Source organism: Anolis carolinensis, chromosome 3, assembly GCF_035594765.1.
Source record: "Anolis carolinensis isolate JA03-04 chromosome 3, rAnoCar3.1.pri, whole genome shotgun sequence".
Classification (NCBI taxonomy): domain Eukaryota; kingdom Metazoa; phylum Chordata; class Lepidosauria; order Squamata; family Dactyloidae; genus Anolis; species Anolis carolinensis.
The window spans coordinates 276,518,316-276,637,427 of NC_085843.1; the positions used below are offsets into that span (position 1 = coordinate 276,518,316).

At 41.2% G+C, this 119,112-nt stretch overlaps 4 protein-coding genes and 3 non-coding genes across 8 annotated transcripts; 1 reads left to right on the forward strand and 6 right to left on the reverse strand.

The window, feature by feature from the left end:
• The first annotated feature begins 1,383 nt into the window (after positions 1 to 1,383).
• Positions 1,384 to 31,728, forward strand: rfc4 (replication factor C subunit 4). The gene is made up of 11 exons (XM_003225695.3): positions 1,384 to 1,539; positions 4,301 to 4,454; positions 5,533 to 5,611; positions 10,672 to 10,751; positions 12,212 to 12,331; positions 13,232 to 13,375; positions 21,663 to 21,783; positions 23,668 to 23,793; positions 25,119 to 25,199; positions 28,703 to 28,819; positions 31,121 to 31,728. The coding sequence occupies exons 2-11, from the start codon at positions 4,321 to 4,323 to the stop codon at positions 31,211 to 31,213; spliced, it is 1,095 nt and encodes a 364-aa protein (XP_003225743.1). The 5' UTR covers positions 1,384 to 1,539; positions 4,301 to 4,320; the 3' UTR covers positions 31,214 to 31,728.
• A 1,075-nt stretch (positions 31,729 to 32,803) lies between these two features.
• On the reverse strand, positions 32,804 to 44,312 carry eif4a2 (eukaryotic translation initiation factor 4A2). Of its 2 annotated transcripts, XR_507214.3 has the most exons (12): positions 44,159 to 44,312; positions 39,923 to 39,965; positions 39,706 to 39,838; positions 39,332 to 39,471; positions 37,876 to 38,044; positions 37,532 to 37,641; positions 37,146 to 37,289; positions 36,676 to 36,813; positions 35,640 to 35,729; positions 35,339 to 35,418; positions 34,670 to 34,767; positions 33,480 to 33,620 (listed from the first exon to the last, which is right to left on the reverse strand). XR_507214.3 is itself a non-coding variant. In XM_003225696.4 (11 exons), the coding sequence occupies exons 1-11, from the start codon at positions 44,185 to 44,187 to the stop codon at positions 33,476 to 33,478; spliced, it is 1,221 nt and encodes a 406-aa protein (XP_003225744.1). In that variant the 5' UTR covers positions 44,188 to 44,310; the 3' UTR covers positions 32,804 to 33,475. The 2 variants fall into 2 exon arrangements, 1 of the variants encoding a protein (XP_003225744.1); XM_003225696.4 differs by lacking the exon at positions 34,670 to 34,767 and having other exon boundaries at positions 32,804 to 33,620; positions 44,159 to 44,310.
• Positions 36,938 to 37,116, reverse strand: LOC134298175 (small nucleolar RNA SNORA81). The gene has a single exon (XR_010005124.1). It is a non-coding gene; the product is annotated as a small nucleolar RNA SNORA81 (small nucleolar RNA).
• On the reverse strand, positions 37,360 to 37,489 carry LOC134298150 (small nucleolar RNA SNORA63). The gene has a single exon (XR_010005099.1). It is a non-coding gene; the product is annotated as a small nucleolar RNA SNORA63 (small nucleolar RNA).
• LOC134298177 (small nucleolar RNA SNORD2) lies at positions 39,540 to 39,611 on the reverse strand. The gene has a single exon (XR_010005126.1). It is a non-coding gene; the product is annotated as a small nucleolar RNA SNORD2 (small nucleolar RNA).
• Positions 44,313 to 70,862: 26,550 nt separating the features above from the next.
• Positions 70,863 to 94,931, reverse strand: kng1 (kininogen 1). Its single transcript, XM_003225697.4, has 10 exons — positions 94,592 to 94,931; positions 91,478 to 91,588; positions 89,406 to 89,490; positions 86,018 to 86,190; positions 85,251 to 85,358; positions 81,906 to 81,987; positions 80,403 to 80,560; positions 78,234 to 78,341; positions 74,898 to 74,996; positions 70,863 to 71,867 (listed from the first exon to the last, which is right to left on the reverse strand). The coding sequence occupies exons 1-10, from the start codon at positions 94,778 to 94,780 to the stop codon at positions 71,358 to 71,360; spliced, it is 1,623 nt and encodes a 540-aa protein (XP_003225745.1). The 5' UTR covers positions 94,781 to 94,931; the 3' UTR covers positions 70,863 to 71,357.
• A 2,632-nt stretch (positions 94,932 to 97,563) lies between these two features.
• Positions 97,564 to 114,745, reverse strand: hrg (histidine rich glycoprotein). Its single transcript, XM_003225698.4, has 7 exons — positions 114,502 to 114,745; positions 111,180 to 111,290; positions 106,123 to 106,210; positions 104,988 to 105,154; positions 101,618 to 101,731; positions 100,312 to 100,401; positions 97,564 to 98,625 (listed from the first exon to the last, which is right to left on the reverse strand). Exons 1-7 carry the CDS (start codon positions 114,703 to 114,705, stop codon positions 97,687 to 97,689), a joined length of 1,713 nt encoding a protein of 570 aa, XP_003225746.3. The 5' UTR covers positions 114,706 to 114,745; the 3' UTR covers positions 97,564 to 97,686.
• Between the last annotated feature and the right edge of the window lie 4,367 nt (positions 114,746 to 119,112).

Sequence of the window (119,112 nt, forward strand, 5' to 3'; positions counted from 1 at the left end):
CCTAGACACTTGGGAAGTGTTCGACTTGTGATTTTGTGATATGAAATCCAGCATATCTGTCTTGTTTGCTGTGTCAAAATAAAATAATAATAATAATAATAATAATAATAATAATAATAATAATTGCAACATTTCTATCTTGCCCTTCTCACCCCCTAGGGGGGACTCAGGGCAGTTTACAACCAAGTATAAAATAAATGTATAAAAACAATTACAATTACATTCAACAACAACAACAACAACAATAATAATTAATTTAGAACATCCATATAAATATACATTCAGCGGCACATTCCGAGTCATAACTGCAAATATAAAGAGATATTGTTTTTTTAATGATTATATTTTAATTATACACTAATATTGTTTTACTTTTCATTGTGTCCTGTTTACTAAGTTCCCACTTGTGAAACAGAAAGGGCAACACTTCTTCAAATCTATGCATCTACACTGTGGAAATAATGCAGTTTGACACCTCTTTAACTACCATGGCTCAATGTTATGAGATCATAGGATGGCTTTTTTTTTACAAGGTTTACATTCCAAAGAGGACTGGTGCCTTACCAAACTACAACTTCCAAGATTTCATAGTATTGGGCCACGGCAATTAAAGTGGTGCCAAATTGCATTAATTTGACAGTGTAGATGCCTCCCATATGGGCATAGCTGCAAAAGAATCTTTAACCAAACCCACAAGTTGTAAATGTTTATTTTTATGCCTATGAACATCTATTGTCCTTCTAGTTTAAGGCAGAGACATTCCAAATAATCATCAGCTGCTCTTCTCGTTGTTTTTATTCTTATATGCTCTCTAAATATAAGCTTTTACACACATATATGCAAAGTATATACATATATATATGCATAGTATGTGTGTATGTGTGTGTGTGTGTGTGTGTGTGTGTGTATATATATATATATATATATAAAAGAATAGTATATATATATATATACTTCCTCTGAAATAGAGCTTTTAAAGCACCTCGTGTTCAGTAGATGGACTCCCATCCAAGTCACAACCAGAACTGACCCTGCTTAGCTTCCAACAGCAGACAGGCTCTGGTACCTTAGGCTAAATAAAAGCCCAGTGCAATAAAAGAGCACATATGCGCATGCGCACTGAACGCTCGGCCGAACATTCCAGGATACAAGTGCGCAGGAGCTGCCTTTAAACGCATGCGCAGCGAGAGCGTCTTTGCATGCTTTGGAGCTAAAGGTTCTGAGCCTGACCCATATTTCCATATATGGCGTGACACGTGACGGATATTTCCATCTTTTGTTACCGCCTCTTTCCAACAGGCTCCTCCTCCTAGAAAAAAAACCTCTTACGTCACAGGCATTACATCTCTCAGACTTCATCTCCCAGAATTCTCAGCTGTTGACGTTGTTGGCTAAGGCTTCTGGGACTTGAAGTCCAAAGCGGCTGGAGGAGCTGAGTTTAGGAAACCACTGTCCTAGAGTGCCCGCATAGATGCGGAAGTGGCATCTAAAAGTGGGCGGGGAAGAAGAGAGTGAGTGGTTTTTGGCGGGAGATAGAAGGTAAGTATAAATCTAGCGGCGGCTGCGGCCTTGTCTGGATATAGACACCGCTTTAGGTGCCATGGCTCCTGGGAGTTGTAGATTTAGAAGGCCCTTGGACTTCTCTGCCACCAAACTATACATCCCAGGCTTCTATTGCATTGAGCCATGGTAGTTAAAGCGGTGTCAAACTGCATCAATTGTACAGTGTAGGTGTACCCTTATGCATCATCAAGTGAGGCATTGTTCCAACTGGGATATTTTAAACCCTTTCCCCCATCTTTTAAAACTCAGATGTGAATTATCTTGATACTGTAGTGTATAATATTTTATATTAGTATTATAATATAATTAATATTATGGTTTGGTATTTTCTGCATGGTTTTAGATTGCATTGTTCTTATAAATATGTAAATTATATACACTACAACTTGTGTAGTAGACAAGAGACCTCTTCCAGAAAATTTCATAAAAGTGTCTATTTCTGTTTTATTGACTATTCTAAAGTCTTTGACTGTGTGGATCATAATAAATTGTGGCAAGTTCTTGGTGGTATGGGGATGCCAAGTCACCTTGCCTGTCTCCTGTGGAATGTGTATAACAACCAAGTAGCACACTCGCATGTCGTGGACTCCACTTTGTAGCCCCATTTCTTAAGATTAGTTCTGCATCTTGTGCCAGAGTGCCGTCTGTTTAATGTCTTCCAAGTTGCCCAGCCTTCTGTATGCCCAGGAGGGAATTTCTCACCCAATATCAGCCTTGGATTGAGGTTCTGGGTTTTAGCCTGCCACTTTTGGACTCTTGCTTGCTGAGGTGTTCTTGCGAGTATCTCTGTAGATATTAGAAAGATGTTTCTTGATTTAAGGCATTGGCATGCTGGCTGATATCATATAATAACAGAGGATGGGCCGCAGATGTCACTGCCTTGGTCCTTTCATTACACGCTGCTACTTCCTGATGGATGTCAGGTGGTGCAATACAAGCGAAGCGGTACAATTTCTCCAGTGTGCAGGACGTAGAAAATCCTGTGATAATGTGGCATGTCTTCACTGTTTGTAACGTGGTGCGATGTATTCCACAGTGGGCATGCGTATTCAGCAGCAGAGTAGCAAAGCGCAAGGGCAGGTGTCTTCACTGTGTCTGGTTGTGATCCCCAGGTTGTGCCAATCAGCTTTTGTATGATATTATTTCTAGCACCCACCTTTTGCTTGATATTCAAGCAGTGCTTCTTGTAAGTCAGAGCATGGTCCAGAATGATTCCCAGGTATTTTGGTGTGTTGCAATGCTCCAGTGGGATTCCTTCCCTGGTAAACCTCAGAGCTTGAGATGCTTGTCTGTTCTTAAGATGAAAAGTGATAAGGGAAAATAATACAACATTGTTGGTCAAGAATTTTGGATATGACATTTGCTTACTGATTGACTCATAATTTATGGCAAAGGAAATTATACTTGTTCAGACCTTGGTGATGGGGTTATGTATTTGTAAAATATTCATTGTTTTGTGTTCTGTTTACACTGTAAAATGTGTGTGTGTGTATAAAGGTAATATTCAAGATCCTGCAGGGTAGACTCCAGCATGGCATGGAGTGAGAGTTGCCAGATGTAAAAGCTGGGTTTAGAAAAGGCAGAGGAGCATACTTTGAAATAAGTTGTTATACTCCAGAAATTTTGTAGGACTTATGGCTCCTTTGCATTTCTTCTCCCTTACTGGTATATGAGGAAGCAAGATCTAATTTTCTGCCTGACCAATAAATGCTGGAGAAAGTACCTTGAGAATTGGTAATCCTAATGCACTGTTGATAGGGAACCTAAAAATTTTAAAGTCATTTTCTGATTTCATGATTGCTGTATTAAGATCACCTAGCAATTCTTAAACTGAAGGACCATACCATACTGATGAGATTCACTATGATAATAAAGTTCTCATATTTGCAATTTTTTTCCTGTTTATATATAACAGAAAAGGGAAAAGAGAGATCTTCTAGATTGCAGGGCCTATTAGCCTTTGCCTGCGTTGCCAGTAGTGAATGCTGGGTGTTACAGTTCATTGGCACTTGGAAGGCTGCATTTTGCTTACCTTTGATTTACAAGATTGTGGGAGAAAAAAAGATCATGTGACTGGGAATAGGATTTAAAGGGTCAACAGATAACATACACAAATTGCTTAGATGACAAGTTAATATCTGTTTATAATTTTTTGTAATAGCCATTTTAGTTGGTGAGAATCATAGAAGCATATAGTTGAAACAAATCCAAATAGCCATACAATTCAAACTCCTGCCATGCATGAGGACACAATCAAAGGATTCCTGCAGATAGCCATCCAGCCTATTTTTAAAAACCTCCAGAGAAGGAGACTCCACTGGACTCCCAAGTAGCATATTCCACAATTTCTTGTCTTCAAGAAGTTCTTCCTAATGTTTAGGTGGAGTCTTCCCCCCCCCCTACAATTTGAATGCAGTCCACTATTGTGTCCTAGTGTCAAGTAGCAGAAAACAAGTTTGTTCTTTCCTCAATGTGACATCCTTTCAAATATTGAAACATGGCTATCATATCCATATTCTCCATGGTAAACATTCCCAGCCCCAAAGCTGTTCCTCATAGGGCTTGGATTGTGGACATGTTATCATTTTGGTTGCCTTTCTCTGTATGTGTTCCAGATTGTCAACATCCTTCTTGAATTGGACATAGTTCTGGGCAAAAGAATTGTACCTGTCATAAAGCTACTAAGATAAACATTAATAACATATGCTTTAATCCCTCCCCTGCGCTTCCTTTCTAGGCTGAACAGAGGCAGCAGCAATGCAGGCATTTCTGAAAGGCCCATCTTCAATCAGTACCAAGCCCTTACCTGCCAAGGAGAAGGGGACAGCTGCTACTGCAGGAGGCAGCGGAGAGGGGAAGAGGGTCCGGCCTCTTCCTTGGGTGGAAAAATAGTATGTAAGAACCAAAGTGCCAAGGAAGAGGATGGTTGGGTATAATACTGCTTCTTAAACTGTGGGTCCTGACCCCTTACCTCAGTGTTGGGATCTCCAAAAAATTGGCAGCAGTAAAAGCTTTTTAAAGGTCACCTGGTGTCTGTTTTAGACATGTACATGAATTTGTTGTGCAGCATTTACAGTGGACTCTGCAGAAGACACTTGAGATGTACTTTGTAAAAAAAAAAAGGAAAAATCAGCCTGTTTAGCAATCCTTGCAAATGCTGATTTGTTGTTAGTAAATATTTGGTTTTTATACCTATTTTATATACCTATATATCTAGGGTCATGTAAAAAATTTCTCATGCCAAAAGCGGTAGTGAGTGGAAAAGTTTAAGATGCCCCTGGTCTATAGGAAGTGTTTCAAATGGTTAATATGATTATAACCACTAGATGTCTCCATTTATTTTATTTTTTATTTGCTGCTTTTGCTGTTGTTTGTGGTTTCATATATGCAAATACAATACAGGTAGTCCCCAAGTTTTGAACAGGACAGGTTCTGAAGGTTTGTTCTTAAGTTGGATTTGTATGTAAGTCGGAACAGGTACATTTTAAAGTGTAATTCCAATCATCCATATTATTTATTTATTTACTATATTTATACCCCTCTCTTCCTAACCCCAAAGGGGACTCAGAGTGGCTTACAGATTATGGCAAAATTCAATGTTGTATTATACCACAAATAATAAATATATCAATTTAGAAAACAAGTAAAACATAAATGCAATAAAACAGATCAAAACATAGTTTTAGTGGAGCAGATGTTCCATCAGGGGATGAATGAGACATAAAACCAGGGTCACGGTGGCAGCGTTCACTCAAGAGAGGACCCAGGTGAATCAAGGGTCATGGCCGGAAGAAACAAATGTTGGTATCTCTGTGCTGACCTTAGGATGCCAAAATGGAGGCTGGTCAAAATGGAGTCCAGCAGCATCAAGCAGCCAGAGTATTTTTAGGGCACATATGACAGTTTTGGTGAGAAAATATTAATAATTAGTACATGTTCAATGTTTCCCCCCCTTCTTTTGTCAAATAGCCGTCCAAAATGTATGGATGAAGTTGCATTTCAAGAGGAAGTTGTTGCAGTTCTGAAGAAATGCTTGCAAGGAGCTGATGTGAGTTCTTTTATAATCTGTAGCATTACAAGTTAAATTATAATAGTCTTTTAGCTGAAGACAATTTTGGCTATGCATTTTTATCTTGCGAATCATCTCTTTTGAAATATTTCTTTGCCTTGCTCTAGCTGATTTACAAAACGTACAAAAAAAATCAAAATACATACAATCTTTATTAAATTGAATGGGACTTATATCTACAAGGAATGAGGCCTGGCAGTATTGTGCTCTTGTGAACGTTATTGTGCCAAAATGACTGAGTGCATGTATAATGTTGAATAATTCTCATATGCTTAATTTGCTTAGTATTGCTGATGGCAGAATATTGTAAGGTTTTTGAATTCCATTAATAAAAGTTTCTGTGCATGAAATTATCTATATATATAAAAGGCTTTTGGCATCACGGCGATGCACAAAACAGAAAAACCCCAAACCCCCCAAACTCAAAAATTGGCAACACAATTAATCATCCCCGCCTTCAGTAAGATAAAACACAATTATACTAAAAACACAATCATAACACCAACAACCGCAACAGGCGATGTACGCATGCGCCACAATCCTCCCAACCCTTTCCGCGCGCGCACACACACCCCTCGCTCACCCTCTCTTGCGACCTCCACCGCCCTCGTGCCCTTCACCCTGTTGCTTCACCTTCCTGCCTTCTCGGCCCACCCGAAAGGTGGCTACTCTCTGCGGGCCTCCAGGTGCCCCCCACGGACCCATACACTTTGCCGCCTTCCCCGGCAGCCGGAAAGGCCGCGGAGGCTCCAGGCGGCCGCTGCACATCCAGGCCTCAATTTCCGCCCTTCCCCAACAGCCGACATACATACACACGCACACACACACATCTCCATATCCATGTACACCCGCCCTCCTCCGCTACCTCCTCGCCCCTTCCCGGGAGGGCATCTCTTTCCTGGGACGGCGTCCTATGTGAGGCCAGTGCTTGGCGCCTGGCTAGGCCTCGCCTCCCTTCTCAGGCTGCAGGCCCAGCCAAACCCTTCCTCCACCTTTCCCTCCTGCAAAGGGCAGCCGCTCGGAAGCCCAAGGCAGCAGGATGGCGACAGAGGAAAACCACCCTCTGTGGCTGTGCTCCGACCTCAGCCAGCAAAACATTCTGGACTCCAACTCCCAGAAACGCTTGCAAGCTTCTTCAATGGCTATGAATTCTGGGAGTTGAAGGCCCAAGCGGTTTCCAGCAATGCCAATGGATGGCGTTCGGGACTCCAACTCCCAGAAACCCTCGTGGATGGTTCAAAGGCCAGGGATTCTGGGAGATGAAGTCCACGGTACCGGTTGAAAAGGCCATTGGCCAGGCGCCAAGGGAAAAAGGACGGCAAAAAAAAAGTCACCCTCCTTTTCTATATGACTGGCCTTCATGGTCTCTCAATTAGCAATAATAATAAGAATAAAAATAATCCAATAATAATAACCCAACCACACATCCTCAGGAGTGACAGTTAAACTGACAGTTAAATAATAATAGTAATAATAATAATAATAATAATAATAATAATAAAAATAAATTAATTTAGTAAATTAATATATAAATGTATGTCGTGCATTTGCATATTGTGCATAGTTAATGAGATGTTTTGTGGATGGGCCCAGACGGAGGCGCGACATTCCAATATGTTTCCTTCGATAGAGAAAAATCTGAAATACTGATGTTCATGGATTTTGGGATTGACCTAGATTTGGATAAATATACCCTGTATTTGTATAATAGGGATATTTAATGAGATGTCTTGGAGACGGGGCCAAAGTGTAGACATGAAATTCCGTGTATGTTTGTTTAGATAGAAATGTGAGATATGAATAGTTACGGTTTAAATTTATAATAATAATACTCCTATATGTGACATTGTGCACACATTAATCCTGCCCTTCTCACCCCGATTTAGACTCACAGAGGCTTATAAATAATATATACATACAATACATTATATTATTATCAACGCACAATATCAACATTACATATTATGTACTATATTCTACTATACCACTATACTGTCATATTATTTCTAATAAAAATAATAAAATAAATACAAAAAACCCCAAAATAAAATAATACAATTAAAAATAAAAATAAAAATAATATAATCAAATAATAAAATATAATACATAAAAATAATAAAAGAATAAAAATACAAATAATAATAAAACAATAAAAATAAAATAAATACAAATAATACAATAAAAATAATAAAACACTAAAAAAATTAAAAACACTCAAAATTAATACAATAAAATACTATAATAACACAAAATAAGTAAAAATAATACAACAAAATAATAAAATATAATAAATAAAAAACGTAAGTTACAATAACATTAATTTAAAAATACAAATAACATCAAATAAACATTCCACAACTATTTTTAACCAATATCACCACCACTTTGCCACAGCAACGCGTGGCCGGGCACAGCTAGTAGTTTATAATTGCAATGGACATCTTCTATCTTGGTAACTACACATTCAACATCACTGTTAATATTTCCATGATCATAAACTATTAAAGATTTTATTGATAGGTTCTTGCCTTTCAAAAAAAGAAGAAGGGAAAGGCTTGTTGCATAGTCAATCATAGCAATAGTTGAACAGGGAACTACATTAGAGGAGAAAGGTTGTGCCATTTCTGTAAAAGATTGGTAATTTAGTGCCTTGTATGGCTTGTGAAGCTGGCACAGTGGTTCTATTTTGGGTCTGCTATTTTAGATCTTTATAGTGTTAGTGTTGTTTATGTTCACAAAGAACTACTCTAAAAACCTGCCGAGGTTAGCTTTTTTAAATTACCAAGTGGATTTATATCATATCATAGTTGACCAATTGAAACACTTTTGTCTGTTTGAGGTGCAATTGGGCACCTTGATTAGCATTGAATAGTCTTGCAGCTTCAGAGCCTGGCTGCTTCCTGCCTGGGGGAATCCTTTATTGGGAGGTGTTATCTCACCCTGATTGATTCCCACAAGCAGGAAGCAGCCAGGCTTTGAAGCTACCAGGTTATTCAATGCTAATCAAGATGGCCAATTGCAACATTCACACTTACCTCAATCAGACAAGAGTTTTTTTCTCCCACCTTTAACATTCCAAAGATATATAAACCCCACCTGCCTAGTTTCCAACAGACCTCACAACCTTTGTATTTATTGCCATAGATGTGGGCAAAACGTCAGGAGAGAATGCTTCTGGAACATGGCCATATAGCCCGAAAAACTCAAAGCAATCTAGTGGACTAAAATAATTTATGTAGCTAGTTTTGTATGCACTGGGGGCTTCAGGTTTTGTTCCTCAAAAAGATGCTCTCTTACAAATAGCAATCCTTTTAAAAAACAATCCAATGAGGTTGTCAAAGGTTGCTTGAAATACATCAAGTGTGTGGGCTCAAAGGAGTCATTAATGTCACTGGACATTCTGTTTGACACCTCTGGTAGCTGACATAGTATCGAATTACCCATTCATTTTAAGATGATTTAAAAAGTATTACATGCTCAAATATAACAGGCAAGGATTCAGTATCTACAAAGTTAGTGTCTTAGAATTTAATCTAGATCTTCATGAAGTTTGCTTTGAGTGTAGAAATTTCCATACATTTACTGTGCTTTCCTCACTGCGAATTTCCATATAACGGTAATTTTAGAAGAGGCGCCAACAGGTATCATAACGTCATCTTTGGCAAGGGTCAGGAATAGCATGGCTTGGTCATATTACAGCTCTGCTAAAAATATAGCCCTAAAGTCCATGGACATGCTTACCTGGGAATGAGCCTCATAGCACAGCGGGGCTTGTTTCGAAAGATTGCATTTTAGTTTAGATAAATGAACATTGCTTCGGTTTCAAATCAGTAGTGCTTACAGTAGTATCTGAACCAGTCTATTTAACTGACATTGACAATGTGTCGATTTTTTGTGACTATTTGTAGAAAGGAGGATAATTGCTTTTTTGTGATATTTTGTTTGCTCATTTGTAACAAAATAGCAGAATAAACACTTGTTTTGTAAATGATGACAAGATATAAAGTAAATAAAATAATCACAGTCTGATTAATGAATGTGGCTACAAGAAGGAGGTGATTTTCAAAATGTGTTACTGTGCCATCCTGTGCAAATTTACTGAGTCCCCCACTCCGCATCTATATTGCCATATAATGCAGTTTCACAATGCAATTGAATTGGACTTGTGCCAGAAAAGGCCCAAATCCTACTCAGTAAAACTTAAGTTCATCATCTTCATACTTGTTAATGTTGTTACTGTACACTTTCAAGTTGTTTCTGGCATATCTTGATCCTAAAGTCATTCCACTTCAGGATTTTCTTGGCAAAGGCCAGTCCTTATCCAAGCAAGGAGACTTGAAAGTACAGTAGAGTCTCACTTATCCAACACTCGCTTATCCAACGTTCTGGATTATCCAACGCATTTTTGTAGTCAATGTTTTCAATATATCGTGATATTTTGGTGGTAAATTCATAAATACATTAATTACTACATAGCATTACTGTGTATTGAACTACTTTTTCTGCCAAATTTGTTGTCTAACATGATGTTTTGGTGCTTAATTTGTAAAATCATAACCTAATTTGATGTTTAATAGGCTTTTCCTTAATCTCTCCTTATTATCCAACATATTCGCTTATCCAGCGTTCTGCTGGCCCATTTATGTTGGATAAGTGAGACTCTACTGTAGCTTGAGAAGCAGCAGTGTGTGAACATCCAATCAAAGAGCACACAATATTTTTATTTGTTAAATAAAAGATCTAAATAGGAATATTTCCCTGTTAAATAAAAAACCAATGTGGTGTAGGGTTTTGAGTGTTGGACTTTGACTCTGAACACCAGAGTTCAAATCCTTGCTTGGCCATGGAAGCCCATTGGCTGACCTTGGGCAAATTACACTCTCTTAGCTTCAGAGGAAGGCAAAAGTAAATGCTTTTCAGCAAATCTTGCTGAGAAAACCATGTGATGGCTTGCTTTAAGGTTATCAAAAGTCAAAAACCAATAGTTGCCATTCCACAACTATTTTATGACAGACCATTGCAATTTTCTGCTTTTATAGCTTCCCAATCTCTTGTTTTATGGCCCACCTGGAACTGGGAAAACGTCAACTATTTTGGCAGCAGCTAGAGAACTCTTTGGGTAAGTCGCACATAAAAGTGGCCTTTATGGAAGACATGTTTTTTGCAAGTCTTGTAATTTCAGCAATATGATTGGGTCTCTTAAACATATAGTCTGTTCTAGTTCTGCCACCAGCTTTTAAAAACAACGATAATGATTGATAGAAAGTGAAGATTTAAGGAATCCTGAATCCATTCCCAGATATATATGTATTTAGAGGATATGTGCAAATTGGCACCCCACATTTGTTGACTCAGATATATCCCAGGATATGTTATACAACATGCATACATTTAAATGAGGGAGGAACTAAAAAAGAGGAGGGATAGGTTTTTAAAAGTTTCCTGTGTAGATATTTGATTCCCTGAAAGACTTGAGTGGCTCTTTAAAGTACTGTAAGTAATCAATATAGTCAATATTCTTCTAAGTTACTACAGTTTATTCTTTCTTGAAGCTATATTTGAACTGCCTTTGTAATTGAAGACTGGCAAAAGCTCTTGGGGAACTGACAGTGTGAAGCGAAGTAATATATTTACACAGAAAACATTTGGGAAAATTCAGTAAAATACATAGAGCCTATAAAAACGGAACAGTTGAAAGAAGATTCTTACAACATGAGAAAGGAAGGTGTGGATTCTATTTTGTCAATAATGACAACATAGTAAGCTGGATCTATAAAATGTTGGATATGACAAAGTCATTGTCTCCCCATCTCTGCTCTCTTGCAGAGGAGCCAAAATTGGCTAGAAAATCTGTTCTTCGTCCTTTAAACTTTCAGATGTGTTTATCTTGAACTTACATAGAGAATCTTTAAAAAGTTGTGAATCTGGAGTTCTGGGCTAGTTGTTATAGCCAAACACCCAAATAATATTGGGAAGAGCACTTACAAGTTTTTCCAGGGGTTGTGTGGAGCAAGTGGCCTTAAACTACTATGTTTCTGTGGTGAGTTTTCAGCAGTGGACCAAATATTAAACTACATTTTTTAAAAAAATAGGGAGATATGGGTTTTGGGGGTTGCAAATGAGATCCAGGAGTCTGCCTGCAGTTTCCTGTCCTTTGCTGTAAAAGCTTATACTTTTCTCAATGATGCTGGACATAGCAGCTAAACATGATGGTCCATCATTGAAGGAAAGGTACCGGGAGAAGAAATTATCATAATCAAGGAAATCCAATATCCACAATTTCACATGTGACTCATAATATTACTATTGTTAATACTATTCGTTTATTTGGTGCTTTACAAATAAAACAACAACAAAACAGTTCCCTTTTCTCAGGCTTACAATCCAATTAAGACAGGATACAGAAGGATGAGGAGGTAGCAATGTTGGAGGGAATTCAGTCCTCTTCTCTCCTTCCGAGGCATTGGCAGTTGGGATGCAAGGAGGACCTTTCAACTGCTTCTGGGTCCAGACATGTTAGGCACTTTTACATATTGTATTTTTATGAAGACTTATTAAAATCCCTGTTTTGGTAAATAGGACTGAATTGTTTCGGCAACGAGTCCTTGAGCTGAATGCCTCTGACGAAAGGGGAATACAAGTCATTAGAGAAAAGGTGAAGAGGTTCGCTCAGCTGACGGTGTCTGGAAGTCGTTCAGAGTAAGCACAATTAGTCTCTCTTTCATTTTTGTACAGGTTAGCTCTATAGGGCTAAAATATCCATGATTAAGCACTGTGTGATGGCTGTCAGCTTCTAAAACGCATGCCACCATAAGTCACTAGGGCATAACTGCATTTTGTGAGAATTTATTATTTAGTAGCTCTACTCATCTTGCATTAACATCCCTGATAGGTGTTATTTATGTTCTTACAATTCAGTGTCATTTTATGTGCACTGTCACCTTGTGCTTTTGTAATTCTGAAAATATTTGTCATATTTGAATCACTCGGTCATTGGCATATCAACAGTAATAATTATAATTAGTGGAGGTGACATTGGATATCCTACATCCTATCTGTCTAATTGAATAGAGTTGATTATTAAAAAAAACTTGCAAGAGACAGCCATAAGCATCCAGGCAAAAGAGGAGTAGAATATATATTTGAGGGTAAAACTAAAGCTTAGAGTTTAAAAACTGTGAGACAGAAAAAGGTACTACTCTTTTTATGCCATAGAGCAGCCTTTCCTAGACCACGTCTTGAACATTATCCATAGCCAGCTTAGAAGGTTACTTTGATCAAATTTGAGAAATCTGTCCAAAACCTATTGCCTTCTTTATGTATTCTTTCAAACTCTTTCACCAAGCAAAGAATTTAACTTGTTTCTAGAAAGTAATTGAAGACTCCAGTAAGAATAAGAGCCTTAATGTGGTATTCTGTGGTGCATGTCCTGTATGCATGAATATTTCTTAAATATTAAATCCTCCTTCAAATCTCAGAAACGGATATATAGTTGAGCAGTGTTTGGAGACTAGATTCATTGATTTTTTTCCAGTACAAGCAGAATGCATTCATTCCACTACTATTTAACGTGTGTTCTGGTGATGGGTTTGTGTTTAGTGGCAAGCTGTGCCCCCCTTTCAAGATTGTAATCTTGGATGAAGCCGATTCTATGACCTCAGCAGCTCAGGCGGCTTTAAGGCGCACCATGGAGAAGGAATCCAAAACAACACGTTTCTGCCTGATCTGTAATTACATCAGCCGGTACGTATGAGCTTTCAAACACTTTCTTGTTTTCTTGTTCAAGATGCAGAATCCAATTATTTACAAGATCCTTTCCCCATTTTTTTTAAAGCCAAGATTAAGCTTGCATTTTAAGACTTAATTACTTTCCATTTACAGAAAATGGTAATTGTAGCACAAATGATATATTTTTGTCAGGACCCTGGCTGCAGAGCACCAATAACCTTACACAGAGGCCAGTCTCTATCTAATATCTTTATTAAAGAAATATATAAAATCAATAAAAACAAGTGAAGAATATAGTTCAGAAGCAGACCTTTCAGATGAGGTCAAATATAGTCCAGAAATGTATTGTCCAATATAAGATATTAGAGTTCAAAGTTTTAATCCACTTGACCGAAACACACACTTTGCCAAGCAATAGTGTGGGGAAATAACAGAGTCTTTAAAGTCCAATGAAGCTTGACAACAAGGCTGGAAATAAACTTGATTCTTGACTAGATCCGTGACTGGAGGCAAGACGAACATGAAGCATGAAACAGAGTCCGTGGTAACACCGTGAGACGGGGCAAGGCTTGAAGCTTGATCCGGGAAGCAAGGAACTGGGATTACGAAGTCCACACACGATCTCTCTCCTCAAGCTGATCAGTTGACTCCGCAAAGAATCCCTCGCGCCAAACACCTATATTGGTCTCGTTTTCCCGCCAACAGAACTCTTTCCCTAGAGAACGAGAAGCGAAACCCAACTCTGTCCAGATGCATGACTCCTTAGAATTTCCCAAGGGAAGCAGACCTAATCAGCCATTTGTTTGGCAGCGATTCTCAGGCTTCTCCGATTAGCCTCCCTGACTCCCCTATCCTTAGAATAATTTTCCCTCCTGGGAAACGGGGGGGGAGTTCTGCCCAAGGCCTGTTTGGCTGAATTCTTGAGGGCAAACATCAACATCCTGCAGGTGAAGAGACTCCGGCTCTTGCTGAACCGGCGAAAACCCCATGTTTTCCTCTTCGTCTGCCACAATAGTACTAGGAACAGGACTACAAGGCCCATGAGTCATCACACTATCCCCGCCCTCAAGGCCCCCCTCAAACAGGGCCCCTCTCCTCGAGTCGCGGGGCCGCGGCTTGGTAGGGTAGGCCTGATGGAAGCGGCGGGCTATGTCGGGGGCATGGACTGTGGAAGCGTCTTCCCAGGAGCGTTCTTCGGGGCCAAAACCCACCCAGTCAATGAGATACTGAAGGCGGCGGCGATGGAAGCAAGAATCCAAAATGTCCTGAACCTCGAACTCCTCCTCTCCGTCCACTAGAACAGGGGCGGGGGGCGGCCGACTCACGTCGGGGTGTACACCATCCGCCGGAAGGAGCAGGGAACGGTGGAACACCGGATGAATGTGCATGGAGCGCGGAAGTTGGAGTTTGAAAGTCACGGGGTTAAGTTGCGCCACCACTGGGTAGGGACCAATGAAACGGGCATCTAACTTCCGGCAGGGACGGTGGGAGGGCAAAAAGCGAGTGGACAACAGAACCCGATCTCCTACCTTGATCTCGGGGCCCGGCTGGCGATGGCCGTCAGCGTGGCGCTTGTAGTCCTCCTTGGCTTGATCCAGTTGTTGGTGTAAAAGTTCTTGTACTGCTGTGAGTTCCTGCAGCCAGTCCTCCGCTGCAGGGACTTCTGAGGTTTCAATGACAGAAGGAAAGAAACGTGGATGGAAACCGTAGTTTGCAAAGAACGGGGTTTCTTTAGTTGAAGCCTGGACACCATTGTTGTATGCAAACTCTGACAGAGGTAATAGGGAAGCCCAATTGTCCTGTTGGTAGTTTACATAACAGCGAAGGTATTGTTCCAAAGTGGCGTTGGTGCGCTCAGTTTGCCCATCCGTTTGGGGATGGTGAGCTGAAGATAAACGAGAGTCTATGCCCAATAGTTTTTGTAGTGCTTTCCAGAAACGAGAGGTGAATTGAGATCCACGGTCAGTGACTAAACTCTTGGGCAATCCATGCAGTCGGAAAATATGTTGAAGGAATAAATCTGCAGTCTCTTTGGCCGTGGGGAGACCATCGCAGGGGATGAAATGGGCCAACTTGGTAAAAAGGTCCACCACTACTAGAATCGTGGTGAATCCAAGGGAGGGTGGTAAGTCAGTGATAAAATCCGCGGAAATTATCTCCCATGGGCGAGAAGGAGTGGGAAGGGGATGTAGTAGCCCTGACGGCTTCTCCCTTCGTGTCTTGGAACGCTGACATACAGGACAGGTATTGACATATTTCTCCACATCCTTGCGGATCTTGGGCCACCAGAAATCTCGTAGGATCAAGTGCATGGTTTTAAATAGCCCAAAATGTCCTGCTGACTTGCTGTCATGACACAGATGAAGTGCTTTTTCTCTGCCGGGACCTGGAGGAATGTAAACATGATTCCTGTAACATAGTAGCCCATCCTTAAGTGAGAATGGGAAACGTAGTCCTTGGCGAATCTGTTCCTGAGCCCAGGCATCTGTCTGTTGACTGGCTCTAATTTCTTGAGTGCAAAGGGATTCTGGGTTAGAGGGAGTTGGTTCAATTGGAGTGGATTTGGTGTTTCCCACTGTGAGCGTGGCAAAGTTTTCGGGTTGCAGCAATCGAGATTCTGAGGTCTCTCTGCGTCCTGCAGCATACTCTGGTTTCCGTGATAGAGCATCTGCTTGCTTGGTCTGAGCCGGGGTCACATAATGGATCTGGAAGTCAAAACGTTCAAAGAACAAAGCCCAGCGCTGCTGCCTTTGATTTAACTTTCGTGCGGTCCTTAGGTGCTCTAAATTTCGATGATCAGTATGAACTTCAATGGGAAATTTGGCCCCTTCCAACCAATGTCTCCAATTTTCAAAAGCTGCCTTTATGGCCAAAAGTTCTTTCTCCCAAATAGTGTAATTTCTCTCTGGGGTTGTTAGTTGACGGGAGTAATAGGCACAAGGATGAAGATGTTCTCCCACTGGTTGCATGAGTACAGCCCCAATTGCCACATCAGAGGCGTCAGCCTGCACAACAAAAGGGGTTTTAGGATCAGGGTGCTGTAGAATTGGCTGGGTCGTGAATAACTGCTTTAGCTGGTGGAACCCTTTCTCTGCTTGCTCCGTCCAGCGGAAAGGCTGTTTCCCTCGGATGCAGCTGGTGATTGGGTCAGACCAGCGAGCGAAGTCTGGGATGAATTTGCGGTAGTAGTTTGCAAACCCCAAGAAGCGCTGTACTTCCTTCTTGTTGGTTGGCGCCCGCCATTCCAATACTGCTGCAACCTTTGCCGGGTCCATGGAGAGCCCTAGTGGCGAGACGCGGTATCCCAGGAAGTCTACCTCTTGCAGATCAAAGGCGCATTTCTCTAACTTGGCATATAGTCCATGATCCCGCAATCGTTGTAGCACCATTCTGATGTGTTGCTCGTGTTCCGATTGTGATCTAGAATACACCAAAAAATCGTCCAAATATATGATCAAGAACCGATCTAGATAATCCTGGAAGATATCGTTGACAAAATGCTGGAATGTTGCGGGAGCTCCGGATAATCCGTAATTCATGACTAGGGACTCAAATAATCCGAATTTGGTCTGGAAGGCGGTTTTCCATTCGTCCCCTTCTCTTATGCGAACTAGATTGTAAGCCCCGCGGAGATCCAGCTTGGTGTAAACCTTGGCCCCTCGGAGCCGGTCTAATAGGTCCGAGATCAGAGGCAGGGGGTAGCGATTCCGCTTCGTGATATTGTTCAATGCTCTATAGTCCACAACCAAGTGTAGGTCCCCTGACTTCTTTTTCACAAACATCACTGGGGAAGCTGCTGGGGATTGAGAGGGTCTGATGAACCCCTTGCGGAGGTTTGACTCTATGAACTCCCTGAGAGCTTCTTGCTCTGGTTCAGTCAGGGAGTAGAGGTGTCCTCGCGGAATTGGGGCCCCCTCCACCAGGTCAATGGCACAGTCGTAGGGTCTATGTGGGGGTAGTTTCTCGGCTTCCTTTTCATTGTAAACATCCTAAAAGTCCGAATATTTCTTGGGCAAGGTGATGATGGGCTCTGCGTCTGTGGCATGGCAGACCTTGGCTACTAGACAATTGTTTTGGCAATATCTTGAGGCGAACTGCAGTTCTCTGTTGGACCAGGAGATGTTTGGGTCGTGGAGTGTCAGCCATGGAATTGCCAAAATCACAGGGAAGTGGGGAACCTCGGTAACGAAGAAAGAAATTTCTTCCATGTGTTCCCTTATCCACATTCTGGTGGGTTCAGTCCATTGGCTTACTGGACCTGTCTTTAGGGGTTGGCCATCTATGGCCTGCACCACCCGGGCATTCTTGAAATCATGATATTGTAATCCCAGAGAGTCGGCATACTCTCTATCGATGAAATTGTTTGTTGCCCCTGAGTCTATCATGGCATGGATCATGACGGGTCCTTTTTTCACTGACCACAGCGTGACCACCAGGAGAAATAGGACCCCGGTTTGCGGCTCTTGAGTGGGGTTTTTGACCAGGTTGGCGAGCCTCTCTAGGCCCGGTCGCTGGCTTCCCCCGCCGGCTTTGCTCCAGCCGCCTCGGCCGCCTCCGGTTCCACGGAAAGAGTGAGAACAATTATAGAATAGAAAGTGCAGAAAATGAAGTTATAGAAGTAGAGAAGTTTAAAAACTTTAAAAGAGGAGAAAAAAAATGAACTTCCATCTTTGCCATTGCGTTTCCCAATCTCTGTTTCTGAGGAGGAGGGTGATCTATATATACAAGTCCATTATAGATCAGCCGCCATCTCCTTCGTAATAGAGGCCATCCTTCTAAAAGAAAAAGAAAAAGAAAAAAAAAAGAAAAAGAAAAAATAATACTGCTGAAAATAATCGATGATAGCCTTTCTATTGTCTGTGTCACAGAATTTTTTGCCTCCGGTAAACAATATTTTGAAAGATAGAAAACCAAAAGAGGTTATTCCTTTGCTCATTCAGATTTAATCTTCATTTATTTTTTCCTTTCGTACTCTTCTACTTTACTCCAATCTGTATATTTTATCGGTGACCCTGTATTTCTCTTTAAAAGAAAAGTTAATTTGTCCATATCTTTTATTTCTCTCACTTTCTGTAGCCATTCCTCCGTGTTCGGGAGTTCTTTTTGCTTCCATCTTTTTGCAAAGCATATTCTGGCGGCGGTCGTTAAATAAGTAAAGATTTTATCGTCGTTCGGCCCTAAATGTATATTCCGGTCTGTTAACCCCAAAAGATAATACTCTGCTTTTCTGGGGAAGACAGTTTTAAGAATTTCCTGGCAGATTTTATGGACTTTCTCCCAAAATGTTTTCGTAGCTTTACATGTCCACCACATATGGAAAAAACTTCCCTCTTGATCCTCACACTTCCAACAATTATTTGAAGTATTCTTGTACATTTGGTTTAATTTCTTTGGTGTGATATACCAGAGGTGGAACATTTTAAGCCAGTTTTCTTTCAAGTCCATTGCATAGGTATATTTTAATTTTTTAGTCCAAATAGATTCCCATTCTGTCAACATTATAGGTCTTCTTAGATTTTCTGCCCACCTAATCATACACTTTTTTATTGTTTCCTCTTCAGTTGACCACTCCAATAGTTTGTTATAGATTTTTGTAATTATCTTGTTTTCTGAATCTAGAATTTTATCCCAGAATTGATCACTCTGATAAAACCCCACCTCTTTGTCTTTATTATATTGCTCCTTAATCTGCATATAATGCAGCCATGATATGTGCCCGAATTTTTGTTTTATCTCTTCATGCGATTTCAGAATTTCTGAGCCTTTAATTAATAGAGTCCTATACGTTGGCCAATTGGACCATCCTAGAAGTCTTCTTTGTTTGGCTTCCATAGTGGATAGCCATAATGGTGTCTTTAGGTAGAAATTTTTTTTATATTTTTGCCAAATTCGTAGTAAGGAGGAGCGAATAAAATGATTTCCGAAATTTTTCTCTTTTTTCTCTCTTTCGTACCAAATATACGAGTGCCACCCCACTCTCAGATCATGACCCTCTAATGTAAGTATTTTTTCTTTATTAAGATTCATCCATGGTCTGATCCAGTCGAGGGCACAGGCATCGTGGTAAAGGTTTAAGTCCGGAAATCCAAATCCTCCTTTATTTTTTTTGTCAATTAATACTTTATATTTTATCCTGGGTTTCTTCCCCTTCCAAACAAACTTCATTAAGTCCTTATTCCATTCTTTAAATGACTTGATATTACGTATTATTGGAATGTTTTGAAAGAGGAATAAAAGACTAGGTAATATATTCATTTTGACCAAGGACATCCTTCCCAAAAGTGATAAGTTTAAAAGTTTCCATGTTGCTAAGTTTTTCCTTATTTCTTTCCATACATTAGTGTAGTTATTTGTAAGAAGTTGGGAATTTTTTGAGGTGATCCATATTCCCAAATATCTAATTTTTGTCACACAATTTATACCCGTTTTTTTGCTAAATACTTCTTGGTTCTTCTTTGTCACATTCTTTGTTAGGATCATTGTCTTTTTCTTGTTCAGTCGGAAACCTGCCAATTCCCCAAATTCCTCTATTTTTTCCAACCAACTTTCTAAATTTTTACATGGGTCTTCAATTATACCTAAAAGATCGTCAGCGAATGCTCTCACCTTAAATTCCTGTTTAGCCACTTTTAGTCCTTTTAAACTGCTGCCACTGTTTTTTGTTGGCAAGCAGGGCTTCGGCTCGTAAACACTGGTTGATGAGTCTCTCAAGAGTCCCTGGGGGATCCACCTTAGAGATTTCTTCCTGCATCTCGATGTTGAGGCCCTCGCGAAACTGTCCTCTAAGGGCTATATCGTTCCAGCCGGTGCTCTGAGCCAGCACCCGGAACTCGGCTATGTGCCGGGACAACGGCCTGTCCCCTTGGAAGAGACGCCGGAGTTTATGGCCGGCCGCCTCCTCGTCATCCTCGATTCCCCAGGTCTTTCTAAGGTGGTTCAAGAAATTTTGCGCGGTGCTTAGATGCGTGGAACCCGCATCATATAGCGCCGTCGCCCAAGTGGCCGCAGGCCCATCTAAGAGACTGTAGATCCACGCCACTTTGACATCTTCTTGGGGAAACTCGGCTTGGCGGGCTTCTAAGTACGCCTGGCACTGGCGACGGAAAACATGAACCTTGGAGGCTTCTCCAGAAAACTTGGTTGGTAGCACTAGGGCAGGGAGACGGGCTCCGCGTTCCTTCAAGCCCCGTATTTCTCCCTCCTGCGTTCGGAGTGTGTCCCGGATTCGATTGAATTCATCTTGGGAAATGGTGTAACTGGGTGGTTGAGCCTCCGCTCCGGTTCCTGTAGACATTCTGGCCTTAGGTTGTTTGGTGCTTAAGGTGGCGGAGTCAAACTGTCAGGACCCTGGCTGCAGAGCACCAATAACCTTACACAGAGGCCAGACTCTATCTAATATCTTTATTAAAGAAATATATAAAATCAATAAAAACAAGTGAAGAATATAGTTCAGAAGCAGACCTTTCAGATGAGGTCAAATATAGTCCAGAAATGTATTGTCCAATATAAGATATTAGAGTTCAAAGTTTTAATCCATTTGACCGAAACACACACTTTGCCAAGCAATAGTGTGGGGAAATAACAGAGTCTTTAAAGTCCAATGAAGCTTGACAACAAGGCTGGAAATAAACTTGATTCTTGACTAGATCCGTGACTGGAGGCAAGACGAACATGAAGCATGAAACAGAGTCCGTGGTAACACCGTGAGACGGGGCAAGGCTTGAAGCTTGATCCGGGAAGCAAGGAACTGGGATTACGAAGTCCACACACGATCTCTCTCCTCAAGCTGATCAATTGACTCCGCAAAGAATCCCTCGCGCCAAACACCTATATTGGTCTCGTTTTCCCGCCAACAGAACTCTTTCCCTAGAGAACGAGAAGCGAAACCCAACTCTGTCCAGATGCATGACTCCTTAGAATTTCCCAAGGGAAGCAGACCTAATCAGCCATTTGTTTGGCAGCGATTCTCAGGCTTCTCCGATTAGCCTCCCTGACTCCCCTATCCTTAGAATAATTTTCCCTCCTGGAAAACGGGGGGGGGAGTTCTGCCCAAGGCCTGTTTGGCTGAATTCTTGAGGGCAAACATCAACATCCTGCAGGTGAAGAGACTACGGCTTTTGCTGAACTGGCAAAAACCCCATGTTTTCCTCTTTGTCTGCCACAATAGTACTAGGAACAGGACTACAAGGCCCATGAGTCATCACAATTTTTCTGTTTCGAGTGATTGAGAATGAAAGCTATGCCGTACTGTGAAAATATTTTCCTTTTTGTTTTACTGTGTTTCCTTTCCACCCTCTGATAGGATAATCGAACCTATAACGTCTCGATGCTCTAAATTTCGTTTCAAGCCCCTTTCAGACAAAATCCAACGGCAGAGACTCGTAGAAGTTGCTGAAAAGGAGAATGTTGCAGTCAGCAGTGAGGTAGCTTGCAGCTGATTTGTATGTTTTAATGCTGTAGAAAGACTACATTTAAAAGGATTTTAAAAAACCATTGGTTTTCTTGACCCTGAATACTACAGACTCACAAAAGGAAGGCCCTGGATGCTATAAATATGGCTCTGGGGTTTACATGCAGGCTGTGGGCCACACTTTGCCCATAACTGACTTATGACCATTATGAGGGCATTACATACATAATGCTCTGGCACTCTGTCCACTCCTCAGACATGGTTCAGTGTGAGTATAAAGAGAACAAAGTCTCCTGAGGTATAATAACTAAATGGGAACTGAACTAATTAAGAACAAGACCTGGTTAGGGTAACTAGAACCAAGATATCCTTGTCATAATGGATAACTGAACAGGAATGTCAACTCATTGTGGGGCAGATGGAGAAAAGGTGAACTTCATTCTTGAGATTGTTTGTAAATGAACTCTGTGGCAGCTGCAATTAGATTACTGTGTGCAATTGTGACTGTTCAATAATACTAGTGTAGAGCTAGGCATGGTATCGAATAGGGCAACCAATATGATCTGGAAATTGAAACCCCTTCAGGGATTTAGCATTTAGGAACTTTTAGTGCAAGGGAAAAGTATTACTAAAAAGACATGTAATGGAGATTTCCCGATTCCCTGGGGATATTTGCAAATATGGATATCCGTGAACCCTATATTTTGACTATACTTGAATTGGAAGCATCCTATAGATGTATACTGGAGGGTATAGAGAGGCTCATAAACACATTGGGAATGGGACTATTTGTTTTCTGAACATAGTTTAGTAAAATACGTGAATTTTGAAATTCATACATGTAATTAATTGTATGCAGTAGGTGGGTAGATTAAATAAGCAGAAACCCCCCAATATTAGGGTCTGGAAAATCCAGTAAAATGGATTGGCAGTAGATTCAGGACAAAGAAGGTTCATTTTTGCTTGATGTGTAAATTACTGCAATTGGTGGAATTTGCAGCCACACAATGTAATGCAATAACACTAACTTATATGCCTTCAGAACAGTATGTATTTATGTATGGGTATATGGAATCTCCACACCCAGAAACATATGAATTTGTCCATATAGCTCAATAGCGTCTGCCTTAATTTGCTGTGACTTTCCAGTATCTCAGGCAGATGTCTGCTATCACTTGTTACTTGATTGGAAGTGCCAGATATTGTGCCTCAGACATGTAACACATGAATTGTGGTCCTTTTCTAAACACGTGGGAGTGGGGAATGGGCTTCTGTCCTCCTTTGTGGGCTTTTCAGAATCATAGGATCTCAGAAACAGTCTTGCTGCTCTCCTGCAGAATGGCTCCTCTTAGGCTCTTAATGGTTTAATGGCCTCAGATCTATCATCTACCAAATTAAGATGCAGTGCCATCAATGGACGAGGGGCTGGCAGCATGAAGCCACTGACAATTTGGTTTCAGTATCACTTAAGAATGCCTTCAAGGAGAAATAACAAGATAAGAAGTCCACTAAAATCCATTTGAAGAAGATTCACTACATACACATATCTGTGAAACATATTCAGCCAAGCAGTTACTTTGAGAGAAACATTTGAGAATGTATCTTGGTTTGAGAATTTTTTAATGTTTCAGTGAAGGTTTTATTTTTATTTTTTTTGGTCTGATGTACAACTTTTGAACAGTTTTTAAAAAACATTTAGAATAAAAAATATTTGGAACATTTCTAACAGTGCTCTCTGTCCCTTCCCTTCCTCCTTGGTTAGCCTTTCTGCTAAGTTGGATATTGAGTGAAATCTGTTCCAAGACCAGAAAACTATGAGTCAGAAAAGAGCATCATTGCCAACCTGCTGTTCATTATTTACTTTGGTGTTCCTTCAAATATTATGTCATATTGGCAGGCCATCTCGTACCTGGTTCATGTGTCGGAGGGAGACTTGAGAAAGGCCATCACGCTGCTTCAGAGCGCCACACGACTGATGGGTGGAAAAGAAGTCACGGAAAAAATTGTCACGGAAATTGCAGGGGTGGGTCTCCTTGTTTTTATTCTGCGGAGCTATCATAGGCATGGGCAAACTTGGGCCCTCCAGGTGTTTTGGACTTCAACTCCCACCATTCCTAACAGCCTCAGGCCCTTTCCTTTTCCCCCTCAGCCACTTAAGCTGGTTTCCATTTCCTTCCATATTAATTTAAAATAGGTTTTGCCTGCTGATGGATGGACAAAGAGCAGGTGGCCAGCCTTGCCGTCTTAGGAAAGGAGATCCTTTATGTAGGAACAGCCAGGAATAAGGCTCTCACTCATATCAACCTCAGATGGGCCTTTGAACCTGCAAAAGATGAGCTTCTCCAAAGAACTCAGAGCTGCAGCAGATTCAAACTCTGTTCCAAAACTTTGCATGGCTTTATACGTCATAAGCAACACTTTGGATTATTCTTAGAGATGGGCGAGTAGCCAGGGGAGCTATGATAAAAATAGATCTGTGTGTGTATTAGTGAAATACTAATAATAGTCTGCACAAGAATATCCCTACTGTGCTCATGCATCAAAATTTTAGTATTGTATGCATTTTGAATGGCTAACAAATTAGTTAACCAGCAAAATGAGTTGATAAAGTTAATGAGCTCATTCCCATACAAATAACTTAGGCACCTTTGACACGGCTATGTAATCCAGATTATCAAACCAAATAATCAGCATTATCTGTTTTGAACTGGATTATATGACTCTACGGGAGCCCCTGGTGGCGCAGTGTGTTAAAGCGTTGAGCTGCTGAACTTGCAGACCGAAAGGTTCCAGGTTTGAATCCGTGGAGTGAGCGCCCGCTGTTAGCTCCAGCTTCTGCCACCCTAGCAGTTCGAAAACATGCACATGTGAGTAGATCAATAGGTACCACTCCGGTGGGAAGGTAACGGCGCTCCATGCAGTCATGCTGGCCACATGACCTTGGAGATGTCTACGGACAACGCTGGCTCTTCGGCTTAGAAATGGAGATGAGCACCAACTCCCAGAGTCGGACATGACTGGACTTGACGTCAGGGGAAACCTTTACCTATATGACTCTGCACTGCCATATAATCCAATTCAAAGCAGATAATCTGGGTTTTATGTGGCAATGTAAAAGATGCCATAGAAAAGAAAACAAAGACCAAAACTGCCAATGAGATGCTGTATATAATCTAAAGTAAAACTTTACTTGCTACACAACTTCTAGAAATATACATATTTATTGTGACTGTTCAGGGTAGTTGCTTCTCTCTCTCTTTTTTGCTTGCACATTAGTCTTGGCATTAAAACCAAAAGAAGCTTGGCGCATCATGGATCCTTACGTATTAATGCCACTTTCTGTTCTAGGTCATCCCTAGAGAAATGCTGGATGGGGTACTTGCTTCCTGCCAGAGCGGTTCGTTTGAAAAACTGGAAGCTGTAACGAAGGTAGTTTGTTTTAACTTATGGATTTTAATATTCTGCTTTTTCTCTTTGTGAGCAAAGTTGTAGTTGCTGTGAGAGGAGATGGTTATGTAAGCACACAGAAACTAAAAACAACTTTCCTTGGAGCCAATCACGGTATAAGTGTAACATGAACTTCTTGACATTTATTTGGCTTGTGACCTTAGGTGGCAGAGTGCTTCTAAGGGGGGAAGTAGCACTCTTAGCTTGCAAGTGTCCCTGGGTCCTACTCTGCTTTTTATATGTGTATATATATAGATAGGTATAATATAGTCCAAAAATAGTCATACAAATTATAAAACATCTAGTGTACTCTACAAAACCTGCTGCCATAACACAGAGATATTAAATGTCTCAATTTCCCTCTCCACCCCACATAATACATGTTACATGTCACTTTGTTTTCCCATCAGGCTGAAAACACCAGTGCAAATAATATTTTCCTTATTGATGTCTGAGATATATTAATTTTCCAGCTTTGTTTTCCTTTACAGAAGATTTCAGTACAGTATCTCCCTCCTTTCTTTTAAACTTAAAAATGGTTCCCAGTCTTTCACAGATTTAGCTATTGTTTTCTCTTTAATCACTGGGTTGCTATGAGTTTTCTGGGCTATATGGCCATGTTCCAGAAGCATTATCTCTTGACGTTTTGCCCACAACTATGGCAGGCATCCTCAGAGGTTGTGAGGTCTGTTGGAAATGGAGGATGCTTTCCATAGATGTGGGTGAAACGTCAGGAGGGAATGCTTCTGGAACATGGCCATACAGCCCAGAAAACTCACAGCAACTCAGTGATTCCGGCCATGAAAGCCTTCGACAACACATCTTTAATCATTGCTGGCAACTTATCGAGCTGTCACAAGAGGCAGTTGATAAATGTATTATCATTGTTATTATTATTATTATTTCAGCATCCTTTTATTATCCTATTGTAAGTATCTCTGCTTTCCCCCAGTTTTGTGTGTACAATATTGTGGCTGCCAAAACCATATGGTGTAGAACTCAGTTTTTTTTATCTTTAATATATTCATTGGGGATATCCAAAAGAAATAGCTGTGTGTTTCTACTCTACAGAGTTGTACAGATTTGTGCAACCCGTTTCTTCCCAATTTTTTGTGCATTGCCATGTAGTTTTTTAAAGTGCCACCATACAAATTGTTCTGGCAAAGAAGGCCTGTGTTTCTCTGGGTGCCACATTTCCAGAAGAACTGCAGTGATTTTGAGGTGGGTGGATTTTTCCACAAAAGTGGGACAGTGTTTCTAGGTCAAGACTCGCACAGTCTGCACCCAGTGGAGATTGCTCACTTTTGTCTTTGAAGAAGAGCACCATTAATGTGAAACTTTAGTGTATCTTTTGAATCATTAATAGGATTGCAGAATCATAGCATCAGAGTTTGGACAATGAGGGCCTTCCAATCCAATGCCCAGCCATGCAAAAATATTCAGCTAAAGCATATTCAGTGTGGAAAGTACCGAAGGGACATTACAGCTGTCGCTCCACATTTGTGGTTTTGACTCTGAGGCATTTTGGTGCCTCAGATGTTAGACCTGTTTCTGTGTGGATTTGACCTGCTGATTCCAAAAATGGCACCAGTTTTCCACTATTAACTCTAGTTTTGAGATACAGAACATATGCTATATACCACCCTTGGTTTGATTTATCCATGTCCAACAAAACATTCAACTTTAGGTATTTTCTAAGCCATCCAGCATTACCCTATATTATTCTTAGTCTTTTATGGAGTTTGCTATTATCTGCAGTTTCAAGTAGCCATGCAAAAACCAGAAATGTTTCCCTTGCACAAATAAGGGCTGTACTGTACTTCATTATCCTTTTTGTTTAAAAAGTAGAGCACAGATTGCTTGTTATGGCTTTGGGCATTACACAACACATTAGAAATGCCACATTAGAGTAGCCCTTTAAAATATTTTCCTACTATTTAGAAGTGAAACACAGCATGGATTTTAACCTTGTGTCAAAAGGGAATTGCATAGAAGCCATAAAGATGGATACCGAAATAAAAATAATTGGATCCTAAAGTATTCCCTCAAAATGTTTCCTGTTTGGAGGCAAAATGTTTTTGGCTCCAGACAACATTGGAAACAATCCTTGAGTGAGTCAGAAGGAAAGTAAGATTGAATTGCCTTTTGAAGGTGCTGGAAATACTATTTATCTAAAAGTGCTTGGTTTTTTTTTATAAAGGGCAGGAAGTGCACTTTGGTTTCAAACTGCTGCGATTTTGTAGTTTTAAGGGGCAGGAAACATTTAACACCAGTTTAATTTTATTGTAAGCCACCTTGAGTCCCCATGGAGAGAAAGGTGGGGTAGAAATAAAGTTAACTGTAAGGATGATGATGATGATGATGATGATGGAATCACCAGTGACCTAATCAGGGTAAAGCCAGCACCCAGACATCCAGTTAGCAGTGGCTCCTTTGGAATATTAAATACCTTTCCTTTTAGTAAGAAGATGGACAGGGCCAGAGATTGGAAAAATGTTGTCTTCCAGATACAGGTTGAGCATCTCTTATTCGCAGTTCCAAAATCCAGAATAATCCAAAATTGGTGACACTTTTGCTTCCTGATGGTTCAGTGTACACAAACTTTGTGTCATGCACAATATTATTTTTAAAATATTGTATAAAATGACTTCCAGAGCAAAAGGTCTATTTGAAACATAAATGAATTTCGTCTAGACCTGGATTTCATCTCCTAAGATATCTCAATAAAGATATTCCAAAACATAAAATTAAAAAAATCCAAAATCCAAAGAACTTCCACTCCCATTTATCTTGGACAAGGGACACTCAACCTGTATTGCTGCACTGCAGCTCCCAGCATTCCTCTTTATTGGCTGTGCTGGCTGGCTCTGATGGGTTGAAATATAGCTATTTCTTCGAAACCCACACTTTGCCCGATCCTTGGATTGGATGCATTTGTGAAATCTGCCTCAAAGATTAAATCAGCAGGCAGACCTTTCTTAGTTATTTGCAAGCGGTGTTGGATTCTCACAGGGCTCTGAGCTTGCAGGGAGGCATGTGATATAAAACCTATCTACAATCTTGATGCCTCGAGTTAATGCAGACTTCACTAAGCTAATTATCTAGTTTGTGTTTAAAAGCTCTTAAATAATGGTAGAGTGCTGGTGTACAACAACATGAGCTAGGCCCCTGTTGTCTGAGCCATCAAGTAATCCTCTGGGTATTAGACAAATTCCAATTAGCTAACTTTTTAGAATTAACATTGTATAATATGCTTGCATTTTTAATAAGACATCGTTGCTCCTTATTTCAGGAAATTCCATGTCTCTGCAGATGTTGTGGGGCATGGAAGGGAGTTAATAAGAATACATTTTTTGTGCCTGGCTCTGCTGTTTTAATCCGAGGCATAGTTTCACTTTGTATTAATAAAAGGTGTTTGTGGCCTGAGCCAATAACAACTCCTTGGTTAAACCTGCTTCTCATTGTTTGGTTTTCCTTGTATCTAGAACCTGATTGATGAAGGATATGCAGCTACACAGCTTATCAACCAACTTCATGATGTCATTGTTGAGAGAGAGGATCTCAGCGACAAGCAAAAATCCATTATTGCAGAGAAGCTTGCCGTAAGTTTGGGTTGCTTGGCATTTTGGCTATTTGTAATGGCTCACCAAACCCACATATTTTAAGAATGTACACAAAGCATATATATGATATTCATTCCTTTTTAGGATGTTGCAGTTGTGGGGCCTTGAGGAATCCTTTGCTTTATTGCATCTTAAGGATATTAAGTTGTTCCCTTCATGCAGAATTACAACAAATGCTGCTTCACTGTCTGAGGTCTCCTTTTATGGTAAAGGCTAAGCAGTTGGAAGGGACTTTAGAGAGAGGCAAGAAAAGTAGCACTGCAACCCGTCCGTTTTGAGGAGGAGGAAGAGGAGGAGGAGGAGAAGCTTTTAGTACTGTGCAATATTTCTACAGTGATGGAACAGGATTGCTTTGATTAGGCAAGACGAAAGAGCAAGCTTTCTTTCAGAGCTTCTGTAGTGTTATTGAGATTTATTACAGGTGTGTGCATCTTTCTCCTGCCAGAGAACCCAGAAAGGAAGTTGTTGATGATTTTGAGCATGTAGGGGATTAGAGCAGGCATGGGCAAACTTGAGCTCTCCAAGTGTTTTGGAGTTCAATTCTCACAAACAGTGGATGTGGCTTTTAATGAGACATGCCGCTGGGAAGTAGCAGTCAGCAACGAAAGGACCAAGGCATTGACATCTCCGGCCCACCCTGTTTGGGTATCAGCCAGCACACCAATGCCTTAAATGAAGAAATAATTTTCTAAGATCTACAGATTATTGTAGGAACACCCCAGCAAGTGAGAGTCCAAAAGTGGCAGGTTAAAACCCGGAATCTCAATCAGTGGCTGATGCCAGATGAGACTCCCTCTTGGGCACACTGAAGACTGGGTGACTTGTAAGGTGCTGAACAGACTGTGCTCTGGCACCACGAGATGCAGAGCCAATCTTAAGTGGGACTACAAAGTGGAGTCCACGGCATGTGAGTGTGAAGAGCAAACCACAGACCACGTATTACAATGCAGTCTGAGCCCTGCCACATGCACAGTGGAGGACCTTCTTACAGTAACACCAGAGGCACTTCAAGTGGCCAACTACTGGTCAAAGGACATTTAGTATAATGCCAAGTTATTTTTACTTTGTGTTTTCAGATACATTATCATATAACTTTATTATAACTTGTACTCTCAGTTCGCTTCTGACGTGATAAATAAAACTCCCACAACACCAGAAGGCTGGTTGGTATTGTGGAAGTTGAAGTCCAAAACACCTGGAGGCCCAAAGTTTTCTCATGCCTGCTCTAATTCCCTATATGCCATTTGCATTGTTAAGTCAAGGGTCCTCAAACTTTTAAAGCAGAGGCCTGGTTTACAGTTCCTCAAGGCTATTGCAGGGCCAGACTATAGTTTGAGAAAAAACATGGAATGAATTCCAGTGCACACTGTACATATCTTATTTGTAGTGCAAAAAACCATGAAATAATACAATGTTTAAGATGAAGAACAGTTTTAAAACATAAACTTACTGGTATTTCAATGGGAATTGTGGGCCTGCTTTTGGTTGATGAGATAGCAAATTTATTTATGATAGTTGTTGTTGGGTGCCTTCAAGACATTTCAGGCTTAGGGCGACCCCAAGGCTTAAGTTTAGGGCAGGTTTAGGGCTTTGCCAATTCCTTCCGCTACTACATATTGTATCCATTGCTGGTCTCCCATCCACATGCTTACCAGGGCTAACCCTGCTTAGGGTATTAAGAAATGCTACTAGAAAAATAGTTACTTGAAAGACTTTGGGAAGAATGCCAATTTTAATAAGAGATGATTTCTTCTGCATCAAGGAAGAATGATGCATGATGCACAATTCATTTGATTCTAAATTTTTGCCATATTAGACTATCAGTTAACTGACACTTATGGGAATTATGATGTCAGATAGTTTCCGATTGAGAAAATACCATTAAAATAGCCCCAAAACTATACTATACTGTAGCATAAACTCTGTATTGACTTGATAGCAATACTAAAATTGAAATATTAAAAGCAAATAAAGATGAACTTAATCTAACACATTTTACTCTATTATAAAAATGATTTCAATTTATATTCAAAGTAGTTTGTTTTTTTCCAAGTAGTTTGAGTTTCTGGTTAACTGAGGGTCTACTCCATATAATATTTTAAATCTTATCGTCTGAGAAAGCCTGTGGGTTTTATTTGGATCTCTAGCTGGAGGACCTCTGTTGTATTTCCCTAGGAAAAGCAAAAGACTTTCATGAATCCTGACAAAATCCAGATAATAAAGATAGAATTGAAACCTGGAAATTGTTAATGTCTGTATACTTTTTCATTCTTTCTACAGGAGGTAGACAAGTGCTTGGTTGATGGTTCTGATGAGTTTTTGCAGTTGACCAGCCTTTGTGCAGTGGTGATGGAGCAACTTCAGAATAGCTAAGGGACCTGGTATATTGTATTTGATTAAATTTTGGAAACTACTTTTTCAATAAAAAAGCAGCTAGAGTAAAAAAGATTGCGAAATTATTTAAAATAAAATTCATTAATCCTTTTCATGTTATAGCTGAAATGTTCTTTTGTATCACTGGTGAAGTACAAGAACATTATATACCATAAGGCATTAATTAGAAAGGAGTTTGTCCTTGATCACTTCAATGGTAACATAAGCTTTTGTAGATTGCTTACTTTCCTTGGATGCATGGAGCAATAACATGGAGACAAACTATCCGCCTGTAGAAATGCAAAAAGGTGTGGGAATGGTGATGTAACAAGTTCAGCTGGGGGATAGATGTCTAAGTCATGCTGAGTGTAGATAACCTTATCAGTGGCAGAGGAAATATTGGAACATAGTGAGGCACTGGCTGGAGATCAGAAAAATGCAGTTAATTGGCCAAGACGGTCCTCAAGGCAGAGTTGTTGGCCAGTTATGTGTAGTTTGCAGATGTAATCAAATGTGTTCGCTACTGGAAGTGCCTTTGCGCACTGCACTTATAAGTTAGAAAAGTTAAGCAGATCTTGTTTTCTCTTCCTTAAAAAGCTTTATTGAACTGCCCCTTTAATAATCCAGGGACAGCCTGCAATACTATTGGTGAAGCATTACCTCAACCCAAATTTGCCCCTTTCTGTAGCAACTCACTCCTTATGTCCACAAGATGCAGTACAGCTTTTCTGGACCTTATCTAAGGTTTAATTCCACCCCTGCTTTGGCAGTTGGCAGTGAGAAAGCCTACAGCTCTGGAAACCTTTCAACTCTGCACATTAACTGGCCAACTCTGGGAAAGTTGCCCTCTCTCAGCTGCAGAGGAAGGCAAGGCCATTGCATATTTCTGATCGCGCTAAAGGAAGGTAAAACCTATGAGTGTCACCATAAATCGAAGTAATGAAAATGTAACAATGAAGTAGTGTATGCACCTAGGAATATTTATTTATTTATAGTATTTATATTCCGCCCTTCTCACCCCAAAGGGGATTCAGGGCGGATCACATTGCACATATAAGGCAAACATTCAATGCCTTAACATAGAACAGAGACAAACGCAGACTGCCTTTGTCTTGTATTGCTCCAACATGAAAGTCCCTATAAACTGTGGTTCCCAACTTTTGGGCCTGCAGGTGTTTTGGACTTAAACTCCCAGAAATCCCAGCCAACTTACCAGCTGTTAGAAACTGTGGGAACTGAAGTCCAAAACACCTAAAGCCCAAAGGTTGGGGAACAACTGCTATAAAACCACCATGACTCAAGCCAAAGGTGCTCCAAATAAATAGGAAAATTGGATTATTATTTGGAGAACATGCAGCAAACTCAATTGCGGATCACCCTTCTCTACTGAACTTCTTGTAGGAGATGGAAAGTTACCACTACCTAAAGGGCAGCCATTGCTATATTCAGTTGTTCCAACTGGAGCAGAACCAGACATATGCTCACTTTTTATTTCCCCAATTTAAGTCTCACAATTCCATCAATGACACAGGACAAGTGTTTTTTTAAACTGTTAGCGCAAAAATTCCAATAAGAATCAGTTTCTCTCAGTGAAGTGAATATATAAGTATTTTATTGAACATTCAAACTTCATTAAGACATGTGCAATATGGCAATTTTAATGGGTTTAACCCTAACTAAGACAACAGTACTGATTTGCTTGCTGGGGTTTAGCAATAGGGCCCAGATCACACTTAACACTAATTAAATACTTTATTCAATAAATACACACCAAACAAAAATGCATTTCAATGCTCTTATAAAAGTTTAGTAATTTTGAAAGGCCTTTCCAAATTAGTCTAATATATATAACTATAACATATAATAAAGGTAGGTACGCCAGTTTAACATAATTGGCCGATTTTATACAGCACTTATACCTCTTAGTCCATAAGTAAATTATTAAATGATAAAGAACATCTAGCACTACCACTTCTACAGAACTAGGAAATAAATGTCTAATAAAGAAAAAATGTACAGACCCCATGACTTTCCGCCCAACCCCAACAGTCTACACCCCCAAAAGGGAGAAAGCCAAAGGCTCTCTCCACAAAAGCTCACGACAAAATGTCGCTTCGCTTATCAAAAATCTGTATTTCTGATCCGTAATGAGCATTGAGACAAGATTCAATGTATCCCCCAAGAAAGAAGCACAATGCGCGTTGTGGATCGCCTAGTCAGCAACAGCGAGCACTGCATCCCAAAAACATCTCATCCCAGGGGTTAAATGAGGTCAGCCACATTCATGGGCATCTCCTCCACTGTAGTATTGTAGAAAGTCTCAATATCCCGAAGGATCCTCTTGTCCTCCTCAGTGACAAAGTTTATAGCCACACCCTTCCTGCCAAAACGACCACCTCGGCCAATCCTGCACAGAACAGAGAAGGAAGGGGGGGGGGGGGGGAAGAATCTGCTTTAGAGAGGGAAGACCTGTTCTTGAAAGCAGAAATGATTACTTAACATTTACTTATTGCATCAACTTTGGTATCACAACTCCTTTATTATCAAGAGTGCTAATGGAACTGTGCTAAATAACGATGCAAAGATTGGATTTGCCAGATTTGAAATACAGACATGTCCTGATAACGAAAACAATGTTGTACGGGCAGTCCCTGAGTCACAGACATCAAACTTACACAACTCTAGAGTGATATAAATCGACCCCGAAAGAGTTGCCATAGGGAAAAGGTTTCCCACTGAGGTTTTGTCACCAATCCTTGTTGCCACAAGCCAAATTTTTCAAAATCCAATAATCTATCACAGGAATAGAAAGTGAGGCGAAACCTTCTGAACAGGGGCAGACAGCAAAAGACCACACACACACGTATGTATGGAGTATATATATAGGGCTGGAGTTATACTTACAAAAGGTATCTGTTCTGACTTGCAAGTTCAACTTAAGAACAAACCTTCAGAACGTATTGTGTCTGTAACCCAGGGACTACCTGTACTTTGATGATACAGGCAAGTAACCATTACTCTTAGCTTGCCTGGACACTAGAGAGGAACCCACTCCCTCCCCCACCCCACCCCCAATTCACCCTTCCCACATTCAGCTTTCTGGAGATCAAAAGCACAAGTCCTCATCTCACACCATCCGCTTGGAATATGGACAGAGCTTGATGTCAGCCTGCAAACTACTAAAATTGTTTTACCATACAGACTATTCCAAATCCAAGCCCATAGAGGGAAAACCAAACATTTACTTTTCAGAGACATAAGCTTGTTATCAGTGGGAAAACTTAAAAGACATTTTTGGCAAATCGGACAACCAGATTGTACGGACTAATTGAAAGGGCACACAGAGTTGACAACCCCGTAACGTCTGCCACCACCTAGCCAAAGAGCCTTCAAGAAAGACAAACAGCTCACAACAATCATTACAAAAGAAAAGGATATATATATAAAAATACCAACTCGCTCTTTATGCAAACAGTGTGCCGCTTACGAATCCAGGTCCTAAATTACGCCGTCGTTTCTGAACATCATCTCTTCATCAACTGGGCTAGCGACTCCTGTATTTTTTTACATCAAGTAACAAGGTACAATTTACTTCGAGTGAAAAAATCCACTATTATAGATAAAAAGCTTAGGGGAGATAAATTGAAAGTTCAGCTAGGAGACACCAGAGAAAGAATCCCACTGTAAGAGGAATCAGAGAGCAGCAAGTGAAGGAATATCCAAGAAAGCAACAGTAATCAAGCTAAGAGGCAAATAATTTAAATCTAGTATGGGAAACTAATAGCATCAAATCTCCAAAAAAGACCCCTTTACTAATCACAACATGCACAATGTAAAATCTTTGAAGGATCTTTGCAAATCTGGCAACACATGCCACAGAACATTAGTTCGGCAGCTCTTAAAGGCTGTCTTGGTGGCCAATCGTTGATGAACTCATACAACTAAGTTTTCCCACTGGTCCGTTTCACTGGCTTCTCAAAAAGCTCTGCCCCTCCCATCCTCACTTTGCATATTTTACATACACACAAGTTAGTACAATGCAAGAAAAGGAAGGCAAGTAGGAGGGTGTGCAGTTCCCGAAGAAACTTCAGAATGGAAATCCAAGTAAGTGAAAGTGCAACTTACCTGTGAATATAGTTTTCACGATTGGTTGGCAAGTCGTAATTTATAACTAGTGATACTTGCTGCACATCAATGCCACGAGCCTGTAAGCAAAGGCAGCGTGTATTACACAAAGAACTTTATTCTGGCACAGCTTACATTTTGTTGGCCATGTTATAGTAATGAACTACAATTATGTGTGAGTCCACAGTGGAGCATGGTCTTTGTTCTTCCAAGAGCTTCAATGGGGTCAGGTACAACAACCTTCACCAAACCAAAAAGCTTTGGACGTATACGTGAAAGATAAGACTATAGAGCTACATACCAACAAGTCAGTAGTGATCAGGACACGGCTTGATCCTGATCTAAACTCTCTCATGATAACATCTCGCTCCTTCTGGTCCATGTCACCATGCTGTTTGAACAAAAAAGTGCATTGATTCATATCTTCCAGAAACAACAGTGATACAGGTCTTAGCTGAGAACACTAGCACTGTAGGAAAACACAACATCAGAAAATCTTGCTTTCTGATTCTTCTGTTACTGAAATTCAGTTCCTAGCATTCCTCACTGCTAGCTAGACTGCTGGAAGAATTCCTACTTCTACTGTGAACAGGAGTAAAGTGAAAAGGGATTTATTTTAAAAAGAAATTGGGAGGGGTGGAGTGAGAAGAATGCAGCAGAGCCCAGACTGGGACTTTCTCTTGAAAGGCAAGTGTTTTCTGTTCTCACCCTCCTTAAACAAGAGGAGCTATAACTCTTTTGTAGTGATTGCTAACTAAGCAGATCTTTGTTTTTACTCCCATAAAGTTTTATTGAACTGTTCCTTTAATAATGAGGGCACGTCTACTGGTGAGCACATTTTAGTACATCATTGGCAAATGCTGTGGCCCTGAAAATGCACTTTAGACACCACAAAAGAGCTGAATCACTAGATAACACTCCATTTGAACAACAAAAAAGCAGGACTAAGCTTCCATTCAACTTTAAAGTCCACTCTCAATTATTTTTGAAAAAAATGGAGGGAGGCCTAGAATCACCATTTCAAATTACTTTGCTTTTCTGTTTTAATTTTGCACCACAAGAGCTTGAAAATATTGTAGTTTCAATGCCATTTTAAAATTGATTGTGGTGGGAATATATACAATCAGAGCTGGATAAAGACCACAAGGACCCTCCAGTTCAAACCTCTGCTATGCAGGAACGCACAATTAAAGCGCTCCTGGCAGATGGCTATGCAGCCATTAATAAAGTTTCACTTATAAGTCAAGTAAAATGTAGTGTTTTTAAAAGAACACCATGTTACTATTTTCAATACTGCCTTTAAGCTAATGTAATGTATTTTAAGTATCAAGGCCTACCAGAGCCGAGACTGTGAAGTCCCTTGCATGCATTTTCTCCGTCAGCCAATCTACTTTCCTCCTTGTGTTGAGGAAAATAACAGCCTGAGTAATGGTCAAGGTTTCATACAAATCACAGAGAGTATCCAACTTCCATTCCTGTGAAGTGAAGACATTTGCTATGAGTAGATAAAGAAAATATACAGTAATTTATGAAATCCCCAACCGACTATGACTAGGTTATCAGTACAACTGTAACAAACCCAAAAACTTTCAAATAGTATAGTGTTGCACCAAGTCTCCAGACCAGGACACTGAACATTAAGAAAGAGGTCCACCCTAGTCTTTTACAGATCCAGTGCATTTACTTTTCTTCTCGTGTGTACCATGCTAGCATTACTACAGAGGAAGAGGCAGAACCCCGACTTCCATAGTTTTAGCACAGTGCTTGTACAAGAAGTGTTGCCCAGATTATTCCACCCCTTTCTTACCTCCCTCTCTACATTAATGTAGAACTGCTTGATACCCTCAAGAGTCAACTCCTCTTTCTTCACCAGAATGCGAATGGGATCTCGCATGAACTTTTTGGTCACTTCCAACACATCCATGGGCATAGTGGCAGACAGCAACACAACCTGGAACCCAAGATGCTCTGATTAAGAGATGTAGCCTGAAAATGCTGAGTGCTTGGTCGTCAATAAGGAAATGTATGAAACCAAGCGTCCCTGTCTGCCGTAGAGTCGAAACAGACAAGGATAGTAAAGAAACATTTTTGCTTTGTGCAGGGGGAACGACAATACAGCACTTCACGGCTACATTGTAACTTTACCTGCATCACTAGAGACTGTACAAATCCTGACATCAAGTTTTACTTTACCTGAATGTTTGTGCTCAACTTCTGAAAAATTTCATAGATTTGATCCTTAAACCCTCGGCTCAACATCTCATCTGCTTCATCCAGGACAAACATTTTGATCCATTTAGGCGCTACAAGAAAGGGAAGTGCATTGATAATTTTATGGGCCAAGAACTCTTCTCAGAAAAATGCTTGATTTCTTGAGCAAAAAACCATTTGCTGACAACAGCTAAACTACGTGTTAATTGATCTTGCAGGCGTTTATATACAATGTTCTTGAGGTGCTACAGATTCTAAAATTGACTATTACTGTTCACAACTTGTTCCCAAGGATTACGGTAAACAGTTAGAACTTTGTTACTTACACAGGTAGCGCCTATTCAACATGTCAAATACACGCCCTGGAGTCCCCACCACGATGTGTGGCGCCTCTGCCTGCAACTTCTGCATCTCATTGCGAACATTTGTGCCACCAATGCAAGCATGGCAAGTTGCGCCCATATAATCACCAAGAGCCAGAATAACCTTTTGGATCTGAAACAATGGATTGAATTAAAATTGGATCAATGGAACTCCTAAAGCAACTTGATCAAAAAACAAGTTTCTAGTGACAATTAAACTCATCTCCATTGACTTATGTGCAGGCCGCTAAGTAGTTTCCAACTACAAATGCAATCTGAGTAGGAAAATTATCACATATTGTGGAAAGTGCCCTCAGATTCAGGCAGTTTTCCATTCCAGGAAGAAATCTTGGTTCTTTTCCCACACAATGCATACTTTGACTTGGCACAAAAATGCACAAGAACATTTCTGTGCAAAGAAATGCAAAGCAGTAGTAATGCTCTAACTGCTACATCAGAGAAATTAATGGATATTGACTATTAAACATGCAAAGCAGTGAAATGCCTTTAGAAGTTGCTTGGGCAGAATATGCCTTAAAAAAATAAAAATAAAAACCAGATACCTATACTGGCCCTATCTTTGCTGCATAACAAAACAGCCTGCAGTGTAGAATAAGAACTGGAAATGACCAGGCAGATCTCTATTTCCTCAGAGGAGGTACTGTAATGCTGAGTTTGAAACACATGGGTCATTTGGACACATTTCTATGTTAAAAGCTTATGCACACTAACACAAACCTATTTTTAATATGCTGCTTTATGAATAAAGAAAAGCTATACAAGCTTCATTCTAAAAATTAACTTAGGTTGTCCTCATTGCTTAATGTACAGGAGTACATTACCTGCTTCCTAAGAAAATATATTACATTTTAGCACCAATTAAGAATTCCAAATGTGAACTCCTGCAGGATCTTAAGGTGACTTATGCTTCTATCATATTTATTCAATGCTGTTTTCACAGGAATGTATATTTTAATGAGCATGTGCTGTGTGCAAAAATGTTGTTTAATACAGGAGACTGAAGCACACGTAAGATTACATACACAGACAGCATAGACAAGTCAACTGATCACATGCAGTTTCATGTTGCACAACTGCATGCATTTTAAAGGCCCAAACAGTATGTTTTCAATTTACACATCGTTTTAGTCTCATTACATATTCTGGATACCCCTATCATCAGTCCTGCAGAGCTGTGCCCCCTTTTAAAGCCAGAATCACTGGCCCGTTCATCATCACAGCTAACACTTCTCCATGTATTTAATAGAGGAATGTAGTGTGGCACAGGGTTGTTCACAATATTTGCACTCCAGAGCTAAGAAGCCATTAACAGATCTGCCAAAAATATTAATTCTCCTACGGTTGTGAAACCTGAAACCCATGCAACATGTAAGCAGCTTTTTAACTACACTATCAATACCTGTTGTGCCAGTTCTCTGGTAGGAGCCAACACTAGTGCTTGGGTCTCCTTGAGATCAATCTCCAACTGTTGCAGGATGGAAATAGCAAATGTGGCTGTCTTGCCAGTACCTGACTGAGCTTGAGCAATCACATCATACCCTAAAAAAAGGATAGATATTTACTGCTCCCATACAACATTAGGATAGTTTAAGTTCCAATTCCTTTACAAGTGATCAGCAGTTACACATTTTTCTCCATTTCAGGTCAGTCCCGAAAGATGGTATACCATCATCTCACTTTTCAAGGAAAGATGGGCTTTACTTCTACCCCAATGCAAAGAACTCAAACCAGTAAGAATGGTGTTAATACTTATTTGCTATGACATTTGCCTACCTTTGATACACGGAATAATAGCACGCTGCTGGATAGCTGAAGGCTTCTCAAAACCATAAGCATAAATTCCCCTGAGAAGGGACTCTTTTAAATTCATATCATCAAAATTGTCAACGATTTCATTCCAATTGCTCTGCAAGGAGGGAATGAAATACATTTTATTTCACTCATCAACATCTTCCATGCAGATAACTGAATGAAAAGATCAAATACTAACCTCAATGACGCCATCGGGGTCCATTCCCTCAGGGCCATGGTCTCTAACAAAGAAATAAAACCTTGTCAGCCAGGTAGAGTTCTCAACCTCTTGCAGTAATGACTTTATAACTACAAAATGAAATTAAACACTCCACAAACTAGTGTCCTGTACAGTTAAATGCCTTTTAAAATCCAGAAATAAAGTACTTCTATATGTCTATAATAAATCGGATTGCTCTTCTATTGCGCCTTTGGGTCAAGCTCTGGGTCACTGGGCACACTTCTGGATGAGCACCTGACAACATGGAGACTTGATTCTTAACGTTCTCCTGCATTTTAAAAAAATACATCTTTCCCAGAAGAGAAAACACAGCCTCAAACGACCGCACAAAAAATCAACTGCGTTCTAGTTGGTCTAATAGAGGGGGCCTCCTGAGACTGTAATACAACCTAAATGGAAATTTGCTGCAACTTCAACTGCAAGAATTACAATGTGGTCTTTGGAAATCTATCACTCAGCATTCCATGAGTGAAGAACTGGGGGTAATTCTAAATATGAATCATATATTTTAGACAGAGTAACATGTCCTACCAAAAGGTGACAAAATCTTACAAACCCTTACATATATATTGTGCTATTTTAAATGTTTTCAGCAGTAGCAATACTTTAGCACAAACGAGAATTTTAATGCAGCATGATCTTGACATAAATAACCATAAGAGCTGTTCAACAGTGGAGCTCTCTGCCTCAGTGTGTGGTGGAAGTTCCCTTTGGAGACATTTAAACAGGTAGAATTTTTGGACATGTGTTCAGTTTGGACTGAGGTTTGTTCTTCCCAAAAAACTGCAACGACTCTTCTTGAAATTTGAAAAGCCCTATTCCTGTATTATGGCTCTAAAACATGATTGAGTTCATCAATGCAGTTGTATCTCTTCACTCACTCATGTAAATTTACTGCTCTTATATGCATTTTTCCTTCACACAAATAAGGGCTACATACAGCAAGAGCTGTTAATAATTGTTTCAAACTGCGGCTTATCTTAACCGTTGCTTCCATTAAGCTTCACTTCTTATGTGGGTAACCAAAAGAGAATGGTATAAAATAGGTAACTGTTCTTTCATGTATTTCATATATATATTCTACCAAGGGCTTAAACACCTGAAAAGGACCAGATCCAGTAGGTCAGTGGTTCTCAACCTGTGGGTCCCCAGGTGTTTTGGCCTACAACTCGCAGAAATCCCAGCCAGCTTACTAGTTGTTAGGATTTCTGGGAGCTGAAGGCCAAAACATCTGGGGACCCACAGATTGAGAACCACTGCTGTAGGCTATTGTTCAGAAAAAGGAAACCACTTCTGAGTATTCCTTGCCCAAGAAACTGCTTTGAAATCCACAAGGTTGCCTTAAGTCAACAGATTTGAAGACACATGAACAATATTCACACATGGATAGACTTAGGCCCTGACCCTACAATACTTGATAACATGTACTGCTTTATTGGGCTGCAAAATGAAGGAATAGCCTGCCTTTTCAGAGGTTCAAAATATTGTAAACGTCTGTTAGCAGCCTTGGGAGAGGACTAGGCCAAGGTAGGAAGTGATTGGCCCAAGGTCACTACAATTAAGGACTGGAACCTGATTTCTCACATCCCAGCTCAACACTGGCTCCCCTGGAGAAAATTGTGATTCTTTCCTTTGCCCTTAAATGTTTTGGACTTCATCTCCCAGAATTCATGACTGTTGGCCAGAACTTCTGGGAGATGAAATTTAAAACAACTGGAGAAAAGGAGGCTGAGAGGGGAACGATAGCCATGTCTAAATACTTGAAAACATGCCACATTGAGAGGGGTAAGCTTGTTTTCCCCATGCTAGAGACTAGGTCACAGAGCAATGGATTCAAATTACAAGGAAAGATTCCATCCAAGCATTTGGAAGAATTTGCTAAAGGTAAGAGCTGTTTGTATGCTGCCTCTGAGCATGGTGGAGTCCCCTACTCTGGAGATTTTAAACAGCATCTGGATGGACATCTGCCAGAGGTGCTTGGATTGTGTATTTCGGCATAGCGAGGGACTTGAGTGGGAAGCCCACGTGGTCTCTTATAACCTTTATCACACTATGATTCTATGGCTTCAGTCAGAACTTTAAATTGTGTCTGAGGCACTGAATTTAATTGAGGTTCACAGTCCTGCTGCCATCCTTTCAAGGGCATAAGAAAACGGTTCCCCCCTCATCCAGATGGCTGGATGAGGAACGTGGGTCTTGCAAATGCTTGCATTAAGAATTTTCCAAACTGCATTGTGACCTTATATTTATTTATATATGCTGCTTTTTCTCTATCAACAAGAAACTCAAAGCAGCAAATACTAAAACCAACAATGTAAAATCGAAAGATGCCCTCCGCAGGGAAATCAAACAAGTTCCCACAATTCAATCCTTTTGGAGGGAGCTGAAAACATGGTTGTTCAATTAGATTTCTGACAGTAGTTAATGTATCATCTAAATTGCAGGATCTAAATAGAATCTAGTTCTACCCTGAAATTTCTAATGTTGATATTTTTAATTCATTTTGTGGCTGGGATGCAAGACCTGGGTTGTATAATGTTTTAAATTATAATTTATTGTTGTGTTTTATTGGTTATTTCATTGACTTGAGATGTTTTATGTTAATCCCTGTATGTCATGTTATGCCACTGTTATGTTTATTTTTATTTTTTTGGCTAATCTTGTTGTATATTCTATGTACTTGCTTTGCATTGTCGCTGTTTGTAAGCCACCCTGAGTCCCCTAAGGGAGATGGGTGGGATATGTATATATAGTGTATATATATAATTACAGTAGAGTCTCACTTATCCAACATTCAATGTTTTCAATATATCATGATTTTTGGTGCTAAATTCATAAATACAGTAATTACTACGTAGCATTACTGCATATTGAACTACTTTTTCTGTCAAATTTGTTGTATAACATGTTTTGGTGCTTAATTTGTAAAATCATAACCTAATTTGATGTTTAATAGGCTTCTCCTTCATCTCTCCTTATTATCCAACATATTCGCTTATCCAACGTTCTGCCAGCCCGTTTATGTTGGATAAGTGAGACTCTACTGTATTAAGAACAGGCATGGGCTAACTTTGGTCTCCCCCTCTGGGTGTTTTGGATTTCAACTCCCACAATTCCTAACAGCCCATGCTTGCACCTATCTTTACTTCCTATGAGAGGAAAAACGCAGAAAATACATCAAATAAAGAGGCCCACGACGGTGGTCTGCCTGCCAAGAAAATAAACAACCCTCCATTTTCATTTAGCCCAAGGCAAATGAGCTGAAATGGAACCTTTTGCAAAGGTAGCGAAGGCTTCAGGGAGATGAAGGAACAAAGGCTAGGGTTCTGTTCTAGCTGCAAAAATGAAAAAGATGGGGGAGAACTTCAGGAGAGGCAATTAAAAGAGTCCCCAAAGGACGCATGCGCGCTGCGTCAGCGTGTCTGGCTCGTGCGTTCTCGGCCTTCCATTTCCACCCTCCCTTTTCTACAGAACTCTCGCGATAGCTCAATCCCTCCTCCCTTCGAGTCTTGGTTGCGCAAGTCTCAGAGCCCCTCCCTATTCTCTCTCCCTGCGCAGAAGTGGTTTCTTCCGAGGATATACATACACTCGGTCTACCCGCATGAGCGAAACCATGCGGTCTGGGAAAGGAGGGGAATCGGGAAGTTACAAATATGTCAGCATTCAAAAACACATCGGTTCTGTTTCCCGCTCGTCCCCCTTCCCCTACGTAGAAAGTGGTATCTTCCGATTTGGGCCTCGCAATACATACACCCGCACTGCCCGCCTGGGCGGAACCACTTGGCCCTGGAAAAGGGGGTGGGATCGGAAGGTTAAAACAGCGCGCCCTTTGGGACTCGCGATGTGTACACTCGGTCTCCCCGCATGTGTGAAACCATGCTGTCTGGGAAAGAAGGGAAACTGAGAAGTTTCAAAACTGCCAGCATTCGAAAACACACCGGTTGTGTGTCTCTCTCGTTTCCCCCCTACGTAAAATATGGTATCTTCCGATTTGGGCCTCCCAATACATATACTTGAACTGCGCGCCTGGGCGGAACCATTGGACCTGGAAAAGGAGGGGGGATCGAACGGTTAAAAAGCGATCCCTGTTTCTAAAACGTGAGTTTAACTGGTTCAGAATGTAATAATAGCCAAAGGGACGTGTTCAATTTAAAGAGAGGGTTTTCTCACGTCTTGAGAAGTCCAAACCCATACCTGCTATAATCCGCGGAGCCGCCTGACATGTTCTGCCTCCCGCCGCTGTCCTCAACTGAAAAGGAAGAGCCTTCGCGCCCGCTGCCTTTTATAGCCGTTCCGTTGGCCGGAACTACTTCCCGCTCCTCCCTCCCCCTTCGCCTTTCGCCGCGGAGGAGTATGGAAATTCACCACTCGAAGAGGAAGGGCCGGGGAGGCACGTAGCGCCCCAGAGGCGTATCCCTCCCACCCCTGGGCTTGGAAAGAGACCCTCCTTCCGTGACGGAAACGTCACAGAGCTTTATCCACATCAGGGAAGGAGCCAGGGCCGGGGGACTACTTTATGCTGCCATAGGCGGAGGGATATTGCAGCAGTTGGAGTGCTGACTCCGTCCCCTGCTCTCCCCAGTCTCGTGAATGGGGTCTCCTTGCCCGCCCCTGCCTTGGCGAACGAAGGCGATTGGTCGGGACGGGGAGTGGGCGGGGCGTAAGGAGAATCAGAGCGGGGAGGAGGAGCGAAGGGAAAATGGCGGCTGTTGTTGCCTGAGGGGAGTTTGAAGTGAAGGGAGGGGAAAAGAAACAGGAAAACGAGAGATTGGAAAGGGTGGAGGGCGGTTAGAAAGATAAATAATAATAATGGAGGGGACTTCTAAAAACAAGGTGGGGAATTTAGAAGGGATTTGGGTTTTCAGAAATTATAAAATGAGGGGAAAATGTGAAGAAAAAGTCGGGAGAGAAGTGTAGCTTCTCCTCCTCCTTTCTGGGCTATTCTCCCAATGAAGAGGTTAGCATTGTGATTGTCATTTGTTTCCACAGGGCTTTGTTTTGGGTCTCCACAGATCTCATGTTGGCAGCACGCATTCCTTCGTTGATGGTGTCCATCCATATTTCCTTCGGCTTTTGCAATCTCCAGACGCAGGGCTGTAGTATCCATCCATCCATCTCTTTATATATTCAGTCACCTATCTATCCATACAGACATACATCCATGCATCCATCTCTCTACTTATCCACTGATCTATTTGTCTGTCTATCCATCGATCTATTCATCTTCCAGCAGAATTCAAAACAATCTTAACAGATTAGAGAGATGGGCCAAAACTAACAAAATTAAGTTCAACAGAGACAAATGCAAGATGCTCCACTTAGGCAAAATAATAATAATAATGAAATGCACAGATACAGAATGGGGGATGCCTGGCTCGACAGCAGTACATGTGAAAAAGATCTTGGAGTCGTGGACAACACGTTAAACATAAGCCATCAATGTATTGCGGTGGCTAAAAAAAGCTAATGGGGTTTTGCCCTGCATCAATAGGAATATAGTGTCTAGATCCAGATAATCCATGCTACGCCTCTATTCTGCCTTGGTCAGACCACACCTGGAATACTGTGTCCAAATTGGCACCACAATTGAAGGGAGATGTTGACAAGCTGGAATGTGTCCAGAGGAGGGCAACTAAAATGATCAAGGGTCTGGAGAACAAGCCCTACTAGAGCGGCTTAAAGAGCTAGGCATGTTTAGCCTGCAGAAGAGAAGACATGATGAGGGCCATATATCAATGTGAATCATAGAATCATAGAATAGTAGAGTTGGAAGAGACCTCATGGGCCATCCAGTCCAACCCCCTGCTAAGAAGCAGTAAATCGCATTCAAAGCACCCCCAACAGATGGCCATCCAGCCTCTGCTTAAAAGCCTCCAAAGAAGGAGCCTCCACCACGGTCCGGGGGAGAGAGTTCCACTGCCGAATAGCTCTCACTGTGAGGAAGTTCTTCCTGATGTTCAGGTGGAATCTCCTTTCCTGTAGTTTGAAGCCATTGTTCCGTGTCCTAGTCTGCAGGGCAGCAGAAAACAAGCTTGCTCCCTCCTCCCTATGACTTCCCTTCACGTATTTGTACATGGCTATCATGTCTCCTCTCAGCCTTCTCTTCTGCAGGCTAAACATGCCCAGCTCTTTAAGCCGCTCCTCATAGGGCTTGTTCTCCAGACCCTTAATCATTTTAGTCGTCCTCCTCTGGACGCTTTCCAGCTTGTCAACATCTCCCTTCAACTGCGGTGCCCAAAATTGGACACAGTATTACAGGTGTGGTCTGACCAAGGCAGAATAGAGGGGGAACATGACTTCCCTGGATCTAGACGCTATACCCCTATTGATGCAGGCCAGAATCCCGTTGGCTTTTTTAGCTGCCGCATCACATTGTTGGCTCATGTTTAACTTGTTGTCCACGAGGACTCCAAGGTCTTTTTCGCACAAACTGCTGTCAAGCCAGGTGTCCCCCATTCTGGCATGACTTGTTTTTGGTGAATCCGTGTTGACTATTAGCAATGACCGGATTTGTTTCTAAGTGTTCGCAGACCACTTCCTTAATGATCTTTTCCAGAATCTTGCCTGGTATCGATGTGAGGCTGACCGGACGGTAATTGTTTGGGTCGTTCTTTTTTCCCTTCTTGAAGATAGGGACCAGATTCGCCCTCCTCCAATCTGCTGGGACTTCTCCCGTTCTCCAAGAACTCTCGAAGATAATTGCCAGTGGTTCTGAAATAACTTCCGCTAGTTCCTTCAATAGGGGAAAAGTCATAGAGAGGAGGGAGCAGGCTTGTTTGCTGCTGCGCTGGAGGATGTGGAACAGTGGTTTCAAACTATAGAAAAGGAGATTCCATCTAAACATTAGGAAGAACTTCACTATGAGAGATAACTGTTTAGCAGTGGAACTCTCTCTGTCTCAGTGTGGTGGAGGCTTCTTTGGAGGGTTTTAAACAGGCTGGATGGTCATCTGCTGAGAGTGATTTTAATGTGATTTTCCTGCTTCTTGGCAGGGGGACTGGATGGCCCACGAGGTCTCTTCCAACTGTATGATTCTATTATTCTTTCTAAGCTATTTTCCCATGAAGGGTTAGCATTGAGACTGTCATATGTTTACACAGAGCTTTGTTTTGGGCCTCCTCAAGTCTTATCTTGGCAGCATGCACATCTTCCTTGATGGTGTCCATCTTTCCTTTGGCCTTTGTCCACATGGTCACTGTCCTGCAATCTCCAAATGTAGAGCTGTAGTATCCATTCATCCATCCATTTGTCTATTCATCCATCTATCTATCTCATCCATCCATCCATCTATCTATTTATCCATCCACCTATGTATCTTAGAAGATTCCTTCTAAGCTATTTTGCCATGGAAGGGTTAGCATTGTGACTGTCATTTGTTTCTACACGGATTCGTTTTGGGCCTCCCTAGGTCTCACGTCTGCAGCACACACACGTCTTTGTTGACGGTGTCCATCTTTCCTTTGGCCTTTGTCCAAATGTAGTATTGTTTGCGCTACTGATGTTGGCTCTCTTCTCACAACATGGCCTTACCACCCTAGTCTTTCTTCTTGCATTTTCTTACTGACTGCTTTTATTCCTAGTCTTTGATGGATGGATGTCATCATTTGGCACATGGTCGAGAAGTGTCAAGCCAAGAGTCCATCTCAGCATTTTCATTTCCATTGTGTTATGGGCTTCTTCCTGTTTCTTTGTTGCTGGCCAGCACTCTGAGCTATAGAGGATCGATCCGGTTTGGAGGCCACATTTCAGATACTCTGTTTTCGGCCTGTTCAGTTGAAGTCCATTTTCTATCACTTCATATCTACAGTTATTGTTGGAGGGCTGCACATTTTTGATGGACAAGTGTTATTCCATCTTCATATAGGCGTGTCCAGAGATGCATAGTCTGTAAATCTGTTGTAGCAATGTCCATGCAGAGTATGAATAGTGCTGATCCCTGATGCACGCCAACAGTGATTTGAAAGGTGGTGAAATCCCTGCATGGCCACGGACCATACTTATTGTATTATTGTATAGTCGCTTTATCCATGTTACATAGTCTTCTGATATTCCATGTGACCATAGTGCTTGCCGGATTGGGTCATGGGGGACCCGATCAAATGCTTTTTTGAGATCAAGGAATGCAATGGTTTCTTCTTTTCCTGATGTGCCTTTTGTCCAGTATTCTTTCAAATGTGTTCATTGCGTGAAACAATAAGCTTACTGGGCGGTATGTTGAGCAGTTGCAGATGTCTCCTTTGCCCTTCCAAATTGTTAGTTATACGTAGTCCAGTCCTTAAGGGGTTATTTATTTCGTGTCCAAAGCATTGCATAAATAAGCATAAAACTGATAAAAATAGAGGGAACACGAGTGGTTAAATAATTTTTGACAAAAAACGGGCAACAGCGACCACATTGTGGCTTTAATCAATTCTTCCTCTGTGCATGAGGCAGGACATTGTGGACAAGCATACGTATGCGGAGTTGTTTGTTCTGCTCCACAGTCACACAAGGTGAAGGATTCTTCTAGGTCGTGCCATTTTGCCAGGTTGTCTTTTGATCTGCCCACTCCACTTCTGAGTCTGTTCAGGGACTTCCAAGTTGCCCATTCTTGGTTTGCCCCTGGACACAGACCCTTGTGGGGGGCCATCCAGTTGGGATTTCCTGGTTTAGCTGCTCAGAGAGATACTCTTCCTGTTCCTGGGGAAACATAAAGAGGAGTGGTGGTTCTCATGAAGCTTTTCCTTGATTTGAGTCTACTGGGAGAAGGCTGATAGCCATGCAGAGGATGGTTTTCACAGTGTTCAAACTTATTTCTCTCGCAATTAGCAGCAACTTCCTGTCGCACATCCGGGGGGGGGGGGGGAGCAATGCCAGCTACCTTGTAGAATTTATCAACAGGTGTAGGTTTAAGCCATCCTATGATTATTCTGCATGTTTTGTTCAGTGCTATGTTCATCTGCTTCGCATGGACAGATTTGTGCCAAACAGTAGGCTGTTAGGAATTGTAGCTGTTGAAGTTCAAAACAACTGGAGGGCCGATTTGCCTATGCCTGCGCTAGAATCATATCATCCAGTTCAGTGCAATTAAAATTCACTCTATGGCAGTGTATATATGGTCTGGTGTTTATTTAGTGCCAGTTGTGCCCCATCCAGCAGCTGACAAATGATTTGTACTGCAACTCCCATCACCCTCAACCAGCTGGAAGTTGGATTTCAGCAATTTTATAGAATGTCTAGTAGAAATGCCGCCTTGTGTATGAATTGTTCCTTGGGAAAACTGCTTGCCCTCTTGCCCCTTTAACTCTCTGACTGCAATATGAAGTTATTCTCAGTTTCATGGGATTTTTGTTATGGACAAAGCATTTAAATCCACAGCTAATGTATATGCCAAATGTTTTAAATTATTAGCAGACAGATATTATTATTATTATTATTGTTATTATTATTATTATTATTATAATATTTATTCATGTATACCCTGCTTTATCTCTCCCACGGTAGGCACAAAATTGTAAAACTTGTTAAAACCACAGATAGATACCAAATTGTAAAAAAATATATATTAAAAAATGGGTATAAAAATCTATGGAGGAAAAAGGGCAAGAAGGGATTGGGTGTTGATGGAAAGAGGAGAACATAGAATGGAAGGTGGTAATGGGCAATAGCAATGGCAACTTGAAGAAAAGTGCAAGGAGGAAAAAAAGACTTGAAAAGAGGAAAGAATTAAGAGTGTTCAGAAAAATGGAGGTGACAATTGGAAGGAGGCAGATGAGTCATTCAGCAGACTCAGGGGAGTGGTGTGGAGTTATGGTCACTTTGCACATACTAATCCATTAATTAAATATAGGAAGTTGAAGACTGAAAAAGGAAGTTCAATTGGTCACAGGCGAGCTATGGGAGGAGCCGTAGATCAGTATCAGAGTACATATTTTGCATGCTTGGTTTCTCCAGTTTCTCCAGTTCATGGCTCATCAGGTGATAATTCTGAGCTACATGGGCTTGTGGTTCTATTGTATAAAGCGGTTTCCTGTGTCCCAAACAAATGTATTAGCTATATATGCTTATTCCTGCAGCTGCTTCAGGACATTGTGTTGCTGTTTCCTTGCTATCACATATACAGTAATTTAGACAACAGTAATAACATTTAGCATTTGTATAGTGTTTTTGAATGCTTAGATGTTCTTATTCCCTTTGTACAGATATTTTTAGTGATTGGTAACCTACATAGCTCCACAATAGATGTGACATTTGAACTGGCAGCTTTCTGATTCTGTTAGCTGGTGTACTACAATGGCAGAACCTTTGCAAACTGTTTTCGTGTTTACTCCAAAGCTCAAAATATTATTGCAGTTCACTGTGTTCATTTTATGTGCAATTGTGCTGTAAAAAACTAATTTTAAATATGTATTGCCATCTCCACATGCTCTTCACACTGTTTCTTTTCTTAGATCATTTTGTGGCATGCTCATATCTTATTTATTTACTATATTTCTACCCCGCTCTATCTCACTCCGAAGGGAACTAAGAGTAGCTTACAGTTTTTGCAATTTCAATTTCCAGTAAGTAAGTGTCTGTAATACCATTTAATACAATGAGTATTTCAGGAATAAATCCCAATGAATACAGAGGGATTTATATCTGACTAAATGTGCATGTGATTGCAGTGTTGAATACAACTCTTTCAGTAATCTGGTGAAACTTTCCACCTATGCGTTATACTGAATATTTCTTTCTCTTTTGACATGCAGCAGTTTTTGCTCTTTTATACAGTATTAATAGTTGCTTGAAACATTACCAGGAGTTTCAAGTCCAGCTCTCAATATTGTGTTATAGAAGAGTGGCTTTAGAGCAGTGAGGAGAAACTAGGTCTTGCTTTTCTGAGCCAATTGTGAAGCTCTGAATTATACCCATTACAGACATGTTAGCAACTTTGTTCTATGTACTTAGCCTAGTTCAAATGATTAATTCATAGCCTGCTGAAGCATACATAGTTTAGGAGCTGGAAATGAGAACTTTTGCTCCTTTTTACCCCCTTTTTATTTGCTTATACTTTGATTTAATTAAATCGCTACAACTGTTATGTTAATGTAATTTCCATGTTTGTCTCAGTTTGCAATTGGTTTAAAGTTCTGACTACTGAAACAGCAATATAAGAGTTAACTCTGGTCTGGATGCAAACACTGCAGAAAAGAGGAGAAAGCATACAGACTATTGATTGATTCTGGCAATTAAACTAAGGCAGGAATTGGGCTCTCAAATTAGGCTGAAAACAGTGATTTTCTCTTATTGCAAATATTCATGAATCAAGTGTTTGTTTTTTCAAAAAGTATAAACACATATAGTTTTGCGTCTGTGTTTGCCATTAGATAACCTCCAAAGCATATCTCATCCTGGGATTAGGTTTAAACTAAATGTCATAATGAGGTTTCCAAAAACATGGCTGTGTAATTTATAAGGCTAGTGTGTCCTCTGTGATCTGTCTAAGCCAATTACTGTCACTAAATCATTGGAAGCTTGTGCAAATAGTGTGTTTCTGCTCCACTGTGATGAGTCATGGGCCATGTAGTCCCGTTCCTGGCACTGTGGTGCTAGATGAAGAGGAAAACTTGGGTTTTTCACCGTTTCAGTCAGAATTGGAACTTTCCCAGCCAGATTTGGAAACCTTGCACCTGCAAGAGATTTGTCTTCCAGAAGTCTGTCAAACAAGCCCTGAACCTAAATCTCCTACGTTTTCTCGCCATGAGTTTTGTAAACAACAGAGGGGAGTTCAAGCGGCCTCTCGCAGGAGTGCGAGGATAGCTGCTAAGCATTCAGCTGATTAAGTCTGCTTTCCATGGGAAACTTTAAGGAGTCACACATCTGGACTCAGAGAATAGCTTTCGTTTCTGGTTCTCCAGAGAACTGCTCTTTGGCGGGAAAACGGGACCCTATTTAGGTGTTTTACCCACAAAGGGATCTTGCGGAGTCAATTCGTCAGCTACCGGAGTAGCGTGTGTGGACAGCTACTCCGTTTCCAAGCCTCGTTCCTGTTTCAAGCCTTGTTCCCGATTTCAAGCCTTCGTTTCCAGCCTTGTTTTACTCTCCGGATTGCCTTGTTTTCCGGACCTCGCCAAGTAATTCCACGGATCCTATTCTTGCTCCTCGTTTCCTTGTTGCCTTGAATCAAGCCTTGTGTTCCAAGAATCAAGTTATTTCCTAGCCTTGCTCAAGTTCATGGACTAAAGGACCTTGTCATCTCCCCTCACTTGCTTGGCAAAGTGAGTGTTTCGGTTATTGGATTACAACTTTGGACCTTAATATTTCATATTGGACATTGTTTCCTTGGACTAATTTTGACCTTTCCTGAAAGGTCTACTCCTGGACTAATTCATACGCTTGCTTTTATTAACTTTATATATTTCCTTAATAAAGATATTAGATAGATTCTGGCTTCTGTGTATGGTTATTGGTGCTCTGCTGCCTGGGTCGTGACAGTTTGACTCCGCCACCCTAAGCACCAATTAACCTAGGCCAGTATGTCTACCGGAACCGTGCCGGGTGGCCAGCCACTCAGCTACACCATCGACAAGGACGAAGTGGACCGCATCCGTGACAAGCTCAATGCGCAGGATGGGGAAATAAGGGGTTTGAAGGAGCGCGGAATCCGTCTCCCGGCCATGGCGTTGCCAACCAAGTTTTCTGGAGAAGCTTCTAAGGTTCATGTTTTCCGTCGCCAATGCCAGGCTTATCTAGAGGCCCGTGCTGCCGAGTTTCCCCAAGAAGACATCAAGGTGGCGTGGATATACAGTCTCTTGGACGGGCCAGCGGCCAACTGGGCGACGGCACTGTTCGACCAAGTCTCCCCACATCTAAGGTCAGCGCAACATTTCTTGGACCACCTTAAGGCGACCTGGGGAATCGAGGACAATTTGGAGGCAGCCGGCCACAAACTCCGGCGCCTCTCCCAAGGGGACAGACCCTTGTCCCAGTACATAGCCGAGTTCCGAGTGCTGGCCCACAACACCGGCTGGAACGATGTAGCCCTCAGAGGACAATTTCGGGAGGGTCTCAACATTGAGATGCTGGAAGAAATCTCCAAGGTGGATCCTCCCCACTCTCTTGAAGCACTCATTGATCAATGTTTACGAGCTGAAGTCATGCTTGCCAACAGAAAACAATGGGTCCGAGGCCAGAGCGGTAGAGCTGGGGTGAAACCTCCCGCTCCCACCGGCGTCCAGCCGCGTCCAGTATGGAGACCCCCGCCACCAGCCCCATACCCCAGAGGGAGCGAGGAGGTGCCGATGCAGTTGGGCAATGTGCGTCCCAGATTAGATGCCGCCGAGAAGGCCCGCCGCCAACGCCTAAATCTCTGTTGGTACTGCGGAAACGGGGGCCACTTCACCAGAGAGTGCCCAGCCAAAGGGAAGCCCGCCGCCCGTCTGGCGGCGGCGTCCTCCACGGAGACGAAGACGTCTGAGGCGGCTGGCGCACAGCCGGCGGGGGAAGCCAGCGACCGGGCGTAGAGAGGCTCGCCAACCCGGTCAAAAAACCCACTCAAGAGCCGCCAACCGGGGTCCTGTTTCTTCTAGTGGTCACCTTGTGGTCAGCAAAAAAAGGACCCGTCATGGTCCATGCCATGATAGACTCCGGAGCCACCAACAATTTCATTGATAGAGAGTATGCCGACTCTCTGGGATTACAATATCATGACTTCAAGAATGCCCGTGTGGTGCAAGCCATCGATGGCCGCCCCCTCAAGACGGGTCCCGTAAGCCAGTGGTCGGAACCCACCAGAATGTGGATAAGGGAACATATGGAAGAGATTTCCTTCTTTGTTACCGAGGTTCCCCATTTCCCTGTGATTTTGGGAATTCCATGGCTGACACTTCACGACCCAAGCATCTCCTGGTCCAACAGAGAACTGCAGTTTGCTTCAAAATATTGCCAAAACCATTGCCTTGTAGCCAAGGTCTGCCATGCCACAGACACTGAACCCATTATCACCTTGCCCAAGAAGTACTCAGAGTATTGGGATGTATTCAATGAAAAGGAAGCCGAGAGATTACCCCCACATAGACCTTATGACTGTGCCATTGACTTGGTGGAGGGGGCCCCGATCCCGCGAGGACATCTCTACTCCCTGACTGAACCGGAGCAAGAAGCTCTCAGGGAGTTTATAGAGACAAACCTTCGCAAGGGATTCATCAGACCCTCTCAATCCCCAGCCGCCTCCCCAGTGATGTTTGTGAAAAAGAAGTCAGGGGACTTACGCTTGGTGGTGGACTATAGAGCATTGAACAATATCACTAAGCGGAACAGCTATCCCCTGCCCTTAATCTCGGACCTACTAGACCGACTTTGAGGAGCCAAGGTCTACACCAAGCTGGATCTTCGGGGGGCTTATAATCTAGTTCGCATCAGAGAAGGGGACGAGTGGAAGACCGCCTTCCAGACTAAATTCGGATTATTCGAGTCCCGAGTTATGAATTATGGATTATGTGGAGCTCCCGCAATGTTCCAGCATTTTGTCAATGACATCTTTCAGGATTATCTAGATCGGTTCTTGATCATCTACCTGGACGATTTTTTGGTGTTTTCTAGATCACAATCAGAACATGAGAACCACGTCAGAATGGTATTACAACGATTGCGGGATCATGGACTTTATGCCAAGCTGGAAAAATGCGCTTTTGATCTACAAGAGGTAGATTTCCTGGGGTACCGCGTCTCGCCACTAGGGCTCTCCATGGACCCGGCAAAGGTTTCAGCAGTATTGGAATGGCGGGCGCCAACCAACAAAAAAGAGGTGCAACGATTCTTGGGGTTCGCGAACTATTACCGCAAGTTCATTCCAGATTTTGCCCGCTGGTCTGACCCAATCACCAGCTGCATCCGTGGGAAACAGCCCTTCCGCTGGACAGATCAAGCAGAGAAAGGGTTCCAGCAACTAAAGAAATTATTCACGTCTCAGCCAATCCTTCAGCACCCAGATCCTGAAACCCCATTTGTCGTGCAGGCGGACGCCTCCGATGTGGCAATTGGGGCTGTACTCCTACAACCAGTGGGAGATCATCTTCATCCTTGTGCCTTTTATTCCCGTCAATTGACCACACCAGAGAGAAATTACACCATTTGGGAAAAGGAACTATTGGCCATAAAGGCAGCCTTTGAAACCTGGAGGCATTGGTTAGAAGGGGCCAAATTTCCCATTGAAGTCCATACTGATCATCGGAATCTGGAGCATCTAAGAACTGCCCGCAAGCTTAATCAGAGGCAACAACGCTGGGCTTTATTCTTTGAACGTTTTAACTTCCAAATTCATTATGTAACCCCAGCCCAGACCAAGCAAGCAGATGCTCTGTCGCGGAAACCGGAATACGCTGCAGGGCGCAAGGAGACCTTTGAGTCCCAGCTGCTACAACCCGAGAACTTTGCCACGCTCACGGTGGGAAACACCAAATCCACTCCCATTGAATCAACTCCCTCTACCCCAGGGCCCCTTTGTGCTCAGGAAATCAGGGCTAGTCAGCAAGCAGATGCCTGGGCACAGGATCAACTTCGCCAAGGGCTACATTTTCCCTTTTCGCTTAAGGATGGGCTACTTTGCTATAGAAATCATGTTTACATCCCCCCAGGGCCGGGCAGGGAAAAAGCACTTCGTCTGTGTCATGACTGCAAGCCAGCAGGGCATTTCGGACTATTCAAAACCATGCATTTGATCCTAAGAGATTTCTGGTGGCCCAAGATCCGCAAGGATGTGGAAAAATATGTCAACACCTGCCCAGTATGCCAGCGCTCCAAGACAAGAAGGGAAAAGCCCTCAGGGCTTCTACATCCCCTCCCTACCCCATCTCGCCCATGGGAAATAATTTCTGAGGATTTTATCACCGATCTACCACCTTCCTGTGGATTCACCACGATCCTAGTGGTGGTGGACCTTTTTACCAAGTTAGCCCATTTCATTCCCTGTGATGGCCTTCCCACGGCCAAAGAGACTGCAGATCTATTCCTCCAACATGTTTTCAGATTGCATGGATTGCCCAAGAGTTTGGTCACAGACCGTGGGTCCCAATTCACCTCTCGTTTCTGGAAAGCACTACAAAAACTATTGGGCATAGACTCTCGTTTATCTTCGGCTCACCATCCCCAAACGGATGGGCAAACTGAGCGCACCAATGCCACTTTGGAACAATACCTTCGCTGTTATGTGAACTACCAACAGGACAATTGGGCTTCCCTGTTACCGCTGTCAGAGTTTGCCTACAACAATGGGGTCCAGGCTTCAACTAAAGAAACCCCGTTCTTTGCAAACTACGGCTTCCATCCACGTTTCTTCCCCCCAGTCATTGAAACCTCAGAAGTTCCCGCAGCAGAGGACTGGCTGCAGGAACTCACAGCGGTGCAACAACTTTTGCTCCAGCAACTGGACCAAGCCAAGGAGAACTATAAATGCCACGCTGACAAACATCGCCAGCCGGGCCCCGAAATCAAGGTAGGAGACCGGGTTCTTCTGTCCACTCGTTTTTTGCCCTCCCATCGCCCTTGCCGGAAGTTAGATGCCCGTTTCATTGGCCCCTATCCAGTGGTGGCGCAACTTAACCCCGTGACTTTCAAACTCCAACTTCCGCGCTCTATGCGCATTCATCCAGTGTTTCATCGCTCCCTGCTCCTTCCGGCGGATGGTGTGTGCCCTGATGCAGACCGGCCGGCCCCCACTCCTGTTTTGGTAGATGGGGAGGAGGAGTTCGAGGTTCAGGACATTTTGGATTCTCGCTTTCACCGCCGCCGCCTACAATATCTCATTGACTGGGTGGGTTTTGGCCCCGAGGAACGCTCTTGGGAAGACGCTTCCACAGTCCACGCTCCCGATTTAACCCGCCGCTTCCATCAGACCTATCCCGCCAAGCCGCGGCCTCGCGCCTCGGGGAGAGAGTCCCAGTTTGAGAGGGGGCTTGAGGAGGGGGATAGTGTGATGAGTCATGGGCCATGTAGTCCCGTTCCTGGCACTGTGGTGCTAGATGAAGAGGAAAACTTGGGTTTTTCACCGTTTCAGTCAGAATTGGAACTTTCCCAGCCAGATTTGGAAACCTTGTACCTGCAAGAGATTTGTCTTCCAGAAGTCTGTCAAAGAAGCCCTGAACCTAAATCTCCTACGTTTTCTCGCCATGAGTTTTGTAAACAACAGAGGGGAGTTCAAGCGGCCTCTCGCAGGAGTGCGAGGATAGCTGCTAAGCATTCAGCTGATTAAGTCTGCTTTCCATGGGAAACTTTAAGGAGTCACACATCTGGACTCAGAGAATAGCTTTCGTTTCTGGTTCTCCAGAGAACTGCTCTTTGGCGGGAAAACGGGACCCTATTTAGGTGTTTTACCCACAAAGGGATCTTGCGGAGTCAATTCGTCAGCTACCGGAGTAGCGTGTGTGGACAGCTACTCCGTTTCCAAGCCTCGTTCCTGTTTCAAGCCTTGTTCCCGATTTCAAGCCTTCGTTTCCAGCCTTGTTTTACTCTCCGGATCTTGCCTTGTTTTCCGGACCTCGCCAAGTAATTCCACGGATCCTATTCTTGCTCCTCGTTTCCTTGTTGCCTTGAATCAAGCCTTGTGTTCCAAGAATCAAGTTATTTCCTAGCCTTGCTCAAGTTCATGGACTAAAGGACCTTGTCATCTCCCCTCACTTGCTTGGCAAGTGAGTGTTTCGGTTATTGGATTACAACTTTGGACCTTAATATTTCATATTGGACATTGTTTCCTTGGACTAATTTTGACCTTTCCTGAAAGGTCTACTCCTGGACTAATTCATACGCTTGCTTTTATTAACTTTATATATTTCCTTAATAAAGATATTAGATAGATTCTGGCTTCTGTGTATGGTTATTGGTGCTCTGCTGCCTGGGTCGTGACATCCACCCCCACCCCCAATTATTGCAAGGAAAGCTGATCCCCTGGTTTCATAATCCAACCTACTGATCTAGGAATTTTGTCAGACTGTGGCCTTGTAGAATTATTGTTAGTAGAGTAAAAACCCTTGTCTATAAATATTTTTCCCTGTAATAATAGTTATCAGCCACAGCCATGTTGTCCGAATCCTCCCAGAGTGCATTTTATTGTGGCAGTCAGCAGCAAGCAGATGCTCTTGCTTGAACAGCAAAAGTCACATTTATAAATTTCACTGGACTACAGAAATGCATCGATTGCTGGATCTTACTGGTGCTCATAATAAAGAATTTTACATTTATAGTCAAGCAAAAAATAGCTCTATATTTTTATTCAGCATCAGTAGCAATTTACTATATTATTTTCTGCCTCCATTTCGTGGAACACTTTATAAAAAAGATTAATATAATATTTTGCTTACAAGGACAAATAGGCATACAAGTATGCTCTCTGGCTTTTTTTCTGAGGGCCGAATTAGCTATGATTTTTGTCACATGGTTTGGCTTTGTGTGATTGAATTTTGTTTTAGCAAATAGCTGGTGGAGATGGGGCCAGATCATGGGGTACAGTCTTCCCTTGCTATTTAGTGGTTCATTTTTCGCTCCCTCGCTGTTTTGCGGGTTTTCAATAAATATTAATGTAACCATTTATTGCGATATTTTTGCTGTTTCACTAGGTTTTGCGGCGTGCAAAGAGTTTTGGAAGGGGGGAGGGAGAAATAAAGGAATAGGGGGGTGGGTAGGGAAGGGTTGGAAATAAAAAAGGGTTATTTAGCTTCCATTCTTCTTCTCTGCTGGTGTACTGTATATTGTAACTGCTAAAATAAAGTGCAATTATTAAAATAATGTATAAATATTAAAATATAGTGTCCCTACTTTGCGGATTTTCACTTATTGCGGGTGGTCCTGGAATGTAACCCCCGCTATAAGTGAGGGAACACTGTACATCTATTCTGTAGAATTAATGCAGTTTGACATCATTTTAACTGCCATGGCTGAATACTATGGAATCATGGTAGTTGTAGTTTTATAAGGTTTTTAGCCTTCTCTGCCAAAGAGTGCTGGTGCCTTGTTACGGCATAACATGCCTCATTAAACTACAAACCCCAGGATTCCATAGCATTGTGTCATAGCACTTAAAAGCGGTGTCAAATTGCATTAATTCTACAGTGTAGATGCACCCATGATATGTGGGGGAAATAATTTTGAGCATGATGTGATTAAGACTAGAGACAGACATGCTACATCTTCACATTGGTACTAACTAGGAAAAAGGCTTTGCTGAATATAATGGGAGATCTACTGAAATGTGTATACGATTGTGTTATAATTAAAAGAATCACATGCTGAACTCAAAGAGTGTTAAGTCTAAATAAATATATTTTTTAGGTTTTGCTTCTCTTCAGCCCATCACCAGATTACTCAATGCAGTATGCCAGTTGGTATTTAGAAGCTGCCTTATACAAACTTGTTCAATAGTCCAATCAAGTACTGTCAGTCTTGGCTTACAGCATAGAGTCTGGACGGAATATCCTAGCCTTACATCCTTGTGCCGTCCGCCGGACAATAAAAAACTATAAAACTGAAACGTGCTGTCCTTTATCCGGGCGAACTGCAAATCCCTATAAGCTGTCCTATAGATATTGAACGACTGAGTCTGGATAACTTCAAAAAAGGATGTTTATTCATACAAGGTTGTAAACCTGGCACAGATCTTAAAGTTGCAGAAAATGAAACAAATTTCCATAGGTTTTAGTTGCAGAATTATCCCTGGTTCCAGAAGGCAAAGGTGATTATAAAACCACTATACCCTAATCACGCTGCCTATATTAGAAGGAGAAACTCTTTCCTTCCCTACCTTTACAGCAAAGATTAGTTCTAGAAGCGACAGAATAACCCTGCTCCTCTAACTAGATTTCCTATTCCAGATCAATATAATTCAATACTTATCTAATTTGGATAGGCTTAGATTGGCCTGGTTTTGAGGATGATTTGTCCCAGTTAGCTTTGCACAGCTCCAGCACGTTGGAAGACTATAGCCAGAATGAAGCTCTAAAATGGAGACTAGACCCTGGTAAAAAGGGCGGTCCTAAGATGTTGCACTCTTTGACCAATCACTGCAAAGAAAACTGCAGCCAGCTCTTGCAGATTCCAAGCCACTTTTCCTAGGCTTTTGCAGCCAGAGGCTCAAACAAAATGTAAAGGAGGGAAAACAAACAAACGACCAATAGGTAAGGCAAACCATCGTCCTGGGGGACGGAACAATCCTGATCTTAGAAAAGTTCCTTTTGGGAGATTACCTCTCCCTCAAATCCCCCAGTCAGAATAGCCATTGACCATGTTAACAGTGGGGTTCTGGGAATTATAGTCCAAACTAATTTAAAAGTCAGCTTATAGCACAAGATTTCTTGCCTAAAAAGATACTGGTGTTCACTCTGTCTTCTGAATTGTCAAATCTGTTGCTGCAGTAGAATAAATTGGGTTGCAGCCTTTACTCTATTTAATGTCATGGTAAATTAGTATACTGCTGAGAAATGGATTTGCGTGGTACTTTAGTCAAATTCCCATGTATTCTGTACATCATTTGTGTTCCATCTCCATAAGGTAGATCATTGTTATACAAGTATAACGGAAGTATAATGCTTTAGGTGGAAATCCTATACTCTTTGATTTAAAAGTATTGAAATCAACTGGATTTTTTTAACAGACATGTATAGCAGGAATGGGAATTGTGTAGTCTTCCAGATGGAAGTTCAGATTTTATTACCTGTCCTTTGACCCCAGCCCCCACATGGCCAGTAATGAGAGAGGACTCCGCCCATACTGAAATTCCTGAATGCCAACTTAACTGACAACATCTGACAGAAGGTAGGCTGATGACTCTTACCATTGTCACTTTTCTTCTCTTATGAAAGTTTTAACCTCCCTGAGTCCCCTTGGGGAGATAGGGCAGGTTATAAATAAAGGTTTTTTATTATTATCTTTGCCTGATGAAAAAGCCTGTGAAGCTTTGAAAGTTTGCATGATGCATTTTCTGAAATTTGGTTGGCCAATAAAGGTCTCACTTCTGTATTTTATATTTTGTTGTATTTTGCCCTCCCATCAGATATGCTTAATGTGTTTTGTTGTGTTTGGCTCCCTTTTGGAATAATCCAAAGCAGAAATCTGTGCAGTTTAGAACTTGAAAGTGGGATGGAAATGACTGGGGAACAAAGGAACAAGGATTTGTGATTACCAGTTTGACTGCCATCCTTTTCAGAAAATTGTTTGACATTATATTGGGACAAGCACACCTGTACTTTAAGTTTTCTCTTTGCGTGTATCCATGGTCTTTGGCTGAGATTCCCAAATGGCCTCATTCTTTGCCCTGTTACATAATCATTTTGCTTTTATGCCTCTATCAAATTCAATAAAGGGGTATTTAGATGGTAACAAAAATCATTCCACTTCCTTTAGAACAGCATTGAAAAAATGTGAGAGGCGCAAGGTTTATCAGGTTTCCATAAGCTTATTTTCACGTTTTTAACAACTTTGCTTAATATGCTAATGCCAAATTTAATTTCAATTCTTTTCTGAGGGCAAATTGAAGTGAATTTTCTGGAAGAAAAATTCCTTTATCTATTTTGTTGGAAAAGATTGGCAGTATAAATGCACATTGGAACTGTAAACTGCATTTTTAACATTGTGTGCAAACAAGCCATTCCTTTGCATGCTAACAGAAAACCATGAATGCGTGAGAATCAGGAGGACTGTTGTCCCAAAAGTGTTGTTGCCATAGTGTTGCTGCTTAAGAAAAAGAGAATAGAGACAAAATCCTTCTCCCTGGATTTCCTCTGCTAGAAAAAAACTACAGCATATAAGACAAGGACAAAAAACTGACTCACAGAGGTAGTGGTAAGGAGCTGAAGAGAAACAAAATCGATGACCTTGATGGTTTCTAAAAAAGAAAAAGTGTGCATTTACACGAGGGTGACCGAATATGAGTTGTATATATGATTAGCATTTTTGTTGTTCAGCTACACTGAATTGCAGAGAATTATGAGCAAGTTTGAAGCTATTCCTCTCTGCAAGTAAAATGTTACCATGAAGGAATGAGCTGCTTTTAATAATTTCTGAGACACTCTTTCCTGCTCCAGGAGCTGTCTTTCTGACACTTCTGTAACAGAGGTCCTGCTGTTCGGAAGGCAATTGAACCTTGAAAGCTATTCATTGCAGCATGGCTGGCTGATGATGAGGAAAATGAGAAAGTAATGCTAAATATACATGTACTGACTTCACCATGCAACATGAGTGCTTACACAGGAGGAATTTATCAATACTTGGTTGCCAATACTTGTCTTTTGTGCCACCTGGTATAGGCATATGCTATAAGAAGAGCTCTGCTGGATGGGACCAAGGTATTATCTATTCTGGCACCATTTTTCCCCATGGTGGGCATCCAGAAGCTCACAACCAAAGATTGAAGAATGTCATTACTGAGAACCATGAATCATAGCTTTAGAAAATGACACAGCCATTTCTGTTTACCATTAAATATATGGAAATACTGCTGTCCATAGTATTCTTTGCCACAATCCATAATTGGAGTAAAATTTAGCAGGAAATGTAAATAGACAATGACCAGAATGCTGTCAGAAAGGGAAAGTATAATATAAATCGGGCATATTTTTCTTTGGTGTTATGTGTACTTCTGTTGGTTCTATTTGGATGTGAAACTCATGCAGCAGAATTATTTTGTCTTCAGTTCTGGCCACAGATATACAAAAAGCCCCCAATGCTTTTTGTTGTGGTTGCTGCTTGTCTGATCTTTTTTTTTCTGCAGCACTCTGCAGTTCTCCCATTCTGTCACTTTCCTTACAGTGTCTTTGGCAGTGGCTCTGTTTTGCATCTGCTGCTCTCTGGCAGTGATATACTGGCAGGCTTGACTGAAACAATAAAGCGGTGGTTTTTCTAACATCCTAATTCACAATGATTGTTTCCACATCAGGATCAATGCCATGGTATCCCTGTGCCTTCCAGAGACTTCTAGAGCCTGCTCTATTCTAGGCGACGTGCTCTGTTCGCAAAGAGTGTTTCCCTGTACTGAACTATTGAGCTTTGCTGTTCTCTCAAGTGAACATAGAGTGCACTTTCTAACACAGCTGGCATGGGTCTCTATGGCTACACACTGCAGAGAAAAACTGTTAGGGTTGTGCAAACTGTCAGATTTCCAAGAACTTTCTCATTGTTTAGTTTCTAACTGAGAAATTGCATTAAGATTACAAGATTCCTTGGATGCAGTTCAAAAACTACTGCATATAAGCAATGAGTTTTTTTATTCTTACATGACACTAGTCCTTTCCTAATCTTTTTTTTTTTGTTAACAGCCAGAAGCCTTTATAGCCTGACTAAAAGCAGCAAAAGAGAACCTTAGACAGTATCTGGCAATTCTCTCTTGATGTCTTAAGAAAGCTGAGATTCATATTTCACTGATGTGCTTCTAGCTTACCAAGTACAGTGATAGACATGACATTTGAAGGGCCATTATTAATGGAATTTGCTTCTAAGTTAGCATTTTCATGACTAGTTCTCTTTTCAAAGAGCAAACATTTTCCCTGCCCTTAAAAAGGCCAAAAAAGAAGATCCCAAAGCCAGAAACAATATTAGGACAGATTATAAAGCATCTGTTTGCAAGTACTTGGATGACAATGCAGTGCTTAGTAGGAGCCAGCATGAATTTATCAAGAGTGAATCTTGCCTGACCAATCTAATATCTTTTTTTAGAAGTAAATGGTAGAAACACTGTAGTTCATTCAGTAAACATACTCTCATATGATATCTTGATTATAAAACTAATTGAATGTGACATAGTTGGAAACATAATCATTTGGATCCATATTTGGTTGGAAAGCTGTGTTCAAAGTCATCAATGGCTATGTTTCAAACTGGGGAGAAGTCTCAAATGTAGTGCCATAGTATTCTGTCCTGTCGGCAGCATCATTCAACATTTTTAATCAGTAATAGTTTAGAGGAAATGTTTACCAAGTTTAAAGATGATACAAAACAGAGGGGTAATTAGCAAGTCAAAAGGACCTTGATAACTAGAAAACAAGTGAAATAAAAGCAAATACAAAATTTTGTATTTAGGCTGCACACAAAACCAACACACACACATAGCTATAGGATAGAGGATATTTGTTTTTGCCATAGCAGTCATATCAAGCACTGTCAGGACCCAGACTGCGGAGCACCAATAACCATGCGCAGAGACCAGAATCTATCTAATATTATAAGGAAATATATAAAGTCAATAAAAATAAGTGTAGAATATAGTTCAGAAGTAGACCTTTCAGGAAAGGTCAAATTTAGTCCAGGGAAACAGTGTCCAATATGGGATATTAAAGTCCAAAGTTGTAATCCAATAACCGAAACACACACTTTGCCAAGCAAAGTGAGGGGAAATGACAAGGTCCTTTAGTCCATGGAGCTTGATGCAAGGCTGGAGAGTAAACTAGATTCTTGGCAAACAAGGCTTGATTCAAGGTAACAAGAAGCGAGGAACAAGAACAGGGTCCGTGGCAAAAATCCGTGGCGAGGTCCAGGGAACAAGGCAGGGCGGGAGTGAGAACAAGGTCCTGGAAACTGAAGTAGCGTAGTCCACACACAATCTACTCCCGAAGTTGACGAATTGACTCCGCAAGGAATCCTTGTGGCCAAACACCTATATAGGATCTTGTTTTCCCGCCAAAGAACATTTTCTCTGGGGAACAAGAAACGAAACCTATTCTGTGTCCAGATGCAGGACTCCTTAAACTTTCCCAGGGGAAACAGACTTAATCATCTAATTGTCTGGCAGCAATCCTGGCGCTCCTGCGAGCCGCCTCCCGAGCGCTTCTATCTTGATTATAATAAAGGCGGCGAGAAAATGGGGGAGATTTCTGCTCAAGGCTTGTTTGGCTGACTTCTTGCGGGCAAACATCTTGCAGCTGCAAGGGCTCCAAATCTGGCAGAAACGGTGGGAAACCCAAGTTTTCCTCTTCATCTGTCACAACAGTACTAGGAACGGGACTACATGGCCCATGAGTCATCACAAGCACCTTCAAATTATTGTTGATCATAAGATGGACTGTCGGCTCCTATTCAGTTTATCTTCTAGATCTATTTCACATGGACTGTTTTCAAGTCAGGTGTCACTCATCCTGTATATGTTCGTTTCTTTTTTCTGCCTTAGTACCTTATATTTCTCCCTGTTGAAATTAATTTAGTATTCCGTGACCTCCACAATCAAAAGTATTCCTATTGTCTATAGAGTACAGGTTGATTGTCTTTTGGAATCATTTGGTTCACTCCATTATCCAGTGTATGTTTGCAATAGGATCCCTAATTTCTCTTCCTTTCCTGGACCCAAATTGAACATTTGGATGTCATTCTCTGAAGTTAAATAGAATGAGTGGATACAGAAGTGACAGCAGACCCCAAGCACTATTCACCAGAACTCGTGCTTTTTAGACTGGTCTGGAAGGGTCCACAGGGGTTGCTCTTTATTCCAGTGAAAGGTTTGGAAGAGTAACTTTTTTATAAAATTAAAAGGAAAATTTGGGAAAATGCTACAATATATGGTAGCTGCAAGAATAATATATGCTCAGAGCAGGACCGGCCCGAGGAAATTCGAAGGGGTACGCAAATTTTTTTTTGCGCCCCCTCCCCTGCACCGCAGGAGGCGTGGCCAGGACTGGCCCCGCCCCGTGCCCTAACCCCGCCTCCAACGCCGGGCGGCCACGCCTCCCGTGGCGCGGGCGGCATGGGAGGCGGGGCCAGGGTGCGCGGCGCGGGAGGCGGGGCGAAACGTGGCCCCGCCTCCTGCGGGGCGCGCCCTGGCGCAGCCAAGCTGCGGCAGGAGTTCTTCCAGGCCGTAGCCTGAAAGGACTCCTGCTGCAGTGGGCGTGCGCCGTGGGAGGCGTGCCTGGTCCTGCCTCCTGCGGGGTGCGCCCTGGCGCAGCCAAGCTGCAGCAGGATTTCTTCCAGGCCGCAGCCTGAAAGGACTCCCGCTGCAGCGGGCGCGCGCCATGGGAGGCGTGGCCGGTCCCGCCTCCCGTGGGGTGCGCCCTGGCCTGGCTGCGCCATGGCGCGCCCCGCGGGAGGCGGGGCCAGAGCTGGCCACGCCTCCACATCACATGGCCCCGCCTCCACCAGGTGTGGCCCCGCCTCCCAGGGGTTCAATAGCGCCCCTGGGAAGGTGGCGCCCAACGCGGGGGCGTGGCCAGCTTGCCGTGTTGGGCCGGGCCTGGCTCAGAGATTGAAGGAACCAGTTATCCCAATGCAGGAAGAATGGCTGATGAAGATTTGTGGAGTAGCTGATCTGGACAAACTGTCATTGATTAAGGGGAAATATTTGACTAATTTTAAGAAAGATTAGGATCTATTCTTTGTCTTTTTACAACAGTAGGATTCATGAATTACAGTACTAAAGTGTTGCCATAAGTAGAAGTGTGATTTCATCATCATTTAAAGGAAGTAGACAATAAGGGACAACAACCTGATGAGAGCGGGAAGCTTATAGGCTTTTTAAATAGTTATTTAGTTGGAGTTAGTTTTTAAAAAGATGTAAAATGTTTTCAGTGGATTGAGTGAGCCCATTTATGGTTTGCCCTTGAATGGCCTTGTCAGCTTAGTGTCTAAGTTTTCTGTATTAGCCAAGCAATTTTCTTCAGACTGGAATTGTCTTTGACAAGGGATCCCCCCCCCCCCACACACACACACACAAAACCCCCATAGCTTTCTCGGTAACTCAGAAAGAGTTGGCCAGTGACTTGCTTTTTTTGAAGGTGGCTTTGTCTTTAATAAGTATTCACAAAAGGCTGGAATGCTGTGTTATATGAATGCAGTTGAGGTTTGGCATAGGGAACTTTTCTAAGGAATATTCAAAATGTGTATTATATCAGAATTGATGCTTTTCATACAATCAGAATAAATGGTTCAATAGCAGTTAAAATTATTGCTTTTTAACTCCCAGAAAACATTTTCCTGTCTTCTTTTCTCTAACTGGCAGAAGGTATAAGAATTTTACCTTTGTGTTCTGCATTCGTTTGAAACAATGAACACACCATTTGACTTCATTATAAAGGATTGGGAAAGCTGTGATTTATACCTTTGATTGATTGTGGGGATGCCTGCCATAGATGTGTGCAAAATGTCAGGAGAGAATGCTTCTAGAACATGGCCATACAGCCCGGAAAAGTCACAGCAACCCAGTGATTCTGTCCATAAAAGCCTTCGACAACACAGAGAAGGGGGTTTGTAATAGCACAGTAGACACATATCCTACTTTATGGCAGCGTTTCTCCATTTAAAGAAGCATCAGATGGCTGAAACAGTATTCTTTATTTGAAGGGCCATCTAAATGAAGTCTAGTCTGAAGACAGAGAAACATGGCAACATATCTGAACACCAAACAGAGCAGGCATACAAAGTGCATCACCAACACAGTCTTTCCAACAACGTGGAGAGGGATGGCATTTCTTCTCAAATGATGGTGGCTATCCAAGGTGTTGGTGAGCATCAGCCTCTGCCAACCTGGCCAGTGGTGAGGCATGATGAAACTTGGAAATGACTTCTTGTTAGGATAAGTTGTGATAAGGATTATTGTTCAGATCTTCCCTGAGTGTTCCAAAGAGAAACATTACATTTGAGTGGGAGATAGATGGATCATGTTATCTCTTAATGCAGACATGTGGAAATACATGTGCATGAACATCAAGGCACCATGAAGAACAGCCTGCTGTAATTTATGTATAACCAACCTGGCATTTTCCCAACTTTGCAGGCTTATGGTGTTTCTTCTAGCACATCTCAAAGCCAGAAAATTATAATCTTGTTGACTTTTAGTTGAAAGGAAGATAGACTGCTGCAATGTCAATGAATGCAGTGTGTACAGTGGACCAGAAGTTCTCAGGCTAGGGCCCACACATTCCTTTCAGATTGTCTTCCAAAAGGTTTGAGGAACAGTTGGAAATATGTATATTTGGCCATGTATGTACACTTTTCTGATGGCTGAGATCATGGTCATTTTGGCCAGAGCAAGTGCTCAAGCATGCTAATAAAGCCCTAATGCCAGTTTGAAATTATATTCTCACCCCATTTCCCTTAATCTGTTGTTGCAATGTAACTTCACATCATTTCTGATTTATGCCACCCTAAGATGAGCCTGTCATTGGGTTTTCTTGGCAGGATTTGTGAGTGAATTGCCTTTGCTTTCCAGACTGAGGCTGAAAGAGTGTGACTTGCCCAAGGTCATCTAGTGGACCTCCATGACTGCGTAAGGATTTGAACTCTATTTTCCAGAGTCATAGTCCAATGCTGAAACTGCTATGCAGAATTGCTCTCCTCCTCTTCATGACTGAGAGTAATTTTGCTGGTGCATTTCATTTCCTTCAATATCATGATGGTCTGGAGTTTGTTGTTTTGTCAATAACTGGCAAGAGCCCCTTGCCAGGAAGAGCTGGAGACAGGACAGCATCCTGTACCCAATTCCTCAATCTCTGTATTATTTAAAATAATGTTTTGAAATTTTTGCTGTGTGCTGCATAGGAGACAGTGATGGTACTTTGGGACAGTTTAAGGTATGAAAGTGACAGGCTGTGAAATAGGGTAAGAGAGGACAACCTCATTTAGTGGACAAGACTAGTATAATCTTTTGGTAGAGGGGGAGGTCTGCTACATGATTATCTGCACAAACCGCTTTCTGCAAGCTGCTACAAACAGGAGGACTGAATGATAAGACAACCAAAAAACGGGGAAGAAAAACAGGTTGAGAGATCTAGAATAAATCAGTATAAGCTGCCATCTAATGGTCAAACTGCAGAAATGCTGGCTCAATTGAAACAAAAATGAAATTGGCAGATGAAAACTACAAAATGTATCAATCTGGTAAGCAATACAGGTTGAACATCCTTTCTCTGGAATTCCAAAATACCCCACCATCTGAAATTGTCCACATGGGTGGTTGAAATAGTGATACATTTGCTTTATATATAAAAACAGACTCATAAACAGAAATTTATCTTTTGTCCACCAAGTCCTGCACCTGCATGTGTTCATGGCTGTCGGATGGATTGTTAAATACAAGACCGACTTAACATAGTTGTAATTTATGTTGGAAGGAGACATAATAATCAAAGTGCTATCAAACTTGTAAATTTATAGTGTGACAGGCTTTAAGAAAGTCATGATCTGTAGTGGCTGAGATGGCGATGTGTTCCTGGACATGTTAATTATTTCAGTAAATGGCTCATGAGGTACTGTAGGTAACTAACCTTTTCTCTGTTTACTATTTTGCATTTCTTTTTTTCAGCTGATGGACTTTAGTAATCAAGGAAAACAAAGTATATCCTGCAATATTGAAATCTGCATTATTGCAAGAATTATCATTTTTTTCTGTCAGAAAAGTATAGAAATATCAATATAGTGATTTTTGCACTCATGAGCGGCATGTATCAAGAAAAGAATATATTTAGCTCCTTCAAAAAATCAACTAGGTAGTCTCATTGTGCAAATTAAAACAGTCTTGTCCTAATTATGGAGTTCCTTTTTTTTAACAAAACCAATTAAAAGTTTGTAACAAATGTAACGATGTCTTTAAATACATGTTGTTTGCATGTAACAAATTGTGAAACTACAATATTTGCTCTGAATTCATTTTCAAATGTTTTGTCTTACAGTTTTGTCACCATTTTTCTTTTTTCTATGTTTTCCTTTATGTGTGTGTATTTGTGAAATTGGTGGAAAAAATAAAAAAAATTGAATGATAAAACTTAATGTCTTGCATACTTAAATTGTGAAACTACCTTACTTTGTCAATATTATTGTCATTTTATTAATCAAATACAGCATGTATCTACAAGAAGACATTTAGTGCTCCACCTTGAATTTCACATTTCAGAGGAAAAATTTCACATTTCATGATTGGAAAAATTTGAGAACCCCTGCTCTATACTTTATCTCACTACCAAAAAGGGATATTCATAATTAGGAAAAGACCTTCTAGTGGGGAAAACAGTCCCCCACCTGAGTCTGAATCATGAATACATGTGAAATTGCCCACATGCCTTCAAGAGAGCATAAGGTGGTTTTCTTGTTTGCTTATTTATATAGTGTTTATTTGGTGGGAGATGCTGAGATGCCATCTGATCTAGGAAGCTAAATGGAGTTGTGGAATGAGAGGCTGTAAGCTGTATTTCAGAGGAAGAAACTGGCAAAACCACTACTGATTATTCATTGTTGAAAGAAACCCTATAAATTCAAGGGACTGTTTGAAGGTACATTTTGGAGATGTAACTCTCTAGAATCTGGCATGGGGTTGTTATGTCAGATCATTCCAGGATCTGAAACCTAGGGGTTGAACCCTTTTTATGTTACAGGCTAAGGAATGACACTTTTCTGCACAGTACTCTGGCCCTGAGGTTCCTCATTTCTGCCCTTAAAACTGGAGAAAAGAGGCTAAGCCTCAAAATCTGGGAACCTTACAGGGTTTGTGTGTGACTCACGGACCCCAGGAACTGGTCCACTCCTGGATTAGAATAATTATGGTGAGATATTTGCCCCTTTAATAAAATATAAAACCAAGGGGGAGAAAGTTGATCTTCTAAATGTTATTGGACTGCAGGATCCCATCATCCTTTACCACTGCCCATGCTGTCTAAGGTTGAATAAAACCACAATGTTCAGAGAGCCAAACATGATAAGGAAACAGAAAAAAAGAATATTTGATGCAGTCCTAGAAAATTGTATGTCTGTGCTCTTTTTTGGGATATAACATATTGATAGTTCAGGCCTAGATGAAAAATCGACATTGTTGGTATTTGTAGGGCACAAGAAGAGGTTGAGGATCTATCATTTGATGACATTTCATGTTTATATTCTTTTGACCTTCTTTAAGCTAGTGGCCAAGGGGCCAGGTGTGACACAAATAGTTGTTTTTGGCCATGTCTTCAGCTGTTTTCCCTATTAAGTGATCTTTAATACCATAATGTTTGATGCTTGATTTTTATTTGCTAGAGCCAAGGAAGCGGGTACAGCTAGATTTACTGCATAACAGAAAGAGTGGATTATATATGCATTTCACGTTTGCTATAGTTCTACCAGAGAAATCAGATTATTTCCAACATAGCAGGAAAAAAACTAACAAGTAGACATCAGAGTTTGCAGTTTAAATTATCTCAGAAAATGGCTGGCCAACAAAGGCTGCAGACAAAACTTAACTCTGGAGCAGTCTGGGAACTTGTAAAATCTGCTTTAACACTCCCCCCCCCCCTATTTTTAGTACAAAATTAAAAGTGACACACATGTTTAAACAGAGATCGATAATAAGTAGACCACCTGAAACATCTTGTGAAACAGATATAATTGCTATCTGAATTTTAAAATATGCCTTGTGCATTTCCTATTTCTGTTGCAACCTCAGTCCCATTAATGTTTTCACCTTAACCACTGCAGGAGTTCCTGAAGAAATAAACTGGGTGTTGATTCAATACAGAGCATCTGCAAGATCAAAATCTGCAGCCACTGGCTGGATCGCGACTGCAGATATTTCCTTGGGTTCGACCACATCGCCTTCACTAGGTAGAAGATCTTCAAGTGCAAAATCACCCGGATCTGGAAGAGATGTCGGGGGAAGTATAATAGGTTTCCATGGATTTCCTGGACATTTTGGAGCAGGAGGTTCGGGCAGATCTGGCAGTCGCTCAAAAAGAGAAAGTGAAGGCACAATGCTGTCTGGAGATGGGAACCCAACAGACTCTTCACCTGGACTTCTTGCTGTAATGTCTTCTTGCTTCAGAGGGTTTGAAGTACTAGCTGTAGGTAAGCTTTCATCATGTTTGTCTGCATCTTCCTGTAAGTCCTCAGACGACTTAGGTTTTGTTTTGTTATGTCCATTTTTATGGCCATGTCTATGTCCACATACTTGGGTATTTTCCTCAGTAGCCATCGCAGCACTTCGGAAAGGGGTAAAGCCTGGAGGCCTCCTCAAAAGTGCCTAAAAAACCACAGTAATAATATGCTTACTTAGCAAACTGAAATTTCTAAAGCCACCCTAGACATCAAGAATATATAATAACATGCAAAAACAACACTTAAAGTAACTCCCAATCAAGAATGAAATTTATATTGTGAAATGTACAATGAAGATATTGTCTTATTAGGATTTAATTTCCGTTTAGCAGTCCACATTTTATCTTCTGCTATAATTAGGAGCCCCGGTGGCGAAGTGCGTTAAAGGACTGAGCTGGAGACTGAAAGGACCCAGGTTCAAACCCTGGGAGCAGCGTGAGCGGCCGCTGTTAGCTCCAGCTCCTGCCAACCTAGCAGTTTGAAAACACGCCAATGTGAGTAGATCAATAGGTACCGCTTCAGCGGGAAGGTAACGGCGCTCCATGCAGTCATGCCGGCCACATGACCTTGGAGATGTCTATGGACAACGCCGGCTCTTCGGCTTAGAAATGGAGATGAGCACCAACCCCCAGAGTCGGTCACGACTGGACTTAACGTCAGGGGAAACCTTTACCTTTTCCTTATAATTATCACTGGCTGAAATTGAAAGCTAGATCTGATCAATAGTGTCAGGTTGTGGTAAATCACCAGCCTTTTGACCAGATATTTTCAGCCTTTGGTTTAAAACTTTTAAAAATTTCCCTAAATCCCAGAAAACAACTAAGTCTCTCCCTTGTCTCTTGAGCTCAACTATACTACATTTTTTCTTTTTCTAGGATTTGGGATTACAACTTCCTGAATCCTGTAGTCAGCATACTTGCTAGCCATACTTGGCTACTTTTCCAACCTCTTCCTTTTTTTTGAATTTTGTGTGCTTTTTTCCTTTTGCTGTATTTGCTGCTTTGAACATGGGTGCATATTTGGTGCCTTTATAAATAATTAATCAAGGCAGCAGTGACTATGATAATAGTAAACATAGTTTATAGTAATAATTGTACAGAGTTGCAGTGAGCTATAGATAAGCAGAATGCTTTCTGGTTAAAAGCTGAACTTGGGAAAGTTTATTTTAAAAGCCATTAATTAGTATTATAAATTCAAGGTCTCTAGAGTGACAGTGTTAAAATAACTACTGTTTTATTATTCTTTACACCTCAAAAACAATAACTAAATGGTGAAAGCTGCTGCTCTATAGTATGAAATTTACCTAGTGGCTAGTGAGGCCCACATGTCTCATGTAATCAGATTTGTTGTTTTGTCCCTTCAACTCATTTTCAAATCACAGTAATCCCAAGGTGGCATTATCACAGGATAACTGCAAGATGTGTTCAGAAGAAGTTTGCTTTTGCTTCCCTCTGAGGTCCCTTTCACACAGCTGAATAAAATCCTAAATTTTATGCTTTGAACTGAAATATATGGTAGTGTGGACTCAAACAACCCAGTTCAAAGCAGACATTGTAGGATTTTCTGCCTTGATATTTTGTGTTATATGGCTGTGTGGAAGGGCCGTGAGAGAATGTGACCTGCCCAATGTCACCCAGTGAGTTTACATGGACTTGAACCGTGGTCTTGTAGTTTCAGAATAACATTTTTTTCTGTTTTATTGACTGTTCAGAAGCCATTGACTGTGTGGATCATAATAAATTGTAGCAAGCTCTTGGTGGTATGAGGATACCAAGTCAAATTGTCTGTCTCCTGAGAAATCTGTATAACAACCAAGTAGCAACAGTAAGAACAGACCACGGAACAAGAGACTGGTTTAAGATTGGGAAAGGAGTATGGCAGGGCTGTATACTTTCACCCTCCCTATTTAACTTGTATGCAGAACACATCATGCGATATGTGGGGCTTGATAAATCCAAAGCTGGAGTTAAAAGTGCTGGAAGAAACATCAACAACTTTAGATATGCAGATGATACCACTTTGATGGCTGAAAGCGAGGAAGAGCTGAGGAGCCTTATCACCAAGGTGAAAGAAGAAAGTGCAAAAGCTGGGTTGTGGTTAACCATCAAGAAAACCAAGATTATGGCAACCAGACTGATTGGTAACTGGCAAATAGAGGGAGAAAATGTTGAGGCAGTGACAGACTTTGTATTTCTAGGCACGAAGATTACTGACGCAGACTGCAGCCAGGAAATCAGAAGACCTTTACTTCTTAGGAGGAGAGCAATGACCAACCTCGATAAAATAGTGAAGAGTAGAAACATCACACTGGCAACAAAGGTCTGCATAGTTAAAGCAATGGTGTTCCCCATAATAAACTATGGATGCGAGAGCTGGACCATAAGGGTGAGCAAATGAAGAGAGATGCTTTTGAACTGTGGTGTTGGAGGAAAACTCTGAGGGTGTCTTGGAAAGCCAGAAGATCCAACCAGTCCATCCTCCAGGAAATAAAGCTCGACTGCTCACTGGAGGAAAGGATATTAGAGATAAAGAAGTACTTTGTCCACATAATGAGAAGACAGGAAATCTTGGAGAAGAGAATGATGCTTGGAAAAATGGAAGGAAAAAGGAAGAGGGGCCAACCAAGGGTAAGATGGATGGATGGTATCCTTGAAGTGACTGGCTTGACTTTGAAGGAGCTGCATGTGGCCACGGCTGACAGGGAGCTCTGACATGGACTGGTCCATGAGGTCACGTAGAGTCAGAAGCGAATGAACGAATAAACAACAACAATTCCAGAGGCAGATTCCAGGATTCAAACCACTGCACCACACTGGCCCTATATAGCCACATAACTGTTGAAATGCTAGCAGAATTTAGCATCTTTTTGTGCTCTTATGATAACAATTTCTACTCTACACTGGCCTGTGGGAAACTCACAATGCAACCAAAAGCTTTTGAAGGAGTTGTTTGGTGATCAGTTTAATCTGAATCTCTGAGTTTGTGATCTTCATTAGATCTTTACCACATACTTCTGTAAATTCTCCACTTTAATTCTTCATTATATGACATGGATTAGTTTCATTCCTAAGTTTTTGGGAACAGATCTTTCTTGAATCACACATGGCACATTATGTGCAGTGTTCCAGGGTTTTTTTTTGGGGGGGGGGGAGGCTAGGAGGGGTGCATTTCGTACCGTGTTAAATGCTTTCTCCATGCATTTGAATGTGACTTCAACCTCGCTTTTTGGCTGCCAGGGCTTCTCCCATGCAGAGCCATAGCACTGCAACGATTCCTGTTTCAAAATTTAGCACAAACACAATATAAAACAAAATAAGGGCATCTAATAATAAATGGAACTCTGACATGAAAACTGGTAGCATCTTTCTATGTCCATGTTGGACACGCTCTTCATTTTTTCTTCTTCCTCCATAACATTGTTTTTAAATATCACCTTCCTTAATGATCTCAGGAAATACATTCTATATAGTACGATTGTTCTCTAAAACAGTTCTTAAACTTAAAAATCTATTATTTCAGTAGTAACTTAACATTAAAGTCAAAAACAGGTTTTTTTAATGAAACAATTGCAGGCTTTTAAAATCTTGCAATTCTGTAAGTATTTAGTGTAGTAAAACATATTACAACTCAGACCTTAGGCATTAATATCCTTTGACAATGAAAGTCTACAATAAAGCAAATGGGATGTTACTTTACATATTGTTCCAAAATGTTAATTTATTTTACAAATTAATGGATTTTTTCTGTGAAGAGGGAGTAAATTTAATTCAACAAGTTAAAACCTAATACAACAGCTATTACATGCTGGCTGTGTTACTTGAAATTGTACTGAAAAGACAATGCTGTGACATAATGAAGAGTCTAAGGTCCCTTCCACACAGCTGAATAAAATCCCACATTTTCTGCTTTGAACTGGAATATTTGGCAGTGTGGACTAAGATAACCCAGTTCAAAGCAGATATTGTGGGATTTTCTGCCTTGATATTCTGGGTTATATGGCTGTGTGGAGAGGCCCTAAGGCTGCAGTCTTATCCATTTCAAACCCTATCTATATTAACCTATCTATACTTATTTGGGAGTAAGCTTCACTGAACACATTGGGACTTACTTTTGAGTACGTATATACATGATTGCACTGTAATCCTATACCCATCTACCTGGAAGTGAGTCCTGAACTCAAGAGGACTTTGTGAATAATAATAATAATAATAATAATAATAATAATAATAATAATAATAATACTTTATTTCTACCCCGCCACCATCTCCCCAATGGGGACTCGGGGCGGCTTACATGGGGCCACGCCCAAAACAATACAATGTAAACAGCATATAAAAGAACAGCACAACACAATACAATAAACAATACAGTAAATAATATCCATTACAAAATAAAACAAGGAGACAATAAAAACAAGGGCAGACCACATGAACATTAAGTTAAAACTCGGGGTGAGAAAGACATAAAAATAAAAACCACAGCGAACAGGATCATAAGGGAGTGGGGTATTCTGGAGGATAGATATTAGAGGGAGCAACGGAAAAGAAATATAAAATGGTTACTCTCCAAAAGCGCAGCAAAAGAGCCATGTTTTCAAGTCTTTCTTGAAGGCTGCTAGTGTGGGGGCTTGCCTAATCTCCGCGGGCAGAGAATTCCACAATCGGGGGGCCACAGCAGAAAAGGCCCTCTCCCTTGTTCCCACAAGGCGGGTCTGGGATATCGGGAGTGGGGACAGGAGAGCTTCCCCTGATGAGCGAAGGGATCGTGTAGGCTTGTGGTAGGAGATACGGTCACGAAGGTAGGTGGGTCCCAAACCGTTTAGGGCTTTATATGTGATGGTATACACCTTGAATTGGGACCGGAAAATATAAGGCAGCCAGTGGAGCTCCTTGAACAGGGGAGTAGATCTCTCCCTATAACTCGCCCCCGTAATTAACCTGGCAGCCGAGCGCTGGACCAATTGTAGTTTCCGGGCCGTCTTCAAGGGAAGCCCCACGTAGAGCGCATTACAGTAGTCCAGTCTAGAGGTAACTAAGGCATGCACCACTGTGGTCAAGTCAGACTTCACGAGGTATGGTCGCAGTTGGCGCACAAGTTTGAGTTGTGCGAAGGCCCTCCAGGCCACCGCCGACACCTAAGCCTCAAGCGTCAGCGCTGAGTCCAGGAGGACCCCCAAACTGCGGACCTGTGATTTCAGGGGGAGTGCGACCCCGTCCAGCACAGGTTGCCACCCAATACCCCGATCCGACGCGCGACTGACCAGGAGGGCCTCTGTCTTGTCAGGATTGATCCTCAGCTTGTTCCTCCTCATCCAGTCCGCCACAGCGGCCAGGCACTGGTTCAGCATCCGAGGGGCTTCCTTGGAGTCAGATGGGAACGAGTAGTGGATTTGCGTGTCATCTGCGTAGAGATGGCAACACCCTCCAAAACTCCGGATGACCTCTCCCAGAGGTTTCATGTAGATGTTAAATAGCATGGGGGATAGAATAGACCCTTGCGGGACCCCACAGGTCAATGGCCAGGGGTCCGAGCAGGTGTCCTCCAGCTTCACCATCTGGGAGCGGCCCTCCAGGAAGGACTGGAGCCACTGCAGAACCGTGCCACCGAGCCCCATCCCAGAGAGCCTCCCCAGAAGGATACCATGGTCGATGGTATCGAAAGCCGCTGAGATGTCCAAGAGAACCAGCAGGGTCACACTCCCCCTGTCCAGTTCCCTGCGGAGGTCATCCACCAAGGCGACCAAAGCCGTCTCGGTACTGTGCCCAGGCCTGAAGCCAGACTGCGAGCGGTCCAGAAAATCAGTGTCATCGAGGAACTCCTGGAGCTGCATGGCAACCACCCACTCCAGAACCTTGCCCAAAAATGGGAGGTTGGAAATTGGTCTGTAGTTGTTACATACAGATGGGTCTAAAGAGGTCTTTTTTAGTAATTGTTTTACTACTGCCTGCTTAAAGCAGGATGGAACTGACCCCTGACCCAAGGAGGCATTTATAATAGCCACAAACCAATCCAACAACCCATCTTTGGCCAGCTTAACCAGCCAAGAAGGACAAGGATCCAGAGCGCAAGTGGTTGCCCTCACAGACCCAAGAATCCCCTCCACGTCATCAGGAAGAACAAGCCGGAAAGAATCCCACAAGATCGGACAGACAGGTACCTCGGTTACCTCCGCTGGAACTACAGTTAAGCTGGAGTCCAACTCACGGCGTATCTGAGCAACTTTGCCTGCAAAATGGTGCGCGAAATCGCTGCACCGAGTTGCCAAGTCATCAGGAAGCCCCTGGGTCTCGGGAGGCCGCAGGAGCTCCCCAACAACTCGGAACAACTCCGATGGCCTGTTGGCTGCAGACGCATAGGATTGTTGTGCCAAAAGGTTTAAAACAAAACAGAAAAGCTGTATGGTAAGTAAAATCTGACATATTAATATACATTTCACTGTGGCATTTAAAAAATCAATTTAAACTTATTGGCAGTTCTTTGAAATTTTAGAATTATGTACTAAGTCACTTACACTATTTTCCATAGCAATGCAGTCTTCATTAAGTTCATGAACTTCAGCATTGGAGCAATTTGTCTCTGTGATTTGGAACTCTATTCGATACATTATTCCAGACACAATCTGAAATCCAAGCAGAATGATTACTAATAACTTTATTTTTATAACTCGCCTCCATCTCCCCAAAGGACTTGGGGTGGCTTACTTCACTTCTTCACTTCACTTCACTTTATTTCTTAATTAGTCGCTCTCCACCAGAGTGCTCCGAGCGACTTACAATTTAAAATATAATTCCACAATATAAAAACATTCAACATAAAAACATTCAATAGTGACTATTTGGCAAATTAGATCTGATTTGCTTAAATGCACAACCAAACAGCCAAGTCTTGAGTGCTTTTACAAAAGGTCGCAACTCCGACATTGCTCTAACATATGGAGGCAATGAGTTCCACAGAATTGGAGCATAGGTCGAAAAGGCTCTCCGCCTTGTGACTTCCAGGCATACTTCCCTAGGGCCCAGTACGTATAGGAGATTTTCCTGGGAGGATCGAGGTGACCACTGATGGAAAAAAAGGAATGAGGCGGTCCCTAAGATAGAATGGTCCTTGGCCATTTCGAGCTCTAAATGTCAGGATCAGTATCTTGTAAGAGATCCAATGTTCTATTGGTAGCCAATGCAGTTGTTTCAGAATCGGTGTAATATGGGATCTTATAGATGATCCCGCTAGAAGCCTGGCCCCCGCATTTTGGACCATTCGGATCTTCTGGGTTTTTGTCTTCGGAAGGCCGGGATAAGGGGCGTTACAATAATCCAACCTAGTGGTGACTGTTGCATGGATTAGCGTTGCCAATGCTTCTTACATGTGGGAGTCAACTAACAGATATAAAAATTAAAACACAACAAGATAATTAAAACAGTTAAGCGATAGAATAAACCATAATAAAATACATCAGTGAGGATCAGAACATAGAAAGTGGGACTATTAAAATTGCAAGGGAAGGGCAGGGCATGTGCAAGACGCAAGACGATAGGGACAGGAGTGGGAGTAAAGTGCTGTTATCAGGACAGTAAACAATTAGGACTGAGTGGTGCTAAATTACAAATTGACCCATTGTTCAAAAGCACATTTAAACATCCATGTCTTCAAGTCTTTGTGGAATATGGACAGGGTGGGGGCTAATCTAATCTCCTTGGGGAGAGAGCGCCAGAACTGGGGGGGGCACCACCAAGAAGGCCCTCTCCCTCATCCCCACCAACCGTGTTTGTAGGGAGTGATACGGTCACGAAGATAAGCAGGGCCCGAACCGTTAAGGGCTTTGTAGGTCATGACCTGTACTTTGAATTGGGACCGGAAAATTATCGGCAGCCAGTGGAGTTGCTTCAGGAGTGGCGTCGTGCGCTCCCTGTAGCTAGCTCCTATTAACAACCTGGCCGCCGACCTTTGCACCAGTTGTAGTTTCCAGCCGTCTTCAAAGGCAGCCTCACGTAGAGCGCATTGTAGTAATCCAATCTAGATGTAACCAAGGCATGGACCACTGTGGCCAAGTCAGACTTCTTAAAGTACGGTTGCAGCTGGTGTACAAGTTTTAACTGCACAAAGACCCTCCTGGCCACTGTTGACACCTGGGCATCAAGCTTCAACAAAGACTGCGGACCTGTGACCTCAGGGGAAGTGTAACCCCATCGAGCACAGGTAGCCACCCTATACCCCATGACTGACCAGGAGGACCTCTGTCTTGTCTGGATTAAGCTTAAGCTTGTTAGCCTTCATCCAGTTCACCACAGTGGCCAGGCACTGTCCCAGGACACAAGAGGCTTCGTTGGAATTAGGTGGAAAAGAGTGATAGAGTTGAGTGACATCCGCATAGTACCGAAATCCAAAACTCCGGATGACTTCACCCAGAGGTTTCATGAAGATGTTGAAAAGCATGGGAGAAAGAATAGAACCTTGCAGGACCCCACAGGTTAAAGGCCAGGGGTCCGATGCTAAACATCATTATGCACAAAAACACAAGATCAAAGCGTAACAATGCAAACCCTGAAAACTATTCCCTGTTAAGCATTATTTCACATTATACAGTTATCAAACTTAGATTTCACCCTAATATTAAATAGTGTCCCAATGTAAGCCTGATAAATAGAAATAGAACAAAATAGAACAGTAGTATCATTGTTCAAACCTGGACTGTTGCTTTGGTCACTTTGGTAATTCTGTATAAGAATCCATTGCTGCATTTTGTGTTATAGTTTTCAACAATAGCTGCCAATGGTTCCTTCAGCTGTGGGCTATCCGATGGAATTGTTCTTGGGCAACCAGGGCAATTTTTCTTTGTGTCTACTGTAAGAAAAATCAGAAGTATTATATTTTGTCAAAATATAAGAATGTTCATGATTTACAGACTGTTTGGAATGTCATGCTATTTTCATTATATGGATTCATTCCTCAAAGTTCAATTGTATTAAAATCCATTATTTGAGAAGTGTTCCATGCTATTTAGAATGCTGTTACATGGTCTGTTGTCACTTCATAGACATTGGTATACACATCCAGTGTTGCTAAGGTTGTCTTACCCCAGATCATTCTTGAAGCAGTAACTAATCTGGACTGATGAAAATACTTTGATCTTGAATGCCTGTATTAAGAAATTTGGATCTGCATTCTGAAATTCTGCCACTAGGTGCCAGTATTTCTTACTTGTTATTTCTGTGTTGATCAAGTTAACTTTGATTTGTGACCGTAAGAGATCAAGCTGATAAATTACTTCCTAAATATGGTATTCTGGCCAAACACCACATGGACATGATGTATATTAAGTACAGATAACTGCCCCTAATTCCATTGAATTGAACACAGTCATATATTTGGGTGCAGTTAAAGAGCTGTTGCGGCAGTAATAGCCTTTCCCTACTTATTTCCAACATCCACTTTTCAAAAATATGTGTGCATAAGTTGCATGTCAGTTTAGAGTGAGTTCAAAAATTTCATAGAATCAGAGGTGGTTTTGGGTTAGGGTTAGGGTTCTGAAATATAGTCTGCAGCACTTGTTATTTGGTATTCTCTCACCCAAGTACTAATAAGAGCTGAGTCTACTTAGCTTCCAAGATTGGATGGAATCTGGTTTTTAGACAGTTTTCTCAAAATATTAATGAAATTCAATGTGCCTATCTTTTAATTACATCTCCACAAGACAATGCCTCATATGGTATCCTCAGATGTGTTGGAATGAGAGCTTGAAGTATTGATTATTTTAACTGTAGTTCCCAGAACCCCTAACTCAGGATGGCCAGTAGCTGTGTTATCTCAGGAATTCTGGGTGTTGTAGTCAAAACGTAACATTTCTGAGCTTTTGAACCCTATAAATGCCATCAGCCCCAGACACTGTCATCAATACCTATGCTATCTGGAGACAGAACGGCTTTGGTGAGTAACAGATAAGATAAAGTCGTGCTTAGGTTAGCTATATATTGTTGGACTTCAAGTTCCATCATCTCCAACCACTGTCTGGAGATTATCAACCCTGATCTTTCTAAGCCATTAATGGGGAAATGGGGAAATATCCACCATACCATAAGAGACATACCCCCCCCCCCCCCAAAAAAACCCCAACAACCCCGAGTAGGTAAGTGTGAATTTGCCAGGGCACACACAGCATTTATCAGTTAAGGAAGTAGCAATCACAAACCTTCAAGTTCGCACTTTTGTTCAACATTCACAATTGTGTTTCTAAAGTCCACATAGCTTTCGACATGGCAGCTGCCTACGTGCTGGAAGGGAACAAAAAAACAGGCAAAGGAGAGATGAGGAGAGTGTTGAATCGTCAACACAAAAGCAAACACTGTCTTATGGTATTTACAGGTCAAACTTCAAATGGTGTCTTTCATACTAACAATCACAGCACTTTAAAACTACCATGGCTCACCTTTGCGGTTTATATGGGGCATTTAGCATTCTGTGACAGAGAATGTTAGTACAGTAGAATCTCACTTATCCAACATTCTGGATCATCCAACGCATTTTTGTAGTCAATGTTTTCAATATATCATGATATTTTGGTGCTAAATTCATAAATACAGTAATTACTACATAGCATTACTGTATATTGAACAACTTTTTCTATAAAATTTGTTGTATAACATGATGTTTTGGTGCTTAATTTGTAAAATCATAACCTAATTTGATGTTTAATAGGCTTTTCCTTAATCTCTCCTTATTATCCAACATATTCGCTTATCCAATGTTCTGCCGGCCCGTTTATGTTGGATAAGCGAGACTCTACTGTACCTCGCTAAACTACAAATTCCATGATTCTATAAGATACAGCCATTTAAAGTGGACTGGAAATGCTGTAAGTGCAGTGTGAATAGTACTTGTCAGAGTTAGGAAAATGTGTGTGTGTGTTTTTAAAAATGCAGCTTCCAGAATTCCTCAGACAGCATGGTAAATAGTAGAAATCGAAGAGGAAAAAGCAAAATCTAAGAGCTAATGTGATATAGAGTTTTAAGCAATGTGATGTAGAGTTTTAAGCACAGCTCTGGCGAATATAGGACTTGAATCCCTGTTCGATCATGGTAACCTGTCTCCTTTAACTTTAACTATTTGACTTTTCATCAAAATGCACATGGTAAGCAACTCATCTATGCCAGATAGTCTGTGTTCTCACCTCAATATATTTTTCCAGTCCAAGTTAAGATTATCATAAATGTTTGTACTTTTTATACTTCCATTCCGTTTCACTTCAGTAATTCAGTTATCCTACTGTTAGCATGTATGAATGCCTGGCAACAGAGGTAATTCTCTATAGATCTGTGAACTATAGTTCATAAAAAGCTTGCATCAAATAAAACTTGTTAGTCTTCAAGGATCTAAAGCCTGTTGTTTTTGCTGCAAAAGACTAACACTGCTACTTCCTTGAAAACGGTAAACAGCATTGCTTTGTGTAAGAATTAAAATACTGGCTCTAATCACTAAAGGGAAGAAGTGAACATTAAAACCTGCAAAGGAAGAGCAAGCAAACCTGATGTTTTTCTCACAGCGCATAAGCTGGTAAATTCCAGGTAAGTCTGGCTGGCATGTAAGTATATAGCTACAGTATTTGCTTTGTTTGCTTGTCTAATATTCTTGATGTTTCTACTTGATGCTTCTCTCCCACTGACTGTGTTGCAGATACATACTGGAGAGGATTACTGAACATCTTGTTTTTAATGGAAATCTTTATCTGAAGTTAAATTCCTTGCTGTCTTTTTATTTCTTTTGGCAACCATGCCAATGCATCTCTTTATCTGTTAAGTGGACTTATTCGACTGCTGTTTCCTGAAGTGCTTTTGGCTGTGCATCAGACATTCCCTAGGAAACTGCTGTAATCCAATAGTTAAGACATGACTTCTGACCACACCTCCAGCCTGATATTGTAACCTTGGTGAAATCTCTCCAATTCATTTTCTCCAAGCAATGAAATGTGAATAACTGTGACTTATCGTATGTGGACATGTGTAAGTCAGCTCCATATATGTCAAAGGCAAGTTTTGGGGCCAAAATTTTGGATTCTGATACGACCCATGAATAAATCGAGGGTCATTCTACAGTGAGAATAGATAGGAGTGATGCTTCTTTTAGGTTGTCCTGATGGACTAAGCTCTTGCCCTTTGCTACCCTATTTTTTAATATAAAGGTTAAGATATGATATTCACACTGACCTGTGGATAAGTTGACTTGGTTTTTTGGGGTTTTTAATTCAAATTTCTAGACTTATATTGTGAAGTATAGGGTACTTCACACAGTAATTTATTGGGCAAGCATCCAAAAAAAAGTCCTTATAGTGAGTTACTTGTTGCATAGATTCCTTTTGGATGGTACAGGGAGTTATTCTTCTACCTTTGTGCTCCATTCTAAAACCTCCCACATGTAGCAGCTGTTAATCTGTGATCATGGGAGTTGTAGTGCAACATCTAAAGATGCTGATGGTCACACACATGCTCAATCTGGAGCTATCTTGAAGAGGTTTGTGAAACTAGTTGCTAGAGAACTGGAACCTGGAAATGTTATCTTTTTTGAACTGCAACTTCCAGAATTGTCCAGCCCAGCCAGGACTGTATTTGTTAGAAAAATCTGAAGTTGTGGTAAAAAAAGGAACTTTTCAAAGCTCCGCAGATACAAATGAAAGTGACTTTTTTTTTTGCTGATCCCCTTTGGATCATCTGTTGCTAAAAGAATCAAGGCATCTTGCATTTCTTCTCAAATACGTAACCAATATTTTCAGATCTATTTGGCCAATTTTGTGGCTAATGCATACCTTTGGTAAGGCAAATCCATTCTTTCTGTATTATTTTTCTATTGTTTAATGTGTCTTTGGGCACAATTAAGGTCGGCTTTGTGCACTCTTCCTGATCCTGTGTGTATCAATATTGTTATGCCTTTGCAGAGATCATGCTGTCTGGTTCTGTCAGGGATTGAAGTCTGAAACATCTGGAGGGCACCAGATTGAGGCAGAACTGGCAATGGTGACAGGCAGCAATAACTCTCCTCTCTGAGCAACAGGAGGTGTGCATAAATAAGATATGTGTGTTTGGCAGGAAATCATTCTTTGCTAGAAGAGAAGGATTTTTTTCTGTTTGCTGGAAAAGCCTCAGGTAAAAAATCCCAAGAGAATTGTATAGACTTCATATTATTGAACTGAAATTTCCAGCAGCATAGCCAGTGGTTAAGAATAGTGGGAAATGTAGCCCCCAAATATCTGGAAGACTGTGGGGTCACCTTCATATGGAACCAGAAAGTATTGAAATGGTAAGACTGAGCTGTTCAATCCGGCCTAGTTCGAAGTGAGTGAGCCAGCTTAGTTTAGTGGTCTGAGTGTTGGACTATGGCAATGGAGACCAGGGTTCGAATCTCTGCCCAGTCTTGGAAATCTATTGGTGATCTAGAGCAAATTCCACTCTCTCAGCCTCAGCCTCTCCAGTTCTCTGAACAAATCTTTGCAAGAAAATATGTGGCATACACACATGTGTAAATATGTATAAATAGGCTCACTTACACCTTTCGGAAGGATTTTGCATTCAGGAGCCATATCTGCAAAATCAGCTTTGGAACAATTTGTTTCTTGTATCCAATATTCAAATTTGTATTTCCAACCAGCAACCACCTAGAAGAGATGTTTAGAAGAGGATACAAGTGATCAATTAAAATATCTTATTTCTTTGGTGAGCTCAACAGATATTTAGCTGCAGAGAAGAAAAAGAAATGACAGTGTTGGCCCCCTTAACCAGAATTTTGCGACCTCAATGTAATTATCCTTCTGTCCCCAAATTTCTGGTATTGCAGTAACTTCAAACTTTGGTTAAACATTTACAAATAAAATATAGCCACTCAAAAAAAAGGGAGCTGGGGACATTTAACAAAGGAATGCAAACACAGTAAATATGTGAATTGTAGATGTGCACGATTTCCAGTGTCTCACTGTCTGCAATGCTAGAAATTTGGGAACCGAAGAAAAATTTAATCATAGGGGCAGAATTCTTACTGGCGTGTGTGTGTGTGTGTGTGTGCTTATTTTGGCCCCCTGCAGCCACCTTTATTATAGAAAATGTTGTATGCCTAGAACAGATTGTAAAGGTGTCACCACCAGCACAGCTACTTGTGCTTTGATGTATGACTTTTTGTTGAAATGTTGAAAATGTTGAGAAGTAGAAAATGTGAAGTGCTGAGAAAAGTGAATCCATTCTCTTCTCTACAGAGGTTCCAGGACAACCACCTAAAGAACCCCAAAGAGCCTACTTCAACAACATTATGATTCACACAAACCTGACGTGCAGCATGTACTACTCCCACAGCATCAAAAAGGGGTTGCTGATCACTTTCGTTATTAAAAAGGTATATGGCACGCCTCAAAATGGGGACCAGCTCCTCGCTTTTACTGCTTATGGTGTGCCAGCATCCCAAGCATCTTGCATGGGAACGGGTCACCTTTCCTGGGGCTGAAAAATAAGCAGAGATGGAAGAATATGCCAGAGTTAGCAAGTAACATACCTTCAACATCACTGTGCAATGTACTAATAGATAAAACTGATAATATAGTTGCTCAAATGCCAAAGTCTGACTATCTGACTGTCTGCTTGTCTATCTATCTATCTATCTATCTATCTATCTATCTATCTATCTATCTATCTATCTATCTATCTATCTATTGATATCTTTGTACATGGCATCTAGCAAGTAAAAGAACACAATGAGTTCCCTGCTCTCCAGTTTACAATTCTATCCCACAGCAACAATTCCCAGGACATAGCTGGTCTCTGATGTTGTTGGATGACAGTTTTCATACGCCTTAGATGTCGTTTTAGATTCGCAGCTGACAATAGAAGCTCAGGTCGCTGCTGCCAGCAAACAGGCCTTTTTCCATCTACGACAAGCGAGGCAACAGGCACCCTATCTATCTGATGAGGCTCTGGCAACAGTCATCCATGCCATGGTCATGTCTAGGCTGGACTATTGCAACACCCTGTATGTTGGCCTTCTGATGTCCACGACCCGAAAGCTCCGTATTGTTCAGAATGCGGCAGCCAGGCTACTCACAAGAACACCCATGAAATGCCACATCACACCAGTGCTGCAGCATCTGCATTGGCTTCCAACCGATTACCGTGGTTTATATAAGATGCTAGTTCTGACCTTTAAAACTCTTTACGGCCAGGGCCCATCGTACCTTAGGGACCGTCTCTCCTTCTCCCATCATCGGAGGTCGCAACGACCATCCCAACGAGACTTACTTTATGTACCGGGTCCTAGAGAAGTGCACTTGGAGAGGACCAGGCACAGAGCTTTTTCTATTTCTGCCCCTGCCTTATGGAATGCCTTGCCGCCCTATATGAGAGCCATGCGTGAGTTAGGGCCTTTTACCCTAGCACTTAAGACCTGGCTCTTTACTAGAGCTTTTAATCTATGTTAATTTTATTAATATTTTTATGTATGTATTTTTATCCTTTACAATTTTATCTTGTAAATCGCCTAGAGCATCGTGGATGGAGGGCGATTAATAAGTAATTAAATGATGATGATGATGATGATGATGATGATAAACAGGAGTTGTAGTACATTTAGAACAATGCATATTGCTCATGTGTAGAATCCATGTGTACTTTTTGTAGTATAGTAGTCATCAAACTACATTCAGTGTGATTAGGGGCACAAAACCTTTGTGACCGTGGAAAAACCATGAATAAAAAATCCATCATTTTTAATCTTTCTAGCAATGTGTAGGCCCTATAGTGTGGCAGAAGCTGACCCATAGAATTGCACTAGGTGGCCTGGAAATTCCTAGAGAGATCGTTTTAGTCATATCAACAAATTAGATAATCTGCACTAGTTAAATCCACAAATGTGCAGGGTTGACATACATAACATTCCATGTGAATTAATGAAAATATTGACACTGTCTCTTTCATGCAGAAAACTCCATACAATAGAATCTGAGGGGCAAGGAAAGACTGCTCATGACTTAAATTTTCTCCAGATACAAGGAATTTCCCAGATTTTGGAACCAGAGATCCATTTCCCAGTGGTGCACAGATTATGTTAGACTCTAGAAACAAACTTTGAAAAGCTCCCTGTAGAAAATGTATCCTAGCCATTTAATACTGAACAATGGCATCTAGGTGTCACCATTGCCTTATATGTATGCCTGAAAACAAGCTATGGAAACATGCGGAGGGATAAAATAAATTCAGACATTGATGAAAGAAGGATAACCGAGATGCTTTTGAGTGGTGCCATGTTCTCAGTAATCTGAGAGGGATTTGTTCAGACATAATAACATAACTTGCTGCAGCACCGGCACAAGATTTATGCATCTCCTCGGGCAGCCCTGAGATGAGTACATAATAAAGTCACCAAAGGATATTGTGTAGATCCTCACATCGAATATATATTGATTGTTAAAGAACTGCATTCCCATCTGACCGTTGCCTATGACCAGAGTGAGAAACTTCAGTAGGTTTGGGGGCAGTTTTTGTCCTCTTGAGATCCTCTAGGATAGCAATGGGAAACTTGGGGATAAGGGAGCCTTAGGCAATTTTGGAGGGCCATACTACACACTGGAATGTCTGCAAAATCTCAATTAACTGTATTCCTAAATGTCACCCCTTAACCCATCAGGTTGATCTCACCACATTTGCAGCTCTTTCTGGGCCATTTTAGGGTGAGGAGTTTTTTTTTTTTAACTTAAAAAGTCCTGTTGGGAAAAGATTTGGCTGCGAAGGAAATCAAAATATGATGAAATCGCCCCCAATGTCATTCTTGGCTCTCCAAGAAAGATAATTCACTCATGTTTGATTGATTGATGATGGAGAAGATGATTTGTCCGCCTTTTGTCTGAAGTCAACAAGATCTCGCAACCTTTGAGGATACCTGCCATAAAAGGTAAAGGTAAAGGTTTCCCCTGACGTTAAGTCCAGTCGTGACCGACTCTGGGGTTTGGTGCTCATCTCCATTTCTAAGCCGAAGAGCCGCCGTTGTCCATAGACACCTCCAAGGTCATGTGGCCGGCATGACTGCATGGAGCGCCGTTACCTTCCCGCTGGAGTGGTACCTATTGATCTACTTACATTTTGCCATAGATGTCGGCAAAACGTCAGGAGATAATGCTTCTGGAACATGGCCATACAGCTAAAAAAACTCACCGCAACTCAACAGGAGATGCTTCTGCTCCACTCAGATTCTCTTGTTTTAACTGAAATCTGGGAAGATTTACCCATTCTGTTTTCATTGTTACATCTTTACATTTCAAAATCTTGTCCAGCTCCTTCATAGCTCTGCCTTTCCAAGTCCTATTGTTCTAATTTCTTGACAGACATCTCCATTCTGATTAATGGTAGAGCCAAGGGATGGAAATCTTGAACTATTTCAGTGTCTTCATCATCTGCTTTAGAGTTACATTAATCACTTGTGGTCTTTATTTTTGTATTCTAAATGTTATGTGTAATCCTGCCTTTGAGCTTTCTCCCTTAACTTTCTTCCAAAGGGATTACATTTCCCAGTATTCCCAGTGTAGCTATGCTAGTGGGACATTGTGAAAGATGTAGTTCAACCCAACTTAGTGAAGTCTGCATAACTTTTACCAGTATAATTTTTAAACATTCCTTGTGATGGCTTTACTATTGAGAATATTTACTGAGCATTAATTTACAAAACATACCTGTGGTAATTCTGCATGTTTGGAAAACACTGGAAAAGACTTGGCTATCATCGGTGTGAATTTCAGCTGTACACTCCCCTGAGTCCTATAAGGGGAAACAAGCAAAAGGATGGCATATTTATCATTTGTGTGCAGTAGGAATCATGTTGCAACTTGTTAATCATGCTTCACCATGCTCATCCAGCTAATTAGTAATAATTAGTATTTTATAAGGTGCCTTGCTCACATCTTTTATTTCCCCTACTTTCCTTAATAGATTTTTCTCATTAAGGAAAAGGACAGGGAAAGGAGTGAAAAATATTCAGATACCATTGGAAATGGAAACAACATCAATGCAAATTCAGTGAATGAGGCAGGGCAATGCTTTGATGAAAGTCTCGGTTGAAATCCTTTTACTGCTTTACTGCTCCTCCTCCTGACATTTGAATTTTAACATATTTTTAAAGTACAGTAGAGTCTCATTTATCCAACATAAATGGGCCGGCAGAATGTTGAATAAGCGAATATGTTGGATAATAAGGAGGGATTAAGGAAAAACCTATTAAACATCAAATTAGGCTATGATTTTACCAATTAAGCACCAAAACATCATGTTATACAACAAATTTGACAGAAAAAGTAGTTCAATACACAGTAATGCTATATAGTAATTACTGTATTTACGAATTTAGCACCAAAATATCATGATGTATTGAAAACATTGACTACAAAAATGCATTGGATAATCCAGAACGTTGGATAAGCGAGTGTTGGATAAGTGAGACTCTACTGTATTTCATTTAGGGTGCCTAGATCTCAGGGCCTGACTCTGAGGTCTTAGAATCTCTTCTCTAGTTTTCAGGGTGAAGGAACCCTCTTGAAAACTATGTGCTCAAATATTTTTGTTTGAAAATGAAATGCTATGCTCTGTGTAATTATGGCTATGGTTAATGTGTCCAATTTGGACATCACCAGGAGCTTTCACTTCCAGCATCACTCTTATAGCATCACTAGGTCTCATTTCTTGTGATATTGCGAGGAGCCATCTCTAAATCTCAAGTTCCCGTCCCCTCGGGGAGAAGGGAGGGGTAGAAATATAGGAAATAAATAAATAAATAAAGTTTTGGCCCAAAAATCTTAGAGCATGAGACAGTGCTGACTTGAGAGCCGAAGTTTGCTCTGTCTATGTTCTATTGTTTTATTATATGAATTTAAGGACTGTACATCAATGCAAGATCCAGTTTGATCTAATGGTTTGACTGCTGGATTACGTCTCTGGAGATCAGGGTTCAAATCCCCTTTCGACCATAGATATCACTGAGTGGCCTTGGACAAGTTACACACACTCAGCCTTAGGAGAAGGCAAAGGCAAACACTGTTTGAATTCCTTTTGCAAAAAATAACCATGTTGGATTTGCTTTAGGGTTACCATAAGTTAGAAACAGCATAAAGGCACATATAAGTAACATTAAGCCTTCATCAGACAGAAGGTTTTCATTTAAAAATACCCCTTGGTGGCTATTTACTCTTTTTAAAATTGATTTTTATAGTGTATCTTGATATGACTTCTTTACACAAATCCCGAGATCCTCTGATTTCTTTGTATCAGGACCAGGCAAGTACAGACCATCAATGGCAACCATGCTCAATTGGGACTTTGAAAGGTCTTGAAAATTGTAGATAGTGGACTTGAGAAAGAAAATTTTATCTCTGGTCTTCTCATCTATTCCACAGCTATTTGTTGTTGAGTGCCTTCAAATTATTTCCACTTTATGCTGACCCTAAGCATTTTGTACAGAGGCTGGGATTGTGGTACTTGTCCAGGCTCACAAAGTATTTTCCCATGGCTGAGCAGGGATTCAAATCCTCATCTCCATAGACCAGTGCTTAAACCACTACACCACACTGGATCTCTACTGTGCAAACAGTAATATCTGCTGGGAGTTCAACCAGACCTTGAAAAGGTTATTTTTTTTATTACAACTCCCAGAATCTGCCATGTGGGTGGGAAATTCTGGGAGTTGGAGACAGGATTTAAGAAGCATTATTTTCCAGACAACATGACCTATGGCCATGCGAGGAATGGTACTTACTCCTTCTGAGGGTGGTAGGAACTCACAGTTTTGCCAGGAAACACTTCCTTTGAGAGGACAAGAGGTTTCTGCGAGTTGATACTTGATGAGGAAATTTTTGCCAGGGCCTGCCTGGAAAAAAGAAGCATTGATATAAGAACACAAAGAACTTGCAAATTAACTTGAACTCGGTTTGCAGCAATTGAAATAAGTTGAGAACAAAGGGTGAAACTAATAGAATCATAGAATAATAGAGGTGGAAGAGACTAGATGGGTCATCTAGTCCAACCCCCTGCCATGCAGGAAAAGCACAGGAGGAGAGAAACACAGGAGAGAAAAATAATAGAAGAGAAAAATGGAGATGTTTTGATTTGAAAGCAGCTGAGAAAGTGGGAGGACAGAAGATTACTTTGTACTGTCCCTGCCCAAACCAGGACATTTGGAGTGTTTGTTTGGATGTTGCTAGACTTCTATTTGATATTTTAAAACTATTTTGTATACCAGGAAGAATGAAGTCCAAATTAAGGTAGGAGCAGATAACAGAAAAAGAACAAACTAAGGACAACTTCATTCATTGTTACTTATTTAAATGTTTCTTGATGAAAGGAAATCAAATTTGAGGGAGCCAATTTGATATGTGAGAGCTGTTGATCACCCCTGACTTGAGCTCCCTGCCTCTCCTGGACAAAACATCAAAGCCCTAGATAGCAATCTTGGATAAACATGATTTCCCAAAGGTCCAGCTCAAATACTGGAAGTTAGTTAGAGGGTGTAAGCCCCAAGCTGTCTTGGCCCCTGATGAAGGGGAAAACTCCAAAACCAACACCAAGGACAGGATATTCTTCCCAAACCCAAGATTGCCTGATGCCCAGGAGAAATTCTAAATTCCCATCCAACATAAAATGTGTCAGCATGTGCATTACCAAATCACAACTTCCCCAACACTTGCTTTGGCAACCTGTTTTAAACACCACCACCACCTTTAGGCAATTGCCTTTATCTCCATGACAGCATAAAGTAGGTGAAACCCACTCACCCTCACAAAAGGAGGAAAAAATTCCTAATCGGCCCGAAGCAGCCACCATGTCCTGGCTAACTGCCAGGGAAACATATAATCTGGTTGTGCCTCTGGATGCCAGCAAGTTAATTTCGCACTCCTCCGCTGCTTTATAGTGTGGTAAATGGGCTACTTGTAACATGTTACTTCCAACTCTTTGTTGCTGGGAGCAATCAGTTCATTGCAAGAGCATAGATAGTCTATTTAACTATACAGTCTTTCACTCATTCCTCCAGCAAGAGCAGGGATAGGAGCTGAAAGCGATATACTCTAAACATAACTTTTTGATCAGCAGATCTCAGTTTTGTACCAAACAGATCTACAGGAAAGTCTCACTTATCCAACACTCGCTTATCCAACATTCTGGATTATCCAACGCATTTTTGTAGTCAATGTTTTCAATACATCGTGATATTTTGGTGCTAAATTCATAAATATAGTAAGTACTACATAGGATTACTGTGTATTAAACTACTTTTTCTGTCAAATTTGTTGTATAACATGATGCTTAATTTGTAAAATCATAACCTAATTAGATTTTTAATAGGCTTTTCCTTAATCCCTCCTTATCATCCAACATATTCACTTATCCAACATTCTGCCGGCCCGTTTATGTTGGATAAGTGAGACTCTACTGTATTAGGTTTATGTAGATCTCACAGGGTATATATTAGACCAGCAGGACTCTCTGCTCTGTAATATAAAACAGCCCTTTCAACTTAATATCAAGTGAACCAATTTCACAAGTTCCATCTAATGTTCAATTGTTTTTTAAAAAATAAATTTTATTGAATAATTGTGAATTTTACATATTCGGTACTTAAAATTTCTTGTACATTCTTTAACAAATTTGCAGTACAGACTTATGTATATCATAGCTCCTATAGTATTCTCACACTCTAACTATATTACATACTCATATTATTTACCTTTTGTTACCCATCATCTAGTGCTATCCCTTCATCCCAGACCAGCCAATTACAATATTTATTTCCAAAATTCCCTTGTTTCTTTTACAGGTTTATTCAATTGAAATCTATTATCTTGTAACTTAAAACATAAAAATAGGATTGCCTTTTTTCTGTAACAGTTTTGAAGCATCTAAACAGTGTCACTCTAGTCTTCTATTTTTCACCAAGCTGAACATGCACAGCTCCTTCAACCTTTCCTCAGATATTTTGCATTCCATGCCTCTCATCATCCTTATTACTGTATTCTTCTCTGAAAATAAATGTTAACAGTTAATGTAGTTACATGTGCCCTTTGCCATTTTGGGTAATGACAGTGAAATTAAGTCACATTTAAAAAGTAATGTGGCAAGTGTGAATGATGTTGCCTGTTTGATGTAGTAAATATCACTACCTACTTTTAATGTTAACCTTTAAATGGTGTTTTGAAAGGATTTCTGAGTGGAGTTTCTAAAACTATATGCCATTGCCTTATCAATACTAAGGGGCTTTCTCCCCCAAATATAGCAAAATAAAATTGAAAAATAAAAATGAAAAAGCTTAGAAATGGAGATGAGCACCACATCCCAGAGTCAGACATGACTAGTAACCTTTACCTTTTAATATAAGTAGTAATATAAATGGCAACAGTAACGCAATGTGTGTTTGTAATTAGTTACACAATGCATTCCTTTTTAAAATCAAATGTCCAAGCTTGTGTAAATATAGGTAATGCAAAGTTAATATAATATAATATAATTATTGTTGTTACTATTATTATTATTTTATTCCAGCCTCTCCCTATGGATCATGGTGCAGAACAGAAACAGATTAAAACACAACTCATAAAACTAGTTAGAAATACATGATATAAAGCTACATTGGAATCAGCAACACAATTGCATCATTTTTGGGGTTTTTAAAGGGTAGGATTGGGAAGAGATAAAATTATTCTCTCTGCCATGGTGCTTGAACTTGATGTCAGCAAATGAAATTGACCCCAGTGAGCATTCATGGTGGCACATTCTAAAAGTTGTTCCAGTAACAGCTATGGAATTTTCTCTTGTGCCACAAGTTGCTAATTTGAAAGGTTCACACATTTGACCTATACATAGATTTTTTTGTACTTACTGTTCTACGGGCTGCAAGGATCACTCTTAGTGCAAATAGGTTGCCATGCTTTTGGTCTTCATTGTGTGCCTTCACTGCTAGGTCCACAGCACTGAAGACGTCGGGGCTGTCACAGTCGGCATCCTCGCCTTCGAGAGGCACAGCTTGGCAACAGCAAAAAGTGAGGACTAACAGAATAAAGAGTTCCATAGCTGGACAAAGACAGTCCCTCTGTAACCTGGGAATTGAGGATGAGGAGAAGAGGGATTCCTCAAAATACCAGTGGTAGACTCAGAATAAACTGCTCTTGTTCTCATGAGATGGCGGAAAAACTGAAAGCGGTCAGCAGGGCTTGATGGACATGTCTCATATCCTGTGTGCCGTGTAAATAACCCTTTGGCTTTATCCAAACATCTCTCTCTTTTTTTTTTACCCTATACTATTATGACACCGAGTTTGTCCACCTGTTACAGGACAAACCTTGGCATGTCACGGTCAGAACGTATCCTGCCAACTCATGGTCACATATTGAAAATTGTCAAATTTTTTGTAGATGAGTGGATTTCAAAATTTGTCATGCATCTGAACATAAGAGGATTTAGAGCCTGAGTCTTTATCTAACTGATTGTCTATTTGTAGCACAACTTGAGAAAGTTACTTTTTGGATAACAACTCCCAGAACCTCAGGTAGTATTTGTCCAAAAAACCCCTTTTCTAAGCTTCGAAGATAGGGAAAGCATGACTGGACTTTGGTTCTCCTTATACTCCATAGCAAACTCGTTGTGGTCTACAAACTGCACTCTAGCAAGATTTGGAAGGCCAAAACTGCCAACCTCTTATACATGCAAGCCACAAAGTGGATGTTACTTATATTTCAAACAGATTCAAACTTATTTAAGGGCTAGAATAATGTTTTCTGTAGAATGCTCACATTCAATCCATGATTGCAAAAACTGACTTGTACATGTGGTGTCTTTGGGCATGCAGTTATGCCTGTGATGCATATGTGATGAGCATTGGATGTGCATGCAAGATATAGTGCATTTAGTTGCAATATTGGTTGTGCTCTCTGTTGTGCAACTTTGTCATTCAGTATGAGGATTGCATAACGTAAGACAAAGGTTGCCTGGTTTGTGCTACTCAACTCTTATATAGAATCACAGCCACCTTGCTAACATTGATAAAGAACAACTATATTGTATTATAGAGGACCTGAAACTTAAGGATCTATTCTAATAAGGGAGCTTTGCATTTTGCTCTTGCAATCTTCAAAGGAATTGGTTTCACAAGTCATGACAGCAATAGAACTTAGGGAGCAGTCAGTCTAGTGTCAATGCAATCCCAAGATGCTTTGCTTTGCATATAATCTGTTAACCATGGCAAGAAAAGCTCTCTGGTCTGGTAGATATTGCATTAGGTTTACACCAGGAAGAGAAACATGCAAATTCTCACATATCCAGGAAACACTTGGCTGTGATAGAGAAACAGTTTTGAATCAAGACAAAATACAGAGTTTGGGTTGCTGTGAGTTTTCTGGGCTTTATGGCCATGTTCCAGAAGCATTCTCTCCTGACATTTTGCCCACATCTGTGGCAGGCATCCTCAGAGGTTGTGAGGTCTGTTGGAAACTAGGAAAGTGGGGTTTAAATATCTGTGGAATGTTTAGGTTGGGAGAAAGAACTCTTGTCTGCCTGAGACAAGTGTGATGTTGCAATTGGCCACCATGAAGGCAAGTGTGAATGTTTGCCTAGTTTCTAACAGACCTCATAGCCTTTGAGGATGCCTGCCATAGATGTGGCAAAACATCAGGAGAGAATGCTTATTGAACATGGCCATAATAGCCCGGAAAACTCACAGCAACCCAGTGATTCTGGCCATGAAAGCCTTTGACAACACAGAGATACAGAGTTATTGGGAAGATAAAATGGAAACATGGATAGGCTCTGTTTGTACTGTTCAGAGGTCCTTGGACATGTAATGCACAAACCTTTATTGGTTAGCTATTGAGGTGAGATTGCATCCCTTTTTCTTTAGAGGCACAAGTGAGGCATATTCAAGAATTATTGCAATCAATATGTTATTAATTTGTATGCTGTGTCTAAATGTCGGAGTAATATCGGGAAATATATGATCAAAAGTTAGAAATCTCAAATGTAGTGGTCCATCTTGTGCTTAGACTTTGGAGTGCTCAGACTAATGGTGCATCAACACTGTAGAATTAATAAGGTTTGACACTGCTGCCATGACTCAAGACTATGGAATCATGAGAGCTGTAGTTTTACAAGGTCTTTGGCCTTCTCTGCCAAAGAGTGCTGATGATTCACCAAACTACAAATTCCTGGGATTTCATAGCACTAAGCCATGGCAGTGAAATTGGTGCCAAACTACAATCATTCTACTAAGTGTACCGTAAGGGAGAGAAAGGAAAAGGGCCGAGAAGCACAGCAGAAAACAATCCACTATGCAGGCAGAAGGTCTCAGGTTCATTCTCCAGTATCTCCAACTAAAAATGAGAAGACTTTTGTTCTGACTAAAACTGTGGAAAGCCGCTACCAATTATTGTAGAATCAATCTTGAATTAAAGGTACTGACTTCCACTCCTATGGAATTAACATTGGGTCTTTCAACTTGAAAGTAGTTTGATCTTTCTGGATTAGTCTAGAAAAATATCTATTTGCTGGTTTGGGGATTTTGGCAGTTATAGTCCAAAAGGAATATTTCCCCAGCTCTCTGGCTTGATTGGAGTCACTCCTTGGGTGTAACCTCAGTAAATAGTGTTATACATACTTGCCTCGCTTGTTGTTCTACCAACAACACCTTCCAATCACATAACGAGGAGCCTAGGCACCTAGAGTTAGATCTGGCTACTGGCACCCTCAGTCTAGTCCGGTTCTAACAGACAAAACAGAGATTACTAAACCAAACAGGATTTGCAACTCAGGCATACTCTTGAGGTGTATTTTCCTTCTCCCAAAATAAACAAACTCATAATATTTTGTTGACATAAAGACTTTATTTTCTATTTTACAGTGCGTGGGAACTGTACCATGTGTCTAATGTCAATGGAACCATGTCTTTATGGAATTACGGGCATTTTCATTTGAAGGAAATGCATTTCATTGGGTAGAATGTGGTGGATATAATGACAACAACCCTGCAGGTGGATCAAGTTTGGTCTTCCCTGGGCAGGATTTTGATTCTGAAAGAATTTCTGGAAAAGGATGAATAACTGGCATGTCATGTTTGTGTTTTCCAGGGAAATGAGGCCTTTTGGGCCTTCCATGTGGATGCTGTGGATGGCTAAGGAAATCTGCACCAGGAGCTTGGAGAACATCGTGTTGACTCAAAACCGGAATGTAATAGATGGGATCACTGGTATGGTGATGGAAAGGATGGTGGTGACTGAATGAATCATGCTCTTCTCCAGATTCTCTTCCTTGTTCACCTGAGCTGTCATTACACTTGTGATCATGCCGATGCCCATGTCTATGAAACCAGTGTGGTGGTGGTGGTGGTGGTCGATGTGAACATCTGCCAGGAGGGCAAGGAGGTCCATGAGGAGGAGGAGGAGGAGGAGGAGGCCCAAGAGGAGGTGAGGGATGTTTACTAGGAGGAAAATGATGTGGGCCACCAATAGGTGGTGGTGGTGGTGGTGGTCGATGTTCACAAGATCTACCAGGAAGGCAAGGAAGTCTGTGAGGAGGAGGAGGCCCAAGAGGAGGAAAATGATGTGGGCCACCAACAGGTGGAGGAGGGTGATGAGGTCCAGGAGGTGGCTGGAGTTGTCCTTCGCTCAGTTCAGAAGAATTGTGGTGGTCTTTGGGCCCTCTAGGGTCATGGTGGTCATGGTAAGAAGGTGGTGGACATCTATGCCGATGGCCAAAGCCGTGGCGGTGGTGGTGGTGAGGACGGTGGTGATGGTGGTGATGGTGGCGGTGGTGAGGAGGAGGATGGTGGTGATGGTGAGGAGGTCTGCATTCATGCTCAGAGGCATTGCAATGATGATATTCTCCTGAATCATTGTGGCTGTGGCGATGGAAGGGATGCCTGCCATACTATCCATACACAATTCAAGGAAACACACATGAGAGTGAGAAACAACAAAAAACTGACTTACTTCACAAATTATCCATCTTTACTTCACCTTATCCATATATCTTATCCATTGAATGCAACTGCTGTAGTTCTTAGTCTTTGAACTATGATCTATTCTTATGCATTGAGCTTACTACAAACAGTGTTTCTGGGAGGTCTTTTGCATGCACCACTTGTGAACACTATTCCCTACTTTTCCTGTATTTCTGATGCATGATAATGTTACATATTTTTGTATTGGTTAGTTGTATTCAAACCCAAGCATGGATGAAATGAGGAGCTATAGCTTAGTGAAGCCTGGAGATGCAGCCAATGCTAAAATACCAATACTATGAGGGGGGAAATGGGAAGTTAAGTTGTAAGTCATGCTTGATTATGTTTAATGGGTTTAATGGATTTCTATGTCCTCTGAAATATATGCAGTAGTATAAAAAAACAAGGAACATTCTAAACAAGGTTTTATATGATGATAATCCATGCATCCTACCCCCCACACAGTGGATCTAACTTATTACACATTTCATCCTATGCTACCATAAAAATTATCCTATTATGTTATTTATTTATTTATTTATTACAACATTTATATCCCGCCCTTCTCACCCGAGAGGGGACTCAGGGCAGCTTATTGTTGTCATATTGTTATTGAGCCCCTGGTGGTACAATGGGTTAAACCCTTGTGCTGACAGGATTGCTGACCTGAAGGTTGGGTTGCTGACCTAAAGGTTGCCGGTTTGAATCCAGAGAGCCCCCTATGCAGGGACATGAGAGAAGCCTCCCACAGGATAGTAAAACATCAAACATCTGGGTGTTCCCTGAGCAACGTCCTTACAGATGGCCAATTCTCTCACACCAGAAGCGACTTGCAGTTTCTCAAGTCGCCCCTGACATGAAAAAAAAAGTTGTTATGGATATTATCCAAAACAGAGATAGTAAAAAGTAAGTGTTCTCTGGTGTACGGTTTAAAAAATGTCTATGTGTGCGCCATAGCGTGATTTCACAATTGCAGAAAACATAACAAAAATAAAAGCTTTTCTTTCATGCCTGATTGCAAGGATAAAATGGGATTGTGGCAAGTGCTGTTTTAGAATTTTACACTGGCCCATCCGAAATGATGTGTGGACCTTTGGATCATAAACTCTGACAACAATGCATATCAGAATTATCCAAGATGTGAAGGTACTAGTCACAAGGGACATCATAATTTCTAAAACTATATTGGTGTATCATTTGTTGGGAAACCCTGTTGCCTTCAGATCCTGCTTCTGGGTTTTCCACAGGCACCGAATTGAATACTATATGAATAGACTCTGAATTAGAGAGACCTTTAGTTGGGTCCTTTGTGACTGCTACGTTCCTTTGAAGCACACATTACAACTGTGGTTTGGAGGAAATACTTTAGGACTGTAGTTACAATTTGGCTTCTATTATGTATTACCGTATGTATACAAGACTAGTCATTTGAACATTGTGACGTACTGAAAATGAGCACCCGATGGGCTTTTTTGCTTTTTTAATGCTACACTGCAAACTGCTTTTGAAATAGCAGAGAACATGTTGGGTGTAGTAATTTGCATCTGCTATCTGCTAATATTCTCAAACTTTATGACCATGTCACAAAGGGGGAAATGGGGATAGTCACTTACGGGAATAGCGTAGATTTCACAGGAGTCTAGTTCAACTTCCTTTGGGTCAATCGTGTCTTTAATTAATCTTCCTTTGCAGAACCCAACATGCTGCAGAGAAAAGGGGGGAAAGTAACATATATTTGTGAACCAGCCATAGGTGCCACTAGATGGGGTTGCTGAAGATACTTTTCCCAGGAGAAAACCAGATTACTTATTTCAAAATTTCATGAACAAAGCTTATGCCAATATTTGTATTATGGTTTTACGTGGTTATGTGTATCGTGTCCCAGGGGAAGATAAACAGCTCAAATTGCAGGGAGTTTAATCATTAAACATTTCTGGTCCCGGAAGGCCCTATGATTCCTCTCCTGGCAATTGGGTCTTTCCTGATGTTTTCCTCCTCCTCCTGAGGCACTCTTTTGCAATAATCCGTCCAAGTCTGCTAGTGCTGCAAATCAGAAGCTTAAAGCACTCTGCAAATATGCTTTTGTGGCCTGTGTTGTATAGCTGCCACATTTCTGAAGCTGACTCCAAGTGACATTAAATGGTCAATGTAACCATTCCAGAGCTTCCATAACTTTATTCACCAAATTGTTGCTGATAATGGTTGAGATAAAACTCATGGTGCATCTACGTACATTGTGAAATGAATATAATTTGATACCAGATTAACTGACAAGGCGCAATGTTATGGAATCATGGGAATTGTAGTTTTACTAGGTCCTTCAGCCTTCTCTGCCAAAGAGTGCTGGTGCTCCACCAAACTACAATTCCTAGGATGCCACAGCATTGAACCATGGCAGTTAAAGTGGTGTCATACTGTATTTGTTCTATGGTGTAGATGCACTCTTGGATGTATGTATAGCAACTGGCATCCTATATTGCAATCACAGATTTGAAACCCAGAGATAGGGATCTCTAGCTGTTCCATATTCAGTAATATTCAGTAACCTGTGTATTTATTATTGCAGCACTATTACCACAATCATAAATGCCCCCTCAACCTATCAGCAGCTGCACCAAGCAATGGAGGTCTGTTCTACCAGTGATCAAGATGCAGTACGATGATATCTTCAGCTTCTCCTGCCAACAAACAAAACTGCAATCATCCGAAACAGGACCCCTGTCCAATTTATTGTCCCACCTCAGATCACTGACAGAATGAGGTTGGAAACATCATTCTGCCAAGTCACAATTGCTAGGACAACTGACCTTTACTGTCTAGTGCAACTGCTGATTGTCAAGGTAGGTTTAGGGGTTGGTTCAGGAGACAATACATAGTTATTTGTGACTAAGTCTTAGACCTCCTTAACTCTCTACTTACTGCGGCTCGGCCATGTAGAAATTCGCATTCTGACACCTGTTTTGCAGCTGTGGTTCGAAGGCAGCTGGTTTCTCTTATGGTAAATTCAATGGTATATGCTGTACGACTGCCGATCTGCATAGGGCAGGAAAGGGGCAAATCAAGAACATCAGCGAAAATAACTGGTATATCAAAGCTCACCTTGCTAGTTGTATTTGACAAAGAATACAGGGAAAACGTAAGCAGCTCAACTGACATGGTTACTGCCAATACATTCTAGGAATATATTTGTTAATCATGCTGAAACTTCGGCATTATTCTAATATACATGATACACTGGTAAGATTAATCTTTCCTGGTAAGAAGGGGGATAACAGGGAAAGCTTCATCAACTTTGTCATTGGGTTGTTGTGTGTGTTTCTGGGCTGTATGGCCATATTCCAGAAGTATTCTCTCCTATGTTTCACCCACATCTATGGCAGGCATCCTCAGAGGTTGTGAGGTATACCTTCTGAGGATGTCTGCCATGTTAATGTGGGATATGTGTATTGATAGTGTTTAAATGCAACTTGTGCCATGCTTATATTGCAACTGATTGCATCATCCATAATGTACCATAGTGTGGAAAGAATTAATTTCCAAGAAGCTATGATGACCTTGATGTGTGGCTAGAACTAGGGAGCATCCAGACACAAGTGTTTGTGCATAACGATTGCATCAGTTCAGTTCAGTTCAGTTCAGTTCAGTTCTGTCTGCCTAGAGTTTGAGTCAAGTTCTGTTGGAGAACAGAGCAGTCCTGTGTTCGTCTGTTGTCTGCAAGTTTGTTTGTGTTGATTATTGCTGCATACAGTAAAACTTTGTAAATAGTTTTACCAACGTCTCTGAGTGTCTCTTCGTTCTGCGTTCCACTGCTTCCATCCAACTACTGCTGCGCTGCAAATACTCTGACATGCCATAGATGTGGGCAAAATGTCAGGAGAGAATACTTCTGGAACATGGCCATACGGCCCGGAAAACACACAACAACCCTATGATTCCGGCCATGAAAGCCTTCGACAACACAACTTTGTCAGTGTTGCTGTGTCTTCATGACACCTCTGACCTCATCACATGCAAGATTCCCCTGTTTCCACACACGTCTAGACAAAGCAACATGGATCCCATCATATGGTGCAAGGGAATATCCACCTCTCACCTGTGCTGTTTTGTCTGTGAAATGTCTCTGAAGTGTAGGGAAAGCAAGGGGGGGGGGGCAATGGGGACAGGATGGACTGGATTTGGTTAGAGCACATCTTCCGAGCTCTCAATACATGTGGACACAGGAGAAAGTAGGGGAAAACACATGGGATGGGATCTGTCAAATTTGCATGACCCCATGGCAAGAAGTAATGTCTAATAATAACTAAACACAGCTGTCTGTTCTAAACAATATCTGAGAAATATGCACCATGATAAAGGTTCAAAGCATAGAACACAATATGTATATTAGAGCATCATATACATAATAATGTTAACAATAATACAAATAATAATACAACTGATGACCAAATCCAGTCAGCTGTAGTGGCACACAGTTGTAACTTACAGAGTAGTAACTTACAGAGTATAAAGATTTATAGACTGCAATCATCCAGATTTAAATGCTACACAGAGCAGTTTTCAGTATAAAACATATATCAGACATATATCAACCAGACTCCAACTAAAATTTGTTAGCGACACGGTATGTGTACATTCGGTCTCTCCAAAATGTTTTCCCCGGGTCTGTCTGATGAAGTCTTTACTGTTTTCTCAGCCAGATTGATTCCAAGAAGATTCGCCATGACTTGCCTTGAGGCTGAGAGAATGTAACTTGGTCAATGTAATCAAGTCTGTTTCCCAGGGCCCTTCCACACAGCCATATAACCCAGAATTTTAAGGCAGAAAATCCTTCAGTATCTGCTTTGAACTGGGTTATCTGAGTCCACACTGCCATATATTCCAGTTCAAAGCAGAAACTGTGGGATTTTATTCAGTTGTGTGGAAAGGGCCCCAGAGCCCTAATCTGCTATAGAAACAGATTCACTTCACAACTTATGATCCAGGTTGTTAAAAGCACAAGGGCAGTGAGGCCAATCAATAGAGTAAAATGTATGTTTAAAGGGACTTGTGACAAAGCAAGAATTTGAGAGGAAATCATTTTGGATTATAATTTCCAGAGTTACCCACCTAGCATGGCCAGTGGGTTTGTGACCCCAAAGCTCTGGTCCAAGTGTCCTGTTTTCTTTTTGGAAAGTTACTTTAGGGAAGAATGGATGTGGTAGCTGAGTCCCTACATTGAGATTGCATAGTGTCAATGTTTTTGTTCAGAGTTACTCATTACCAGTACTGTATAATTTTTATATCCCGTGACAACATTATGTGACTGAACCAAAATGCCAAATATACTTCACCATCCACACGCAATTTACAGTGAGCATCTGCTTGCATGCACATTGTGCATCTATGCTACCTTGCATGCACAACACCACTTCTGCAACGGGATACAAATATTCCACATCAGATAGAAATATCTCACCACTTCTATTGGGCAAGATGCTGACAGAATTCTAGCTATTGACATATGGCCATCCATAAATGAGTGCCTTTGCATCATCATCATCATCATCATCATCATCATCATCATCATCATCATCATCATCATCATCATCATCATCATCTATACCTCTGATACTGGGATTTAAAGTGGATTCCTTCCTCTCCTTCTGAGCCCCACAGATTTACTTTGCTTTCTTCATATGCCATAAGTGATATAACCCCTCCTGCCTCACTTTTTCCTCTTCTTTCCTCCTCTATTTTTCTTTCAGCCTTAATCTTGAGCACACAGCTCCTGCTAGAAAGTGGTTTTACATTTCAAGGTATTTCCCACTGTAGAGTTCCACTCAAAGGGAACATGGATCTTACTCGTAGCATTTGCTCGCAACAGCTAAGATACACATAACATGCCCATCTGTATTTTATAAGTGTTTTTATGAATGTCTGATGTAATTTAATAACTTTTTAATTGATTCGCAATGTATTGTACAATTTTATATATGTATTTTATTGTAAGCCGCCCTGAGTCCCCTATTGGGTGAGAAGGGCGGGATATAAATATTGTAATAAAAATAAATAAATAAGATGTTTCCTGATTATCTGCATCCAAAGTGATAGCCTTTCCTATTATCATGTCTGATGAACTCATCCCTTTGTCTCCCTGAATATTTTATTTTGGTCAATGGCCAGCATTGATGTAATATTGCTATTGCATGAAGATATTCATAACTGGGATGATGTCCTGGCCTGTGAAAACTATGTATGAAATTTCAACTAGTATCTCACAGGTTAAGTTGGATGATACACTGATACTTACTGCCATAAAAATCTTTTGGACTTTCTCCAGCTTGAAATAATGTGTTTGATTGCTCTCCTGATTGTATTTCTCCAATAACTTTTGTGCTTCTTCTCTGTAATTTTCTGCATCTTCTAGGACTGTTATTCTCACTGGGCAGTCCTTGCATTCGTATAGTTGTGACGGAACTGTGAAAAGCGTACAGTTATCAACATTTTCACCCCACTGGCTTGAAGGCACACAAAAAGGTAGAAGCTTGCTGGTTTATATACAAATAAACAAGAGCAAGAACCAATGTGTTCAGACTTTGGCTGTGTTTCAAAGATTTCAACCCAAAATGTTAAAAATTCTAAAGTAGTAGTTATAACAGCAATCCAGCATTGCCCTTTATACAATAATGTTCCAGGTTGCCTATTTTCATTTACATTGTTTAATCCATTTGATAGTTTGTTCCAGAATTCACCTCGTAAGCAGCATAAGCCTTCCCAAATGGCAATTTTCATGTAGCTGGATGGTGGTGGTAGTGCATCATCTATGATGTGTCCAGATGTTCTCTTATAGATTGATATACTGCAAGGGGCATTGGAAGGGACTTCTAGGGGTCTTTGGAAAATAGCTGGATGTTTTCCTGCTGATTCCCTAATTCTCCAAGAACAGAAGAATCTTTGTGTGATTGGAGGAAATGCACTGCTTGCAAAGTGGGCTTTTGGAACAGAAGGAATTTGGCCATTGAGCAGTTGGAAAAGAATTACAACCTCTGCAGCCACCCAAAAAGTGATTTGCTATAGTGTAAATCTGATTTATTCTAATTCATACATCAATAGGATGCCAGCCTCAATTTACACTATCAACCACAGTGAGCTTTGGCAATACCTAGAGATAACAGGTATTCTTTGATGATTTTATGTTATTCTAAACTCTTTGCATATAACTGAAACACCATTGTGATCTCGCATAAAAAGCAGGGTTATTGTAATTGACTTATGGCATAGGTTGATGGTTAGGATTAAGGCAGCATATCTGGGAATGATGAGAGGTATAGTCCAGAGCATCTAAAGACCATTGAGTTTGAGAAGATTTGTTGACAAACCATGTCAACATTTTAAAAAGTGATGGCTGAAGCTCTGGAGATCATCAAAGAAGGTGTTGGCTATACCTGGGCTCATGGTGCAGTTGTATCCATACAGTTTGTCTCTCTTGTATAATTCGTTTATATGCACAACAGCTTTACATTGTCCGAACTCCTAGAGAAGACAAAAGAAGAAGAACCTGTCTTTTAAACTATGCACAAAGAAATACGTTCCAGGAGGAAGGAAAACTGGCATTGAAGCTCATAATGTCATGTGCGTTCCGCTGCCATGTTGTCCTCCACTGTTGATAGACAATCCCATCACTAGCTGCAATATTCCCATCACCTATTTATCTGCTTTTGTGATGGCATGTTAATAGTAGCATGATGTCAGGGGATACTGATGATACCCAGTTCTGTATCGCTTTTATAAGTGATGCCAACAAGGGCTAACATAGTTGTCCGGATGCAGTAAAGGACTGGATGCATATGAATAAACTGACGCTTAATGCAGACAAGATGGAAGAGCTAGGACTGGGATCATAACCTATTCTGAATGAGGTTGTGCTCTCTCTGAAAGATCAGGTCATAGCTTGGACCCAGCATTAGCTGGGAAAATGGTTCCAACTTTGAGTGGTGTGCCAGCTGGACCCTTTCCTGGGGAGGGCAGATGTGGACACCATGTTGCTCTGGAATTGAAAGTCTTGCAGGCCACATAAAATGACATGGCAGGATGGATTTGGCCTGTGGGCCTTGCACTTGACACCTATGCCATTTGACATTGGTCTTCCAAGAACTGCATTAGTTTCCAGTTTGCTTCTGAGCTCAATTCAAAGTGCTGATGTTGACCTAGAATGGTCTAAATGAATTGGGGCCGAGATATCTGGGTCTGCCATGTGAGCCTGGTACCAGCAATTTGACATCTTTAATGGAGGCCCTGTTGTGTGTCCCAGCAACACCTTGTAAAGTTTGATCGACATGTTCACATGACAGCGCTTTCTTACTTGCACTTCAACTGTGGGAATCCCTCTCCAAGGAAATTAGGCTGGACCCATTTCTCTTAAGTTTCCAGTGGATTGTTCCTTGACTGCTTTTAGGAGTTTTTAAAGTGTATTTTAATGTGCTTTTGTGTTTTTATTATTTTAATTGGTTTATATTTGTTTAAAGAAGTAATAAAATAAACAAATGATATAGGTAAAGGTAAGTAAAGGTTTTCCCCTGACATTAAGTCCAGTCGTGTCCGACTGTGGGGGTTGGTGCTCATCTCAATTTCTAAGCCAAAGAGCCGGCGTTGTCCGTAGACACCTCCAAGTTCATGTGGCCACTGGCATGACTGCATGGAGCGCCATTACCTTCCCTCCAGAGCGGTACCTATTGATCTACTCACATTGGCATGCTTTTGAACTTCTAGGTTGGTAGAAGATGGGGCTAACAGCAGCGCTCACTCCACTCTCTGGATTCGAACCTGCAACCTTTTGGTCTGCAAGTTCAGCAACTATTATCTATATCATTTGTTTAGATAATGCCAAATCTCTATACAATATTTTACCTAGTTCTACTCAAATACTGAAATGATAGTGTGAAATAGCACCTGTGAATTTTCGATTAAATGCTGCAGACACAATTTATATTCTGTGTGCATTCAGACGGGTTAAAATGACCAGAGAGTCCCAGAGTTTGTACTTGGTCTTTCTTATTTTATTTTGTTAATCTATACCCATTTTGTTTATTCTCAGAATATTTTTTGTCAGCCCTTGGTACAATCAGAAGTTCCCAAAGTCAGTTTATTGTAACTTGGGGAACATTCAGACTGATTAAAAAGTCTTAAATTCTATTCCTATTTTTTCCAATTTGTCCTTAGCATAAAAAGAACAGGGACAAAATCTAGATGCACCTAATGTTGTACGTTAGTTCTGAAACATGAACTGGTTCAACAGAAAATTAGAAACATTGGTAAGAATTGAGCACACCAAAAATATGGCTAAAATTCCTCTTCAGGGCCTACAACACATATGTTTATTGTGATGGAGCTACATTGCAGACACAGTGTGCAACTATGCTAGTGGATTGCAATGATAGACCACAGAGTCCTGTGCAAAATGACCTGTAGTGTGTTGCAACGTGCTGCATATCAGGACACATTGTGCAATGGGACACAGTGTACATTGGAACAATTTGCCAGTGGTTATACTACTTGCTCCACTTACGCAATGGTCCCAGTTGCACAGCTTTGCCTCTGCTCCCATCCTGAGAATAAAAACATTGCACAAACGGCTCACTTCAATTTTACATTACTGCATATTGGTTTATGGGGATGTAACTTCCCAACAGTATCTCCATCAACATTTGTTAAGTTCAAAGTATTGCAAGACTTTGAAATTCTATTTTACAGATCTGAACTCATTTTTTTCCTAATCCTCATAGTATACACATGCATTTTTAAGAGGCATGATTCACTCAGGAGTAAGTGAATATACAAGTGCATTGGCTGCCTATAGCTAAGTCCACCTCCACATGTGAATGGTGTGAATGGAAAAAAGACACCCTGCACGCCTTCAGTTCTGCAGCAATTTGACAAGTTGCCAACAGAGCCGGCCCTAGGTAATTTTCAAGTGTAGGCGAACATAATTTTGGCGCCCCCCCCAAACCAATCACTGAAAAATAAAAGCATTGGATAAGCGAAAATGTTGGATAATAAGGAGGGATTAAGGAAAAGCCTATTAAACATCAAATTACATTAAGATTTTACAAATTAAGCACCAAAACATCATGTTTTACAAGAAATCAACAGAAAAAGCAGTCTCAACTGCGCCCCCGTATGTTTTGCGCCCCAAGCGACCGCTTAATTTGCCTCATTGTTGGACCGGCTCTGGTTGCCAACACCCACCGCTAACGTCCTTGTTAAGGCAAGCAAGGCCCCAGATTAAGAAGAGTCCTTGAGGCACTGTGGACCAGACAATTAGAAATCATGCTTTCTTAATGGTGAGATGCATACAAAACAAACAACTGGAGAGAGAGCCCTTGGGATCTTGCAAAAGCTGCTTGTCTCAACATGTCCTGTGACTGGGAAAATGTTGCAGACACAGATATAGGATGGGTGATGTCTGGCTTGAAAACAGTCCACATGAAAGGAATCTAGGAGTCATAGTAGACTATAAGCGGGATGTGAGTCAAGTGTGTGATGCAGCAGCTGAAAAATCCAATGCAATTTTAGGCTGTCTATTGTCAAAGCCTCCGGTGGCTCAGTGTGTTAAAGTGCTGAGCTGCTGAACTTGCAGACCGAAAGGTCCCAGGTTCAAATCTGAGGAGCGGAGTGAGTGCCCACTGTTGGCTCCAGCTTTTGCCAACCTAGCAGTTTGAAAACATGCAAATGTGAGTAGATCAATAGGTACCACTCCGGCGGGAAGGTAACGGTGTTCCATGCAGTCATGCCGGCCACATGACCTTGGAGGTGTCTACGGACAATGCTGGCTCTTCGGCTTAGAAATGGAGATGAGCACCAACCCCCGGAGTCGGACATGACTGGACTTAACATCAGGGAAAACCTTTACCTTTACTATTGTCAAAGTCAGGGGAAGTCATGGTCCCACTCTCTTCTGCTTTGGTCAGACCTCACCCAGAATAACCCTGTGTCCACTTCTGCATACCAAAATTCAAGAAGCTTATTGACAAGCTAGAATATGTTCAGAGAAGGGCTACCAAATGATCAAATACTTGGAGACATGATAGCCATGTTTAATATTTGAAAGGATGTCACACTGAGGAGAGGGCAAGCTTGTTTTCTGCTGCTTTGGAGACTGTGACACAAACCAATGGATTCAAATTGCAAGAAAAGAGATTCCACCTAAACATTAGGAAAAATTTTCTGATGCTAAGAACTGTTTGGCAGTGGAATATGCTGCCTTAGAGTCCAGTGAAGTCTTACTTTCTGGAGTTATTAAAGCAGAGTTTGGATGGCCATCTATCCAGGGTGCTTTGATGGTTGTCTTCCTGCATGGCAGAAGGGGGTTGGATTATATGGTCCTGGGGAGGTCTCTTCCAAATCTCTGGTTTTATGATCATTTCCCATGCCCCCAACTGCAATGCCTTGGAAACCTTTTGATTGAAACACTGCTTAACTTAAGAAGTCAGTTCTTGAGTTCACATTTGGTCATTTACATCAATAACTATGAATCCCAAAAATTACAATATTGTAAATACAGTTTATGGTCTTGTAAATATTGAGCAGGATGGTGGTGTACATTTCAAAAGTAACAAATAATGAATGGGATATACATTAATTTATTCTCCAAATGAGAAATATTTTATAGTTATTTTCATAAGTTACTTTCAAAGGGCATTTTAGATTATATCTTTTTTTGCAATTGTAACAATATTTGTTGTTTGTTTTTATAGTTCCCCGTTTTGAGGCATTTGTAATTTTTAAAAACAAAAAGAATACTGAGTAACACAGTGGGTAATAAAATAACTGACTCTTTAAAACTTGGTAAGGAATACTAACAGCAAATTATAGTAGCCTCTCAAGCAAGAGTCAAAGAAAAAATAATTTAAATAAAAATTAAAATACATGTATAATACAGTAAAACATTACATTACATTTAATTAGGTTAAATTTGTCTTTATTTGCTTTTAATTACTATATTCCAATGTTAATACCATGTCAATACAGATTTTATGGTATAATATAGTATGGGTATTAATTAGGCTTATTTTTTAATAGTAATGCTCAAGCCACAAGAACGTACATTTGTCTGAAATCTCCCATTTCCCATGGGTTACAGTTAAGTGAGAGTTTCCTATACTTTGAAAATGCTATGATGATTCATAGGAACAAGGAAGTCTTTAAAAGTATTTTCTCAAGTCCTGAAAAAGTAAGATGAAAAGAGCATGCAATAGGTTGGGATGGGAGTTATGGGGCCCTCCATATGTTGTTGGACTGCATAGCCAGGATGCAGAAGAATGCTGAAGATGCAGTCCATCAATGCCTGGGGGACACTATATGTAAATAGCCGATGTGATCACTCATTGCTATAATCTTGATGTCAAATTGAACATGATGTTTGCTGCATCAAATGTGTCTAGACACTTATTGTGAAAGCTACTTGGAGAACATCAATGGGAGCCCCAGAAACACAGTTACTTGCCGTGCTGCGGTAGAAACGCCGCTCTCCACAAGACGACCAGTGTTTCCCAGACACTACAGGGCATTCGGTATCCAGCACATCAAGAGTCAAGTAGACCATGGATGCATTTTCCTTAAAGGGAAACGGGGAGAAGAAAATACAACAGGTTCACTCATGCTTCCACAGGCATTTGAGATGAAGAAAGAGACATATTCAAATAAATAACGCACACATCAAGGCTGAGAGACATTTTGGGGGTTTCCAAATGTATTTACGATTCGGTTTTGTTAGAAATCAAACACCGGAAACTCGTGGAGACTTCTGTGAGATGAGATATAGAAGGGCTAACATTCAATGGTCCCAGGTTCAAATCCCGGGAGCGGAATGAGCGCCCACTGTTAGCCCCAGCTTCTGCCAACCTAGCAGTTCGAAAACATGCAAATGTGAGTAGATCAATAGGTACCGCTCTGGCAGGAAGGTAACGGTGCTCCATGCAGTCATGGAGCACCTCCATGACCTTGGAGGTGTCTATGGACAACGCTGGCTCTTCGGCTTAGAAATGGAGATGAGCACCAACCCCCAGAGTCGGACACAACTGGACTTAACGTCAGGGGAAAACTTTTACCTTAACATTCAATGAAGATTTATAGCACTAACAGCACTCTGCTTGGCCATGGACACTCACTGGGTGATCTTGGGCAAGCCATACTCTCCCAGTCTCCAAGGAAGGCAATGGCATTTTCCCCTTGAACAATCTTGCCAAGAAAACTCCATGATAGCCTCACTTTAGGATCACCATAAATTGGAAATAACATGAAGTCAATACTAACAAAAACAATGCTACCTAGCCTTCTCCATTTTGGGTGCTCCATTGTCCTTCACGTCCTTCTAGTTTCTCCTCCTTACAATGGTCACTAAGCATGTGTAGTCCCTTCTACTGTTTTGGGTCATTCCTTCAATAAGATTTTTTTAGATGGGAAAGGGAGTGTACTTCTGAAATATCTGGATGGCCTCAAGCATTTTAATACATTCTTCATGTTGGACCAAAATGTAACCTTATTCCTTAGCAAGTCATCAGACTATGAAATATCTGAGGGCATTATAACTAATAGTAAACGTCATAGGAAGCCTACATTTCAATAATAATTTGTTTTAAGACTGTGTTCCTCACAGTAAAATCCCTGTATCAGATCTGGTGAACATGTGAGCTTCTAGATGGTTTTGGACTCCATTTCCCATCAGCTCTAGACAACATGTTACATTGCCAGACTTGTTGGGATATACAGTCCTATAACATCTGGAGGGTCACAAATTTCAGTGACAATGATAATATTTATTTAGTTAATCTATTTTTAAAATAAACAAATGTTTAGGTAAATGTAAAGGTTTTCCCCTGACATTAAGTCCAGTCATGACTGACTCTGGGGGTTAGTGCTCATCTCCATTTCTAAGCCGAAGAGCCGGCGTTGTCCGTAGACACCTCCAAGGTCATGTGGCCGGCATGACTGCATGGAGCGCCGTTACCTTCCCGCTGGAGCGGTACCTATTGATCTACTCACATTGGCATGTTTTCGAACTGCTAGGTTGGCAGGAGCTGGGGCTAACAGCGGGTGCTCACTCTGGTCCCGGGATTTGAACCTGCGACCTTTCAGTCTGCAAGTTCAGCAGCTCAGTGCTTCAACACTCTTCACCACTGGGGCTCCAAACAAATGTTTATAAGCTGCTTTTTTGGAGTCACAGACTCAAGGTAGCTTACAAAGATGAAAATTGATAATGCTTACAAATCTACATCATATACAATTAAATATATAATCAAACTATCCACAAAATAGAAACCAGTAAAAAGCAAACCATTAAAAAGTACAACAAATGCTAATTGGTTATCCCATGTCTGAAAATCCAGAATGCTTCAGAATCTAAAATAGTCCACAGTGGTGGCCGAGAGAGTGACACTTTTGCCTCCTGATGGTTCAGTGTACACAAACTTTGTTTTGTGCACATAATTGTTATAAATAGTTTGTATAAAATACTCTCAGGCTGTATGTATAAGGTGCATATGAAACAGAAATGAATTTTGTGGTTAGACTTGGGCCCCAGCTCATCAGGTGTGTGCAAAAAATTCCAGATAAAAAATAATCTGGTCCTAAGCATTTCAGATAAGGCATTCTCCATGTGTATAAACAACGCAGTGCATGGAAGGCCTTTCCCTCTAAGTAGTGAACTTTCCAAGGCCTGATGAAACACAAAGGCTTTTACCAGCTTTAGGAATGAGGATAAGGAGGGCTCGAATCTAACCTTTTTAGGAAGGACCTCCCAGAGCCTGAGCAACCATCAAGAAGGCCCTCTCCTGTGTTTCCACCAGACATAACTGTGAAGGTGGTGGGATCGAGAGGAGAAACTCTCACAACAAGAGCAGGACTAAAATGCAGTCTTTTAGAAAACCTGACTGAGCAGTATAGGGATTTGTAGCTCATAACCAGGTCTTTGAATTCTGCTCAGTAACGAAACAGTAGCCAGTTGGGCTGTAGCAAGAAGAGTTGGTTGCTCCCTTGAAGTATGATATAAATATTTATGCGTAACCCCAGTGGTGAAGTGTGTTAAAGCACTGAGCTGCTGAACTTGCAGACCGAAAGGTCCCAGGTTCAAATCCCGGGAGCGGAGTGAGCGCCCGATATTAGCTCCAGCTCCTGCCAACCTAGCTGTTCGAAAACATGCAAATGTGAGTAGATCAATAGGTCTGGCAGGAAGGTAACGGCGTTCCATGCAGTCATGCCAGTCACATGACCTTGGAGGTGTCTACGGACAATGCCAGCTCTTCGGCTTAGAAATGGAGATGAGCACCAGCCTCCAGAGTCAGACATGACTGGACTTCAGGGGAAAACCTTTACCTTACTTAAACATTTATGCACATAGTTGAAATCTCTCCATAGGATGAATATTGAGTTTTGTGGAAGTGGTTCAATAAGGAATTTTTGGCTATATCTGCACCGAGGAATTATAGCAGTAAACTTCCATTATTGAAAGTGATGGAAAGGAGATTTGGAGATTGTGAGATATCTCTATCAGAGAGGTTCGCATAGGAAGGAACTATGGCAGTTCAAGTTATGTCTAACTCAGGCATGGGCAAACTTGGGCCCTTCAGGTGTTTTGGACTTCAACTCCCACAATTCGGCTGTTAGGAATTATGAGAGTTGAAGTCCAAAACACCTGGAGGGCCAAAGTTTGCCCATGCCTGATCTAACTGCTATAATTCTGCAGTGCTGATGGTCTCTTTGTTAAGACAATGGTTCACTCTTGGAATATGAACACACACTCTTGAATCAGTCCCAGGGATACTACTTACCAAATGTTGCACATGAGCATCCGCAACCCGCAAGAGAGTGAAGATGTAGCCATGCCTGCGATGCTTGTTGATCAAGTCAAGAGCCACTCCTGCATCTTTTTCTATCTGAGCGTCATTGCAATCTGCAGGTGCTAAGGCAGGTGGGCTCTCAGTGTGACAGCAGATGAGACCCACAACAAACACTGCCACGGTTAGCAGCTCCATTGGGGCTCTGCACCACAGACTGGCCTCTCCGCCTTCTGTCCTGCTCTGTTGAGTCAACAGAAGAAAAACCCTCCCAGAAACACACAGGTCGATATTCGAGAGGACAATGCTATTTTTTAAACAAAAATTGCATCAGTGTAACTAAAGCCCTTTGCCTTGATCTTTAGTTAAGAATGACAAACAAAGAATGAATGATTTATGAAGGAAGCAGTGGACAAAAAAAGCCCAAATGAGTTCCCAAAAAGAGGAACAACTTGTAAGTGGACTGAAATAAACAGGTGGACAAAGTGTTACAAGAACTAGAGATACAGTAGACTTCTACACAGCTATATAACCTAGAATATCAAGGCAGATAATCCACAATATCTGCTTTGAACTGGATTATCTGAGTCAGCACTGTCATATAATCCAGTTCAATATGGATTTTATATGTCTGTGTGGAAGGGGCCTCAGTTAACCATAACCCAAGCAACCAGCAAAAAATCTAAGGAAATAATACTTGAAATAAAATTGAAATAAAATTACAAAGCTGTTATTATACTAAAACTGTGTCTTTATTTGTCTTAATTTTCTTATTGCATTTCAATATTAATATCAAAGCAATACAGAGTTTATAGTATGGTACTACGCGGATCCAGAATAGGTTTCCACAGTCACTTACAGACCCACTGCCAAGACTGTTCGTGGAAGACAATCAGACTCGACAATGATGGATCACCGATGATGATGAGTATGGGGTATAGTATCAGATCTATTTTTAAAAGTAACTGTCCAGCAACCAGAACTACATTTATCTGCCATCTACTAATCCTTAATTGAGAGTCTACGTATTACTGCACTTAAGTAATTATAACAATAATAATAAAAAATTTAATTAATTTTTTCCAGAATAAGTACATTTTAGTGTAGGTAATACACAGAGTAAAACAGATGCTCCAACTTGCAGTATTAAATCTGCTCTATTTATGTCCCTTTTTTCATATCTATATATTAACACTTCTTTTTTTCTCTCTTTTTCCTTTCTTCTTTTCTTTTTTCCTCTTTATTACTATTGTATTATTATTGTATTATAAAAGAAATCTTAATAAAAAGTATTTAAAAAATTGAGAGTCTACATATATAGATGCATAGGCCCACTGGGGGAAAAAACACCAAAGGTGTGGTCTTTGGTGTAATTGGCTGGCATGCATAGCAGTGACTTAATTGTCTATGTCCCAGCAAATAAATTGATAATACTATCAAAATGCAATTTTTAAATAAATAAATATACAGTCAGTCATCCACATTCATTGGAGTTAGGGGCATAGGGCTCCTGTAAAAGTGAAAAAATATGTATGCAGAACTGATAATTTCTTACCTAAGAGAACACCTCTCCAGGAATCTTTGGTTTCTCCACCATGATCCCAGGACCAACCTCCAATGGAAATTGACCATAGGTTCTCACTGGAGGACCCAGAGATCTTGGAGACAATCTGTGAATAATCACATCCATATAAGTCAAACCTGCAAATCTGGAGGACCAAATGTATTCAGTTTTCTAGTCCCTAGTTTTGTGAAGAAAACTGCAAATGATGAGCAAAGTAGGTGATCCAGTCCAGACATTGAAACTAAAGGAGATCCTGATTAAGTGGCAACAATCTTGGAAATTTATTTTTTTTTGGACTGTACCTTCAGAACCTCACAACCAAATAGGCTACTGGCTAGGAATTTTGGCAATTTTGGTCTCAAAGATCTTCAGGAGTCATATCCGGTCAGTAACTTATTCAGAGTATATGGCTGCACCATGCTATGATAAGAGCTTGAAAAGCCCCATTATCTCCTAATTAGAAGAACATCTCATGGTGAGGCCCAGAGTGTTTTCTGTGTTGGGGAGAAGACACATGCATTTTGCCCATCTTTCATCTAGGGTGCCAGGCCTGTTCAAAGCCAAAATCCTGAAGGCAACAGAAGCAGGAAAGCAGGCTGGAAAGGGGTGGTTCTTCAGCATCTGAATCTTCTTTGCATAGCCACTAACATTTCATAAATGTGGTCAAACAATCTCAGAGTGTGGTCAAGATGTCAAAGGTTGTGAATGCAGAAGAACATACAGGTTGAATATGTTTTTTCCAAAATGTTTGAGAGCCAAAGTGTTTTGGATTTTGCATTTTTGTACATAATGAGATACCTGGGAGATGGGACTCTGGTTTGAACACAAAACTCATTTATATTTCATATATAGCCTGAAGGTAAATTTATACGCAATATTTTAAATAATCTTGTGTATGAAACCAAATTGGGGTGCATTGAGCCATCAGAAAGCCACAGGCTCACTATCTCAGCCACCCATGTGGAAGCTTTTGGAGTATTTTAGATTCTAGAATTCCAGATGAGGAATGCTGAACCTGTACAGCCTAGAAGAGGCTGCAGTGGTTTGTGTTTGCCTGAGCCTAATGGGAAAGGCAAGATCCAACCTTCTTTTTCCTCATCCAAATGTTGAGTTGAAGGGATTGTCAGAGTTTAACTAACTCCACTTCTTACTGATGCAGGAAATCCAGAGCTAACATCTGCCTGATGGATGGCCATGCAATCTCTGTGTTGAAATCTCCAATGAGGGAAGTTTCAGGGAATCTAAGCTTCTGAAAATTGTGCAAAGGCACTCTCACGAAGAGTTTATTACAGTAACCTAAATGGTATGTAACCAAGGTATGTGTTACCATGGCTAAGTCTGATGTCTCAAGGAATGGATGCAGATAGCATGTAAGCCTTAATTGTGCAAAAGCACACTTGGCCTGAGTTTCCTGCCTTAGGCTCGAATCCAGAAACACACACAGGCGGCAGACCTGTACCTTCCAGGGGAGTCCAACCCCATCCAGCGCAGGCTGAGTCTATTCCCTGATCTGCCTTTTGACAGACGAGGAACTCCTCTGTCTTGACTGGATGAAGTCTCAGTCCTTCAACCATTACATCACTGATGACAGGCCTGGACATAGAACTAAAACATTTTTTTGGATTCTGGTAGAAAGGAGCAATAGAGCTGGGGTCAGCTGTGTCCTGCTAACACTGGACCCCCAAATTCTGAATGACTCTTGTATCTCAAGAATAATTACCTGGACATTGCTGGCTCATCCACTCCTGCTCAGTCTTTCTCAATGAGCAACATGTGCCTTCAAGTATCTCCGGAACGACTGCATTCTGTTGAAACTGTGCCACACGTGTGTCCAGACTGACCATTGGCAAAATATTAGAAATGGGGAGACTCCAAAACAAATAATGCCTTCTGCTGCATGCAAAGGGCATTGCGTTCAATGCCATTGGCAGTACTTTCCCACGACAGCCCAGGAGCATCTCACATGAGGTAGTGTGGTGGAGACCTCACCAATTTTACTCTGCTGATGAGTTACATGAGAAAGTGCTTCAGGAGCATTCTTTCTGACTGGACTGAAAATGGCATCAGCTCCTCCCAGTACTGCAAGCAAGAAGGTAGCAGGAGACCCAATACTCAAACAAGACTTGGCTATGATGCTGCCAATCTCTCCCCACCTTCCATCATAACACCATATATAATTATGGCGATTCCATATAGTTATGTAGCTAATTCTGATCTTGATCACTAACATGAAGAGTACCAACTGATTCAGCTTCTGGGTGCATTTGGCCATCTTCTTCACCATCAAAAATTAGTTTGTCTCTCGCTCTGGATTACATTATCTGATTAGCCAAGGTTTACCTTGATTCCAGGCCCATTTACACACATGTCCCTTCTGCCAATTTCAACAATCAGATGGCTCAGAAACAGTTATGAGATCCTTCCAAATGCTGTTCAGCCCTTTGTGGCATGGGTCCTTCACAAACTGTCTTGCTTGTGTGCCATCACAAGAACCTTATAAGGACTCTGTGAAGTTACAATTTCATCTTAGGTTTGGGGCTGATAACCTCAGGGAATGGGTGACCCATCAACTCTTAATTGGGGAGAGCTTTTGGACAACCCCAACAGCCCCCAACCATGCATTGTATGATGTATGTTCATGTGTGGTGATATCAACCTGGATGGAGGCCATTAAAATGGGTTCTAAAATAGCATTCTATGTACTTGATGAAGTGCATGTTTCAGCCCTGACCTGAGCAGAAGCTCCCTGTTTTCAGGCCACCATGAACATTAAAAACCATTCTTGTTTTTGCTACACCTCATTTTTCTAATATAACAGTCTGAGAATTTTGGTCTCACATTTCTGTGAACAAGGTGGCAACAACAAGGTAGCAATAGTTTTTTCTGCCAGCAATATTCCAACATTAGCTATCAATATATCAATTATATACTTCACAACCACTGAGGATGCCTGCCATAGATGTGGGTGAAATGTCAGGAGAGAATACTTCTGGAACATGGCCACACAGCCCGGAAAACACACAACAACCCTGTGATTCCAG

Bases quoted from the DNA above. Each gene is read 5' to 3' on its own strand.
- rfc4 (XM_003225695.3), top strand. From the start codon at position 4,321: ATGCAGGCATTTCTGAAAGGCCCATCTTCAATCAGTACCAAGCCCTTA. The intron at 4,455-5,532 runs GTATGTAAGAAC...TTTGTCAAATAG, and splicing joins CTTCCTTGGGTGGAAAAATA to CCGTCCAAAATGTATGGATG. The intron at 28,820-31,120 runs GTAAGTTTGGGT...TTCTTTCTACAG, and splicing joins TTATTGCAGAGAAGCTTGCC to GAGGTAGACAAGTGCTTGGT.
- eif4a2 (XM_003225696.4), bottom strand. From the start codon at position 44,187: ATGTCAGGCGGCTCCGCGGATTATAGCAG. The intron at 39,966-44,158 runs GTATGGGTTTGG...TTTCTTTGTTAG, and splicing joins GGCTCCGCGGATTATAGCAG to AGACCATGGCCCTGAGGGAA. The intron at 35,730-36,675 runs GTAGGCCTTGAT...TTGTTCAAACAG, and splicing joins ACTTCACAGTCTCGGCTCTG to CATGGTGACATGGACCAGAA.
- kng1 (XM_003225697.4), bottom strand. From the start codon at position 94,780: ATGGAACTCTTTATTCTGTTAGTCCTCACTTTTTGCTGTTGCCAAGCT. The intron at 85,359-86,017 runs GTTTGTGTGAAT...CATCTCTTCTAG, and splicing joins TAGTACATGCTGCACGTCAG to GTGGTTGCTGGTTGGAAATA. The intron at 81,988-85,250 runs GTAAGTGAGCCT...GTTCCCTTCCAG, and splicing joins GCAAAATCCTTCCGAAAGGT to CACGTAGGCAGCTGCCATGT.
- hrg (XM_003225698.4), bottom strand. From the start codon at position 114,705: ATGGAGCTGCTAACCGTGGCAGTGTTTGTTGTGGGTCTCATCTGCTGT. The intron at 106,211-111,179 runs GCAAGTAACTGT...TGTCTTCTCTAG, and splicing joins GGCGTTTCTACCGCAGCACG to GAGTTCGGACAATGTAAAGC. The intron at 98,626-100,311 runs GTAAGTGACTAT...GTGTATGGATAG, and splicing joins GTGAAATCTACGCTATTCCC to TATGGCAGGCATCCCTTCCA.